Raw genomic sequence first — 144,179 nt, 5'->3', positions numbered from 1 at the left:
TCTCAAATTTGGACTCATCAGACCAAAGGACAGATTTCCACCGGTCTAATGTCCATTGCTTGTGTTTCTTGGCCCAAGCAAGTCTCTTCTTATTATTGGTGTCCTTTAGTAGTTTCTTTGCAGCAATTCGACCATGAAGGCCTGATTCACGCAGTCTCCTTTGAACAGTTGAACTCTGTGAAGCATTTATTTGGGCTGCAATCTGAGGTGCAGTTAACTCTAATGAACTTATCCTCTGCAGCAGAGGTAACTCTGGGTCTTCCTTTCCTGATGCGGTCCTCATGAGAGCCAGTTTCATCATAGTGCTTGATGGTTTTTGCGACTGCACTTGAAGAAACTTTCATAGTTCTTGAAACTTTCCGGATTGACTGACCTTCATGTCTTAAAGTAATGATGGACTGTCATTTTTCTTTGCTTATTTGAGCTGTTCTTGCCATAATATGGACTTGTTCTTTTACCAAATAGGGCTATCTTCTGTATACCAGCCCTACCTTGTCACAACACAACTGATTGGCTCAAACGCATTAAGAAGGAAAGAAATTACACAAATTAACTTTTAACAAGGCCCACCTGTTAATTGAAATGCATTTCAGGTGACTACCTCATGTAGCTGGCTGAAAGAATGCCAAAGCTGTCATCAAGGCAAAGGGTGGCTACTTTGAAGAATCTCAAATCGAAAATATATTTTGATTTGTTGAACACGTTTTTGGTTACTACGATTCCATATGTGTTATTTCATAGTTTTGATGTCTTCACTATTATTCTACAATGTCGAAAACAGTCAAAATAAAAATTAATAAAAACTTGAATGAGTAGGAGGCGAGCACCCCTCCTGACCACCCCCCATCCATCTTCACGTACATTGTGCCCCCTCAGATTTTGGGGGTACATGACGACCCTGAGTATAGGCTACTTATCAAAATGAAAGATAGATATCAGCAAAATGCTTGCGATATGTGATCGGTATGGTCGGTGTTGATAATTCAGCAATATTCAGAAGCTCCCAATTTATTGTGGCAACTGCCATTCCATCTAAATTTAATTCACATACTGTAGATAGCAAAAAATAAACACAAGCTCTATGAAATGACGAGTCTCTGCAGCTTTATCTCGTGCTTCAATCTCATCTTTGTAAATCTGTCTCCTTGGCTGTTGTTTTCTTACCTCTAATACCTCTGGCAGTGTAAGATGTTTCTCTCCCACCCACCTTTAGTTACCCTGTGTCACCCTGGTAACCGGTTTTAAAGGATCCAACTGAACTGCATGCCTAGAAGCACAAAGAATGTGAACTTTTATGGACAAAGTTTTCTGTCCATTTTTGTCACTACCCTCCTGAGACACAGCAATTCATTTTTGTCCTATCTAGTAGACATTAGTTATTGGGCCGTATCTCTGAGGCATACAAGCCACTGTATTAAGTCCTGTTGTCCCTTTGAGAGGACACTCTGGGATTTTCAATGATATTACGTGTGGGGATGTGACCTTGACAACATTATCTTCCTGGTTCTTTAAAAAAGGGCTGCCGTCCAAATTAGCAAATTTTATGGAAATTTGAAAATAAGTGTGTGTAATTTATTAATTATAATTTTCGATATTCAAATTGTTTCTAGTAAGTGAATATCTCAGGAATAGTTAAGTGAGTTGTCAGGACTGTGTAATAATTTTTTCACATTAAATAAGAGCTAAATAAGAGCTTATCAAGAAATGTCCTCTGTAGTGGAAACCCGTATGCTGCAACTATGTTTTTCACCTACTGTACCCATTGACTGTAGTGTTAATGTTTTTATATTTACGTCCTAATGACCGCTATAGAGGACAATTTCCACTTAAAATATAAATAATTGTGGAATAAAAAAAATATTTTTTTGTTTCTAGTTCTCGCTTTTCTTTTCAAACCACAAGTCAGAGTCATACAAACTAATAACCACCTATCTCTAATGAGAAATGGCTTTTTGCAACAATTTGTTGCTTGACACTGATGAAGCTTGAACGGGGTGAAACATTTGTATTTCTACAAGAGATAGAATACATTGGTTTTCTGTTGAATACTTTACATCGTGGATCCATATTTTTCTTTTTTGGGGGGTCTCAAGAGTCAAATATCTCCCTGGGAGTAGGTATTGATCGGGGTGTTGGGGTAGCAGCGGGGAGAGTGTGGGTCAGAGGAGTTTCATTGCTATGTCAGATACGGTCAGTGTCGTCTTTGATCATTGGAGCAGTAACAGACTATCCAGTCAGAGCCTTGATTCACTGCCGCCAGACAGGAGGATTGCCCCATTCTTTGTTGTGGATCTTTTAAGCAGTGCTCACATCCAATAAATTCGACTACCCACATACACAGGGTGAGATACACAAATACACATAAACATGCACACAAACACGATTAACTCAGGGATGAAGATTTTAATAGTACACAAAGATAGTGCATAAATATTTATATGGTGGGTGTGATTGATTGGATCTACATTGAACCCTAAGAAATGGATTAGGCAGCCCTTCCCACACAGCACTGAAGCTGTCTACAGTCTAGAGGTGTTGGAAACCTTGCAGATGGACAGAGAGTGAGGGAAGCTACGTGGGTTGCGTTCAAGTATCAAAGTCAATGTTCATCAAAGAGGAAACACAAGGCCCACATGTCCTCTGTGTTTTCCTTAATCTTACACTAGATTAGAGGGAAAACCTAGCAAGTCCCATACACTGAATGGGGTTTTCAGTCATTTGGTCTGAATAAAAGTCCACAGGCTACTGACAAGCTGTCATACATTGCAAATGTATCACTGTTTGTCTTCAGATTATATTGATTAGTGCTTTCATTGCTATTCTGCCCCAATTGGGTAGTTTAGCACACTCATTTGCTTTACTGAGAGTGTCGGTTAGCAACTGACAGGCAATTTTCCTCTCCATTAGTGGCGGTTTATTTCCATTTACTGCCAAAGCAAAGACCTAAAGCCCAAATGGGATGTTAGAACATTGGGTATCACATGATATTCTGTGCAAAGAGCCACTCGGCACAACCAAACAGAGGCGGCGGTAATGAAAGGGGTGGTCAAGTGGGCAATTGATCAGGTGATCCTCATCCTGTCATGGACTTGATGGAGTTATTTGTGGCCCTTAACAACTGATTTAGGGTAAATTCTTCCAACTCCCTGTGTACAAAACTCACAGTCCCTCTCCTAAACACTCGCTCTCCAAATCTAAGAAATTGTGAGTTGCACCACAAAACTGACTCTGGTCCAGTTGCTATGGGTATAAGTGGCCTAAATCCATAGGATCAACAGACTCCGTTGGTGTGACTGTTTAAGCAGAGGGATGGCACTGCTTGATGATGGATACAGTTTAGGCTTCTCTATTATGTAAATTCCCTGGGGGTTTTGGCTAACTTTACTGGTTAACAGCACCTTAATTTTACATACTGAGGAAAATCCATTAACATCAAGCAGAACAAATTGTCAGATCATTCTATTTGCACACAAACAAAGAGCAGAGGAGGTTGACTCCTTGTTGTCATTCTGCGGGCTGGGTAATTAAGCTCTGCATAATAATAATAATAAAGCAATGACTTTGTATTTACATATGTCAAATGTAATCAACATCAGAAATGACATACTTAGTTAAAGTTACCACAGGGCTAGTTTACAACTGTGATGCAGACTGTGATTTTTATTTGTATATATTTTTACAGAATTAGTGTTTTACGTAGGACCAGATTAAATCAGATTAGCCAATAGCAATGTTAATGCAGCAGACATGTCTTAATCAGTAAACTGGAAATATCAACCTGTCCTTGGAATCTGTCTGGTAGTTTTACAGTTGTGAAAACCTTGACAGAGGGAGACAATCTGGTTATGCTATGCTAGCGGCGGCAGGTTTCTAGCTAAGATTCAAACAACACCATGGATGAAGAGGTGGTGTAATCAATTTACAGCGTAAAGTGTTTTGCTAGTAGACGCCTTGGTAATAAGCATAAACTGGATAGAACTAATGCAGACCAATCTAAAGCTAACTGTGTAGAAAGACATCTCAAAACAAAAATCTATGCAATACCTACTCCACGCTTTCAAAGTGAAGGAAAAGCTATAGAGAATGTTTACCGAACCAAGTCGTACTGTGCTGGCCTGGTTAAGCATCCACTATAGTTTCTGGAGCCATGCTACAGTTCAGATGAGCACGATGGTGTGAAGAAATGGTATACTATTCATCTCATCAATTGGTACTGGTTCCTCTGATTTTGTATCTTAGTAGAGAGTGACACCTAGTGTACAACAGTGGGACTAGAAATTAATATTTCACTCCCAACAGTGTTGCCTTCATTCCCCTGTGTATCATGGCTTCCAGTTAAATGACATTATTTGCGTGATTGTAAAACTCTTAAAACTCAATATTTGTACTAGATTATATACTGTCCCCTATCCATAAAAGGTTGGGAATAGCCACCTAAATCTGACTCCTGAGTATACAACTCTGAATAAGTAACACTAAATATAGTATTTGTTTCATTAGTCCATTGTTGATTTAGTCCCAAAATGTTTTGCATGTCAGCAATCAAGTTTTCAAGATACATAACTTTCAAAGTACAAAATACAGCCGGTATAAAGCACTTTTATGAGAGTTACAGTACAGTATGTGCAAAATCAATTTCTAAAAAAGACTCAGTAATCTTCTTAGCCCAGTATTTCAGGAAAATTTAGTTACAATGAATTGAAAACATACTTGTTCTGGTAGAATGTTCTACAAAACCACAAAAGAAAAAAAAATTAAAGGAATGACTGATTGGAGATGTTTGAAAAGTTAACATGATGCCTTGACATCAAATGATTGCCGTAACAATCTTGTGAGAGCATAAAATATGGCCAAGAATTACATTTCAGATAGAAATACAAAAGACAGTATATTGAATGTATATCACTGCGGTGGCAACTTGGCAAGTATAACTGACTGTCAGGTAAACAAATCTATGGAGCGCTCAAAGCTACGAATGACATGGAATGGAGTGTAAAGGAACTATAGTGTTGTATGTTTCCCTGTTAAACAGGTCTCAACAACCCAAAGTGGATTTATTTGATAACGCATCTCCTTTCCTTCATCTGACCTGGTCTAAGCATTTTGCTTTCCTCCATCCCGTCTCTAGATTGTGCAGATGGAAGAAAGAAGAGGAGTCAAAAAGGCAAATAAATCTGTTTGAGACTAATACTGCAAAGAGTCTGACCTCATAATATATTGGTAACAGTTGTGTGTGAGAATTCATGGCATCTATAACATATCAGCTGAGGGGCATTTACAGTTAGCCTTCATAGTACCCTAATGCAATGTAACAAACTGAGCAAATTTCATGCACTGTAATGCTTGGGTAGTTGTTATGGCAGCCTTAAACCATAGCCCCTCAACTGAAGTGCTGACAAACAATCTCTCTGGCACATTGTCATGCTGGTTGTAGCCTACCAACAACTCTGGGTCCATCCACCATTTTGAGGTCTGGAATTCTCTGACTTGGTTTCATTCTCCATTATTGGTTCTTTATGCTGAGCACTGGGTCCACCAGTCGGTTGTGAACATGCATCAAACCTGGAGGGAAATTAACAATTAAGGGAAAATGTGTTAAGTAGGTAATACTTACCAACTGGCCAGTATCAAAGTGCACGATCATTTGTTGTAACCAATTTCCTTTATACTAAACCTAAACCCTATCCTATTCCATGCTTACCTTTGAAGTACTTGACTGTTTTGACTCTGAGCTCCAGTGTGGCGTCCTCGTCACACACAAAGATGGTGTGTGGGTGCTGCTGGAAGGCTGAGACGGTCCACATGTGGTTGACCCCCTCCTCTATTGCTTTGTACAGGGCAAAGGCTTTGTGGGCTCCCGTGATGAGAATCATAACCTAAAACAAACAAACACAATCAATATAACATCATTAAAATTGAAACATCTATTGACACAAGAGTCATGTAATGAACACATTCATAATTGCAACACAAGTTAGCTTATGTAAAGAAAATGAGTACTCCTACATTAGGTTAATTAATTAAAGTTTCTTGTGTCTACATAGTGTAAAACTATCTGTGCCATGAAAATAGATGAACAGACAACTGGATAAATATACTGTTAAGACCTCTTTACCTCTCGGGCATCCATGACTGTCCCCACACCCACAGTCAAGGCCATGGTGGGGACCTTTGACAGGTCGTTTCCAAAGAAACGGGCATTGGCTACGATGGTATCCTTGGCTAAAGTCTTCACTCTGGTCCTGGAGACTAGACTGGAGCCTGGCTCATTGAAGGCAATGTGGCCGTCTGGTCCGATACCTTGAGAGAGAATTACTCACAAAAACTATATTTTGGTATTTGTTTCATTAGTCCATTGTTGACATAGTTCCAAAATGTCAGCAATCAAGTTATCAAGCTATAAAACGTTCAAAATACAAATACAGCCGACATCAGTTCCCAACCTCACTAATGCTCGTGGCTGAATGGAATCAAGTCCCCGCAGCAATGTTTCAACATCTAGTGGAAAGCCTTCCCAGAAGAGTGGAGGCTGTTATAGCAGCAAAGGGGGGACCAACTCCATATTAATGCCCATGGTTTTGGAATGAGATGTTCGATGAGCAGGTGTCCACATACTTTTGGTCATGTAGTGTATCTTGAAAACTTGATTGCAAAACATTTTGGGACTATATCAACAATGGACTAATGAAACAAATACCAAAAGATCGTTTTAGGGTGGAATTTTCCTTTAAGTCATTGGCTCGTTTAATGAACATAGACCATTAACAAATGGATTAATGACCAGAGGCCAGTTTCATTAACATAAAGGTAGCCCTGAGACTTTGGACCCAAATTAAATCAATTGCAGCTAAAATAAAAACACACTGCGGGTCGTCTCTGAATGTTTCTTCTGTACTTGAGGTGTTAAAACACATTAAAATACATTTACGCCACAAGCATGCATGCAAGTATAAAAACGAACCTCCCACAAACAGGTCGATTCCCCCAGCCTGGGCGATCTTCTTCTCAAAGGCCTCACACTCTGCTTCCAGGTCAGTGATATTGCCATCCAAGATATTGGCATTAGCTGGATCGATGTCAATGTGCTTGAAGAAGTTATTCCACATGTAGGAGTGGTAGCTCTCTGGGTGGGCCCGGGGCAGGCCTATGATAAGTAAGTGTTTTTCTTACTATAGTTATATTTCTTACAAGTTCTATAACAGTGTTCTTTTGTGCTTTTCTTGCTTATATATAAAAACAACAGTTACACTGTTTGAGAGGAGAGCTTGCAAATAAGCATTTAATTGTACTGTGTACACTATGCTGTAGCCTGTGCATATAGGCTAACAAATAAGCTTTGATTTGGTAGGAAAGACAGGTTAAAGCAAGACATTTTCTCATCATTGCTGATAGAAAGGGAGTATAAAGGCATATGCAATAAGATGGAGATGATGAATCGGTAAGCAAGGTTGTTTTTACTTAATTGCCTGCAGCTTACCAATTTGCTAAAACAGAAGAAAGTTGGGACTTTTGAGGCAGAGGGACATAACTGTGACATTCTTGCTTTTAAAGACTAAAGCAAAAACAAACGCCAGTTTCAATCACTCTGCTACTGAAATCCAGCCATGTCAGCTAAACTCCCAGTAGCAGCCAACGTCACCTCCCACTTCCTAAGGTTATAAATGAGCTGAGCGGGCAGATTCTTTCTTCCTGCAAGGCTACACCACTGATTCTACGTCCCTACTTTATTACACCCCAAAAATCATACAGGGTCAGTTTGATTTTTACCCTTTGCTGTTACTAAGGGTTTGGCTTGGGCTAAGAAATTCTGATCCCGTCTGTGGTTAGGAGCGTAATTTGTACCTGTAGGCTCAAACTCACCCACATACTCATCCATGTTGAAGGTCTTCACATATTTGAAAGAGAGTTCCTCATTCTTGTGAAACTCTATCAACTTTTTGTAACAGCCAAAAGGAGTGCTTCCTAAAAGAGAGGGACATGGATGATACTTACATACCTACATGTAAACTAACATTTAGTCCCTGGCAAGTTACAGTAATTACCAGATACACTTATTCTATCTGCAAATCAACCAAAGTTTACCTGTGGGTAATCCCAAGGTGAAGTATCTGTCAGCACTGGGCTTGAACTGGATGATTCTGTTGCGGATGTATTTGGCTGCCCATTCACTGGCCAGGTCATAGTCCTCCAGGATCACAAGTCTCATTTTGGAGGTGTTGAATGGAGGGATCTAAACAGGGAATCAATAAGGACCAATAAGGCAGACATCTATGGTAAGCAATCTAATTTGCTAATTCATATAGTAGCTAGCTCTCCAAATCATACATAAAATGTAATCCTCACAGTTTGATAGATAGCTATCATTAAGCATCTGCCCTAACAAGCTAATTTGCTAGCTAGTTTGGCTTGTATGAGCTAATTTAGCTAGCGACCAAAACAGTAATTTACATCTTGCAGTCGCTATAATCAGCAGCATGTGCTGGCATTCATCACTTTTTTAAACCCGAAAAGCACACTTTTTGTGAAGAACTTGTAAAATAATGAAGTAAATAGGCTCACCCTCTTGGTCTCTTTGTGAATCTGGTCTATTTCAAGTTGACCGTTTTTTCTTGCAGCTGGTGTACTTTCTGTAAACACACTGTACTGATCACGTAATTGGGCTCAGGTTATTCATACGACCAGAACGTGCTCATTCATTGGCTCCTTAGTGAAGGGAGGGACTTCTGGAAAAGATAGCGGAAGCTGATGTGGATTGTGAATCTAATGGCGGTAGAATCAAGGAGAATTGGAATATTGTCCAAAAGAATGGGAAACGGAGCGAAGCAGTGTACAGTGTTGAGAATGTCCCTTCGTATCTTGTAGGAGTACAGTTTGTTAATGAGGAGCAGCTGATCGGATTACCAATATCCATTTGAGATATCCAAACTGGTGGAGAGTACTGGGTAAAGTGAAGGCTGTGAGGATCACGATAGGCGGGCTTGTTTTGAGTTTTTGTACTTCTGCGGATCATCCTAATGTTGAGATGGAATTGTCAATCAGTAAAGCAGAAGCCAAGGGATTAATAAGAACAGTGGTTAAAAATAAGTGGCAAGAGTTGTGGAACAGGGAGAGTAAGGGAAGACACCTGTATAAGATCCAGGAAAAGGTGGGGGCAGGGAGGTCCTCAGGCCAAGAGAGAAGGGAGGAAAGTGTAGTCACAAGGCTGAGACTGGGACACACAAGGCTAAATAGTACATTGAAAGTGGTGTGATCATTGTCAGGAGGAGACAATGATCAAAACAAGCCCGCCTATCATGATCCTCACAGCCTTCACTATTTCAGTGCCAGAAATATGTGAGAGAAAGTGGCCGATTGTTATTAGATTTGAGGAGTAATGGGGTTGAAGAGCCAGGATTAAGTGAACTGCTGGGGAAATCTTCAGGGGATGTAGTATTTAATTATGTATTTTGTTTCCTTAGGGAGACGAGATTATTGGGTAGGATTTAGACCTTCACTGTCAAAACCAGTTCAGTTGGTGGCGATAATGCACCTTAAAGTTGGTTGCCAACCGCCATATAAAATACACAGAAGTAGAAGTAGAACAAGAAGGAACGTGTGTTGCGTCTCACCCAAGTTGAGAAGTTTGACGCGTCGTGTATGTCTCTTCGGAACAGGGCACCCGTCAAGGAGGTAATATCTGGAATCTCGTGGGAAATCGATGTTGAAGAGATGAAAAATATTATTGGAGTGATTGATGCACGTCGGATGAATCACTGTAAAGCTTTTGGACATGTTTCAAGTGTTTGCAGAAGGGAGAAGCCGAGATGTCAAAGTTGTGGAAAAGATAATGTCATGTGTATTAAAAGTGATGGAAATGCGACATGCTGCAATTGTGATGGGAACCATGAAGCCACGTATTTGGAATGCCCGACAAGGTTGAAAGAGAATGAGGTGGCCAAAGTCAGAGCTGTCCAGAAAACTTAATATGCAGCGGCTGTTAAAAGGGTTGAGGGTTTGAATGGTGCAACTGAAGAGTCCATGGTGGTGGATAGGCCTTTACTGCAGGCTGCAGGGGTTGCCTTTCAACAGCAGGACCCAGATATTTTAAAGGTTAAGAAGGTGGCCTTTATAGCTATGGTGATTAATGGCACTGCCAAGGTGGACAGAAGGTCCAGGAAAATAGATATAATTGTGGATGCGGCGGAGCGGTTCCTGGGACTGAAAGATTTCTCGGCAAAGGACTTGCATGGAGTATTGTCACAAGCCGTACCACCCTCTCAGGCCCTAGAGCCTGAGAAGGGAGATATGGAGATTTGAAGGAAGGAAGAAGTGGGAGTTTTGTTTTGTTTTTGTCGATTTGGGTGGATTAAGTTCGTTTTTCCTATCACATATGGATTTTCTTTTTACCTTGTTTTTTCAACCTGTCGAGTTGGTGGCTGCAATACACCTTTTGGGGTTGTATTCTGCCATAAAACCCACAGAAGAAGAAGGAGGGACTTATTAATGGGAAAAATGAGCTGCGAGGAACAAGAAGTTCTCAAAGAGAATACAGCTAAATGGTTTAAAAAAGTTTAAACCAGTTACATTTAACTAAATGTAATCTAAAATATAATATGCTTAATCCCCAAAAGTAATTATTTATCATGAGGGCCATAAACAATAACTAGTAATGTTGCATACTCCAAGAAAGGTTAAAATATTACTTTTCTGGTAGTCACTTTTGAAGACACAAGCTCAAGTACAGTAACTTACAAATATGATAAAAATACGAAAATATGTAATATTTTATAAGATGTATTTCCTATTCAACAAAACTGTATGATAAGGCTTGAAATGACGTATATGCATGTTAAATATAGTATAATCAAATTATAAAATGACTAACTATAAGATTTCACTTTCCTTATGACTGTAAATACATATTTTTATGTTTAGTGTTAGAGAAAATTTTTAACTGAGGAACGCTCAACGTTCTCTTATATCGAGGCTGAGTTGAGTTTTGATAACTGGTCAAGGGATTTGCTAGCAACAACATTGAGTCAAAGACCGTAGTACAGGAAAAAGAACTGCTTCACCTACAGAAATCCCCGATCAGACTTGAACGTGATGTCATGGCGACGTTGTTTATCGAAGCTCATGCGTATAAACACGTCATCGTGTCTAACGGTCGTCTCACACCGAACTGCGCATGTGCAGACCGTCAAATCAAAGGCACTCCTTCGATATATATAGTTGTTTTTGACGAAAATGAAAACGTGTCAGTTTGTCACTTTCACAAGGTTGGAGTAATAACATGTTCATCTTCCTAAGGCATTGGCTCGAATCTAGGTTGTGCCTTTAGATCTCGAGAAAATTAACAACTAAGAAATAATTGTTCACTTCTCTCTGACTTCTCAAACCCCAAACTGACACGTTTTCATTTTCTTTGATGGCTTGCACATGCACAATTCGGCAAGAGACGAAAAAGGCACCTAGGGACTCTCAGACCATGAGAAACAGTATTCTCTGGTCTGATGAAACCAAGATTGAACTATTTGGCCTGAATGCCAATCTTCATGTCTGGAGGAAACATGGCACCATCCCTACGTTGAAGCATGGTGGTGGCAGCATCATGCTGTGGGGATGTTTTTCAGTGGCAGGGACTGGGAGACTAGTCAGGATAGAGGGAAAGAAGAACGGAGCGAAGTACAGAGAGATCCTTGATGAAAACCTGCCCCAGAACGCTCAGGACCTCAGACTGGGGCGAAGGTTCACCTTCCAACAGGACAACGACCCTAAGCACAAAGCCAAGACAACGCAGCAGTGGCTTTGGGACAAGTCTCTGAATGTCCTTGAGTGGCCCAGCCAGAGCCCGGACTTGAACCCGATCGAACATCTCTGGAGAGACCTGAAAATAGCTATGCAGCGACGCTCCCCACCAACCTGACAGAGCTTGAGAGGATCTGTAGAGAAGAATAGGACAAACTCCCCAAATAAAGGTGTGCTAAGCTTGTAGTGTCATACCCAAGAAGACTCAAGGCTGTAATCACTGCCAAAGGTGCTTCAACAAAGTACTGAGTAAAGGGTCTGAAAATGTATGTAAATGTAATATTTCTGTTTTTTTATTTTTAATACATTTGCACCAATTTCTACAAACCTGTTTTTGCTTTGTCATTATGGGGTATTGTGTGTAGATTGATGAGAAACAAAAAAAATTGAAATTTTTTAGAATAAGGCTGTAATGTGGAAAAATTAACATAGACCATTGACATATTGATTAATGACCAGAGGCCAGTTGCATTAACATAAACTTGTTCAACGAGCAGGTGGCCACATACCTTTGGTCATGTAGTGTAGATGCTTCTACAGTGAGGGAAAAAGTATTTGATCCCCTGCTGATTTTGTACGTTTGCCCACTGACAAAGACATGATCAGTCTATAATTTTAATGGTAGGTTTATTTGAACAGTGAGAGACAGAATAACAACAAAATAATCCAGAAAAACGCATGACAAAAATGTTATACATTTATTTACATTTTAATGAGGGAAATAAGTATTTGACCCCTCTGCAAAACATGACTTAGTACTTGGTGGCAAAACCCTTGTTGGCAATCACAGAGGTCAGACGTTTCTTGTAGTTGGCCACCAGGTTTGCACACATCTCAGGAGGGATTTTGTCCCACTCCTCTTAGCAGATCTTCTCCAAGTCATTAAGGTTTCGGGGCTGACGTTTGGCAACTCGAATCTTCAGCTCCCTCCACAGATTTTCTGTAGGATTATGGTCTGGAGACTGGCTAGGCCACTCCAGGACCTTAATGTGCCTCTTCTTGAGCCACTCCTTTGTTGCCTTGGCCGTGTGTTTTGGGTCATTGTCATGCTGGAATACCCATCCACGACCCATTTTCAATGCCCTGGCTGAGGGAAGGAGGTTCTCACCCAAGATTTGACGGTACATGGCCCCGTCCATCGTCCCTTTAAAAAATATATATATATATATTTTTTGGGGGTAGATCAGCTTAATATTGCAGATAGATTGTAACTTCCATCAATGTAATTGTCTGCATCACTTCCAATCCCCCATGTTTTTATATATATATATATATATATATATATATATACAGTGAGGGAAAAAAGTATTTGATCCCTTACTGATTTTGTACGTTTGCCCACTGACAAAGACATGATCAGTCTATAATTTTAATGGTAGGTTTATTTGAACAGTGAGAGACAGAATAACAACAAAAAAATCCAGAAAAACGCATGTAAAAAATATTATAAATTGATTTGCATTTTAATGAGGGAAATAAGTATTTGACCCTTCTGCAAAACATGACTTAGTACTTGATGGCAAAACCCTTGTTGGCAATCACAGAGGTCAGACGTTTCTTGTAGTTGGCCACCAGGTTTGCACACATCTCAGGAGGGATTTTGTTCCACTCCTCTTTGCAGATCTTCTCCAAGTCATTAAGGTTTCAAGGCTGACGTTTGGCAACTCGAACCTTCAGCTCCCTCCACAGATTTTCTGTGGGATTAAGGTCTGGAGACTGGCTAGGCCACTCAAAGACCTTAATGTGCTTCTTCTTGAGCCACTCCTTTGTTGCCTTGGTCGTGTGTTTTGGGTCATTGTCATGCTGGAATACCCATCCACGACCCATTTTCAATGCCCTGGCTGAGGGAAGGAGGTTCTCACCCAAGATTTGACAGTACATGGCCCCGTCCATCGTCCCTTTGATGCGATGAAGTTGTCCTGTCCCCTTAGCAGAAAAACACCCCCAAAGCATAATGTTTCCACCTCCATGTTTGACGGTGGGGATGGTGTTCTTGGGGTCATAGGCAGCATTCCTCCTCCGAGTTGGTCTCATCTGACCACAACACTTTCACCCAGTTCTCCTCTGAATCATTCAGATGTTCATTGGCAAACTTCAGACGGGCCTGTATATGTGCTTTCTTGAGCAGGGGGACCTTGCGGGCACTGCAGGATTTCAGTCCTTCACGCCGTAGTGTGTTACCAATTGTTTTCTTGGTGACTATGGTCCCAGCTGCCTTGAGATTATTGACAAGATCCTCCCGTGTAGTTCTGGGCTGATTCCTCACCGTTCTCATGATCATTGCAACTCCACGAGGTGAGATCTTGTATGGAGCCCCAGTTGGTGTGAATAATCGCACCAACTGTTGTCACCCTCTCACCAAGCTGCTTGGCGATGGTCTTGTAGCCCATTCCAGCCTTGTGTAGGTCTACAATCTTGTCCCTGACATCCTTGGAGAGCTCTTTGGTCTTGGCCATGATGGAGAGTTTGGAATCTGATTGATTGATTGCTTCTGTGGACAGGTGTCTTTTATACAGGTAACAAGCTGAGATTAGGAACACTCCCTTTAAGAGTGTGCTCCTAATCTCAGCTTGTTACCTGTATAAAAGACACCTGGGAGCCATAAATCTTTCTGATTGACAGGGGGTCAAATACTTATTTCCCTCATTAAAATGCAAATCAATTTATAACATTTTTGACATGTGTTCTTCTGGATTTTTTTGTTGTTATTCTGTCTCTCACTGTTCGAATAAACCTACCATTAAAATTATAGACTGATCATTTCTTTGTCAGTGGGCAAACGTACAAAATCAGCAGGGGATCAAATACTTTTTTCCCTCACTGTATATTAACTGGGATGTATTTTGATATGTTGGGGTTACTCATGTAAATTCTTATTTTATGACATAGCCATTGTCTTCCAGATGTGTTTTACTTTACTGTAATATTAGCATAAACTAACAAAGTATGTTTCGGTGTACGACATTCTGCTTTCTAAATGTTCTTCCCTGTGGCAACACACTCATCCAGACTGCAGTATTCACAGTAAGTGCATATACACTCTTCTTTATTTCTTATACATTTTTACACTTTTCATTGTTTGAAATATAATATTGAAATATTTTTTTATACATATAAATCAACATACCTGACCCGAGATTAAAAGTTATAATGGTTATTTAGATACGACATCTGAAATTCTGTACAAGCACTTCATACGAAATTAAATATTTGTGCATCAAAAACATATTTTTATATGTAATGCAGGAAAGGCATTAAGTACTGTACATTTTTTCCACTAGAGTAAAGAGAAAGTAGCCTGCTGAGTTACTGGCCGGAATTCAGTCATTTCAGATAGAGTATTTCTGCCCTTCAGAAGTGTGTTTGAGTTGCACAGCAGCGTGTCCAGGATAGAGGGACTTGACACTTGATTTAGAAACAGGCAGTCCTGTGGCATGATCTATCACTATCGTTGAATGAATGAGTGGAAACTGCATGAAGGATTGTGATTTGGATTAGGTTTACAGTACTTTAGTGTTGACCTGATGTCATCAGTAAGTGAAGTTGCTCTCCAGCCATGAGCTGATCTCTGCCTTGTTCCTCCTGACCCACTCAATGTTGTTCTTCACTGTTTCTAGAGCTTGCTGCCTAGGCATCTCCCCAGCTCCGGCATTAGGGTTCAGCTTGAAAAAGTGCTCCATCTAAAACACAACCACACAGTCAGTCATAAACACAGCCACAGTCTAAAGGCACAATCCACATAGATCAGTCAATCTTAAATTCGAGCACACCAGTGCTTGTCTCGATTTTAAGTTGTTTAATATTAGATTGAATTATTCCAGTTCTATGAGTAGAAGGGCACTGTCCTAACCTGCCACAGCTGTAGCTCTGTGTTGTAGGTGGTGCTGATTCTGGTTAGCAGGCGTCCCAGGTTCCTGTCATTGATGGTGTATCTGTAACAAAACAAAAGGAAATTGAAACTGTCACAGTATTCGCGACTCATTAACTCTAGGCTCAGTTGCTGCTGATTCAGTCAATTGACTTACAGCCTCGCATTCCATGTAGTCACTATCTCTTCAATGACTCTGGGCTCAGTGACTCTCCATTCAGACTCAGAGAATGGGCTCACCTGTTCACTAGGTAGTTCCAGTTGAGGATGACCCAGTCCCAGGCCATGGTCTTGCCGTAGCGGTTCAGAGAGACATAGCGGACCACAGTGAACAGATCCTGAGTCCTCACAATACTCTCATCTTTACATGCCTCCAGTAAGCTGTAAAACATCCCAACACCGTTATCTTCAGCACCATTCTCTTAAGCCATATCTAACTGAACAAACTAAAATATTGCCAGAAAAAAAGTATCACACTTTCGCCAATAAATGTACTCTCGATCTAGTAATAACTTTTCACTGGATTATATTAAACAGTGATTTTGAATAATGCTTGTAAAAATGATATATGAAGAGAATTATTGTTTTTTATTTACTTATTCAGAAGAGTGACGTTCTCCACAGATGCCAATCCATACAGGAGCTTGTCCTTCTCTTGGGCCAAGGTCTCTGTTTTGTACCTCTCAAACATTACATTCCACTTCGCCCCGGTGCCTGAGTTCTTCATGCCATAGCGATACACCAGCAAGCGCAGGTTCACCCCCACAGTGCTGGAGGTCAAAGGTCATGTTACCATTTGGGCTTTAGAGGGATAAACGGGATTTTAGGAATAGGAATGCTAATAAAGTAGTTAGTTATGTCCATGTACGGCAGATGGATTAGTAAGTAGATAATGTGTCATTTTAGTGATTTTATTCAAAAGTCAAGACTAATACTGTATTTACCTGATGGTTCCTGCGATCCATTGGTCAAAGATAGCAGATGCCTCAATTAGCACTTCCTGGTCTCCCATTTTACAAGCAATGTCCAGGACTGTCTCACGCAACAGCCTATACAAAACCAATATAGACAATACCGTTTATGATCAATATTCAGCAAATACACCCATGATCTGTCAAATACAGTAGACAGTCTCTCCTAGTCTTACCTATCTCTCTGGCTTCCCACATCGTACCATCCCAGTGTCCTGGAGATAGTCTGCACATGCTCACGGAATAATTTCTGTAGGGAAAGTAAGTGACACCCAATGTGTGAGCAAACTCACAAGATTATTATTTTGTGTGTGTGTGTGTGTGTGTGTGTATGTGTGTTCTAGTTGGCCAGCAGAGGGCAGAATTCACCTGTAAAAAAACAACAACTGACTCACCTGGAATTTGGGGTAAAGAACAGTGTCATCTGATAACATGTCTTGCACATAGGCGATGGAAGAAGACAAACGTTTCCAGACAATGTACTCAGTCTCATTGGTCAGGTATTTTGTCAGGTTGAATGCATTTCCATAATCGACAACGTCTGCCCTGATGAGGCCGATAAGAAAAATACATTATGTTTAATTTCAGTTTTATATTGACAGATGTACTTCAAGTAAATGTCAGCAGTGTTTATTTACCTTCCCAGAGCAAAGACATCATCAATGTAACTGCATCGGTCAGCAGCGTCTAACTCCTAGTAAAGAAAGTGTCATGCCGATTACTACAGGTTTAACCTATGAACTGGTAAGATTAAAACTATTAATATTACATCTGATACTATAGTAGCAGTTTAAATTATATTACCTGGTGATTTGTTTGGAGTTGTTGACTAATGGTGCTCCATATGCTGTCAGGGTGATTGACTCTGTAGAATCCAATGTGGTCATTGTTGACCTTCAGGAGTCCATCCGTAGCAGGGGAATAGCCAGCTAAGACTAGCTCTATTTGTATGACACACAAACATGTATGACTTCAATTTGACTAAATACATGATGTTACCAGAGTCTGGAACTGTAATGTTAAAAAGGTCAAGTCTAGGATTTGGTCAGAAGTATCTTTACCTGGACTGGACTTGTTGAACATGATGGAAATAGACTTATTACTATCCACTGAGTACCACTTAACAGGGATGTTCCACTTGTAACTAAAATAAAAGCATAGCCCTTTTAGGATTTACCGGTTTCTCCTAATAAATTTAGCTGAATATACATCCATGGGGAAATCAACCAATGATCACAAAGGGATTTGATAGTGCTGTGAATAACTGACCTGAGTGGTGAGGGTGGCTGGGTGGGATTAGCATTGGGGTCCAACAGGAATCTTCGCTGAGTGAGTTTGGTCTGAGTGCCGATGGTGGACAGGTCCAGTACTGGGTAGCCCATCTGTGTGGTCCATGTGTCCATCACATCTGCTACAGGCAACCCACTCACCTGCAAACCAAAAATGTTAGTGTTTATCATACACATAAGAATACTAAGTTAGATGCAGTGAAATATTATCAATAATATCAACAACTTAGATATTTTGAAATTACTATGACCAAATTAGTTATGACAAACATACATTAGCAAGGGATGCCCAAAAGTTGGCTGTTTTGGCATTCTGAAAGTGGAAATCTTTCAAGTATTTCTGTTGAAGGGAGAGGAAAACAGGTTACCATAAATGTACCAATGTGGCCATCCATAGATGTAATGATAAATACAATTTAGGCTATATATTGCTATAACCCTTTCAAATTATAAAGTAAAGTATTACCATGGTAAAGTGTCTGACAGTAATCATAATTTCCATTCAACAGGGAAGGGATTGCATCTCCCTAACACTCGCTATTAACAAATTATTCTGCTATTGACTGAATAGAAATCAAGAGACTTGGTGTAGGGATGCTTCTATCTACTTTACGTCAAATTAAATGGACTCTTACCCGACAGCCATCCCTGAAGTTGTCTCGGCCCAACCAGTCCTCCACCATCCTGAGAATTGATGCCCCCTAGAAAAACAGTTACAGGAAGATGTTTGGAATGAATTTAAAGACACATTTTATTTCATTATATTTTATTTCATCCCATGTAGTAGGGGGAAAAGGGGCACAGTTTAAGATGACCTTGCTGTAGGATATACTATCAAACACAGAGGTAATCTGAGCCGGAGTTGATACATCCACAATGATTGGATGGGAGGTGACGAGAGCATCGTCGACCATGACAGGAAGTACATCACTGATGATCATGATGTCACGCTGGTAAAGACAGACCGAAGTAGATTTAGAATGTATTCATAACCAGAGTTGGGGTTAAAGCAATTCCATTTCAAATCACTCAATTCAGGATCTGTCAGATGGACTCACCATTCCCCAGAGGGGCTCAGCCTTCTCCACACCGATGTACTCAAAGAAACTGGCAAAGCCCTCATTTAGCCAAAGGTCATCCCACCAATCCATGGTCACAATGTTCCCAAACCACTGCAGGAAAATACAACATGCAAAGTTATCTTACAGCTGACTTTATTTCCAAACAAGTCTGTATGGGTGAGTGGGCGTGTGTGCATGTGTGTGTGAGTGCATGTGTGTTCTGGATACTCCAGCCAACAGTGGGACTCAAGGATAGTTGGACACATAAATAGCAGGTGAGCCAAGGACACAAACTAACAGAAAAACACACACACACCAGGCAAAGCTCCAACTCCGACAACACAATATTTTCATGCACACAAAATATCATAGCATGCAGTTTAACACTCTACAGCTCTGCATACAGTATAAAACATAAAATACAGAACAAAGTTACAGACACAATATGAACATATAAAACCCACATCGTTTCTATGGGTATTTACCAGGTATTTACTAGTAAAGTCAAGTGCTACTTTCACTTTTTCAAATTTTCTTATGACATACTCTTATGCTTTTCTGTGGATATACATGCTTTTTTTTATTGCTACTGGTGGATTACAGGAGTGTTTTATTTATTTATGACTGGATCACTATCTGAACTGCACATTGTGAACATGTTTGTTGTAACTCTGGGATGTGGTTGCAACTGTGCTGATATTCACCTTCCTGTAAACAGGCTGTGGAAACAAGGAAACAGCACCCAGCTCGCACTTGCCCCTCGGTCCTGTGACTTTGGACAGTTCATAAAACTTTATGGACAGCGCCATCACCCTCTTATTGTCCAAAAAAGAACAAAGAGGCCTTATTATTGCACATCATAAAAGGCTTGATGGATAACTGGAGGGCTGACGTACGTCAACAGAACACTATCGTTCCCATGACCAAATTCATGGTCAATGTCAAACCATTCCAAGCTATTGATTGATACAAAGATAGGGTTGTTCTCTTTTGCAAACTTTGAGTTTTGCCGCTAACGTGTCCCTCATGACTTTTCCCTCATAATTTAGGCTTCATCATTGTGACACAATACCGTCAGTGGCGACCCGTCATTCAGGGCAGATGGGGCAACTGTTTAGCTAAAAATGTATAAATATATATTTATTTTTTTATCTGTTTTGCATGTTATTTTGGCATTAATTCATGTCACATATCAGTTAGTGAACAATGTAAAAAAAATGTTTTATTGAGTTAATAAAGCTGCATACAAACAGTCTACTTCTTGTGTAAGGCAGCTCCAAAATGTTTCAGCCTAGCTCAGTGCTTTCTGTGGTGGTGGAGCAGCCAGCGGAAAATACCAAGCATATGGGTTGGTAATCTTCTCTAGTTCTGCCGTGATTGGCTCAGTGTTCTGTCACTCATGGGGACACTACGTCACCACATAATCTACAGGGAGAGCTAGGCAGTTCAAGCCCCCTTGGGTGCTGCCATAGATTTACATTAGAAGTGCCCATCCAAGAAGGATCAAGGTCATTGGCCACAGATAAAATGATGTCAAATCACGTTATATCTACCGTAGCTTTGATTGGACTGATAATGTTACTTTCTAAATCTTAGCTAGCAAGCTAGACAAGCAGTCATCATCATGAATCACGTCAACAAATTATAGATAAAAGGTATCGGTGCTCATTGGCCATTGGACATAAACATTACACAACAAGTCGGAAATCGCAAATTCAACAATGAGTGGTTTGGAAGGAATCAGTGGCTAACTGCAAGCGTTGCAAAGCAATCACTATTTTGCTTTGCCTGTCTGCTATTCGGTGGAGAGGGTGTGTGGTCCAAGTCTGGGTTTAAGGATTTAAAACATCTATCTGAAATGGTCTCTTTTCCAAGCTTAAAAGGATAAACATTCAATCACAACACCATGGGCCAGAAAAGGTTGAATACATTGGTCATGCTGTCAATCCAGCATGACCTCTGCTGCGTTCAAAACAACTGGAAACTCGGAACTGGGAAATCTCAGACTTCAGTGAGTTCAAGACAACTGGGAACTCTGAAAAAAACGAGCTCCGACTGGGAAAATACGTTTCCAACTCTGAATTCCAAACCGGGAACTCTGGACTCTTTCTAGAGCTCCGACCTGAAGATCACTGACGGCATGTGTTGAAAGCACCTTTGATGACAAAATGTGATGACAAGAAGGACCGCTGCGCCACCGTCCTGTTCAAGTGAGCACAGCACAACAACGGTGAGTCCAAAAATGAATTGTTTGCTGCTGCATAAATTAGCTCGTGCTTTTCTACACGAGGAGAGGATACTATATAATGTTGTTGGGTCTGTAACCATGTTTGCCAGTGGCAGTCTCTTCCCATTCAAATATTTGTTTTCATACAAAAAGTTCAGTAATAGACCAATGTATTCCAGTTGATTTTGCGTGATTTTAGTTTTTCTGTCACCGTTATAGTGCAATTAATGTATTGCTTAGTGTTGTGTTGTGTAGTGGCTTTGCTGGCATGCATTAAAAAATAGTTTGCCTGACCAAAATGTACATGCTAAAATCGCCACAATACCATAATATAATTTATGGGTGATTGAGCTCTATGACTATGACTATTAAATATGATTTTTCATTTTCCACTATAAGATGTTTTCCACTATAACATGACTAATGAATAACTCTTGAACTTTCTCACCTGGTGGACCAGCTCATGAGCGATGACGCTAGCCACACTTTGTTTGTTATACGATGACGACTGGTTCTCATCATAGAGGAGGTTGGTCTCCCTGTAGGTGATCAGACCCCAGTTCTCCATGGCCCCTGTGCCAAAGTCAGGAATGGCAATCTTATCTGAGAAAAACAAAAACAAATTGCAAGCATGTGTGTATAAGGCATCATGAGTTCATTGTATCCAGTGCGGCCTCCCAAAGTAGTTACAACAGTTAACAAACAGAGGAGATCTGAAATTACCTAGCTTTGGGATGGAGTATGTCATGTTGAAATATTCCTCAAAGTAGTCAAAAATGACCTTGGTTGTGTTAGCAGCATACTCTGCTGTCGCAATTTGTGCAGGCTGTGCATAGATTCGCAACTGGAAGAAAATGATTTAAAAGCAGAGTTATTGAGGTAAGTTATGGGAGTGTGTATACACTACAGTATGTGCAAGCATGCCTCTGTGCATACATGCATGCGTTTACATTTAATCAACGCAATATTTATAATTCTTTCGATTTTCTCCAAAACATTTACATTGTAAAATGTCACTAACTGCTGAAATCTCAACACAAAAGACCAACAGCTGTGATACAGATTGGAGACCAAAGTTAAATAAACTTTTAACTTAGCTTTTACACCATTTAAAACTTTGAACTGGACAGGCTTTAAATAAAGTTTTACAATATTTACTCTCAATATACTCTGTAGACTATAAAATATGACTTTCAACAGTTAAAGAGTAAATATTTTCTTAGTTTAAGGTGGAGGAGGGACCAGTGAAAATGACTGCTGAGAAAAATTGCAAGTACTTACAGGAATTCCTCTAGACGATTTCCTTTCCACAAACTTAAACTGGTGCACAGCAAAACATACCAAATAGGTACTCATTGGAACGGACCTCTGGAAGGACGTTTTGATCTTATTGTCAGGAAGCAGCTCTGGGGCGCCCTGGAAAGGAAGAAGGTCTATGGTTTAATAAAGATGTCAGTCAGCCTCTCTTATGGTTGTGTTCTCAGCCCCAAGGACCCGGAGCAGAAGATTGATGGCTCCTGCTTTTGCATTCATGGCACTCACTCTCCTCACTCTCTCTGTGACTTCCAATGCAGCTTCAAGTAAACTAACCAGTAACACTATGCGCCACCTGTTTTGTGATACATTGTGCATACATTATATGCATTTATTTAGTATGTTATATAATTTGTTACTATGAATACTTATGTGTTGCAATTTATTTTCTTGCATAGACTGTACCTCCACTGGCATATTGGAGAGGGCTCCATAGTCCTTGTCGTGGGTGATGGAAATCTTGTAGGTGGCCTTTTGGTTTGGCTCATCAAAACAGGGGAAAGATTTGCGGGCGTCTGTCGGCTCATGGTCAGTGGCAGCAATTTTTCTTGGGAGAAAAATAAACATGGCATGACTATGTCATCCCTTTATATGACGTTTTATTAAACTGTTGCTTACCAGAAATGTTTACTGTTATGTGGCTGCTAAATGTGCTTGAGCAAAGAGAAAATGGACACTTCATGGCCAATACTGCAAGTAGCTCCCTACACCTGTCCACCTTTCAAGTCATACTTATTGACACACTAAAAACTACACTACATCATCAACACTATCATTTTAACTTTGAATAACAGCAACTTAACAGATAACGTACTGTGACGGGTAAATATGGACTTGTGGCATTTCAGATACACTCTTACCTAACAGAGGTTCAACCATGGTCCTATTAGTGATAAGAATCAATGCACTCCCTGGGTTTATTTTTCCCTCAGTGGTTTCATCCCATTACACCCCTGTTTGGAGAATCTCTGTAGTGTGATATAAAGTACTAACAGATGGTATTTTGCATACTAAACTAGTCTAAATAGTTGCCCTTTCTTGTCCTGTTCCAAGAATGGACTTGCAATACATTTACATTTTAGTCATTTAGCAGACGCTCTTATCCAGAGCGACTTACAGTTAGCGAGTGCATACATTTTCATACTGGCCCCCCGTGGGAAACGAACCCACAACCCTGGCGTTGCAAGCGTCATGCTCTACCAACTGAGCTACAGGGGACTACAATACTGGCAGAGCATGTGTATCTGCCAAGCTAGAAATCCCCAATGAGGGACAGAGCCAATCCCATCAGAACCTGCACGTTGTCATACTACAACTAGTAGTAGTCATAGTAGCAGCAGCAGTAGTAGTAGTTACTAGAGTGAACAATATTTCTGTCTAGGGAAGGGGATACCTAGTCAGTTGTGCAACTGAATGCATTCAACCGAAATGTGTTTTCCGCATTTAACCCAATCCCTCTGAATCAGAGAGGTGCGGGGGGCTTCCTTCATCGATGTCCACATCATCAGCACCCGGGGAGCAGTTGTTGTTGGGGGTTAACTGCCTTGCTCAAGGGCAGAACGACAGATTTTTACACCTTGCCGGCTCAGGGATTCGAATCAGCAACCTTTTGGTTACTGGCCCAACGGTCTTAACCACTATTTCTGTCTAACATTCATATGGAGGCGAAAGAAACGCACACCTATTTAGGCGAGGTGTTGGCTAACGGAGTAGAACACTTGAAAAATAAAAGGAGAGCCGAACACTCTAGGAGCGCAGATGCAATAATTGAATGACCTAATAGCCAACGTTTCGACAGACAAGCTGTCTTCATCAGGGTATAATGTTGAACGTTCATAACATTATTTTCCAGTGAGCTGCTGGGCCTCATGTGCACACGCACACACGCATGCACAGACGCATACACACACAAACAAGCACAGATGCATACACTCACACTATATGTGTGCAACAAAAGTTCAACATTCACCTTTTGCTACTATTTCTGTCAAGTATACGAATACAATTTGATGCATACGTTGGATATATCCAACGTATGCAGAACACAGAACGCACTGCAACTGCCTCTGCAACGCAATGCTGCAAGTCAAATGCAGCGTTCCATTGGAACTGAATGTACTTCTGGTGTACCAAAATGCATACATGCATAGAGACACACAAAAACATACTGAAATACACCCAATCTAGAACCACAAATGCATGCCTCAAAGGACTTACTTGGTGGCCCCATTCTCTGTGTAGGTGACTCTGTAGAAGCCCACCAGAGATCCGTTGAGCCAGCCCTGGAAGTCCAGGGTGAGAACATACACCTCATTGGGCTTGGTGGCCGCAAGCTCCTCCACCGCCTCCACTACCACATACTCCTGCAGTTTGAACTCAAAGCAACCCTTGATGGCCACAGTCACGTCCCTCTGAGCCTGTGGGGTTTTCAGGACAAGCCTGGGGACTGCGCTGACGAACGTCTCCCGGATGTGGAGCCATAGGTGCCTCGTGGGTCGGCTTACCTCCAGGTGCACGGACACGCTCCCCATGTAGAGGTCAGTGGTCAGGTCAGGCTCCAGGTGGAGGTCATAGTGCACCGGCTTCACATAGTCTGGCAGCCGGAAATTCTTCCAGTCCCCGTCAGTGTTGTTGGAGGGCTTGCAGGGCCCCCTGTCAGCTGTTGGGGGGGTGGAGGTGGGCTTGGGGGGTCCCTCGGTGGGGGCCGGGTCAGCCGGGGTACTGTCGGGCTGTGTGAGGCCCACCCCCAGCCCCACAGCTATAGCTGACACCACCACCACAGCACAGATGAGGGCCACGTGTTTTTGTCGGATGCAGTACCTCTTCTCCACCTTCTCAAAGTCCAGGCTTTCAACCATGGTGCCCGCCTTGGTGGCGCAAGACCATACGCTGTGGCCTCAGATATCTTCTGAATCCCCTACCGGAGGAATAACGTGAGGGAAAAAAACACTGTTTCCAGATCAGATTTCCAAGGGGTTGCAGCTGAGAGAAAGCACAAAGCCAAGCTGATTTAAAACTGACCACAGATCAGTTCCTGTAAAACCTGATAAAAGAGAACCCTAGGCTTAGCTAATCTGAAACTAACAGCAAATCAGTCAGAGTTCCAGCATATCAAAGAGGAACAACTATTGGTCTGAGTTGATCCAAGCTCAGTCTGCCTGCCACCGAGTGCAAGGCTGCCTGTGGGAGGTGGAGAGAGGTTAGCTGGAGCGGTGGAGAAGGAGGAGGAGGGTTGCAGAGGGGGAGTCTACAACAGAGAGAGGGAATACCAAGCACTGGAGGCAAGTCTTATACATTAGTGCAGGGCAGTTTTTTTCAGTGGGCATTGTGTAGACATATACTCACTTCTTAATCCCCACTGATGCATATCAAAGCAGTGTAGTGGAGGTATTGGCCTACGCCATATCAATTATGTAGTACAATAGAGTAATCAAGCACTAAGTAGCCTAAACAAATGCTAATCACATTAAATATTTGGCAATATGGGTGTGAAAAGGGCGACTGTATATTATTCAGCACTACGGGCAAACGCGAAAGTCGGATCAAAGATTTCAGCACTGGGCAGCTCTGCACTCCGCTCTGTTCTCTGACTCCTTTTGTTGTTTATTTTAATTGTATGGTTTCCCACGTTGCCATTCCAATCTGAATAGTCTGCAAAGTGTTTGGCACAAGCTGCACATCTATAAATTATAACATCTTCCGTGCTCTAAAGTGGAGTGAAGTCTGCGGGGTTCCTTCCAACTTCTTCCAGGTGCTTATTGTTTTTTGGGAAGAGAGACACGATGGAACTACAACTTCCGTTTAAGAACAAAACAGAACTCAACAGCATTTGTAGTATACCGTATCTGTTGCAAAATATTTAGCAACAGACTAAACGTTTTGTAACAGCGTCGGCATTATGAATACACCCCTGATATTCGCATTCACAACGAGAATAGTGCATTTATTCCCATGTCTCATTAGTTCTACAGTTTAGCCTCTTTATTTTGCTTCTCCATAGAATAACTTTAAGAGCACCATTTCCCCTCATATAAAATAGCCTTTGCCTACAGAAATCCTGTGTCAAAGACTACAGCCTAAAAAAGTTATACAATAATAGTAATACTAGGGTAGAAATCTGTGGAAACCATTGTGTATGGAATTGAATGTTGCCTAGGCCTTATTTGTAACCCATAAATCTCCTTTAGCAAAATGCACAATACAGAGATGAATGAGAGTGACTGCTCCCTTCAAGTGTTCGTTGTAGGATAATGATCTCAGCAGCGACTAGCATCCAAGCCTTCAGCTGCTGTGAAGTGTAGGAATTCCTCGAATATCCCGTTCTCATGTAATGCACCACCACAGAAATCTGTTCCTTTTCTTACCTCTGCGCTTATCTGGTCCCTTAGTCTAACATATCAGAGGGCAGAGCCCCACCTGTTTTTAGGCCCACCTGTTTTGCTAAATATATATATATATATATATGTTATTTTGGCATTAATACGTGTCACATATCAGTTTGCAAACAATGTCATTTAAAAAATACATTTTAGTTAATAAAGCCACATACAAACATGGTCTCTTTTTTGCTTTCTTGAGTAAGGCAGCTCCAAAATGCAGGTGTTTCAGCCTAGCTCAGTGCTTTCTGTGGTGGTGGGGCAGCCAGCGGAAAATACGGAGCGTAGGGGTTGGTAATGTTCTCTAGTTGCGCCGTGATTAGCTCAGTGTTCTGTCACTCATGGGGACACTACATCACTGCAAAATCTACGGGTAGAGCTCGAAAATTCAAGTCCCTTGGGTGCTGCCATAGACTTACATTAGAAGTGCCCATCCAAGAAGGCTCAAGGTGATTGGCCACAGATAACATTACGTTAAATCACATTATATCTACCGTAGCTTTGATTGGACTGATCATGTCAATATCATACTTTCAAAATCTTATCTAGCAAGCTAGACAAGCAGTCATCATCATGCATCAAGTCGACAATCTATTGGCAATTTTATTTTATTTACAATTAAATATGACAATCAATGGTGACACTGTGGTATCTTGACAAGGAATGGCCACACACATTTAAAAGTTTACTCGCCTTTATGTGCAAACCTCGCCAGCAAAACATTTTAGTGGCCCCCCTCTTGACAGCGGGGAGAATTTATTTTAGTATTAAAGTTCATTTCCTGCAATTCTACACGTTTTGCCATGGGCGTTGTGAAAATTGTGCAGTTTTAAAGCAAGTTCTCTGCAATTCGACCCATTTTGCTAATTTATAACTAATTTCCTGCAATTCTTCAGATTTTGCCACGGGGTGGAGATACATTTCTGCCCGTACTAAAGCTAATTTCCTGAAATTCTACAAATTTTGCCATGATTTATGCCATGCTAAAATTAGATCTGAGTGAGAGTGGCTAAAAAAAATCAATAGGGGCACGTGCCCTTCATGCCCGGTCGGTAATTAAGCCATGATTACTTCAAGTTTAGATAGCTAGCTAGACTAATTTACCAATCTAAAAAATGTTAGTGAGTGACTGACAAAAGGAAAAATGCTGATGCACAACCAAATTTCGAAACTGCACCTTGTGTATTCTACTATTCTAACAGTAAATTGAGACCCCAACTGAGTACGGCCTGGGGCCCTAAGCGACCGCTTATGCCTCGAGCCGGCCCTGGATGACATCATCAAAGACAAAAGGTCATGGTCAATACCAAATCCAATATCATTACACACATGAATATTAATAATACTATACTGCAGGTAAATACAATACATATTCAGTAGGAATTATTTGTATAGTTTTCCAGACTATTAACACACACACACACACAAACACACTGTATGACTGTGCAATTTTCTTAAAGGGCAATTCCACCACTTTTTTACCTCATTTTCATTATCTCCAGCACAATTCCAGTGACTACATATGTAAAAATTGCACATTTCTACATTCTACCCAATGATCATCAAAAAACATTTTTAAAACAGTGATTTTCAAACACTATGAAATTCGTAGTGACGTGGGGGAGCAAATAAATACCCTCCCTTTTACTAAGGTTTTGTAAATCACAGTTTTCTTACTTTTAATCTTGCCCTGTGATGTCAAAGAGAAGCATTTTTTTAGGACCTTTCTTCAATTTTTTACCACAGATCACAGAAACGCACCACTTCACATACAGTGGGGAGAACAAGTATTTGATACACTGCCGATTTTGCAGGTTTTCCTACTTACAATGCATGTAGAGGTCTGTAATTATTTTATTTTATTTTATCATAGGTACACTTCAACTGTGAGAGATCTAAAACAAAAATCCTGAAAATCACATTGTATGATTTTTAAGTAATTAATTTGCATTTTATTGCATGACATAAGTATTTGATACATCAGAAAAGCAGAACTTAATATTTGGTACAGAAACCTTTGTTTGCAATTACAGAGATCATATGTTTCCTGTAGGTCTTGACCAGGTTTGCACACACTGCAGCAGGGATTTTGGCCCACTCCTCCATACAGACCTTCTCCAGATCCTTCAGGTTTCGGGGCTGTCGCTGGGCAATACGGACTTTCAGCTCCCTCCAAAGATTTTCTTTTGGGTTCAGGTCTGGAGACTGGCTAGGCCACTCCAGGACCTTGAGATGCTTCTTACGGAGCCACTCCTTAGTTGCCCTGGCTGTGTGTTTCGGGTCGTTGTCATGCTGGAAAACCCAGCCATGACCCATCTTCAATGCTCTTACTGAGGGAAGGAGGTTGTTGGCCAAGATCTCGCGATACATGGCCCCATTCATCCTCCCCTCAATACGGTGCAGTCGTCCTGTCCCCTTTGCAGAAAAGCATCCCCAAAGAATGATGTTTCCACCTCCATGCTTCACGGTTGGGATGGTGTTCTTGGGGTTGTACTCATCCTTCTTCTTCCTCCAAACACAGCGAGTGGAGTTTAGACCAAAAAGCTCTATTTTTGTCTCATCAGACCACATGACCTTCTCCCATTCCTCCTCTGGATCATCCAGATGGTCATTGGCAAACTTCAGATGGGCCTGGACATGCGCTGGCTTGAGCAGGGGGATCTTGCGTGCGCTGCAGGATTTTAATCCATGACGGCGTAGTGTGTTACTAATGGTTTTCTTTGAGACTGTGGTCCCAGCTCTCTTCAGGTCATTGACCAGGTCCTGCCGTGTAGTTCTGGGCTGATCCCTCACCTTCCTCATGATCATTGATGCCCCACGAGGTGAGATCTTGCATGGAGCCCCAGACCGAGGTTGATTGACCGTCATCTTGAACTTCTTCCATTTTCTAATAATTGTGCCTACAGTTGTTCCCTTCTCACCAAGCTGCTTGCCTATTGTCCTGTAGCCCATCCCAGCCTTGTGCAGGTCTACAATTTTATCCCTGATGTCCTTACACAGCTCTCTGGTCTTGGCCATTGTGGAGATGTTGGAGTCTGTTTGATTGAGTGTGTGGACAGGTGTCTTTTATACAGGTAACGAGTTCAAACAGGTGCAGTTAATACAGGTAATTAGTGGAGAACAGGAGGGCTTCTTGAACAAAAACTAACAGGTCTGTGAGAGCCGGAATTCTTACTGGTTGGTAGGTGATCAAATACTTATGTCATGCAATAAAATGCAAATTCATTACTTAAAAATCATACAATGTGATTTTCTGGATTTTTGTTTTAGATTCCGTCTCTCACAGTTGAAGTGTACCTATGATAAAAATTACAGACCTCTACATGCTTTGTAAGTAGGAAAACCTGCAAAATCGGCAGTGAATCAAATACTTGTTCTCCCCACTGTATGTAGACACTGGTATGGCGCAGGAGATAATGAATATGAAGTGGCGGAATTGCCCTTTATAGCTGAGCTCCTTGTAGAAATATGTCCTTGTAATCTTTAGCACAGGTACAGATCTTACACAGATAAGTGGGTGATAAGCCTTATCTCTCTAAAAACAGTAAAAAAAAAAAACTGAGTACATCAAATCTTGTCTTGTCTTTGTATCAAAGATAAAGGTGTAGTATAGAGAAACATTCGTTCGCAGCGACGCCGTTTTTCAAACAAGGTCAACAACGCAGCCATTGCTAGCTAGCCAACACTACCAGCTAGCAGTACTGTAGCAACTAAATACAATATAATTTTAGTCAATGAGAATTTTGCAAAGTAAAGCTTCACTTTCTGAACATTCGAGATGTGTAGTTCACTTGTGTAGCTAGCATGACTGACTTTGTGCTAGCTAGCCAACGTTTAATTATTTCTGCTCAGTTCTAGGCCCTCTCCTATTCTCTCTATACACCAAGTCACTTGGCTCTGTCATATCCTCACATGGTCTCTCCTATCATTGCTACGCAGATGACACACAATTACATTTTCTTCTTCTTCTTCTGATAACCAAGTGGCGAATCGCATCTCTGCATGTCTGGCGGACATATCAGTGTGGATGTCGGATCACCACCTCAAGCTGAACCTCGGCAAGACGGAGCTGCTCTTCCTCCCGGGGAAGGACTGCCCGCTCCATGATCTCGCCATCACGGTTGACAACTCCATTGTGTCCTCCTCCCAGAGTGCAAGGAACCTTGGCGTGACCCTGGACAACACCCTGTCGTTCTCCGCTAACATCAAATCGGTGACCCGATCCTGCAGGTTCATGCTCTACAACATTCACAGAGTACGACCCTACCTTAAACAGAAAGCCGCACAGGTCCTAATCCAGGCGCTTGTCATCTCCCGTCTGGATTACTGCAACTCACTGTTGGCTGGGCTCCCTGACTGTGCCATTAAACCCCTACAACTTATCCAGAACGCTGCAGCCCGTCTGGTGTTCAATCTTCCCAAGTTCTCTCATGTCACCCCACTCCTCCGCACACTCCACTAGCTTCCTGTTGAAGCTCGCATCTACTACAAAACCATGGTGCTTGCCTACGGAGCTGTGAGGGGAACGGCACCTCCTTACCTTCAGGCTCTGATCAGAACCTACACCCAAACGAGGGCACTATGTTCATCCACCTCTGGCCTGCTAGCCCCACTACTTCTACGGAAGCACAGTTCCCGCTCAGTCCAGTCAAAGCTATTCGCTGCTCTGGCACCCCAATGGTGGAACAAGATCCCCCACAACGCCAGGACAGCGGAGTCACTGACCACCTTCCGGAGACACTTGAAACCCTACCTCTTTAAGGAATACCTGGAATAGTATAACAGTAATCCTTCTACCGCCCCCCCCCCTCCCCCACCCCCCATAACTAAAAAAAAAAAAAAAGTGGTTGTCCCACTGGCTATCCTAAGTTGAATGCACCAATTTGTAAGTCGCTCTGGATAAGAGCGTCTTCTAAATGACTTAAATGTAAATGTAAATGTAAATTTGGTCCTGGTTGTTTTCTGGTGAAGATGATGGAGTGGTTGACTTTTTTCTGGCAAGGTGGGTATAGTATTGACAGATATCTGAGGTTTTCTCTTTGACTTTGAGGCTGAGGTCTTTTTGCGTTTGGGTATGTACTTCTGTGGTGAGGACGATTACATTTCTTTCAGGGGGGTGGGGACCAGGGCCATTTTGACACTCTGGATCTTGTTCGTTGGAGTGCGGGGTGTAACATACTTGAGGTTCAGAAGAGTCTTCTTCTTTGGGGTGGAGATTGAAGTAATATTCTGTTCCCGTTTCAGCTTTTGCGGGAGAGGTTTTCTGTTGTTGGATGAGGATCTAGAAGGAGCTTTGCGGGTCTTGTTCTTTATGGAAGGGGGCACAGCAATCACCCCCACCACCCTAAGTCTAATGGGGGCCTCTGCTGTTCCCGCCATGTTCCGTGCCTGGCACCGATATTCTCCTGCATCCTTGTACGAAAGTCCATTTAGGTTGATGATGGACCATCGGATTCCCACACGCGGAGATTCCTGAATAACTGGAATGTAACACAAAAATAGGGGACTCAAGTCCATTGACAAGACATGCGGCAACAAGAGGGTCAAAACGCACAAGCTAGCCGAGGTAACATGAAGTACTTACAGCTGTCCAAGTTAATGGGTAGTTTTTCAGGGTCAGCTTTGCTGTATGGTTGTTGACAGCACTCTGTCAAGATCAAAGATAATCAGACATTTGAAAACAACAGCAATTTTCTATGTTAAAATTAAAGAGTAGGGTTGAGTTTAATTGGGTGCAACGTTACAGAATGTTCATAAATATTTACCTGTGTTGTATATGGAGGCTCCGGCTGCTTTGGTCCAGGTGAGTACCGGCGTGGGGTAGCCTGTGGCATCACAGCGGAGCATCACGTTGCTGCCCAGCGGGGAGGTGACTCGGGTGGCTGAGGGCTGGACAGATGGCCTCTGGCACCGCGACAAGTCAGCCTCTATGAGGGGGGCCCCCAGCTGGTCGGCAGACCCCCTGCTACGGCTACAGGTCAGGAGCTGGTCCATCAGAACCACAGGGCTCCCCTGGTACTTGGACTGGGCCAGCAGCATGGAGATCTGGCAGTTGCACTGCCACACGTTGTCATGGAGACCTGGAGACACAGAGAAGAGCCGGATCATTAGGCTTAGTTTTGAAAAGGAGTGAAATGGGGTGCACGTTTTTTACGTGAATATTTGGGATATGAGCATTTCTCAATTTCAGATGCTGTCTTTTGACAAGGGACCTTTTTTTGCATAGAACACTAAGATTACTATTAGTGAACCATACCCAGCACTCTTCTCTTTGTGGGGCCTGCCAGCTGGGCAGGGGGAGGGAACCAAAGGTCCAACAGCTCTGAGGGCAGAGTGGTCAGTCTGTTGCTCGACAGGTCCAGATAGGTGACGTTGGGAAGAAAGAGGGCAGCGTGGGCAGGGAGGCTGGAGAGGCGGTTATTGTGCAGTCCCAGGGTGCGTAGCCGCGGCATGTCCCTAAGCCCCTCCCAGGGGAAAGCAGAGAGAAGGTTCCCGTCCAATCGCAGCTCACGTAGCGCCTTCAGGGAGAGGTAAGTGATAGATACTGTCAAATGTAGTTTTCATACAAAACCAAGTAATTCTAAGGCTAGTGTTGCAGATACTGCTAGTTTAAATAGAGAGGATAAAAAATACAGGTAGGAGTATGCCCACTTCTACCTTCAAATTAAGGAAGCTGCTGGGGTGGATGGTGGTGATGGAGTTGTAGGTCAGCCACAGGAACTGGAGCTCAGACATGTAGAAGAAGGCTGCCCGGGGCACTCTGGAGATAGAGGTCTTCTCCAGACGCAACTTGACTGTGTCAGCTGGAGCATTGAGGGGGATGGCTGACATGTGGGGTTCGCTGCACAAAACAGACCTGTCAGTGCAAACAGCGTGATATATGAATCATGTATGTGAAGAATGCACTGAGAAGAATAGCTAGCTATCAGAGCTATCAGTCCTATTTAGCAACTCAATGAATTTAAGAGTTAACTGTGTTTGTTGTATAAACAAAAAAGCATGGCAAATTACATGTCTACCACCTCCTTTTGCCTTTATTTTTTACAATAACATTTTACTCAACCTCTGACCAAACATATTTCTAAATGTTGTCCAACCATTCCAGAGGACTTAAATACTGATGCATAGTTTATCAAAATGTACTCCGACAGGCAATGGTCTATAAAGTATATGTTTTAAAGAACAACACCAGTGATCCAAGATGTTAGGTAAATTAATGTAGATTCATTGATATGAGAGAAGGAGCACACCCAAGCAAGCAACTGAAATTAAGGCAGTAAATTAACTGAACTGTACGCTACCTGAGACCTGTCCCATTGCTCCCTCCTTGGTAGACACAAGTACACAGAGTAGGGCAGGAATGGGCCACCAGGAAACAACACTGTAGCATCTGAACCAAGAGAAGTCGATACATTATTCACCAAGCAAGGCCAGAGTAAGCAAAACCTCTGTTTATCTCCATATTCCTCTGTTTAGCTGACATTCCCAGTCTGCCGCTCCCAAACTCTCCTACATTCAAGTCAAGTGGAAAGAAGCAGAGGCAGATTAGTTGGGATTACGCAGGTTACTAGGTCTTCTTCTTAATCCTGCGCCTCACTATATAGCATACTGCTAAATCACAAAATCAGAGGTCAAGTACAGCACACCCTTACCCTACCTACAGGGTCTAATACACAATGCCAGTTGGTTGGCCTGACATGTAATCCATTGCTGATTATTGGAAAAACCTTTATTACCATTAGTTAGATTTTATGGTATATATATATATATAAATTGCTACGTTTTGGGATATTTAATTGATACACAAACCATGTCATGGTTTTTATTCTGTCATGCAAATGTGTATTTGCTTGCATAGTCCTGTATTTGTTTAGTTACTTTATTTTATTCCGTTTTATTTCCACACACCAACCACTTGAGTTACATACTGCTTGATAGTCATTTAAATGTACTAAATGGTGGAGCCACTGAAAAAAAACACACAAAAAAACAATGTCCGAAATCTAGAAACAGTGTTGCTTGATTTTGACATTTCAACTATTTAGCAGCTGAAGTTGACACGCACTTTACCATGACCTTAGATTGGTTTATCACACACGTGACACAAGGTGGGCGGGGACCAGAAGTGCCATTGACAGTCTTGGATGTTTCGTTTGTTTACTGAAACATCATTCTAACGGTGTGTATAACATGTCCACCATACCACGAACTGTGAATGATCAACCGGTACTGCATCGGCGGGAGTTTGAGGAGCTAGAGAGTCGAAGAAGGTGTCAATCTCACCATCCACCCAACTACACAGCAAGGCAAAAGTTCCAGGTAGCTAACGTAACGTCAAATATTTTTTAGAACGAACCCTCATTGTTCTATCTGTGGTAACGTTAACTTCGTTAGCAAATGCTACCCAGCAGATGTAGTTAGCTAGCTAGGCAATGCTAGCAGTGCAATATTTATGAAGGTGCTACGAGTTCAAAGGTTTAGGCCTAGCTAGGTGATTTACAATTCATGTTGTGCTCACTTGCCTGGATTATTATTAGCGAGTAAATCCCTTGCCATGCATTCGAGTCATGATGACATGAGGGCAGCTCGATAGTTAGCTAACAGCTAGATATGACAGGAGAGAGATGTGTGATCAGTGTACCTCGGGTCATCAGGGAGGGAACATTGACATCTACATTTAGTGCATTTATTATTATTATTATTATTATTATTATTATTATTATTATTATTTAATTTTTTTAAGGGGGTATATCATATGGAGGACTAAAAGTGCCACAATTAAATAAATAAATACACCATTAAATAATTACTTAAATGTGTCATTAATTAATTAAAATTAGAATTAAATACATAAATGTGTTATTAAATGTGTCATTAATTAATTCAAATACCGATTCATTTTATGTAAAATACATATATAATAATTTCACTATTTACATTTACATTTCATGGTCCTGCGTTGGAGTGCTTCCTGAATTACTTAAAACTGTCAAACTGACCCATCAAAAGTTGGTAGGCGGAACCTAACGCCTGATTGGTTACCCTCTGCATCAAGCCAAGACAAATCAATTCCGGATAATGTCAGCAGGTCCTGCTTCTACATCATCTGCTAAGTTTAAAATGTCTCTAACCAACTCCCTGGAAAGTTCACGGAGATCCTCCATTGTCTCTATCCAGGTTGGCCTACTCTACTTCAGACCAAAGCAATGGATCAGACTAGATTCGCGTTAGCCCCGCCCACTGACTTTGATGGGTCAGTTTGACAGTTTTAAGTAATTCATGAATCACTGCAATGCAGGATCATGAAATGTAAATGTAAATAGTGAAATAATTATATATGTATTTTACATAAAATGAATCGGTATTTGAATTAATTAATGATACATTTAATTACACATTTATGTATTTAATTATAATTTGAATTAATTAATGACACATTTAAGTAATTATTTAATGGTGTATTTATTTATTTAATTGTGGCACTTTTAGTCCTCCATAATATCAGCTTAATATTGCAGATAGATTGTAACTTCCATCAATGTAATTGTCTGCATCACTTCCAATCCCCCATGTTTATATATATATATATATATATATATATATATATATATATATATATATATACATACATACATACATACACACACACACATATATATATATATATATATATATATATATATATATATATATATATACATACACACATACATACATACATACATACATACATACATACATACATACACACATACATATCCTTTAAAAAAATATATATTCCCCTTTATTACTTTCCAACCCCACCACCCTTTCCCTACTTGGAGTAAACTAGTGAACAACATTTATTGTTATTGCTTTGGCCAAAGATTCTGCTGTCACCTAGCTACTTACACAACCAACAGTTACATTTCAAGGCTGACAGGCAGTCTTATGACTCCAGCATAATGCACATAATTTATGCTCTGTTGTAATAAGAGTCCTATTCACACAGCCTTATGGCACATCACTGAAAGAGCTAGCAGACACCATGAAAGAGAATGGAACTCTAACTACTACACTTCAATCAGAAGACAGACCTGATGAGAAATCAGTTAATTCCAAAAGTTCCCCCACCCTCATATCTAACCAAGCCACCCTAGCAGACATGGAGAGTGACAACCTGGCCCAGCTGTCCCAGGCCTTTGGGAGGATCTCCCGACTGGAGGCAGAGGTGAATGAGCTTCGTGGTGAGGTGACAGTTCTGAGGCAGGATAAGGAGGAGCTGAGAGAGAAACTGGCAAAGGTTTAGAGTGTAATGGGGAGAGAGGTAGCTGACATTAGGGAGGAGCTAGAAAAGGAGTTGTCAGCAGTCATATAATCTCTACAACTCAGAGACACCACCATCCACAGTCTAAGAGAACAACTGGAGCATACCACAACCCTCACTACCACACCCCCAGAGCGCCAGCAGAGCCATGCTGGGACACTCAGGAGAGAGGAAGACAATGAAAGGCCACCTGTGATCCCCACCCCACTCCATCCAAATAACATCACTCCAGACACCACAGCCCACAACAGCAGCACAAAGGCAGAGCACCCTATGGCCTTCATTTTATGTGACTATAATTGGAAATTCTCAGAGAGAAACTGCTATTCCCTGGCATGTCAGTCAGAAAGCTATGGTGCCCAACATCAGCAAGTGCCTTGAAAAGTCTGTCAAGGAACAAATGAAAGGGGGCCAAACATAATACAATTCACACAGGTACTAATGATTTGATGGCAATGAGAGGACATGTAGCTCCTGCAATGCAGCAAGTGGCAGCCAGAGCTGCAGAGAAATTTCCTAAAACCAAAATCACTATGTCCACCCCTGTTGCCACGTGGAGATGTGCCCTTCTACATTATTCAGAGCAACAACGCTGAGCTGTCTAGAAGCTGTGCTCTCTTGGACAATGTTTACCTAGCGAACCACCAGGAAATTAACCCCAGCTGATGTACGACCTAGTACACTTGAACAAACAGGGTGTCAAGGTTTTTGCTAGGAAACTAAATGAAACTGCTCCCAGACAAAGCAAAAACAAAAATAAGAGGAACTCAGCCATACATCCTCCAAGATCACGACCACCAGCCCCCACCAAGAGAGACCAGCACCACCGTACACCACCGAGCCACATCCAGAGAGGCCAGCTCTACCCTGCACCAACAGGCCCCATCCAGAGAGGCCAACACCACCCTGCACCATCGGGCCCCTTCCAGAGAGGCCAGCTCAACTCTACACCACCAGGCCCCATCCAGAGATGCCAGCTCCACCCTACGCCATTGGTTCCCTTCCAGAGTGGACAGCATACTCCCCCCTCACCAATTAATCTCCATTGTTCATTGAAGTTGATGGGTCATTTATAACAAAACATTTTGATATAGCCAATCATTTCAATGACTATTTCACTGGTAAAGTGGACAAATTGAGAAGTGAAATGACATTGAACAGTGAACCATCATATTTGTGTAAATGTAAATATCTAATAATGAAAGAGTTTGGTGAAGTTTGTGTGGAAGAGGTGGAAAAACGGTTGTTATCCATCAATAATGATAAGCCACCACGTATAGACAACCTAGATGGGAGAATTGTTTGAACAAATACAATGCTATTTTTAAAAGAACAAGTTAACTACTGACTTTCTGCATACATACAGTACCAGTCAAAAGTTTGGACACACCTACTCAATGAAGGGTTTTTCTTTATTTTTACTATTTTCTACATTGTAGAATAATAGTGAAGACATCAAAACTATGAAATAACACATGGAATCATGTAGTAACCAAAAAAGTGTTAAACAAATCAAAATATATTTTATAGTAAATGAGCTTACAATAAAAAAGCAAGGTCTTTTCTGCACAAACGATGCATAGCCATCATATTTCTAATGTTTATCATTGAAATAATGTTGTCAGCTACATTTCCTAATGTTTTGCTTGATGTTAATCTTGCATTTTACCAGAGAAAAGGAGGCTACCCCGAGAAAAGTATGTGAGGAAAAGTAGCTACACACCAGTCAGTGCTCTGTCTGCTGATAGAATGGCCGTTTGTGAATTCTCATCCGAGTAGAGAAGTGCAACTGAAGCACAAAATGTGTCTGATGCCAAGCAGAAATTACAATAAGAAGCAATTAAACCTCAGTTTACAAATGCAGCAAGATATTTCTTATGCGTTTTATCTTCTTATTTTTTTCGTGAAAAACGCGGAATTCTGCGTTAACGCGACCCCTGACAATAAACTGGTCTTAAATACATCTAAAACCAAAAGCATTGTATTTGGTTCAAAGCAATCTCTTAGACCTAAACCTCAACTGGAGTTGTGCATAAAGGATGTGACCATTGAACAAGTTGAAGAAGCTGAACTTCTAGGAGTAACATTGGATGGTCAGTTATCATGGTCAAGTCATATTGGCAAAGTTGTTGTGAAGATGGGGAGAGGTATGTCTGTTATAAAAATATATTTTGTGTTTTTGACACAAAGATAAACTGTTGTTCAGGCATTGATTTTGTCCCATCTTGATTACTGTCCGTAATATTGTCAGGTGCAGCAAAGAAAGACCTCAAAACAAAGCAGCACGCTTTGCCCTTAACGACAGACACAGAACTAACATCAACAATATGCATGATAGTCTTTCATGGTTGAGGGATGAGGAGAAATTGACTACTTATTTTCTAGTCTTTTTAAGGAACATTTGTGTGTTGAAAATGCCTAACCACTTGTATAATCTATTTGCATACACTTCAAACAGACCCACATACCCCACCAAACACTCCACTATGGGTTTCTTCATGGTACCCAAACCAAAAACAGATTTAATGCGTCGCTCAGTTATGTATAGAGCTAAGTCGTCATGGAATGCTCTGCCACCAGAGGTTACTCAGGCAAAAAGTTTAGCGTTAAAAAACAGATTAAAAAAACATTGTATCACAGCGCCTCTCCTCTTTCTAAAGATCTACTTTAACTGTACTGTATATAAGAATATGAACATGTGTATATGAATAGTGTGTAAATAGTATTTTTGTTGTCTCTTGGTGTCTTTCCTATATATAACTCTTATTGTTCTTGTCTATTACTGTTCTGTACTTTGTCATGTATTTGTACATTTTATGTGGACCCCAGGAATAGTAGCTGCTGCATGTGCAGTAGGTAATGGGGATCCTAATAAACTATACACGACCACATGCCTATCCTTGGTATGGTATCCTATACTGTACATTCCATGTAGTGTAGCTACTTATTTTGAACAGAGCCCTATGTCACCCTGGAGAATTGTAGTCCAGCACACTGTATGGGGAATAGGGGTGTCATTTAAACTTACTCCATACTTGTCTTTTCAGGATGACCCCAGAGTCAGACCACCTGGACCTAGGTGGCAAGGCCCTCCTGGTGACCCCGGGACTTGGTGGTCACGCCCCTCTGGTGACCCCGGAACCAGGTCCCGCCCCGTCGCTGACCCCAGAGCCAGGTTATGTCGTTCCGTAGATCCCAGGGCCAGACCACGCCCAGCCAGTGACCATATGGCCAGGTGGCCCCTCATTGACGACCCCACGACCAGACCTCAGGTGGACGACTGCGAGCGGATGGGGACCCTGTTCGGGCAGCTGAACAAGTGCCTGCGCAGCGCGGGCTTCACCCAGATGTACTTTGGGGAGAAGATTGTGGAGCCTGTGATCATCATCATTTTCTGGGTCCTACTGTGGTTCCTGGGCATCCAAGCGCTGGGGCTGGTGGGGACTCTGTGCATTGTCATCATCTTCATCCAGAAGTAACTGGATCTCCGGCCTGTTTGATTGGCAGTTGGGAGCTCCGGTGTCTAAAAATGAAAGAATTTTTACTTACAGCCTGAGTCCCTCACTGTCTGTTCTGTTTGCATTAAGGCTTCCTAGATTCGGTGAGCGTTCCTCGATGCTCAGCTTCATAGTGGCCAACTACACTATAGGTTATATGGATGAACATTTAGAGTGCTGCTGAATAAAATGGAGGCCTTGCTTCTAACTACTGGTTGCCTGGTTTCAAGCTTTTAAATCAAATCTAACTCTAAATCAGACCACTTGGCTCACTAACTGTATCCCAATACTCAAAGGCGATGTCTCATCTCCTTACATGTGTGAGTACTGATTTGAAAGACCTGGATCAGTGAAAGCAATATGTCTCAGAGCTTAAAGGTAGAGTCAGCGAAATGACATTGCATGAGCAGCACTGCAGATATTGCGATGAGCAAGATGCAAGACTTCATACTCACACAGTCACGTACAGTATCTGCGCATGTACACGGTTTCGCTTCAAGCTCTTACAGCATGGTAGCTACTGGACAAAAACAGCAGAGAAATTTAGCGTCACGCTCCAACTCTCTTGGTTGTTGCGGAAATTGTCCATTTGGAAGACCCACTATACTGTTTACTTTGTGCATCTACAGTTGAAGTCGGAAGTTTACATACACCTTAGCCAAATACATTTAAACTCAGTTTTTCACAATTCCTGACATTTAATCCTAGTAAAAATTCCCTGTCTTAAGTCAATTAGGATCACCACTTTATTTTAAGAATGTGAAATGTCAGAATAATAGTAGAGAGAATGATTTATTTCAGCTTTTATTTATTTCATCACATACCCAGTAGGTCAGAAGTTTACATACACTCAATTAGTATTCGGTAGCATTGCCTTTAAATTGTTTAACTTGGGTCAAACGTTTCGGGTAGCCTTCCACAAGCTTCCCACAATAAGTTGGGTGAATTTTGGCCCATTCCTCCTGACAGAGCTGGTGTAACTGAGTCAGGTTTGTAGGCCTCCTTGCTCGCACACGCTTTTTCAGTTCTGCCCACACATTTTCTATAGGATTGAGGTAAGGGCTTTGTGATGGCCACTCCAATACCTTGACTTTGTTGTCCTTAAGCCATTTTGTCACAACTTTGGAAGTATGCTTGGGGTCATTGTCCATTTGGAAGACCCATTTGCGACCAAGCTTTAACTTCCTGACTGATGTCTTGAGGTGTTGCTATCCCCACAGCATGATGCTGCCACCCCCGTGCTTCACGGTTGGGATGGTGTTCTTCGGCTTGCAAGCAACACCCTTTTTCCTCCATACATAACGATGGTCATTATGGCCAAACAGTTCTATTTTTGTTTCATCAGACCAGAGGACATTTCTCCAAAAAGTACGATCTTTGTCCCCATGTGCAGTTGCAAACCATAGTCTGGCTTTTTTACGGCGGTTTTGGAGCAGTGGCTTCTTCCTTGCTGAGCGGCCTTTCAGGTTATGTCGATATAGGACTTGTTTTACTGTGGGTATAGATACTTTTGTACCTGATTCCTCCAGATTCCTTGTTCTGGGATTGATTCGCACTTTTCGCACCAAGTTCGTTGACCTCTAGGAGACAGAACGCGTCTCCGTCCTGAGCGGTATGACGGCTGTGTGGTCCCATGGTGTTTATACTTGCGTACTATTGTTTGTACAGATGAACGTGGTACCTTCAGGTGTTTGGAAATTGCTCCCAAGGATGAACCAGACTTGTGGAGTTCTAAAAAAAAAAATTGTGAGGTCTTGGCTGATTTCTTTTGATTTTCCCATGATGTCAAGCAGAGAGGCACTGAGTTTGAAGGTAGGCCTTGATATACATCCACAGGTACACTTCCAATTGAGTCAAATGATGTCTATTAAGCCTATCAGAAGCTTCTAAAGCCTTGACATCATTTTCTGGAATTTTCCAAGCTGTTTAAAGGCACAGTCAATTTAGTGTATGTAAACTTCTGACCCACTGGAATTGTGATACAGTGAATTATAAGTGAAATAATCTGTCTGTAAACAATTGTTGGAAAAATTACTTGTGTCATACACAAAGTAGATGTCCTAAACGACTTGCCAAAACTATAGTTTGTTAACAAGAAACTTGTGGAGTGTCGAGTTTTAATGACTCCAACCTAAGTGAATGTAAACTTCCGACTTCAACTGTACATCATATAGCTGGCTCTACCTTTAACTAGTTTTGTGTCTCACAAATTAACTGGTAACTATAATTTCAAGTGTTAAGAGATTTTGATCATGAGTGATAGCAATCAAGGAAAGAAAGTATGTCAGTAGTATTTGGATGCAGCCATTGCTTCAAGTAGCATAAGCATTTAAAGGTGCAATCTGTTAGATGATATCTATGGTGTTCAGGGAATTATATTATGTGGGGGAAAAAATAAATCATTTGAAACATCATTCAGAACCAGTAGCCTAAACCATGGAGTGGGCCCGTCAGACCACATTCCAAGGAGTTTTCTATGAGATTTGCACATACCAGCAGCTCTTAATTTCTATGATACAGTATATTTGTAGTGGTCAAGGAATGACATTCCAGGAGAGCAACATTACTTTTCTCAACATCTGATGCTACATGCCATTTTGTTATAAACAATGGAATGGCGTAAAAGGTCCTTTAGTTTGTGGGTTATAAGGAGTCAAGCCTGTTAGTAATTATAAAAAATCAACAGGTCTGTTGCTGCTGCATTAGTTTTAATTACCAATGACCATCAGGACATCTTACAGATTGCACCTTTAAGGCAAATTGGGAGCAACATCCTAACACCTGCATGCCTCAAAAGGACCTGGACTGCATATCACTGACTGGTTTATTAGGTTCTATAGTAACTGAAGTTGTCCCCCTACTTTTAATATGCATTCAAACATCTCCCTTTGACATGCATGTAAGCTCAAAGTATAGGAGAAATGTGTGCTCATGACAAGCATAGATGTTTAACTTGCACTTACATCAAGCCTATCCTTTTGAATGAGAGTGGTACATACCACAGGAGGTTGGTGGCACCTTAATTGGGGAGGACGGGCTCGGGGTAATGGGTGGAATGGTATCCAATACATCAAACACATGGTTTCCATTCACTCCGTTCACTCCCTTCAGCAGCCTCCACTGTTACATACATTGTCAGGAATCATACCCTTGTTAATCATACCCTTGTGGGTCAGGGCGGCAGGTAGCTTAGTGGTTAAGAGCGTTGTGCCAGTAACCGAAAGGTCGCTGGTTCTAATCCCCGAGCTGACTAGGTGAAAAATCTGTCGATGTGCACTTGAGCAAGGCACTTAACCCTAATTGCTCCTGTAAGTCGCTCTGGATAAGAGCGTCTGCTAAATGACCTATTTATTTTTATTTATTTATTTATAATGAGAGTGGAATATCACTCCAAATGTAACCAGAAGATGGTGCTGTAAGGCTAACAAGCACTTTTCCTTGTGGTTCTTCATTGTCAATTCATGTGGGAAAGGCTATATCAAATTGCAATGTTGAAACGGACTAAATATATCACTGCTTTTGATGATGATGACTTTTTCAGTCATGTGTGTCCAAATATTCAACATTAACCACATCATCAGAATGGATGATAGCCTACAGTATCTACTTATACTACTGTAAGCCGGAGGACTGCAAAACATGCCCAGTGTTCACTGCATGAGAATAATTGTTTAACTTGTGGAATACTAGATACACATCACATACACTCCTAGAAAAATATTCAGCAACACTATTAGTTGGGTGCAAGAGCCAGGGATGTAGTCCACACTGGTAAATGAACGTTGTCCATAAGTGCTGATCCAAAGTAGCCTTTGCTACCTAATGGTTAAGGTTAGGGAAACCTTATCCAAGATCTGTACTTGGGGTCAATCTCTACCAGTCAAAGAGTGGCCGTCGGCAAGACAAACATATCTCAGGTTTGGATTCATCGACTGTAGAATAAAACAATCATTTTATAATCTTGTGCTGCCAACTAAAATACCTTAGTCCTTGTGGAATGTCTATTAATATTTACAAAGTAGGCTTTTAAGAGTGATTGATCACAAAGCAAAACAAGATGTGGATTTGCAAAGGGAGCGAGTGAATTGAGAGTGAATTTATTGGATTGAATTGACATTGCATCAGATTCACTGTAGGTATGTCTGTGATCAGTTTGTTAAAGGGATGTGTGATCTTTGTTTACGAATTAGAATATAATTAATCTGTTTATGTTGAAATGTTGGGTAAATTACAAGGTGGACGATGTTTGAGAAATTTGTAACCAATTTCTGGCACTAATTGTACACTAAGTGTAAATGCTTTGCTACTGTATGAGTATGAGGGTCGTTCCACCAATTGGGTGCCTTTTGAGTAGTGTAACAATGGTAAAAAGTTAGTTTTGTTTCTCAAAATTGTTACATTCTGTCATAAAGAGCACATGTTCAACTTAATAAAAAAAACCTGTTTTCCCATCTCATTTACATTTACATTTACATTTACGTCATTTAGCAGACGATCTTATCCAGAGCGACTTACAAATTGGTGCAATCTCAAGAGCCCGTAACAGGGTTGACGATTTCATCTAAAATCATCCATAAATCCCTGTGACAGGGGGAATGGAAGCTTGTTGTGTGCAACAGGGAGGGGCAATTGAATGCAAGCTTCACAAATAAAAATGAAATTGTTAAAGCATTTCTAGCCTGTCTATCGATGGGTAACAGGGTTGATGTGGTATGCTCGACCCACTCAGTTTTCCACCAGAAAATGGCCAAAAAAGCTGCTTTTACACTAGGGTTTGACTATAAGATGTTCAATGTTTCTTTTGGAAAAAAAATATTTTTAAAGGAATAGCTTTACCATATTAAAACAAGAGTTCAGTTCAGGGTTGACCTTAAAATGAGGGGCAGGTTATTTATTTATTTTTACCTTAAAAGGAATCACTAATCACATTAAATATAGAATAATCGCCAGAAATAACTTAACTAGGGCTTTACAATGATGGTGAAAACTTGGAGAAATGTTGGGTTAAGTGGGTTAAAATCTTCCTAGAAGTCAGAGGGACATGTCAAAATGCTGAATTTTGGCACTTTAGAGTCTATTCATATAAAACATTATTATTCATATTTAACAATGTTATGCATACTTGCAAAATGATTGAACTTGAATTCAAATATGTAGATTAATAAAAGTTCATATGTTTAAAAAAATTGTATTCCTGTGTGTCCTCTTCTCAACGCATGAACATGTGGCGCTGCAGAAATACCAAACTAGTTGAGCAAGTCATGGCCATAGAAATATTTCATTCTAATTCTATGGTCATGACATCATACTGTTCTGATGATAATTGATGACATCATAATGTATTTAAATAAACCTGTTTATGACGTAAACCAAAATTCCTCGACCAGAACAGGGAGGTTTCAGGAAGGTCCTGCTACATTTCACCATACCACATGACGCAAGAGCAGGTCAGTGCCTAATTTTTAAATATTTTTCTTCTTTATTTCTCTCTCTTTCTGTAGTGCTTATTTCTTGTTACTTCCCTTTATGGTATGTTATGTACAACTTTAGGAGTATGACAAAAAGCATGCAGTTACTTTATTCTCATTTACCGGCTATCCAGCATCTGCATTACAGCAGTGATTTGGTGAACCACTGATGAATAACCTTGCCTGAGACCTGAAGACATCTTTATGCTCTTTTTATTTTATTTTATTTAACCAGGTAAGCCAGTTGAGAACAAGTTCTCATTTACAACTGCGACCTGGCCAAGATAAAGCAAAGCAGTGCGATAAAAACAACAACACAGAGTTACATATGGGGTAAAACAAAACATAAAGTCAAAAATACAACAGAAAATCTATATATAGTGTGTGCAAATGTAGCAAGTTATGGAGGTAAGGCAATAAATAGGCCATAGTGCAAAATAATTACAATTAGTATTAACACTGGAATGATAGATGTGCAAGAGATGATGAGCTCTTGATCAACCATCTACGCTTTAGCTGAGCGGGCAAACACAGTCATGTGGGACGCTGAGCAGGTGATCTGTGTTGAAACCCAGTCACATAGATCTTGTATATTCATTGTGTGTTAAACGTTACTTTCGGCCGCAGGGGGACCAGCAGCTCTGCAAAGTCCAGGAGGCCCAGCGTGTGGAGCGTGCCGTGCTGCTGGAAGCCGTCCAGGGCCTGGCGATCGAGCTGTCTGTGTGCCAGCAGAGACAGAAGGACCTGCAGGACACCTTCTCCACAGCCCAGAGCCACTGGAGGGCCCAAGAGGAGCAGCTGAACCATGAAGGTAACAATGGCACTCATTTTCATCTAATATGTATGTTATAATTTGGTGCGATGTTTCCCAATCTGTTTTTTGGGGAAGATCCTAGCATTTGCTGCAAAAAAAGCCTGTTTCAGAAGTGTGTGTGGTGTGTGTAATGTCCTCCCTTACCTGTTTGTTGGGAGAACAGAGGCAGATGACCGACAGTTTGATTGAGACAGTCAAAACCGAGCAGAAGAAAGCAGCCAATCAGTTTGCAGAGCGTAGGTCAGTAAATTGATAATGAAAGGCTGTGTAAAAAGGTTGCTACTCAAGAGCTTGATGATTATTTGATTTATTGAATCACAAACACATTTATGATTGCTGGGGACCGGAATTGAAAATCCCAGATTTAAGTTGAAAATGACTCCTTGTTGACCATTTCTTCTTTATTTCATGAAGCATGGAAAAGCCAGGCAATCAGGAGGAGGGCAAACAAGATGAGGTCAAATTTATGTATCTGTTTATTCCTCATTGACCTTAGCACTGTTTATTGAGGAGTTATGCCAGCTGTACATACTTCCCCTTACTTCTCTTTTAGATGGTTGCTGATGCTGCTGAAGGCAAGGGCTACACTCAGAGCAGGCCCCGGCTGCGGCGCACCATGAAGCTCCACTCCGACCTGCACCAGGCCCTAGAGGGCCTCCAGCAGCAGACACCAGCATCACCATCACCCTCCCCATCATTAGACCCCATGAGCTCCTACCAGGTCTCCGTCCAGCAGCTTCAGGAGGAGCTGCAGAGAGAGAAGGACCAAGTATCGCGGCTGGTGGAGCGTCTGGAGAGGGCCGAGCAGAAGTCAGAGGAGCTGAGGCTGGAGCAAGAGCAAGACACCCAGGAAAGCTGGGACACTGTCCACCAGGAGATGGAGACCAACCAGGAGATGGGTGGCTTGGTGGAGCGGATGAGGGAGAAGGTGCAGGAGGTCAGCGCCATACTGCGCCGCAAGATAAGCTGGGGTGGATGGGCTGGGAAGAAGGATGAGGTGGAAGAAGAAGAGGAGGAGGTGGGGAAGCCTGCAAACGCCCTTAACTCAGAGTGCATAAACCAGTGTCAGGCAATGCACCCAGATCCACAAATGCTAGAACAGGCCCAAGGGAACCCAGACCTAGAACCAGAGAAGGGAGCCCAGGACCAGCACTCCTGCCTGGAGACGTTGCTGTGGAGGTGGCAGAGGACGCTGGGGGGACAGTGGGACATTGTGAAGAGGCTGAAGGCCGACATGAAGAGGGAGACAGAGAGCATGCAGGTGCTGGCCGCAGGCCTCTTGGACAACAGACAGAACAGCCTGGACACATGCCAGGTCCAAGCCCTTGAAGAGCACCTGGAGATCTGGAGGCGGAGGCAGAGAGAGATGAAAATGCAGGTAAGATGGATGCTTGTTTAGTTCAAGTGAGTCTTATCTCTCATGCTTTTCATTTTTTCAATTTGTATAAAAAAATAAAATAATAATAATAAAAGGGAAGCTATGCATGTGGGCCTACATTGAGCCCTGAGCTACAAATCCAGTCTAATGTCTAGTGGTTCGCTTTTTCAGCTGTCTGAAATGCAGGCCCAGTTTGACGTGGAGCGGAACCGCTCTGCCGAGTTCCTGAAGGAGAACGACAAGCTGAGCAGGCTGCTTCGCACGGTGGAGTCCTCGGTTGCCGACCTGCAGCCCCTACCCACCTACCACCAGGTCCTAGTGGAGGACGCCATGAAGGACAACTCTATACAACATGGCCGCCACAGGAGCAAGATGTAAAAATAACTCTCAAGGACTGATGAATTAAACTTGACAATATAATTTGCTTTTGTGTTTGCTTACTGTTTCTATTGGCCTCTAAAATATTATAACTTATGGTCTAATTATAACCGTGTTTCATATTAATTTCTGCCATGCCCTTTATATGTCCCTAAGTCAACATAACTTGATTGTTCTTTATCTTTACAATAAGAGCTACAATTATCTACTAGACTATACTGAGCACATACGTTGTCTGGGATTCAAATTTCACTTTAATTTAGAGTTAGCCACACGTACAGCAGATAGCTACCACTCCTACTTACAAATGTTACGTCTCTAATTACCCTTTTATCAGAACAGTAGGGCTTAACCTCTGAAGTTAATTGAGAAGCATTAGAAAACATTTGCACAACCAATAAAACAAAAATCCCAAATGTTGACATTTCCATTTGCAATAAAATGTTATACAAACTCAAATTAATATGAGTTTATATCTGCACATTTTAGTTTAAGTTGTGCATGCTGCAAACAGATATAACACCTGAAAGTAGTTATGTAACAATATGTACCTACACTGTAAGTACATAGGTATTATTACACATTGTAAAAAGGGTAAAGTATTGCTGCTAAAATGGCTATTCAACCTAGTAGTCCTTTCACCTATACACTAACCACGAGGTAATGGGGACAAAGAGAGGAAGCTATTCAATATTATGTGCTTTATTCTGTAACAGCCAATTTAATTAGAAAGTGCTGTGACACATTGCCATATCAGCAGTTCATCAGCACAGACAGCTGATACATATTTACATAATATAGCTTTTTTATAATACACTCTTTTTAATCATATCTCACTCATTTTCAGATTGTATGTTTTGAATAACACGGTTTGAGTCCTGAAATCACCTGTATAATATTACTTAACATGCAACTATCTGAAGACACAGACACAGACTCTGCATATCGTCGTCCTGGAGACACCCTGTATTTCAACAAAGTTATTTTTTAAGAACAACAACGCTTTATTCTATTAATGGGAGTTCACAAGGCATTTTGCATGACTTGTATTAGACCTAGAGTCATTCAACTTTCACACCTTCTGTTTAATTTATCTGTATTTGTATTATTTTACTGCTCTAGGGTTGTTATTATTATAGCTTGGATAACCTGATCTACTATTATGTATTGATTTCTTTTTCATTCTTTATGTGGTTGTCACGGTTTCGGCCGAGACTGCTCCTCCTCCTAGTTCGGGCAGGCTTCGGCGTTCGCCGTCCCCAGAGTACTAGCTGCCACCGCTCTATGTTTCGTCATTTGATTGCTTTTGTCTGTCTGTTACACCTGTGTCCATTTGTGTGTTGATTACGTGTCTTATAAGTTCCTTGTTTTGCACTAGAATGATTGTGTGTTGTTATGACTGCCACTGTGTCGGAGCTACGTGTTTGCACCCTGTTTGTTTTGTGTTTAGTGTTTACGCGTGTGCGTAATTTTCCCTCGCCTCTTGGTGTATTTCGAGGTCGGGGTTTTTCTCGTAAACATTAGACTATTAAAGTCTGTTGGACTTAACCTCTGTGTCCTGCGCCTGACTCCTCCACCACATCCACATCGGTTCTAGTGACAGAACAACACACCAACATGGAGTCAGCAGGAACAGCGGCGGCACCCGAATCCCTGGAAGACCGGATCAACTACCAGGACACCATGATCCGGAAACTCGGGACCGCCATGGACGAGGTGTCCAACACTCTGCGCCGATTGGTGAATCGAGAGGTGCCCACGCACTCTTACAACATCCCATCACCAACGGCCAGTCCTCCTCTCTCAGCACCGGAACCCAGTGGCATTCGGCTCTCGCTCCCGAGGGCATATGACGGTTCTGCAGCCGGGTGTCAGGGATTCCTCCTGCAGGTGGAACTTTACCTTGCCACCATACACCCGGCGCCCTCGGGATACGAGAGCGTCTCCGCCCTCATCTCCTGTCTATCCGGCAAGGCGTTGGAGTGGGCCAACGCCGAATGGAGGGGAATAGACGCCGCAACCATCACCTACGCGGAGTTCTCCCGCCGCTTCAGGGCTGTCTTCGATCATCCACCTGAGGGGAAAGCGGCGGGAGAGCGTCTATTCCACCTCCGACAGGGGAAGAGGAGCGCACAGGAGTTCGCACTGGAGTTCCGGACACTAGCGGCGGATGCGGGGTGGAATGAGAGGGCCCTCATCGACCACTACCGGTGTAGCCTACGAGAGGACGTTCGTCGTGAGCTGGCCTGCAGGGACACCAACCTGTCGTTCGACCAGTTGGTGGACATTTCCAACCGTCTAGACACCCTGCTGGCTACCCGCGGACGTCCCGAGTGGGGGTCGTCCATTCCACCCTCCAGCACCTCCGAGCCGATTCCCATGGAGCTCGGGGGTGCTGGCGCTAGAGAGAGGAGGAGAGGGAACCCGAGGGGGGCCATCCCCTGCACCACCTGTGGTCGTGGAGGACACACCACGGCCAGGTGCTGGGGAGGGTCTCCTGGGAGAGGTGACAACAGGCCACGCACTGGGGAGTCATTTCAGGTGAGTAGGCGCCCCACTTACCCAGAGCTTTCTGTTGGTCACATGAGTATTCCTGTGAGATTTCCACAGGTGGCACCTCATTCCCAGCATAAGGCGCTAGTAGATTCAGGCGCAGCTGGGAACTTTATTGATCGGGCATTTTGTTGTAGGTTAGGAATTCCCCTTCGGCCGGTAGAAGCTCCATTTCCTGTCCACGCATTAGACAGCCGGCCGTTGGGGTCGGGCCTGATCAGGGAGGTCACAGCACCACTGACGATGACGACGCAGGGGGGTCATGAGGAGATCATTCAGTTTTATCTGATTGACTCTCCTGCGTACCCCGTGGTGTTGGGCCTTCCCTGGTTAAGCACCCATGATCCTACCATAGCGTGGCAACAGACGGCTCTTATGGAGTGGTCTGCCCAGTGTGTAGGGAGATGTCTAGGTGTTTCCGTAGGGGCGACCTCGGTAGAGAGTCCGAACCAAGTGCCCGCACTGCGTATGAGGATTTAGCACTCGTTTTTAGCAAATCGAGGGCAACACGGCTACCTCCTCATAGACAAGGGGACTGTGCGATAAATCTCCAGACAGGAGCGGCTCTTCCACGGAGTCGTGTGTATCCCCTGTCTCAAGAGGAAACAGCGGCTATGGAGACTTACATAGCCGAGTCCTTGGCACAGGGATACATACGGTCCTCCACTTCCCCGGTCTCCTCGAGTTTCTTCTTTGTGAAGAAGAAGGACGGGGGATTGCGCCCGTGTATTGATTACCGTAGTCTCAATCAGATCACAGTTAAATACAGTTACCCACTTCCACTGATTGCGACGATGACGGAATCATTACGCGGAGCGCGGTTCTTCACAAAGTTGGATCTCAGGAGCGCGTACAATCTGGTGCGCATTAGGGAGGGGGATGAATGGAAAACAGCATTTAGCACCACCTCGGGTCATTACGAGTATCTCGTCATGCCATACGGGTTAATGAATGCTCCTTCAGTCTTCCAATCCTTTGTTGACGAGATTTTCCGGGACATGCATGGGCAGGGTGTAGTAGTTTACATCGACGACATCCTAGTGTATTCTTCTACACGAGCTGAGCATGTAGCCCAGGTGCGCCGAGTGTTGAGAAGACTGTTGGAGCATGACTTGTATGTCAAGGCAGAGAAATGCCTGTTCTTCCAGGAGTCCATCTCCTTTTTGGGTTATCGGTTGTCCGTGTCTGGTGTGGAGATAGAGGTAGACCGGGTATCGGCCGTGCGTAATTGGCAAACTCCAACCACTGTAAAAGAGGTGCAGCAGTTCTTGGGTTTTGCTAATTACTACCGGAGGTTTATTCGGGGTTTTGGACAGGTTGCAGCTCCCATTACGTCCCTGCTAAAGGGGGGTCCGGTTCGTTTGCAGTGGTCGGCTGAGGCGGACAGGGCATTTGTCAAACTAAAGAACCTGTTCACCTCGGCTCCTGTGCTGGCGCATCCGGATCCCTCTTTACCATTCCAAGTAGAGGTAGACGCGTCCGAGACCGGTATTGGGGCAGTTCTGTCACAACGGTCCGGCACGCCACCTAAACTCCGCCCCCGTGCATTCTACTCCAAGAAGCTCAGCTCGGCGGAGCGCAACTATGATGTTGGGGACAGGGAGCTGTTAGCCGTAGTCCAGGCCCTAAAGGTGTGGAGGCATTGGCTTGAGGGGGCTCAACACCCTTTCCTCATTCTGACTGATCACCGTAACCTGGAGTACATCCGGGCAGCTAGGAGATTGAACCCTCGTCAGGCTAGGTGGAACATGTTCCTAACCCGGTTTGTTTTTAAGATCACATACATCCCTGGGTCCCAGAATGGTAAGGCAGACGCCCTGTCCCGGCGGTATGACACAGAGGAGAGGTCCAACGAGCCTACTTCCATATTGCCGGAGTCTTGTTTGGTGGCTCCGGTGGTATGGGAGGTCGATGCGGAAATCGAGCGGGCACTGCGTACCGACCCTACTCCCCCCGAGTGTCCTGTGGGGCGGACGTACGTTCCGCTCGAGATTCGTGATCGACTTATTTATTGGGCTCATACATCACCCTCCTCTGGACATCCAGGTATTGGCCGGACCGTGCACTGTCTTAGCATAAAATACTGGTGGCCAACGTTAGCTAGGGATGTGAGGGTTTATGTCTCCTCCTGCTCGGTGTGTGCCCAGTGTAAGGCGCCTAGACATTTGCCCAGGGGTAAGCTACATCCCCTGCCCATTCCACAACGACCATGGTCCCACCTATCGGTGGATTTCGTAACCGACCTACCCCCCTCCCAGGGGAATACCACCATTTTGGTCATTGTGGATCGGTTTTCCAAGGCCTGTCGTCTCCTTCCCATGCCGGGTCTCCCTACTGCCCTACAAACCGCTGAGGCCCTATTTACCCATGTGTTCCGGCACTATGGGGTCCCCGAGGATATAGTGTCTGACCGAGGTCCCCAGTTCACCTCCAGAGTTTGGGGGGCGTTCATGGAACGGTTGGGGGTCTCGGTAAGCCTTACCTCGGGGTACCACCCAGAGAGCAATGGGCAGGTGGAACGTGTCAACCAGGATGTGGGTAGGTTTTTGAGGTCCTATTGCCGGGACCGGCCGGAGGAGTGGTCTAGGTTCATCCCCTGGGCAGAGATGGCCCAGAACTCTCTCCGCCACTCCTCCACCAATTTAACACCTTTCCAGTGTGTTTTAGGTTATCAGCCGGTCCTGGCACCATGGCACGAGAGCCAGATCGAGGCCCCTGCGGTGGACGAGTGGATTCGGCGCTCGGAGGAGACGTGGGACGCTGCCCGTGTCCATCTGCAGCGTGCCATCCGTCAACAAAAGGCGAGCGCCGATCGCCACCGCAGTGAGGGACCGGTGTACGCACCGGGAGATCGAGTCTGGCTCTCGACTCGAAACCTGCCCCTCCGCCTGCCCTGCCGGAAGCTGGGTCGGCGGTTTGTGGGGCCCTTCAAAGTCCTGAGAAGATTGAACGAGGTGTGTTACAGGTTACAACTGCCTATAGAGTATAAAAATATTAACCCCTCGTTCCATGTGTCTCTTCTCAGGCCGGTGGTAGCTGGCCCACTCCAAGAAGATGAGATAGGAGAGACCCCTCCGCCCCCTTTGGACATCGAGGGGGCCCCGGCGTACAGGGTCCGGACCATCTTGGACTCGAGGCGCCGGATGAGTGGTCTCCAGTATCTCGTGGAGTGGGAGGGGTACGGTCCGGAGGAACGGTGCTGGGTGCCCAGGAGGGACATACTCGATCCATCCCTCCTGACTGAGTTTCACCATGGGCATCCCACACGCCCAGGTCCGCGTCCTCCTGGCCGTCCCCGAGGCCGGGGTCGGCGCACGGCTGGAGCCGCGCGTCAAGGGGGGGGTACTGTCACGGTTTCGGCCGAGACTGCTCCTCCTCCTAGTTCGGGCAGGCTTCGGCGTTCGCCGTCCCCGGAGTACTAGCTGCCACCGCTCTATGTTTCGTCATTTGATTGCTTTTGTTTGTCTGTTACACCTGTGTCCATTTGTGTGTTGATTACGTGTCTTATAAGTTCCTTGTTTTGCACTAGAATGATTGTGTGTTGTTATGACTGCCACTGTGTCGGAGCTACGTGTTTGCACCCTGTTTGTTTTGTGTTTAGTGTTTACGCGTGTGCGTAATTTTCCCTCGCCTCTTGGTGTATTTCGAGGTCGGGGTTTTTCTCGTAAACATTAGACTATTAAAGTCTGTTGGACTTAACCTCTGTGTCCTGCGCCTGACTCCTCCACCACATCCACATCGGTTCTAGTGACAGTGGTGCGCACTGCGCAGAACACCGGAGGAATTGTCACTCAATTATCACTGTGAATCATTGTAATGTTTGTTTATTTATCAATTAATCCCGTAAGGTTAGGGTTGCTAACTGGCAATTTGACACCAAAATAAAATATAATTAATTAATTCACTGAATATTGGGGGGAATGACTACTTTCAATGTATGCGAAAAAATCTAAATCACCAAAAAGTGAGATGCAAGGTTCTTCCAGGATGCCGACGATATCGAAGAGAATAAGTCTCCACAGTGTTAGAGAAGATTGAGACAACACTATCTCCCAGAAGATCCTATCCCACACAGACAGTTCAATCTAGTTAACACTATATTGCATTTAATCATAAAGCCAAAATTCACAGGTTATATCAAAGGTTATGACAAATAGATGAATCACATGATTGACTCATCTCAGTGACTTATCTATATTACATGCAGTTATGTTAGCTACACACAATAACTATACAGTGTTAGTTGTAATCTACGTTGAACAGACTGACAATTGTGATATCCAATTTCATGGCACTTCAGTATCAGTGTAAGGAAATCTATCCTCGCAATGAAAAATACCCTCCCTTTCTGAATGTTTGCCTCTAGTCTGGAGGGCTGGAGTATTTAAAGGTTGTCCAAACCATCCATCTCTCTCACTCTCTCCCTCTAACTCTATGCTGAAATATATTGCTCTTCTCTTCCAAACTCCTTAGGTTGATAGAAGATGGCGACTGCAGGAAAAGTATGTATCTCTGTCTTCACCCCTCTCTTTTTCTAATACATATCTGTATATATATATATTAATCTATCTGATGCAACTTTTATCACTTTTCTTTCTTTTGTATTTGTATGCATGTACAGTACACATACAGTTGGCTTCCTACCAAATTATTGTTATTGAGAGATATGCATGTGTGAAGGTGTAATGATAGAGTATCCTCTGCATAAGTTAACAGTCTGCATTTAAACTAGTTGATCAATCCTCTCTTAACTGTTATTGAACTGATATGTAATAATGTACAATCTGTGATTAAAAGTGTTTTGGTAAGATTTGATTAAGGTTGAGTGTGTACTTTAGAAAATGACAGTGAGTTGTGGCATACCCAGGGTTGGGTAGGTTACTTTCAAAATGTAATCCGTTACTAGTTACCTGTCCAAAATGTTAATCAGTAATGCACTTTTTGAATTATCCAAACTAATCGGATTGCTTTCAGTTACTTTTGGATTCATTTCCCCTTAAGAGGCATCAGAATAAGACAAAAATGATCCATCAAATGCAGATTACTCAGGTGGAACAAACTTAAACTTGCGCCTTTTTTCAATGCTGAATTGAATGTCATTGCGAAAACACCCGAAAAGTAATCCAATCCAAAAGTATCTGTAATCAGATTACAAAATATATAAAACATTTAAAAAATCTGATTACATGTTACATGTAAGATTACATGTAACTGATTACATGTAATCAGTAACTTCCCAAACCTGGACATACCATAGCACTCTAGTAATTACTTTTCAAGTTCAACAGAGGTTTGTCCTGCAGAATAACAACCTCTTATTTGGGATAAATATCCTTTTGGAATTACGCAATAACTGGAATGGTCTTGAAACCTGGCAGCTGCGGTCACTCACTCACAACACACACACACACACACACACACACACACACACACACACACACACACACACACACACACACACACACACACACACACACACACACACACACACACACACACACACACACACACACACACACACACACACACAGTAATTACTTTTCAAGTTCAACAGAGGTTTGTCCTGCAGAATAACAACCTCTTGTTTGGGATAAATATCCTTTTGGAATTACGCAATAACTGGAATGGTCTTGAAACCTGGCAGCTGCGGTCACTCACTCACAACACACACACACACACACACACACACACACACACACACACACACACACACACACACACACACACACACACACACACACACACACACACACACACACACACACACACTCACTGCAAACTCCATGCCTAATGTGAAGTATAGGATGTTTTTTTGGGGAATCTTTGAAACTATCCAGACAGTTTTTGCACAACCATTGACATTGGCAGAGAGTGCATCTTGCATAAAGCCAATGGACAAAAAGATAAATATTTATATTGGTTAGAGGATTAGGGTTCGAGTTGCGCAACAGTGGAATTAATCAGATTGTACTGTAAAAAATGAAGTATATAAAGACTAGAATGAAGCCTTTTGCAGAAATACACTACATGACCAAAAGTATGGGGACACCTGCTCGCCGAGCATTTCATTCCAAAATCATGGGCATTAATATGAAGTTGGTCCCCCCTTTGCTGCTATAACTGCCTCCACTCTTCTGGGAAGGCTTTCCACTAGATGTTGGAACATTGCTGCTGGGACTTGCTTTCATTCAGCCACAAGAGCATTAGTGAGGTTGGGCACTGATGTTGGGCGATTAGGCCTGGCTCGCAGTTGGTGTTCTAATTCATCCCAAATGTGTTCGATGGGTTGAGGTCAGGGCTCTGTGGAAGCCATGAAGTTCTTCCACACCAACCTCGACAAACCATTTCTGTATGGACCTCGCATTGTGCATGGGGGCATTGTCATGCTGAAACAGGAACGGCCTTCCCCAAACTGTTGCCATAAAGTTGGAAGCACAGAATAGTCTAGAATGTCATTGGATGCTGTACCATTAAGATTTCCCTTCACTGGAACTAAGGAACCTAGCCCGAACCATGAATAACAGCCCCAGACCATTATTCCTCCTCCACCAAACTTTACAGTTGGCACTATGCATTGGGGCAGGTAGCGTTCTCCTGGCATCCACCAAACCCAGATTAGTCCGTCGGACTGCCAGATAGTGAAGCGTGATTTATCACTCCAGAGAACGCGTTTCCATTGCGCCAGAGTCAAATGGTGGTGAACTTTACACCACTCCAGCCGACACTTGGCATTGTGCATGCTGATCTTAGGCTTGTGTGTGGCTGCTCGGCCATGGAAACACATTTCATGAAGCTCCCGATGAACAGTTATTTTGCTGACGTTGCTTCCAGAGCAGTTTGGAACTCGGTAGTGAGTGTTGCAACCAAGGACAGACGATTTTTACGCGCTACGCGCTTCAGCACTCCGCGGTCCCATTCTGTGAGCCAAGTTCAATTAGACGTTTTCACATCACAGTAACAGCACTTATAGTTGACCGGGGCAGCTCTAGCAGGGTAGAAATTTTACGAACTGACTCGTTGGAAAGGTGGCATCCTATGACGGTGCCTCATTGAAAGTCACTGAGCTCTTCAGTAAGGCCATTCTACTGCCAATGTGTGTCTATGGAGATTGCATGGCTGTGTGCGCGATTTTATACACCTGTCAGCAACGGGTGTGGCTGAAATAGCCGAATCCACTAATTTGACGGGATGTCCACATACTTTTGTATATATAGTGTATATGTGAATGGTCCTGTACAGTGGTGGAAAAAGTATCCAATTGTCATACTTGAGTAAAAGTAAATATACCTTAATAGAAAATGAAAGTAAAATAATATTTGGGTAAAAGTCTAAAAGTATTTGGTTTTAAATATACTTAAGTATCACAAGTAAATGTCATTATCAAAGGTAAAAGTATAAATCATTTCAAATTTCTTATATTAATTAAACCAGACGGCACCATTTTCTTGTTTTCAATTCTTCATTCATTATTTACAAACAAAGCATGTGTGTTTAGTGAGCCTGCCACATCAGAGGCAGTAGGGATGACCAGGGATGTTCTCTTGATAAGTGTGTGAATTTGATATTTTCCAGTCGTGCTAAGCTTTCAAAATGTAAGAAGTGCTTTTGGGTGTCAGTAAAAAGTACGTTATTTTCATTAGGAATGTAGTGAAGATAAAGTAAAAGTTGAAATAGTAAAGTACAAATACCTCAAAAAACTACTTAAGTAGTACCTTTAAAGTATTTTTACTTAAGTACTTTACACCACTGGTCCTGTATTGGCTTGTGTTGATGGCTGTGTTGGGTTGTGTTTTATAGGTGATTAAATGCCGCGCTGCAGTGGCATGGGAGCCAAGTAAACCCCTGGTGATGGAGGAAATTGAGGTGGCTCCTCCCCAGGCACATGAGATTCGCATCAAGGTGAGAGAGACCACAATCAATGCAAACACATACACAAAAGCTCTCATTTATGCAGTCCACACAAGGCTGATATTAACCTGGCCAAGTATGAGAGCACTCCTGAAGACACACAAGCACACATGAATACACATAACGTGCCATAGGACCAGTCGAAGGCGTACACATAAATAAACATGAGCATACAGAAACACTCCTGACACTCACGTGAGCAAATTTTGAGAACACTTCTCAAAATTCATACCTCTTTGTTTTTGTCCTGTTGAGTGCAGATAGTGGCCACGGGTGTGTGTCATACTGACCTGTACCACCTGTTTGAGGGGAAACACAAGGATGGCTTCCCTTGTGTCCTGGGTCATGAGGGGGCTGGGATCGTGGAGAGTGTGGGGTCTGAAGTGACCAAGTTCAATCCAGGTCAGAAATGCAGCTAGTAAACCTGTATTTTCAAATGGATACAAATAACAGTGTGTACGATAAAGCTGTGTACTCCGCCTGTCCTCCTGTTAGGTGATAAAGTCATCCCTCTGTTCATCTCCCAATGTGGCCAGTGCCGGTTCTGCAAGAGCCCAAAGACCAACCTGTGTGAGAAGGGCTGGTGAGGTCCCATTACTAGCCTTGTCTTGAGAAACTTTCACAATACTTTATTTTTTATATATTTTGTATATAACTTTTGTGTGTTATTCTTGCACTGAACATGAGCCAATCCCACCAGGGCCAGTGATAGGTATGATGTGATGTCAGAGTCAGACACCCGGTTCACCTGTAAGGGGAAGAAGGTGCTGCAGTTCATGGGGACCAGCACCTTCTCAGAGTACACCGTGGTCAATGAGATCGCTGTGGCCAAGATCCATCCCTCAGCCCCCCTCGACAAGGTCTGTCTCCTCGGCTGTGGAGTCGCCACCGGATATGGCGCAGCCCTTAACACAGCCAAGGTGTGAATTGTAACTTCAAAGTATCAGGTTTAGTTGTGGTGATGTCTTTGTATACTAAAGTGTTGATGCATAGGATACCTTTCCCCCCAGGTGGAGCCAGGGTCTACATGTGCTGTGTTTGGCCTGGGGGCTGTGGGGTTGGCAGCGGTCATGGGTTGCAAAAACGCTGGGGCCAAGAGGATCATCGCCATTGATATTAACCCGGCCAAGTATGAGAAGGCCAAGGTCTTCGGTGCCACAGAGTTTGTCAACCCCAAGGACCACAACAAACCCATCAGTCAAGTGCTTTCTGAGATGACCAATGGAGGAGTGGACTTTTCCCTAGAATGTGTGGGGAGTGTGGCCGTAATGGTGGGTTTAGATTGTGTGTTTGTATGATGTTGAGATAAATGCGTGCCTGCATGTGTGAGGGTGATGTCTTGATTGGTCTAAGGCACTGCATGGCAGTGCTAGCTGTGCCACTAGAGATCCTGGTTCGAATCCAGGCTCTGTCGTAGCCGGCCGCGACCGGGAGACCCATGGGGCGGCGCACAATTGGCCCAGCGTCGTCCAGGGTAGGGGAGGGAATGGCTGGCAGGGATGTAGCTCAGTTGGTAGAGCATGGTGTTTGCAACGCCAGGGTTGTGGGTTCGATTCCCACGGGGGGCCAGTATGAAAAAAAATAATGTATGCACTCACTAACTGTAAGTGGCTCTGGATAAGAGCGTCTGCTAAATGACTAAAATGTAAAAATGTAAATGTATTGATATCTCTCTTTAGAGGAGTGCCTTGGAGTCATGTGTTAAGGGATGGGGAGTAAGTGTGCTGGTCGGATGGACTGACATGGATGACTTTGCTGCCAGACCCATTCAGCTCATAGCTGGCCGCACCTGGAAAGGATCTCTGTTTGGAGGTGTGCCACCTGTCAATCAACTGTCAAACACTATACAGGTATTTGGGTGTGTGTGATATATTTCTAAATGTGTGTCTGTATCTGTGTGTATGTCTGTGTGTGTGTCTGCCAGGTTTTAAGAGTAAGGACGGTGTGCCCCAGCTGGTGAATGAGTACCTGGAGAAGAAGGTGAAGCTGGATGAGTTTGTCACCCACAACATGACCCTGGACCAGGTCAATGACGCCATCCAGCTCATGAAGACTGGAGACTGGTAACTTTCACATTAGTACTGTTTGTCCCTGTGAGAAGTTTAATTTAATGTTCAGAAAAATAAATGCTTGTTTTCTTTTGTTCTCCTTGTTTTGCAGTATCCGGTCAGTCCTGAGTGTGTCACTGCAGTAACAGGGTCAACTCAACCCAGCCAATCACACATATTCTTTCCTGCTCAGCCAATCAACGAGCAAAACTATACAATATGGCTTGATAAACCAATGATTCACTATATCACAATTGGTATTAGTAGGGGTGAATACTCAATGGTAGGTAGCATACTGTAGGCTTGCTGATTATAACCATTGTAACAACAGTGATAATCATAATGTTCTTCTTTTGTTATGTTGCCTGGTAGCCAATTATGTTTCTGCTTTAGTCATTGTCAAGTTTGAGTTGGATAAAGTACAATGAGATCTGGCTATGATGTTGTCATGTATGTCAGTTTTTAATAAAATAATTCCCCACTTCTCAGTCGTTGCTCAATCAATGCTAGGTAAACAGATTGGCGGTTATAAGTTATCCTATCTCATACCTTAGTTTGCGTATCTAAACATAAAGTCGCTGTGAGCGACAATAACTTATCAGTATGGTATCCGGGCCTTTTCAATACCCTTTATCAGTGTAATGTCTGTGCTCAAACATTATTATTATTAATATTATTATATAACCAGAGTATATTTCCACACAAACATGTTTCAACAACACTTACATGCTTCTCCAGGTTATTCTGTTATGATACTTATTGTCATACAAGTGATTGTGTTTGTCAAGGAGTGACAGACAGTGACCCAGTTGTTTCTTTCTTTGTTTTTTAATCAGACAGTGTAGCCTAGTCTTCATAATAATATTTTCAGGGATCAGCTTGTCCCTACATATTCTGTAGTTATATTTATCTATGTAATTGAAATGGAGTAGGATTGATTCCGGCATTATAAAGATGTTTATAACACATTGCTGCTATCAGAACTTCGATAAAAACCAGAGAGTGATACAAATTTAGTCATTGAAGTGACACAAATTGCCTGAAAAGTGACAGAAGCAGCCTGGATCAAACACACAAACACACAAACATCAAAGTGGTGATGTGACACACACCATATGTGATCACAAGCATACTGCAGAGTGGCACACACTGCCAAGATGAAATTGCACAAGCTGACAGGGAATGGCAACCTGATCACATAGAAATGAAAGGGAAATGTGTTTCAGAATAAAACAAATAAAAAAGTACAGGTCTGATTACAGGTAATGAAAGCACTGTTTCAATTCCAATTCCATGCATCTTTATTTTCCCAGAAGGCCAATTTGTTGCAGCATTTACAGAATGAGAAACAAACAGACATTGGTAAATCATAACTGATTTTAAAAACAACTGTCTTTTGAGAGACATTTTCTAACATTACAGTAAAAACAAAGTATTTTACGATAAACAAGCGATAAACTGTCTACTGTACATGGTGGAGAAAATAAGTGTCTGAAGCCTTTTGGCATTGTTAGGACAGATGTATTGTATCATTCAAAGATTGGGAACAAAAACAGAGATGAGGAACTTCAGATGATGGTTATGAAAGAGACATTCTCATCCTTGGAAGTGTTATTCATCTGTGGTTTATAGTCAATTTCCTCTTCCTGAACTGTACACACACACACACACACCTTTGCATATGCATGCATACACACACTTTTAAAACAGCTTTAAGTGTAAAAACATAACAAAAAGGTTAACCTAAAATGTGATGGACCCCAGATTTCACATGGAGGAATATTTAGTGATGTTTGTGAGAACTCAGTCCACATAATAATTCTGACCCTCAGCCGGTCCTTCAAAGTCAATACCACAGTCAACAGTTTACCCAGTAACAACACACAGTTACTGGGTAACCAGCAGTGACGTGCAGTCAGGGTAGGCAGGGTGGGCAGTGCTTAAGATTACCCTGTAATAATCGTATAAAAAAATATGTAATGAAAAGCCAAATGAAACATTTAATTATATAAAACATTGTCCTACTTTTTTTATTATCTAATGTTTTTATGCTCAAAATGTGTTACAACTGCATCAAAACAGGAAAGATGCCAGGGTATTCATGTCTTTCTTTCCATCCATCCATTCAAAGCCATTCAAATCCTTGACACGCGCAGCCTAATCTGACTCCAGTCACTGTTAATGAACAGGGTCAGCATAAGTGTCGCTGCTTTGCCTAGCTTGTAGTTCCATTTGAGACGATTTCATATTTTGCGCATGCGTATTGCCAAAACATGTTGTGTGGGTATTGCCCTAGGGTAAGCCGTGCATAGGCAACCACCATGACACCATCTCCCTCACTGCTAGCTGTCGAGCAGCAGGCGAACAGTGAGTACTGGACTGTCCACTTGTCTGAAACGTCATTACCAATTCATACTTTTTACCTGGAGTTTTACACATCTTGGACATTTACTTTTGCTTTGTGGACGTAAAGAATGGGAATGACTTTGTGTCAGTGTCGAAAGTGAACCTTGTATTTGCAATCACAATGAGGAGAGAGCTTGCTAGCTCGCTAGCTAGCTAAGGGATTCAAAACTGACCTGATGGAAAAGGCAAGACATAGCTAATATATCTTACTAAATATAAAGTGTTATGTCGCGTTTGCTATTTAGAAGTAAATACACTACATGACCAAAAGTGCTCATCGAACATCTCATTCCAAAATCATGGGCATTAATATGGAGTTGGTCCCCCCTTTGCTGCTATAACAGCCTCCACTCTTCTGGGAAGGCTTTCCACTAGATGTTAGAACATTGCTGCGGGGACTTGCTTCCAGTCAGCCACAAGAGTGTTAGTGAGGTCGGGCACTGATGTTGGGCGATTAGGCCTGGCTCGCAGTCGGCGTTCCAATTCATCCCAAAGGTGTTCGATGGGGTTGAGGTCAGGGTTCTGTGCAGGCCAGTCAAGTTCTTCCACACAGATTTCAACAAAACATTTCTGTGTGGACCTCGCTTTGTGCACGTGGGCATTGTCATGCTGAAACAGTAAAGTGCCTTCCCCAAACTGTTGCCACAAAGTTAGAAGCACAGAATCGTCTAGAATTTCATTCTACGCTGTAGCGTTAAGATTTCCCTTCACTGAAACTAAGAGGCCTATCCCGAACCATGAAAAACAGCCCCAGACCATTATTCCTCCTCCACAAAACTTTACAGTTGGCACTATGCATTTGGGCAGGTAGCATTCTTCTGGCATTCGCCAAACCCAGATTAGTCCGTCGTATTGCCAGATGGTGAAGTGTGATTCATCACTCCAGAGAACACTTTTCCACTGCTTCAGAGTCAAATGGCGGCGAGCTTTACACCACTCCAGCCGACGCTTGGCATGTCATGAAGCTCCCGACAACAGTTATTGTGCTGACGTTGCTTCCAGAGGCAGTTTGGAACTCGGTAGTGAGTGTTGCAACTAAGGACATACAATTTTTACGCGCTATGCCCTTCAGCACTCGGCGGTCTCATTCTGTGAGCTTGTGTGGCCTACCACTTCGCGGCTGAGCCATTGTCGCTCCTAGATGTTTCCACTTCACAATAACAGAACTTACAGTTGACCGGGGCAGCTCTAGCAGGGCAGAAATTTGACGAACTGACTTGTTGGAAAAGTGCCATCCTATGACGGTGCCACGTTGAAAGTCACTAAGCTCTTTAGTAAGGCCATTCTACTGCCAATGTTTGTCTATGGAGATTGCATGGCTGTGTGCTCAATTTTATACACCTGTCAGCAACGGGTGTGGCTGAAATAGCCAAATCCACTAATTTGAAGGGGTGTCCACATACTTTTGTATATATAGTGTATGTCTGCGCGTGGTATAGCTACCATGGATTACTTGTTTTGTTTTCAGGCCACATTGGTAGCTGACTGCGTCATGCATTGGTTTATTTCATTTGAATATAAAAAGTCACTTTGCTATTTAGTTGTCACTAGCTACAGTGCCTTCAGAAAGTATTCACACCCCTTGACTTTATCCACATTTTGTTGTGTTACAAAGTGGGATTAAAATATATTTAAATGTCATTTTTTGTCAACAATCTACACAAAATACTCTAATGTCAAAATGGATGGAAAATAAAACACGAATATATTTTGATTAGATAAGTATTCAACCCCCTGAGTCTATACATGTTAGAATCACCTTTGGCAGTGATTACAGCTGTGAGTCTTTCTGGGTAAGTCTCTAAGAGTTTTGCCAACCTGGATTGTACAATATTTGCCCATTATTCTTTAAAGAATTCTTCAAGCTCTGTCAAGTTCGCTGTTGATCATTGCTAGACAGCCATTTTCATGTATTGCCATAGATTTTCAAGCCGATTTAAGTCAGAACTGTAACTAGGTCACTCAGGAACATTCAATGTCGTCTTGGTAAGCAACTCCAGTGTATATTTGGCCTTATGTTTTAGGTAATTGTCCTGCTGAAAGGTGAATTTTTCTCCCAGTGTCTGTTGGAAAGCGGACTGAACAAAGTTTTCCTCTAGGATTTTGCCTGTGCTTAGCTCTATTCTGTTTATTTTTATCCTAAAAAACTCTCTAGTGCTTGCCAATGACAAGCATACCCATAACATGATGCAGCCACCACCATGCTTGAAAACATAGAGTGGTTCTCAGTGATGTGTTGTATTTGCCCCGGACATAACGCTTTGCATTCAGGACAAAAAGTTCACCTCAAACTCAAAGCGACACCACATAGTCAACAAAGTGTCTCGACACTTTTCACAATCCCCAGATTAATGATATTGGACGCAATGGATTCACCTATTTCGAAGTCCCACACATGAATGCACAGCTGAATGGGAGGGACTCCTTTTTCAAGGTTCTCCACCAGTTCCTCCATCACCCAGGACTTGTCCTTGTTTTATTAGATCACAAAGGCATCGTGCCTGTATTCCTGGCTTTGAGAGACATTGTAGCCTCTCAGCAAAATGCAGCAATATCACAGGTAACATTTTAATTTGTAGGCCTAGGCTGACTGAACAAGTTATGAAACTACAACAATTGTGACCACAATTATTTTAACTCTTGAGTTGTGGAAATGAGTATCGAAATCAATCACTTGCATTATTCGGATTAAAGAATAAATCGCTGAAATGTTTGGTAAATTCTGAAGAATATCATACGAAACAGTAGAAATACAATTTTTACCCATGTCTATCCATGCCAACCTTGTAAGGCTGGGATTGGTCAGAAAATAAAATGTCATCAACTTGTTTCCATTAAGAATCAAATGTCTTAGCATTTGGATATTCGAAAACGAGTTCCAGAAGTGCAAGATTCACAAATATACAATTTAATGTATGTCTTTGGAAACTGTTGTCGGACATTTTGAGAACTTTTAAACTGGCACCACTGGGCACAGACATCAATTCAACATCTATTCCACATTGGTTCAACATGACGTGGAAACAACGTTAATTCAACCAGTGGGGTGAGACCCATCAAAGAGAATGGATTTGTGAAGGTGATGCCAGCATAGGAAATGTCCAGGTACCTAAGACATATTAGACTTGTCAGAGCAGGGTAAGTTCTTATATCACCAAGCCTTATGTGCTGGAAATCCAACACTTTAAGGGCTTTGAGTCTGAAGAATGCCATGTAGTCAAAGTGAATGTCTGAATTGACACAGGCATCCCAATTCTGATATTTTTTCCATGAATTGTCTTTTGATCAATCACATCAGATCTTTTCACATCAGATCTTTTTCAGAGCTGATTTGATTGGTCAAAATACCAATTAGTGAAAAAAAAGATGCAGCCAAGATGAGGTGACGTAAATGAGGTGTATCTCTGAAAAACCCTTTGTAGCATATTTTAAAAGTAATTTGGTTAATACTCAGGTCTACATGGTGAAGGAGAGGCAAATCTTCAAATCCATTCAAAAGCCTGTAGGCCCATTGTTCGTAACGACCAATTTCTCTAATGTGTGTTGATGTGAAAGCTGCACATATGGAATGCTATCAAATAGAGCTCTTTTATTTGTCTGAATTCAACATATGAATACCTTGTTAGATTGAGAACACGTAGATTATTTAGTTTAGGAAATACAGTCTGGTGTAGAGATGTCAAGAAATTGACATTGACATCCAAAGATTGTGAAGAGGGTGGAACATTGTCTGGTACAGTATGTAGCTGTTTCCTCCTGCACATGAATAGTGGATGTTTTGGATTACCTGAAAGAAGGCAATAACATTCATATATACTGAACAAAAATATAAACGCAACATGCAACAATTTCAAAGATTTTACTAAGTTACAGTTCATATAAGTTATATTTGAGTGTTTCAATGAAACGTAAGTGAGGGAGACCCCGCTCTCTCGCTTTCCCAGATGTTTAGTTCATTTCATTCCGATCTCCTTTGCATTATTGTAGCCTTTTTCTGTAGCCTGTCAACTATGTGTCTGCCTATCCTTGTTCTCTCCTCTCTGCACAGGCCATACAAACGCTTCACACCACGTGGCTGTTGCCACTCTAATCTGGTGGTCCCTGCGCGCACGACCCACGTGGAGTTCCAGGTCTCTGGGAGCCTCTGGAACTGCCGTTCTGCGGCCAACAAGGCAGAGTTCATCTCAGCCTATGCTACCCTCCAGTCCCTCAACTTCTTGGCGCTGACGGAAACATGGATTACCACAGAAAACATTGCTACTCCTACTGCTCTTTCCTCATCTGACCATGTGTTCTCGCATACCCCGAGAGCATCTGGTCAGCGTGGCGGTGGCACAGGAATCCTCATCTCTCCCAAGTGGACATTCTCTCTTTTTCCCCTGACCCATCTGTCTATCTCCTCGTTTGAATTCCATGCTGTCACAGTCACTAGCCCATTCCAGCTTAACATCCTTGTCATTTATCGCCCTCCAGGTTCCCTTGGAGAGTTCATCAATGAGCTTGACGCCTTGATAAGTTCCTTTCCTGAGGATGGCTCACCCCTCACAGTTCTGGGTGACTTTAACCTCCCTACGTCTGCCTTTGACTCATTTCTCTCTGCCTCCTTCTTTCCACTCCTTTCCTCTTTTGACCTCACCCTCTCACCGTCCCCCCCTACTCACAAGGCAGGCAATACGCTTGACCTCATCTTTACTAGATGCTGTTCTTACTAGACCTTCTCCTCCCTGCTGAATCCTCCTCCTCCTCCCCCTCCCACTTCCCTCTCTGTGGATGACTTCGTCAACCATTTTGAAAAGAAGGTTGACGACATCCGATCCTCATTTATTAAGTCAAATGACACCGCTGGTCCTGCTCACACTGCCCTACCCTATGCTTTGACTTCTTTCTCCCCTCTCTCTCCAGATGAAATATTGCGACTTGTGACGGCCGACCGCCCAACAACCTGCCCGCTTGACCCTATCCCCTCCTCTCTTCTCCAGACCATTTCCGGAGACCTTCTCCCTTACCTCACCTCGCTCATCAACTCATCCTTGACCGCTGGCCATGTCCCTTCCGTCTTCAAGAGAGCGAGAGTTGCACCCCTCCTCAAAAAACCTACACTCAATCCCTCTGATGTCAACAACTACAGACCAGTATCCCTTCTTTCTTTTCTCTCCAAAACTCTTGAGCGTGCCGTCTCTAGCCAACTCTCCTGCTATCTCTCTCAGAATGACCTTCTTGATCCAAACCGGTCAGGTTTCAAGACTGGTCATTCAACTGAGACTGCTCTTCTCTGTGTCACGGAGGCTCTCCGCACTGCTAAAGCTAACTCTCTCTCCTCTGCTCTTATCCTTCTAGACCTATCCGCTGCCTTTGATACTGTGAACCATCAGATCCTCCTCTCCACCCTCTCCGAGTTGGGCATCTCCGGCGCTGCTCACTCTACCTGACAGGTCGCTCCTACCAGGTGGCGTGGCGAGAATCTGTCTCCGCACCACGTGCTCTCACCACTGGTGTCCCCCAGGGCTCAGTTCTAGGCCCTCTTCTATCCTCTCTATACACCAAGTCACTTGGCTCTGTCATATCCTCACATGGTCTCTCCTATCATTGCTACGCAGTCGACACACAATTAATTTTCTCCTTTCCCCCTTCTGATAACCAGGTGGCGAATCGCATCTCTGCATGTCTGGCAGACATATCAGTGTGGATGTCGGATCACCACCTCAAGCTGAACCTCGGCAAGACGGAGCTGCTCTTCCTCCCGGGGAAGGACTGCCCACTCCATGATCCTGCCATCACGGTTGACAACTCCATTGTGTCCTCCTCCCAGAGTGCAAAGAACCTTGGCGTGACCCTGGACAACACCCTGTCGTTCTCCGCTAACATCAAAGCGGTGACCTGATCCTGCAGGTTCATGCTCTACAACATTCGCAGAGTACGACCCTACCTTACACAGAAAGCGGCACAGGTCCTAATCCAGGCACTTGTCATCTCCCGTCTGGATTACTGCAACTCGCTGTTGGCTGGGCTCCCTGCCTGTGCCATTAAACCCCTACAACTTATCCAGAACGCTGCAGCCCATCTGGTGTTCAACCTTCCTAAGTTCTCTCATGTCACCCTGCTCCTCTGCACACTCCACTGGCTTCCAGTTGAGGCTCGCATCTACTACAAGACCATGGTGCTTGCCTACGGAGCTGTGAGGGGAACGGCACCTCCTTACCTTCAGGCTCTGATCAGACCCTACACCCAAACGAGGGCACTACGTTCATCCACCTCTGGCCTGCTAGCTCCCCTACCTCTACAGTTCCCGCTCAGCCCAGTCAAAGCTATTCGCTGCTCTGGCACCCCAATGGTGGAACAAGCTCCCCCACGCTTGCATGCTCCCTAAAAACTTGAGACAACTGTGGCATTGTGTGACAAAACTGCATATTTTAGAGTGTCCTTTTATTGTCCCCAGCACAAGGTGCACCTGTGTAATGATCATGCTGTTTAATCAGCTTCTTATCAGGTGGGTGGATTATCTTGGCAAAGGAGAAATGCTCACTGACAGAGATGTAAACATATTTGTGTGCAAAATTGAAAATAAATAAAAATGTTGTGCATATGGAACATTTCTGGGATTTTTTATTTCAGCTCATGAAACATGGGACCAACACTTTGCATGTTGCATTTATATTTTCGTTCAGTATACATGTATCTACAATTCAAGAACATAGTAGTCATCAAACAACATTTCCTGCACTCAAGTGCAAACTCACGTCAAGCGCATTTTGCGTCAATACTCAAATTTGTTAATAAATTATTCAACGTATTGTTTTAAACTTCAGGTACGTACCTCCTTGTATTGTTTTCCCTTCACTGTATACATACTTGTTTGCAGTTGCATCGCCATCTGTTGGTGAATTTGAGAAAAGCAGTCATTAAAAGATCTGCAAAGAGGAGTTGGACAAAATCCCTCCTGAGATGTGTGCAAACCTGGTGGCCAACTACAAGAAACGTCTGACCTCTGTGATTGCCAACAAGGGTTTTGCCACCAAGTACTAAGTAATGTTTTGTAGAGGGGTCAAATACTTATTTCCCTCATTAAAATGCAAATCAATTTATAACGGGACACCCATGGGGCGGCGCACAATTGGCCCAGCGTTGTCCAGGGTAGGGGAGGGAATGGCCGGCAGGGATGAAGCTCAGTTGGTAGAGCATGGCGTTTGCAATGTCAGGGTTGTGGGTTCGATTCCCACGGGGGGCCAGTATGAAAATAAAATAATGTATGCACTCACTAACTGTAAGTCGCTCTGGATAAGAGCGTATACTAAACATTTTGTTGTTATTCTGTCTCTCACTGTTCAAATAAACCTACCATTAAAATTATAGACTGATCATGTCTTTGTCAGTTGCCAAACGTACAAAATCAGCAGGGGATCAAATACTTTTTTCCCTCACTGTCCTCTCATGCATATGTATTTTAATTGTTAGATATTTTTCTAAATGTGATATTTCAACAAAACTATCTGTGTAGTCAGACACAAGCAGGAAGAGAGATCTTTAGGCTCTCCAGCGTAGCCATCGTTTATAAGAGGATGTGCCATTATGTGTGCTGTATTCTCGCTCAGCAGCCATGCGTCTTCTGAAAAGAACTGTAATATCAAGCCATTTGTGATATCCCAATGTATCAAAGGTCATGTAGAATATTGCTCAACTATACAGAGTATGATTATTGTATTTTAATTGGAAAGATAGCCATAAATTCAGGGCTTGAGCAATCTGTCGTTTTGTGCAATTTGTCGTTTTTGGAGAGGAGATAGTCCACTGATGCAATTATTTCCACACAAACCATGGCAAAGGAAAAACTGCTGTTTATATACTGGATGTACTGTATGTGTCTGGGGAAAAATCTTTTGAGTGCTAAGCCAAACATGATTCCTTGGCATGGTCAAGTTCAAACAAAGTTGTTTCTCTCAAATGTTGTGCACAAATTTGTTTACATCCCTGTTAGTGAGCATTTCTTCTTTGCCAATATAATCCATCCACCTGACAGGTGTGGCATATCAAGAAGCTGATTAAACAGCATGATCATTACACAGGTGCACCTTGTGCTGGGGACAATAAAAGGCCACTCTAAAATGTGCAGTTTTGTCACACAACACAATGTCACATATGTCTCAAGTTTTGAGGGAGCGTGCAATTGGCATGCTGACTGCAGGAATGTCCACCAGAGCTGTTGCAAGACAATTTAATGCTCTACCATAAGCTGCCTCCAACATCGTTTTAGAGAATTACGTCCAACCGGCCTCTCAACCACAGACCAGGTGTAACCACGCCAGCCCAGGACCTCCACATCCGGCTTCTTCACCTGTGGGATCGAGCCCAGCCACCAGGACAGCTGATGAAACTGTGGGTGCACAACCGAAGAATTTCTGCACAAACTGTCAGAAACCGTCTCAGGGAAGCTCATCTGCGTGCTCGTCGTCCTTACGAGGGTCTTGACCTGACTGCAGTTCAGCGTCATAACTGACTTCAGTGAGCAAATGCTCACCTTCGATGGCCACTGTTACGTTGGACAAGTGTGCTCTTCACAAATGATTCCCGGTTTCAACTGTACCGGGCAGATGGCAGACAGCGTATATGGCGTCGTGTGGACAAGCGGTTTGCTGATGTCAACGTTATGAACAGAGTGCCCCATGGTGGCGGTGGGGTTATGGTATGGGCAGGCATAATCTACGGACAATGAACCCAATTGCATTTTATCGATGGCAATTTGAATGCACAGAGATACCGTGTCGAGATCCTGAGGTCCATTGTCGTGCCAATCATCTGATGCCATTACCTCATGTTTCAGCATGATAATGCACAGACCCATGTCGCAAGGATCTGTACACAATTCCTGGAAGCTGAAAATGTCCCAGTTTCTCCATGGCCTGCATACTCACCAGACATGTCACACATTGAGCACGTTTGGGATGCTCTGGATCGACGTGTACGACAGCATGTTCCAGTTCACGCCAATATCCAGCAACTTCGCACAGCCATTGAATAGGAGTGGGATAACATTCCACAGGCCACAATCAACAGCCTGATCAACTCTATGCAAAGGAGCTGTGTCGTGCTGCATAAGGCAAATGGTGATCACACCAGATACTGACTGGTTTTCTAATCCATGCCCCTACTTTTTGCATATCTGTATTCCCAGTCATGTGAAATCCATAGATTAGGGCCTAATGAATTCATGTCAATTGACTGATTTCCTTATATGAACTGTAACTCAGTAAAATCTTTGAAATTATTACATGTTGCCTTTATATTTTTTGTCTGGCCATATGACACTGTGACTGAACTGATGTGTTCCAAGTAATCCGATGCCGGGTCGCAGACGCATTGGGAGGCTGGGAAGCCCCTCTCTATGGAAGAAGTTGATGTGGTGCCCCCAAAGGCAGGGGAAGTGCACATCAAGGTAATGGTCATAAGGTCATGTACTATAGCATTAAATATTACAATAGCACGTAATATTAGTAACCACTTTATTTTGATTACTTTAGATTAGATTGATTTAGCTTGATTTAGCACCTTATATTGTAATGAGATCTCAATGTAAAGATGGGTGCTGGGAAGGGGGAGAGTGAGTGGGCGACCAAGAATCATAGGGCAAGAGTCCAGTTACCCTTCAATTATTAACATACTAGCCACTGGGATCTGCCAGAGATTCCTACACCCTGAGTGGCTCGGACCCAGAGGGGGTTTCCCTGTCGGGTTGGACCATGAAGGTGCTGGGACGGTGAGACAGTTGGAGAGGGCGTCAGCAAATTCAAACCCGGTAGTCATACTGAATGACGCAGAGAAAAACAACAACATTCAAGGCATTGTTACTGTCACAAGGTGGAAAAGTGCCAGGTGCTCTGGGTTGACCAGGCAGAAGGCAGAGTGAAGTAGAGACCAAACACAAAGGGGCAGTTTCAAACATTTATTTTAAGGCATGGTTCTGTCCATAACTTTGCAATCAAGTCTCAACAAAATATATTTACATATTATGTTTGATTTAGCTCTTACATTATATCAATAAATTATGAAAAGATTACAACACACAAAAACATACCATAATGAAGAAAATAAACAAAAAGCACAGGAAGTGGTGCAACACTGGAGGTAGGCGTCCATTTTCTATAACCATCCATTTCACAACCTTCAGTAGTAGCCATGCGCTCTCATCAAATGTTTGCTACATCAAAGATGGTCTATTATATCGAAAAGGTATTCGAGTGACCGCTCTAACAATGGAAATACATGTCCTCAAAAATGGAAGGCAGGTGGGTGGAGGCGAGATCAGATGGGACCATTATAGCCAATGATAGGGCAGATACGTATGTGAACAACAGGCCATAGACATAGATAGAGGACTCATCTTTGTATCTGTGCCATTATAGCGTATGTGACTGCATGGACAGTGCCATTGAGGTTATCTCCATTTTAAAGCTGCAATATGTAACTTTTTGGGCGACCCAACCAAATTCTCAAAGAAATATGAGTTCTAGATCTGTCTATGTCATTGAACGCAAGCCTAAGAAGCGGTAGATCAGTTCTATGTGCGCTATTTTTATGCTTTCACTTTCGGTTTTGTACACCAGCTGAAAATACAATATTTTTGGTTATGGAAAATATATTTCACAGCAGTTTAGATGGTACAATGATTCTCTACACTTTACTTGCTTATTTTGTCACATAAACGGAAATTAGGCTAATTACTAGAATTTTAGCAACCAGGAAATGCCGGAGCGATTTCTGCATAGTGCATCTTTAAAGAAGTAAATTTCTATTGGCTGATTGCTCCCAACTCATAGGAATCCCCACCCAGTTGTCCATGCTAAAACGGGTTATATCCATGATGAGTCCTCTATCTACTGTATCTCTATGACAACAGGCACAACTCCGATAAAAAGTTGTTTTGGGGTAAATTGCCGAAATGCCACGTGCGTCGACTTGCATCAGTGCATTCGTAACAACCTAACCATTACAAAACTTCTATTAGATCAAATAAGCCTCACGTAGCAAATTAGCAATTACATTTTTTATTGACCACATTCGATACTCATTGACCTCCATCCCAAAATTCCTCACTTCATGAGCTTATTTTCATGGAAAGATTTTGGGCAGAGTAAAACCTCTCGTTTCAGCTCTTCCTCTCTGGCTACTTGCTCTCTTCCATCAGGGACCCACCATGCCTCCGGACGGCCGCCTAGAACACAAAAAGAAAGGGTTTTAAATAAGTAACACTTAAATCACATGATCATCAATTAGCCAATGGGAGCTCTTGGTTAACAACAAGGGCAATAAGTCACACCTGTGACATTACCTCCTATCGCTCGTGTTCAAAGAGTTTTCAATCATTTTATTGCAATATCTTGATATCGTACAGGCTCTTCATATCAAGTTATTTATTGTGTGTTTGTTTAAGGGATACTATGATCCCCCTGTACATTCCTCTATGTGGAGAGTGCAAGTTCTGTAAAATTCCCAAAACCAACCTGTATCAAAAGGTCAGGTGACTGTTCTGGGCACAGTCAACACTATCAGAAACAACCCCTAGCCCAGACATCCTTCACACTTGCGCAATTGGGAATCTTCCAAAGCCATGTTTCTCCTTAACCTAGGGTGACAGAGCAGGGGGCAGATGCCAGATGGAACCTCCCAATTATCCTGTAAGGGTAAGACTCTGGCCCCACGTCATGGGCTGGAGCACTTTCTCTGAGTTCACAAGGTGGACGAGAAGGCACCTCTGGACAGGGTCTGCCTGCTGGGCTGTGGGATTTCCACAAACTACGGGGCAGCAATTAACACAGCTAAGGTCAGTCACTGGATTTCCTGATGGTATTGTCTCTGTCCTGGGGGACAAAAAAACACAATTTCTAAAAGCTTTAACAAGAACATGGAAAACAGCATGACATTTTGTAAAATAAGAATATTTCCTCACTAACACACCTGATTCCAAGTTACAATGAATTGATTGCAGTATTACCGCAAAAATGGAGGAGGCAAGTGGAAGAGGTAGGGAACTTGTTTGTCTGCCATATATTAAAAATAAAAATAGGCTGAAAAGGATTTGCATAAATAGACAAATATACCAGTTTCATTTGAGGACAAAAATGTTAACAGGTATGCCATACAGGTTGCAAAATAGCTGGGAAGATATTTCTGAAGTACCGTTTCCATGGCACATGGTATATGAACTGATACAAGCAACACTTGATTCAACACAATTTAAATTATACAACATTCTTGCCACCAATAGAATGATCTCTCTCTCTATATCTATCTATCTATCTATCTATCTATCTATCTATCTATCTATCTATCTATCTACATACACACACACACACACACACAGTGTGGAGAACAAGTATTTGATACACTGCCGATTTTGCAGGTTTTCCTACTTACAAAGCATGTAGAGGTCTGTAATTTTTATCATAGGTACACTTCAACTGTGAGAGACGGAATCTAAAACAAAAATCCAGAAAATCACATTGTATGACTTTTAAGTAATTAATTTGCATTTTATTGCATGACATAAGTATTTGATCACCTACCAACCAGTAAGAATTCCGGCTCTCACAGACCTGTTAGTTTTTCTTTAAGAAGCCCTCCTGTTCTCCACTCATTACCTGTATTAACTGCACCTGTTTGAACTCGTTACCTGTATAAAAGACACCTGTCCACACACTCAATCAAACAGACTCCAACCTCTCCACAATGGCCAAGACCAGAGAGCTGTGTAAGGACATCAGGGATAAAATTGTAGACCTGCACAAGGCTGGGATGGGCTACAGGACAATAGGCAAGCAGCTTGGTGAGAAGGCAACAACTGTTGGCGCAATTATTAGAAAATTGAAGAAGTTCAAGATGACGGTCAATCACCCTCGGTCTGAGGCTCCATGCAAGATCTCACCTCGTGGGGCATCAATGATCATGAGGAAGGTGAGGGATCAGCCCAGAACTACACGGCAGGACCTGGTCAATGACCTGAAGAGAGCTGGGACCACAGTCTCAAAGAAAACCATTAGTAACACACTAAGCCGTCATGGATTAAAATCCTGCAGCGCACGCAAGGTCCCCCTGCTCAAGCCAGCGCATGTCCAGGCCCGTCTGAAGTTTGCCAATGACCATCTGGATGATCCAGAGGAGGAATGGGAGAAGGTCATGTGGTCTGATGAGACAAAAATAGAGCTTTTTGGTCTAAACTCCACTCGCCGTGTTTGGAGGAAGAAGAAGGATGAGTACAACCCCAAGAACAGCATCCCAACCGTGAAGCATGGAGGTGGAAACATCATTCTTGGGGGATGCTTTTCTGCAAAGGGAACAGGACGACTGCACCATATTGAGGGGAGGATAGATGGGGCCATGTATCGTGAGATCTTGGCCAACAACCTCCTTCCCTCAGTAAGAGCATTGAAGATGGGTCGTGGCTGGGTCTTCCAGCATGACAACGACCCGAAACACACAGCCAGGGCAACTAAGGAGTGGCTCCGTAAGAAGCATCTCAAGGTCCTGGAGTGGCCTAGCCAGTCTCCAGACCTGAACCCAATAGAATATCTTTGGAGGGAGCTGAAAGTCCGTATTGCCCAGTGACAGCCCCTAAACCTGAAGGATCTGGAGAAGGTCTGTATGGAGGAGTGGGCCAAAATCCCTGCTGCAGTGTGTGCAAACCTGGTCAAGACCTACAGGAAACGTATGCTCTCTGTAATTGCAAACAAAGGTTTCTGTACCAAATATTAAGTTCTGCTTTTCTGATGTATCAAATACTTATGTAATGCAATAAAATGCAAATTAATTACTTAAAAACCATACAATGTGATTTTCTGGATTTTTGTTTTAGATTCCGTCTCTCACAGTTGAAGTGTACCTATGATAAAAATTACAGACCTCTACATGCTTTGTAAGTAGGACAACCTGCAAAATTGGCAGTGTATCAAAAACTTGTTCTCCCCACTGTGTATATATATATATATATATATATATATATACACAGTTGAAGTCGGAAGTTTACATACACTTAGGTTGGAGTCATTAAAACTTGTTTTTCAACCACTCCACACATTTCTTGGTAACAAACTATGGTTTTGGCAAGTCGGTTAGGACATCTACTTTGTGCACTAAGTTGACTGTGCCTTTAAACAGCTTTGAAAATTCCAGAAAGTGATGTCATGGCTTTAGAAGCTTCTGATAGGCTAATTGACATCATTTGAGTCAATTGAAGGTGTACCTGTGTATGTATTTCAAGGCCTACCTTCAAACTCAGTGCCTCTTTGCTTGACATCATGGGAAAATCAAAAGAAATCAGCCAAGACCTCAGAAACAAATTGTAGACCTCCACAAGTCTGGTTCATCCTTGGGTACAATTTCCAAACGCCTGAAGGTACCACGTTCATCTGTACAAACAATAGTACGCAGGTATAAACACCATGGGACCACGCAGCTCTCATACCGCTCAGGAAGGAGACGCGTTATGTCTCCTAGAGATTAACATACTTTGGTGCGAAAAGTGCAAATCAATCCCAGAACAACAGCAAAGGACCTTGTGAAGATGCTGGAGGAAACAGGTACAAAACTATCTATATCCACAGTAAAACGAGTCCTATACCGACATAACCTGAAAGGCCGCTCAGCAAGGAAGAAGCCAATGCTCCAAAACCGCCATAAAAAAGCCAGACTATGGATTGCAACTGCACATGGGGACAAAGATCTTACTTTTTGGAGAAATGTCCTCTGGTCTGATGAAAAGAAAATAGGACTGTTTGGCCATAATGTTTGGAGGAAAAAGGGGGATGCTTGCAAGCCGAGGAACACCATCCCAACCGTGAAGCACGGGGGTGGCAGCATCATGCTGTGGGGGTGCTTTGCTGCAAGAGGGACTGGTGCACTTCACAAAATAGATGGCATCATGAGGAAGGAAAATTATGTGGATATATTGAAGCAACATCTCAAGACATCAGTCAGGAAATTAAAGCTTGGTTGCAAATGGGTCTTCCAAATGGACAATGACCTCAAGCATACTTCCAAAGTTGTGGCAAAATGGCTTAAGGACAACAAAGCCAAGGTATTGGAGTGGCCATCACAAAGCCCTTACCTCAATCCTATAGAAAATTTGTCGGCACAACTGAAAAAGCGTGTGCGAGCAAGGAGGCCTACAAACCTGACTCAGTTACACCAGCTTTGTCAGGAGCAATGGGCCAAAATTCACCCAACTTATTGTGGGAAGCTTGTGGAATGCTACCCGAAACGTTTGACCCAAGTTAAACAATTTAAAGGCAATGCTACCAAATACTAATTGAGTGTATGTAAACTTCTGACCCACTAGGAATGTGATGAAAGAAATACAAGCTGAAATAAATCACTCTCTACTATTATTCTGACATTTCACATTCTTAAAATACAGTGGTGATCTAACTGACCTGAAACAGGGAACTTTTACTAGGATTAAATGTCAGGAATTGTGAAAAACTGAGTATAAATGTATTTGGCTAAGGTGTATGTAAACTTCCGACTTCAACTGTATGTATATATATATATATATATATATATATATATATATATATATATATATATATATATATATATATATATATATATATATATATATATATATATATATATATATATACACAAAATCTCAGCTCTGCAGATTTTGCCCCGAAGAGACAATCACTAGATCATTTATTCTGGTATTGCCCTTGTTTTATTCTGGTATGTAGTTTGTTTCTGGTCACAGGTTCAGGAATGGCTAAAAAAGCAAAACATTAATTTAAAATTAACCATACAAATAGCAGTTTTGGGCGATTTGGAAAGCCATAGTCAATCAATCAACAATACAATACTCGTAGCAAGGTTTTCATCATTAGCTCACAATCTGTGGATACTATGCGATTAGAAAGGTTCAAAATGCATGTAAAACATCACAGCACAGTTGGCAAATATATGGCACATGGACACCAAACGAGGGTGGTCTAAAGTGGTAGGTGGGATGGGCTGGGGGAGCTCATGATCGGTAATGTTTGTGAAGGGAATGCTGTATATAAAAGTACCATGTTTGTAAAATGTATCTACACTACCGGTCAAATGTTTTAGAACACTGATATGATGAGTTTCTCTGGTATTAAGGAAGTCAGGATGCAAGAATACAAATAAACTCTTAGATGGAGATTTGATACAATGTATTTAAATATACGGCACCAGATTCAACATAACAAGCTGCAAGTGAGTTGCCTCTTGCTATCAGAATGAGAGACAAAGAAATCTCTCAGTTTATATACTCCAAGATAAACAAGTTTTAACCAACATCTGGCAACCATCACTGGAAGACCCTCCCAACCGAGATGGTACCAGCCGGCACCCCAGACAGGACAGTCCCTCTATAACTCATTCTAAGATAAATAACAGTGGTTCCTTCAGACTTCCTGGCTCCCAGAGTGACATGATAAATGTATTGAACACATTCCCAAATCCTGTGTAAACACGTAATATTAGTTCCCCCATTCTATAATAATAATATGCCATTTAGCAGACGCTTTTATCCAAAGCGACTTACAGTCATGCGTGCATAAACTTTTTTAGTATATGGATGGTCCTGGGGATCGAACCCACTACCTTGGCGTTACAAGCGCCGTGCTCTACCAGATGAGCTACAGAGGACCATTCTACTTTTATATTTTGTAAGTAAAATTCCCCAGATATAACATTACTTTAACTAAACAATTTCACATAAAACTTGATTTCCAAAAATAAATATTCTCCAATAGTGGTATACCTATGATTGGAGTCTAAACTATGCTATATAACTGAGAATTCATCCCCCTCTACACTTTCTATACTTGAATCCAACCGGATTCTCAATATATTTAATCAAAAAAGGTATCCGTTCTCAGTCATCTGGATCATGCACGATCAGACATCTCAAACCTATATTGACTCGGTCTCAGTAAAATATCGATACATTACTAATATATATTCACTCTAAATATCTATTTAAGGCAGTTATCTTGCGAGTATATGACAATTGTTAGTGATTCACATTGGCCCCATCACTCAAAGTTAAAACCCTCAACTTAGCACACATCGACACTGGCAGAATGTAAATTTCTATTAACATACAGTATCCTTATCCATCATTCTAGTATTAACTTTCTCATCAGGATTATAATTGCAAATCAGTATCTCAATGCATTCTTAAATTTAGCAGTGTGTAGACCTCCTCCATCAACCTGATACCCCAAATAACAATTTTAGATACAGTGAGGGGGGAAAAAAGTATTTGATCCCCTGCTGATTTTGTATGTTTGCCCACTGACAAAGAAATGATCAGTCTATAATTTTAATGGTAGGTTTATTTGAACAGTGAGAGACAGAATAACAACAAAAAAATCCAGAAAAACACATGTCAAAATTTTTATAAATTGATTTGCATTTTAATGAGGGAAATAAGTATTTGACCCCCTCTCAATCAGAAAGATTTCTGGCTCCCAGGTGTCTTTTATACAGGTAACGAGCTGAGATTAGGAGCACACTCTTAAAGGGAGTGCTCCTAATCTCAGCTTGTTACCTGTATAAAAGACACCTGTCCACAGAAGCAATCAATCAGATTCCAAACTCTCCACCATGGCCAAGACCAAAGAGCTCTCCAACGACGTCAGGGACAAGATTGTAGACCTATACAAGGCTGGAATGGGCTACAAGACCATCGCCAAGCAGCTTGGTGAGAAGGTGACAACAGTTGGTGCGATTATTCGCAAATGGAAGAAACACAAAATAACTGTCAATCTCCCTCGGCCTGGGGCTCCATGCAAGATCTCACCTCGTGGAGTACACGGGAGGATCTTGTCTATGATCTCAAGGCAGCTGGGACCATAGTCACCAAGAAAACAATTGGTAACACACTACGCCGTGAAGGACTGAAATCCTGCAGCGCCCGCAAGGTCCCCCTGCTCAAGAAAGCACATATACAGGCCCGTCTGAAGTTTGCCAATGAACATCTGAATGATTCAGAGGAGAACTGGGTGTTGTGGTCAGATGAGACCAAAATCGAGCTCTTTGGCATCAACTCAACTCGCCGTGTTTGAAGGAGGAGGAATGCTGCCTATGACTCCAAGAACACCATCCCCACCGTCAAACATGGAGGTGGAAACATTATGCTTTGGGGGTGTTTTTCTGCTAAGAGGACAGGACAACTTCACCGCATCAAAGGGACGATGGACAGGGCCATGTACCGTCAAATCTTGGGTGAGAACCTCCTTCCCTCAGCCAGGGCATTGAAAATGAGTCGTGGATGGGTATTCCAGCATGACAATGACCCAAAACACACGGCCAAGGCAACAAAGGAGTGGCTCAAGAAGAAGCACATTAAGGTCCTGGAGTGGCCTAGCCAGTCTCCAGACCTTAATCCCATAGAAAACCTGTGGAGGGAGCTGAAGGTTTGAGTTGCCAAACGTCAGCCTTGAAACCTTAATGACTTGGAGAAGATCTGCAAAGAGGAGTGGGACAAAATCCCTCCTGAGATGCGTGTAAACCTGGTGGCCAATTACAAGAAACGTCTGACCTCTGTGATTGCCAACAAGGGTTTTGCCACCAAGTACTAAGTCATGTTTTGCAGAGGGGTCAAATACTTATTTCCCTCATTAAAATGCAAATCATTTTATAACATTTTTGACATGCGTTTTTCTGGATTTCTTTGTTGTTATTCTGTTTCTCACTGTTCAAATAAACCTACCATTAAAATTATAGACTGATCATGTCTTTGTCAGTGGGCAAATGTACAAAATCAGCAGGGGATCAAATACTTTTTTCCCTCACTGTAAGTCCAAATCAATTACAGGCACAGTTGACCAACCCCTTCTATCCCCGGCACTCAATCTTCTGGCATCTCTTCATTATGTTCTTCAGATTAGATTCATATTTCAAAGTGGATGGCCCATGATAATGTCACAATTTCAATGTCTCACCTGAGCCTCCACAACCTCTACCCCCCCTTATGTCGCATCCATTTGCCAACCAGTATACCAGCAACATGAGAGATGTTTTGGAACGGATCTCTCTCCATGCTCACTCCACATGGACTCCTGTCACACTCCTGTGAGAAAAGGCATGAGCAAAGACAGTTGATCGTTTCGATTGGCTGCTCTACACCGGTTGCTGGCTCTGACTCAGGTCTCTCGGTAGCAGTGGTGCTGGACAGGACCGTATTGAACGCCTTTGTCGCTCCTCTTCAGCCGGTTAGAGGGGGTTTTGAGGTTCACACCGTTCTCGGCCTAATTATCCCTGCTATGCATCAAGACACCATCTGTAGTAACCTTGAGAAAGGACAGATCAGAACAACAGTTTAGTTGAGTTCATTTCTGATTCAAGAAATCCAGACAAGCGTAGACTACATGACAAATTATTACTTTTAACAATTATTCTTAATACCCATTTCTAATGTACTCCCCTTATCACACTGTCGACTTCACCGCAGAGTCACAGGATCAGGAAGTTAGACCTCTAACCCATTGGGAGAAATCCCAACAATTCAGCAGACCCAATCTGGTGAGATTTGCATCGAAACACAACAGAACAAACACAACAATACACTCCTTCATATATCCCTCGATACACTCTTACATATCACTCAAGGTGTGTAAACCTTAATCCAAAAACCTCAGAGGACTGGTAATTCCCATTTTGACACGACTCAATGTGAGTAATGTAAAAAAACAACACTACTACTGGTTTAAAAAACAACAAATCGAATAAGAATCACTACCCTTAATAACTCCATAATTAAAAAACTTGTACCCATACAGTCATAACAAAATATACTAAGACAGCCTACCCATAATGAAAGGCTTCACCCTCTCCTTCTTCCTGTGGTCCGAATCACAAATACGTCTATGAACTATAAACTTCTTCATAATTAACAGTTTTACAAATGACCTTAAATTCATCAGCCAATGTCTCTCGGCTTTCCAGTGAGGGTGATCAAACCACACTAGAAAGTCAGGTCAGAGGTCATGCAAACCCTTCAAAGAAGTGTTCCATTCCATAGTAGACTAATCACCAAAAACAGTCAAACATTTCGTATCCCAGGTGTACAGCAAGTCTTCAGCACAGTTCTTATCAAAAGAAATCACGTGTTTAATTAAAACTCACTCAGAAAATAAAAACCTCTGAAAATTCCATGTGTGTGCCCCTTTAAGATACCTCAGCACTAACCTGTGAAAACTCACTAAACCAAATGAAATAGTCCACTACCAAATATTCATAACAAGTGTGTTGTGTGTGGTTATTTGCAAACCCTATGGTAAAACAAACAACAATGGCCAGGCCTTATTTAATTTGGTAGCTCCATTTTATGGCCTAATCCGGATACCTTTATACTTATAAAACTGCCAAATTTAACTAACAGCTCTCCCCAAGACCACAGACACTGGAACATTTCAAAGAGAGATAATGAAACCCCCATTCTCCTGGAAGAAAAAGTGTACATGTGTTAACATTCACTCTTAATCAGCAACCCAAAAATTGTAATTACAAACAAAACATGAAGATAATTCTACTGTACTCCCTCAAATCATTAATTGTTTGTTTCAATCTAATTCCTTGTGACTACTCCAGAATAAGATGACAAAAAATCTCTCACAAGATGAAAACCACCCAAGGTTCTCTGAGTTTGCAAGGAGTATTTTTAATTGATTACCCTTTAGACTTCATTGTCTGTAATTCTCGCAAGGATTATCCAACGCCAAAATCGGCTCCATTTCTTCCCATGTCAAACTATCGTGGTATCGTTACTGGATCAACGACATAGGTAATAGCTGTTTCGCTTTAGATTGTGCCCCTTTCCGGTAATGTTATCATTGTAACCTATTGCATTAAATTTAGTCAAAATATAAAATGTGTTGTTTAACAAATCTAGAACCTACAAAAAGTTAGTGCTGTCCCATCAGCGTAATAGTCAAAACTACCTGCAATCCACTGTTCCACGTAATGGAAACAGATTATCGTTTTAGAATTCATTAACTGTTTGCATAAATCACTGGTGTTACGCAAACTATAGAATTGAGTAATAATAATTAGAAATTGTCAAAGCACGTTTCTGATTCAACTATTCAGACCTCTGCTTCAAATGTCCCACCGCGTCCCTTACATCTCTATATAACCCAGCGAGCACAACTCTTTCACCCGCAGAGTAAAACATTAGTAAAGTCTATCCACAAATCACCAATATCAATGTTTCCATGTTAATATTATGCATTAGGGTATTTAAAATGTATCTCACGTCTTTATCACTCATAGACCCATGCATTAAAGCTGTGTGCCACCAATTTATAAATCCTTTTAGGTTGATTAATGGCGGTGGTGCATCTTTTGTAATTTGAGAAATTTCGGCTAAGGTAAGCGGCTTATCCAAAACCCTGTCATCCATGACTAAAAGTAGTGATATCACGTTTATTATCCTCTTCATCTTGTCTCTTTCCCTACTCGCTAAATCATCCACAATCAAATCAACTCTCAGAAATGTAATTCACCTCAGTTTCCAAAATACAAGATAAAACTCCTTTTATATCCTTTGTCTGAACTGCGGATGATGGATCCATTTTAATCTTTCTCTCCCTCTCGTATCGTTCGACAGCTTCAATGAAAAATGCCATAATTTTATTTGCTAATCTATCGTTTATATCCACGTTTTGGTTTTGTTTGACTATTGCGATCATCTTTTTATATTCACTTTCCATACTTTCTCTAGTATATCTATTTTTTTTTAAAGACTATTAATCCTGTATTACCTCTAAACCGTCTTTCTTCCGTTTCGAAAACTCTACTAAAAACGTAACCACAATGCCCTGCATTCCTCGCGCCACCATTTGATCTCAAAGTTATCTGTTTTAACCGTAGGAAACATGTATGTAGAACTGATTTTAGGATTACATTTTTTATTAGCCTGACTTCCATCTGATTCTATAAATAACCAATCATATATGTCGCTTTCGTCGTCAAAGTTGTCCTCCGTGCTATAAGCTGGAGGGTGGATAGAGTTCGTTAACTGTGGATGAATTCCTTTCATATTTTCAGATCCCTTTATCGAACATGTGGGCTCACTCTGTTCATAAGGTAGCCTATTTTGCTCCATTGCCAAATTACTTAATTTCTTAGTTGACCTTTTCTCCTTCCTAATTATATTTCCAGGCCATTGCGCGTTCATTAAATCCCATGCGTTATATGCCTCTTTCATATAATCTAAATCCCATTTCGGGTTGCTTACGGCGGTATTGTCAATTATATATTTTCGAGTTATCTGTAATTTATCCCTTTTAAAACTACCTTGTTGAGGATACTCATTATCTGTCCATGCTGATAAATCACTGAGATATGGTTCCACATAGAAAAATCCTAATTTACTTAATATCCATTCGTGCGGTGTCTGATTTTATACTTTTAGTAGAGACATGTTTTAAATGCGGATTGGTCTGTAATAATCTCGTAATTTCCTTTTTCTCTTCGAGGCAAATCAAGCTCTCATTTATTTTTAATTGTGATTGTCTTGCCAGATTCACTTCTGAGTTGGCTCCCCATTTTTTTATATTAGTTCATTCAATGTTAGTAATTAAATATTTGAATCAAATCCCCAACTTGATCTTTATTAAAATGTAGTTTGTCTATTTACTTATTGGTGCTGTGTTTCAATATATTTTGTTGTAGCTGCTTGAGTCTTATGCCGTGTGAGTTATTGTTTTCCCTCTCTACAGACCGTTTTGAGTAATTCACAAAGGACTAATTCTCTCTTCACCAAGGTACTCTAACTCTCCGAGGACTGAACCTCCTTAATTTGTAAACATCAAGGGCCTCAAACCCAATATTTTATAATGCTTTTACACATCAATGGCCTTTAACCCAATCTTTTATAATGCTTTTAAACATCAAGGGCCTCAAACCCAATATTTTATCATGCTTTTAAACATCAAGGGCCTCAAACCCAATCTTTTATAATGCTTTTAAACATCAAGGGCCTCAAACCCAATCTTTATCCTTTGTTTTCCACTCATTTATCTGAACGCACCCGATTTTGAATCACAGCACCATTTAATTTATTCTAATTTGATATTCTCCTTACATCCCTTTACATAACTCAATACCACTAATCCCCCCCCCCCCCCTAAAAATATTGCGATTTAATGTTATTTTCAGCTCAGGTTTACCACAGATAAGCAGATTTTAACACAATCCGAAAAACATGAAAGTCTGCCTACCTGTTGGTTTGGCCGTAGACTGTATCCAGTTCATGACGCCAATTTGATATGATGAGCTTTTCTGGTATTAAGGAAGTCAGGATGCAAGAATACAAATAAACTCTTAGATGGAGATTTGATACAATGTATTTAATTATATGGCACCGGATTCAATATAACAAGCTGCAAGTGAGTTGCCTCTTGCTATCAGAATGAGAGACAAAAGAAATCTCTCCGTTTATATACTCAAAGATAAACAAGTTTTAACCAACATCTGGCAACCATCACTGGAAGACCCTCCCAACCGAGATGGTACCAGCCGGCACCCCAGACAGGACAGTCCCTCTATACCTCATTCTAAGATAAATAACAGTGGATCCTTCAGACTTCCTGGCTCCCAGAGTGACATGATAAATGTATTGAACACATCCACAAATCCTGTGTAAACACGTAATATCAAACACCTACTCAGTCAAGGGTTTTTCTTAATTTTTTTTACCATTTTCTACATTGTAGAATAATAGTGAAGACATCAAAACTATGAAATAACACATATGGAATCATGTAGTAACCAAAAAAGTATAAAACAAATCAAAATATATTTTATATTTGAGATTCTTCAAATAGCCACCCTTTGCCTTGATGATAGCTTTGCACACTCTTGGCATTCTCTCAACCAGCTTCATGAGGTAGTCACCTGGAATGGATTTCAATTAGCAGGTGTGCCTTTTTAAAAATGTAAGAAGGCAAGAAATTCAACAAATTAATGCGTTTGAGCCAATCAGTTGTGTTGTGACAAGGTAGGGTTGGTATACAGAAGATAGCCCTATTTGGTAAAAGACCAAGTCCATATTATGGCAAGAACAGCTCAAATAAGCAAAGAGAAACGACAGTCCATCATTACCTTAAGACATGGTCAGTCAATCCGGAACAAAAAACATCAAGCGGTATGATGAAACTGGTTCTCATGAGGACCGCCACAGGAATGGAAGACCCAGAGTTACCTCTGCTGCAGAGGATAAGTTCATTAGAGTTACCAGCCTCAGAAATTGCAGCCCAAATAAATGCTTTACAGAGTTCAAGTAACAGACATCTCAACATCAACTGTTCAGAGGAGACTGTGTGAATCAGGCCATGATGGTCAAATTGCTGCAAAGAAACCACTACTAAAGGACACCAATAAGAAGAGACTTGCTTGGGCCAAGAAACACGAGCAATGGACATTAGACCGGTGAAAATCTGTCCTTTGGTCTGGAGTCCAAATTTGAGATTTTTGGTTCCAACCGCCTTGTCTTTGTGAGACGCGGTGTGGGTAAACGGATGATCTCTGCATGTGTTCCCACCGTAAAGCATGGAGGAGGTGGTGTTATGGTGTGGGGGTGCTTTGCTGGTGACACCGTCTGTGATTTATTTAGAATTCAAGGCACACTTAACCAGCATGGCTCCCACAGCATTCTGCAGCGATACACCATCCCATCTGGTTTTGGCTTAGTGGGACTATCATTTGTTTTTCAACAGGACAATGACCCAACACACCTCCAGGCTGTGTAAGGGCTATTTTACCAAGAAGGAGAGTGATGGAGTGCTGCATCAGATGACCTGGCCTCCACAATCCCCCGACCTCAACCAAATTGAAATGGTTTGGGATGAGTCGGACCGCGGAGTGAAGGAAAAGCCGCCAACAAGTGCTCAGCATATGTGGGAACTCCTTCAAGTGTTGGAAAAGCATTCCAGGTGAAGCTGGTTGAGAGAATGCCAAGGGTGTGCAAAGCTGTCATCAAGGCAAAGGGTGGCTACTTTGAAGAATCTCAAAGATCAACTATATTTTGATTTGTTTAACACTTTGTTGGTTACTACATGATTCCATATGTGTTATTTCATAGTTTTGATGTCTTCACTATTATTCTACAATGTAGAAAATAGTAAAAATAAAGAAAAACCCTTGAATGAGTAGGTGTTCTAAAACTTTTGACCGGTAGTGTATATGTAACAAAGCTGTAAAAACAAAAAATATATGGGTTAATAAATAAAAATACACCTGATTTAACTGATTGAGTATAGCAGGACACAACTCTCACCTAGTGGCTTTGGTGTTTCATTTCCATGCCTAATTATGTCCCTACAGGTGGAGGTGGGCTCGACCTGTGCAGTTTGGCCTTGGGGCGTTGGGCCTGGCTGCCATCATTGGATGCAAAGCTACAGGGGCGACCAGGACCATTGGGATCGACCTCAACCCAGACAAGTTTAAGGTAGTGAAGGATTTTGGAGTCACTGAGCTGGTGAACCCTAAGGACCACAGCAAGTCTATCCAGGAGGTTCTGGTTGAGATGACTGTGTGGGCAAAGTTGGGATCATGGTGATGAGGTGAATTTTACCTTTACTGACCACTCCTTTGAATGTTTGGGGAGATTTTGTTGACAATATTGAGAAAATAAAAAAAGATTGCGCAAATCTCAATTTCAGCAAATGTTATCTCGGTTACACCCAATGGATATAGTGGCACCATAGCAAGGTGACGGTTGTGTAAGTGACATACTGTGTTCCAGAGGGTGGCCATGGAGGGGTGGCAGCAGCCGGGCAAGAGATCTCCACTCGCCCAGTCCAGCTAGTGACAGTACGCACTTGGACTGGAACTGCTTAGAGGTGACTGGGATGATTCTAATTATGTTACAGTTAGAGCCAATAGCGCTGTGTAGTTGGCACCCCACATTATCCAATCATCAGTTAATCAGTTGTCCAGCATTTTCCGGGATGTCATCTTTGATTAGATTGAGGTCGCACTTCGCATCTGCTTTCCACAGGATATGTGTGGAGAGTTTTCCTAAACTGGTCAGTGAGTACATGAACAAGAAGCTGAAGGTGGATGAGTTTGTGACCCACACACTGCCCTTCGAGCAGTTCAGAGGGCTTCGGTTTAATGCATGCTGGGAAATGGTAAGGCATTGCAGTAGAATCACATCAAAGCCAGCTTTCCATTTTTCCACATTTTATACAAAGTTATAAATCATTACCATCCTTTCCCATTTCTTGCTTTGCAGTATCCGTGTTGTCCTGAAATTCTAGAAAAGGAATTTCAAGAAGAGGCTCTGAAAACCATAACATCACTCCTTATTTATCCATTTGAATTTAATACATTGTCTTACTGGTCAATTTCATTTGAAGCTCGTCGCCAGGCTAATTGCGCATAGCATTGGGAGTAAGTGTCTAGTCTAATAAATGAGATTAATTTAATTTGCAGAGTCAGATTGCCATAATGTGCACATCATGGGAAGTACAATACAAAAAAAAGAAATGCAGAACTACCAGCTAATATAAAACAATCAATATTTCAAATTATCACTATTTTAATACAGTATTCTGGAAACGGGTATTAAACTCACAGGTCTGTGGTAAACCCAAACTTCTGCTGGAATAGAGCCTTTGGCATTTATACAGTCTTCACACTCAAACATACACACAACTACAGAACAGCTGCTTATCACTCCATCATAGAAGAAATAAAAAGGTGGCAGAGAAACTGTGGAAAGATTGGAAATGGAGACTTAAGACTGTTGCTCGCACCAGCAAATCGGCAGCATACCAAGGTAAATAGCGATTGACTGGACTGAGGAATAATAGACACATGCTGCCTGGACATTATCCAGCATGCTTATTCTTAATTCACAAAGATTAAGGCTCAACGCGCTACACCAGGCCAATTTCAATCCAGACCTCAGGGTTCGTAGCACTGTCAACTTTCATCCCGATTCAAAGCAGACCTGGGGATGTCAGGTGAGGAACTCTGGTCAAATCAATAAACATTAACCAACTAGTTCACTACCAGAGAAAAAAGAAAACCAGCAGTGCTGCAGACCTCAGGGCCCGGGTTTGAATAGACCTGCACTACACACCTTAACAGAACACTACAGTTGAGCTGAACCGCTCCCCTTCCCTGGCCACATCTGGCCGGTCAATAGGAGCCCGGCTGCCTTGCTATCAATTAAGCAACACAGTACGGTGGCACATGTCTAGAAGTCATGGGGTCAAACTAAAGCCTGATCCCTTCCATACCTCTGCAGTTATACACATCAACAGAATCCAAGCTCACAATCAAAGTAAGAATTCAACCTGCAACTGCGCAAAGCCACATTTCATGAATACACTTCCCTTCTCTTATTCCTATTCATTTCCTGATGAGACAGTTATTTTTATTTTTATTTTTTAAACAGCCTAGATAAAACAATCCACACAGTTGATAGATGTATTCAAGTACTTTCCGTTAATTTTGGAGAAAGACACTAAATTCGTTGAACAGTGAGAGCTGGGCCACGGCGGGCGGGCGGGCGGGCGGGCCGGCCTCCAGGGGGTGTGGTGCCTCAGGTTAGAGGTGTGTGTGTGTTTGTGTGTGTGATACGACGGGGGTGCAAAAGAGAAAGCGTCCCGTGAGACAGTCCATTTGTGGCTGTACCCCCCCCCCCCCCAGTTTAGATTTGGTTCAGGAAGTGGGGACGTCCGTTGTCATCCAGCCGGCGCGTCAGAATGTCACAGCCCGTCTCAGTCACCAGGAGGGTGTGCTCAAACTGGGCAGAACGCTTTCCGTCCCGGGTCACTGCTGTCCAGCCATCAGGCCACGTCTCGTCCTGCCAACCACCTACGCAGAACACACACACACACACACACACACACAGGTATACAGTTTTAAACACACAGGTAGTTTTACACATAGGTATATAATTACCAACTAATTACACACAATATTACACCCCAAATCTGTGGTCATGTCTCAGAGGGCCCTTACCTTCACAGATCATGGGTTCGATGGTGAATACATGGCCAGGCTTCATCACTCCGACTGCTTTGTTTTCTGCAAAGGAAAGAGGAAACGCACTGCTTTATACATCATCCCCCAAATCACCTTTCGATTGATAAAGTAGGCTACTATGTTATCTGAGAATAGGATGTCAATTTCACAAGCGTATTGGTGGAAGGAGAGGGAGTAGGGCCGGAACGATACAAGTATATTAATATGGTAAAAATGAAAACAAAAAAACAGACCCAATTCTTTGGTCCTTTAAAAACCTGCTGTATGTAAAATAGCGTGCTATAGCTTGGAAAATAAATAAATGTGACTAAATAAATGATTACGACATAATTGTTTGTTTCCAACATTAGGGCTGTTTTACTAAACAAGTTAAATCCACTTCGTGTTTTGTTTCCTTGCCACGATACTAACGAGTATCGCAATATAGGTACCATCCCGGCCCTAAGAGGTAGTGTTACTCACTGGCATAGTGTGGCACGTTAGGGGCAGTGTGGAACAGTTTGTGGATGCCGTGGCCACAGTAGCTCCGCACCACAGAGAAGCCATTAGCCTGGGCATGTTTCTGGATGATGTTACCAAGCTCCCTGTAGCGGATACCTGGCTTCACTAGAAAGGGGGGGGGGGGGGGAAACATTAAAGCGGCATTCAGCAGTTGAAACAAAGCGTTCTCCCCACCCGTTTCTGTAAAAAGCTGAGGGATGGGGCTGGAGAAAAGTAACCACTCAAATTCATAGACAGAACTATGGATGCAAGGACTGACCATCATTGATATCAAAATTATAGTTTTAACCATGTTTTGAGGCTATATAGTGTTTGTTTACAAACATCGGTGTAAAACAAGCTTATATTTTGGGTTCTGATGGGGTACGGCAGTTGAACTAATAAGCTAATTTGGCATTTATAAGTTCTATACTTCAAGAATCAAATGGGTACATACCATTCATTTATGAGTCCAAAAATGGATGTAGCAACAGCTGATTGCCCCTTTAACTTTGAGATAGTGACCTAATTGTTAAAGAAATCAAGTTCATCATTATGATTATCTGGCATCAGGTAAGAGATCCTACCGGAGTCGATGGCTTGCATAAGGCATTCAAAGGTGGTCTGGACAAGTTTTTTCGCCCCTTCATCTGCCTCTCCAACGAAGAAGGTCTCGTTGAGGTCTCCATGAAATCCATTGTGGTACACAGTAATATCCACTGCAAAGGAGGAGGGAAAGAGATGCCGAACATTAGCAGAAATACACACACGCTAGGGAGCAAAATGGCAAAGCTGAACGCTAAATGAGAGCATTTGTCTTGTTAAACCATGCTGTAAGTCAGGTTTTTGGCAGTGTCTCTGATTGGATCTGTCTCTTCTGAGGAGTCCTTCGCAGAAATATATAGGACACAGGCTACATTTTGGCTGAAGTCCTATAGACTGTTGCTGAATACTAATAAAACAATTTATCTTGTCAAACCATGCTGTGAGCAAGAAGTCTTTGGCAGTCTGTCGAATGGAAACTAGCCCATTCTCCATGTGCATCTCAATAGTCTAAGGTGGCTGTATCTCCTAGTGAAACCCCATCATACTCAATGATCTGATAATAGCATATACATTAGGTGAAAGCATATGGAGGATGCCAACTAGGGATTTGCTTTTCACCTGCCCAGTCCATTCACATCAGTAAAGATTGAGAGTGATATGAGGAAAAGAAGTCACTTGACACTATGGAGATTCCTCCTGGGAAGCCTACCGTTGAGGATATCCCCATCCACCAGAGGTCTCCTGTCTGGGATGCCGTGGCAGATGACCTCGTTGACTGACGTGCAGCAGGACTTGGGGAAGTTGTAGTAGTTGAGAGGGGAGGGGTAACAGTTTCTGGCTGTGCAGGCCTGGAGGGAGGAAGAATAAAGTACTTACACATCAACGATCAAGACGAGGGAGAGAGGAGAATAGAGTGAGAAAGGAAGAGAGCGAGAGGAGAAAGCGAGTGGATGGGAGAGGGGTAAAGGAGGCCAGCATCTTTACCAGGTGCACAGTGTGGTCAATCTCCTCCGTGGTCATGCCAGGTTTTACCATCAGGGCGGCGATGTCGAGCACCTCTCGGGCCAGCTACAAAAATACAGAAATATTGTCTTTACATTTCAAACCACTGTTTTTTTAAACAGTTAATAACATCAATGGAGAAAGGTTACAAAGCAATTGAACAATTTACCTTACACACAACTGTCATGCCCTCAATGTCTTCGGCAGAAAGGATCTTGATCTGTGAAGTGCCCTTCAAAGACTGTTCCGACTCAGACATGCCTTTTTTTTAAAGCAAAGGGAGAAGAATAGGCATACAGGCTTCATTTTAACATCACTATTCCATCCATACACACCAAACACACCCTGATCAGCCTTCCATCAAACTGAGTCAAAGAACGTCACTTTCACTCAAAACTGACTGCCACGGTGGACTGACTCAACCACCTCTTGCATCTGCTCAAACATAACTACTTAGTGTCATTACACTCCAAAGCGCACACCACATTGCCACTATATCAACCTCCTTGCTACTGGAAAGAGCTTAATGTAGAGTACTGACCATAGTATAGTACTACCTTCATCCATTGTCACATCCTTCTTATGATACAATGTGTCCCTAGCTTTACTTAGAAGCCCACATCCTCACAGAATAGATTCACTACATCAAATTAAAGTAGACACCAAACGTCTTCACCTAACCTGGCTATATTAAAGAAAATGAATAGAACACATCACAGCACGTCACGAAGATGTAGTCCTACACAAGTCGACCAAGAGGCATGATCATGTCGCTCTGCAGACCTCCTGAAGCTAGTTCCAAATCAACCTCTACCGCCTATATTAGACATCTGCAGAGCTGAAAGGATCCCCGTCTTCCAGCTGAGTGGAATTTTCTCTATATTATTTACTCATGTGCAAATATTTCAGATCTACATAATTCTGTACTATGGGGGCCTTTGTATTGACATAGGCATACAGTTATGGTTGAGCCACATAGTTTAATAGACTATTTTCATTGGAATGACATTCTTATTGTACAGTTATCTGGTTATGAGATCACAAAACCAAACAATGTTTACATACAATGTATAGACCACAGCATTGATATGAGCTTCATAATCAGTGTAGGCAACATCACTGACGCATGGGCCACAACCACATCAGTCAGTTGATCAACCACTTATGAGACGACATGACTACTGTACACCCACAGCACTACGATACAATACAGATCATAGCTCTACTGCAGCAAAATATGAAAAGAACGCCATGCAAAAATATGTGGGGCCATGCTTTCGTTTCCTGCCGGGTGTTCACCAATTGAGACATACGAAATAAACAAAAGAGTTACACAATAAGAGGAGCGACAGTAAACAGACAACTGGGCGTGGGATGGGGGATGGGGGGTGGGTGGGGTTGTGGAGTAGGACGTACCTGCCATAAGACCCACTTCTGCTGCTGAAGTGATGAGTAGAAAAGAGCTTCAGACACCAGCCTCTCACACTCAATCACGCGAGCGCAAATACACATGCACACTTCCTCTCAAACACTCACAAGCGCTTGCATACATAGCCACACGCAAACAAAGTGGGAATGACTGTGGCATCAACAAAGATGAATAAGCTTCTTTCAGAGGGTAGCAAATGTATACAGGAATCCCAATGTTAAAGCTACAGTTTGTCTACAGAAGGTAACAATGTATTCTATGGTAAGGTTTACTAGTCTAATGCACTGAGGTGGAGTCAATTTCATTTCAATTAAGGATAAATTAAAGGAATTAATTTCATAATTGACAGAGTTCAAGTGATATTGACCAAAACCTTGCTAAGAAACTAGCAAAAAGACAGACTGCTACAACTATCTACAACAGCCATTTAACTCGGGGGTTAAAGCAAAAATAAATCCCATGACTGAAACTTAAGTCGATCTCAAATCGATTGTCTGCGGCCAAGTTAACCTCCCCTTTCATTAAGAAAGTCATGACCATCATGCTTTTAGGGAAAGAGGATAATTTTGTACATGTATTAAACTGCGAGTTTGGCCAATTCCAGTCCCCTTGCTTAAGGCCTTTGCAGACTGTACGTCAGATCCAGTCTTTTACGATTATCACACGACATTACCAAATTAAAATCTTGATATTAACCTGGCCAGATTGTATGATTTGCAGTCACATTCTGCAATTGCCTTGAAAGGCTGCGTCACATTCTGCAATAGGCTTCCCCAAAATAACATGGTCATTTATTTTGATTGGCAATTTTGGGCATTTATCAAAATGATTTCAGATGTGTCATGTAAACAAGCCTAGTCGGGAAATCGTTCTTGCACAGCATGTAAACATTTAAATCAAACTATTATATTAAATCTGACTATTCACAATAATCGTATTATTGTGTGCATACTCAGTGCCAGCCGTGTTTCTATTGGTCAGTCACCAGGATCGGCTCGTAACACCAGCCAAACGATAAAGAAAATAAAAATCAGACAGAACTGTCGGAGCCTACAACCGCACATAGCGGTACTTAAAGTCGGCAGACATAGACCCCTTCACACTGAAGAGCCAAAACGTCTGACAATCGTTAACGACCTACTAATGTGTCCAATGGGGTAAATGCAGATGGACAAACCCCATGCTTCAGCCTATGTACATTTTATAGCTACTATGTAAATCAGACCCTTTCCTAAGAGACTCGAAATTGAGCTCGGGTGCATTGTGTTTCCATTGATCATCCTTGAGATGTTTCTACAATTTGATTGGAGTCCACCTGTGGCAAATTCAATTGAATGGACATGATTTGGAAAGGCACACACACACACACCTGTCTATAAAAGGTCCCACAGTTGACAGTGCATGTAAGAGCAAAAACCAAGCCATGAGATCGAAGGAATTGTCCGTAGAGCTCCAAGACAGGATTGTGTCGAGGCACAGAACTGGAGAAGGGTACCAAAACAGCATTGAAGGTCCCCAAGAACAGTGGCCTCCATCATTCTTAAATGGAAGAAGTTTGGAACCACCAATACTCCTCCTAGAGCTAGCTGCCCGGCCAAACTGAGCAATCGGGGGAGAAGGGCCTTGGTCAGGGAGGTGACCAAGAACCCGATGGTCACTCTGACAGAGCTCTAGAGTTCCTCTGTGGAGATGGGAGAATCTTCCAGAAGGACAACCATCTCTGCAGCACTCCACCAATCAGGCCTTTATGGTAGAGTGGCAAGACGGAAGCCACCCCTCAGTAAGAAGGCACATGACAGTCTGCTTGGAGTTAGCCAAAAGGCACCTAAAGACTCAGATCATGAGAAACAAGATTCTCTGGTCTTATGAAACCAATATTGAACTCTTTGGCCTGGCACCATCCCTACAGTGAAGAATGGTGGTGGCAGCGTCATGCTGTGGGGATGTTTTTCAGTGGCAGGGACTGGGAGACTAGTCAGGATCGAGGCAAAGATGAATGGAGCAAAGTACAGAGAGATGGTAGATTATCAGACACTCAAGAAGGTGGTCTGATTTCATTATTACTGAAACAGGATACAAGTGGAAAATATAAAGATACAGTCCATAAAAAAAATTGGAGGCCCCTTACACTTCAGTGCTGTGATGCAAAAATTCTAGCAAAAATGTATAGCGCATAGAATAAAAAAAGGTATTGTCAGACATTATTCATTCTAATAAGACAGTGTTTTTACATGGAAGATACATTGGAGATAATATAAGGCAAGTACTGGAAACAATAGAACACTATGGAAAATCTGGGAAACCAGGCCTGCTATTCATAGCAGACTTCGAAAAGGCATTTGATAAAGTACGACTGGGGTTTATACACTGCTCAAAAAAATAAAGGGAACACTAAAATAACACATCCTAGATCTGAATGAAATAATCTTATTAAATACTTTTTTCTTTACATAGTTGAATGTGCTGACAACAAAATCACACAAAAATTATCAATGGAAATCAAATTTATCAACCGATGGAGGTCTGGATTTGGGGTCACCCTCAAGTGGAAAACCACACTACAGGCTGATCCAACTTTGATGTAATGTCCTTAAAACAAGTCAAAATGAGGCTCAGTAGTGTTTGTGGCCTCCACGTGCCTGTATGACCTCCCTACAACGCCTGGGCATGCTCCTGATGAGGTGGCGGATGGTTTCCTGAGGGATCTCCTCCCAGACCTGGACTAAAGCATCCGCCAACTCCTGGACAGTCTGTGGTGCAACGTGGCGTTGGTGGATGGAGCGAGACATGATGTCCCAGATGTGCTCAATTGGATTCAGGTCTGGGGAACGGGCGGTCCATAGCATCAACGCCTTCCTCTTGCAGGAACTGCTGACACACTCCAGCCACATGAGGTCTAGCATTGTCTTGCATTAGGAGGAACCCAGGGCCAACCGCACCAGCATATGGTCTCACAAGGGGTCTGAGGATCTCATCTCGGTACCTAATGGCAGTCAGGCTACCTCTGGCGAGCACATGGAGGGCTGTGCGGCCCCCCAAAGAAATGCCACCCCACACCATGACTGACCCACCGCCAAACCGGTCATGCTGGAGGATGTTGCAGGCAGCAGAACGTTCTCCACGGCGTCTCCAGACTCTGTCACGTCTGTCACGTGCTCAGTGTGAACCTGCTTTCATCTGTGAAGAGCACAGGGCGCCAGTGGCGAATTTGCCAATCTTGGTGTTCTCTGGCAAATGCCAAACATCCTGCACGGTGTTGGGCTGTAAGCACAACCCCCACCTGTGGACGTCGGGCCCTCATACCACCCTCATGGAGTCTGTTTCTGACCGTTTGAGCAGACACATGCACATTTGTGGCCTGCTGGAGGTCATTTTGCAGGGCTCTGGTAGTGCTCCTCCTGCTCCTACTTGCACAAAGGCGGAGGTAGCAGTCCTGCTGCTGGGTTGTTGCCCTCCTACGGCCTCCTCCACGTCTCCTGATGTACTGGCCTGTCTCCTGGTAGCGCCTCCATGCTTTGGACACTACGCTGACAGACACAGCAAACCTTCTTGCCACAGCTCGCATTGATGTGCCATCCTGGATGAGCTGCACTAACTGAGCCACTTGTGTGGGTTGTAGACTCCGTCTCATGCTACCACTAGAGTGAAAGCACCGCCAGCATTCAAAAGTGACCAAAACATCAGCCAGGAAGCATAGGAACTGAGAAGTGGTCTGTGGTCACCACCTGCAAAACCAGTCCTTTATTGGAGGTGTCTTGCTAATTGCCTATAATTTCCACCTGTTGTCTATTCCATTTGCACAACAGCATGTGAAATGTATTGTCAATCAGTGTTGCTTCCTAAGTGGACAGTTTGATTTCACAGAAGTGTGATTGACCTGGAGTTACATTGTGTTGTTTAAGTGTTCCCTTTAGTTTTTTGAGCAGTGTATATAAATGCCTGCAGCATTTCAATTTTGGAGAACCTCTTATAAAATGGGTCAAAATCATGTATAGTAACCCTAGGTGTAAAATAGTAAATAATGGCTAATTCTCAGAAAGTTTTAAACTGTCAAGAGAAGTTAAACAAGGTTGTCCACTATCGGCATTTCTATTTATTATGGCCATCAAGATGTTAGCTATTAAAATCAGATCCAACAATAATATCAAGGGATTAGAAATCCAGGGGTTAAAAACAAAAGGTGTCATTGTACGCTGATGATTCATGTAATCTTTTAAATCCACAACTTGAATCCCTCCACAGCCTCAGATGATCTAGATACACTTTCTAACCTCTGGATTACAACCAAATTTTGACAAATGTACTATATTACGTATTGGATCACTAAAAAATACAATTTTTACATTACCATGTAGTTGACCAATAAAAAGGTCTGATGGTAATGTGGATATACTCTGAATACATATCCCAAAGGAAATAAATGATCTCACTCCAATACATTTTTTTATAGAAAGTTAGCAAAAATAGATAAGATCTTGCTACCATGGAAAGGTAAATCCCTGTCAATTTGTGGAAAAATCACCCTGATTAACTCTTTAGTATTATCCCAGTTTACCTATTTGCTTATGGTCTTGCCTACGCCTAGCAAACAGTTTTTTAAATTATATGAGAAAAAAGTATTCCATTTTATTTGGAACGGCAAGCCAGACAAAATTAAACAGGCCTATTTATATAATGAATATGAATTCGGAGGACAGATCGTAAATTGAAAATAATGAGAATAGAAAGGTTCAGAACTTTTGTAAGACATCACAGTACAATTGAAAAATATATGGCAAATAGAAGTCCTATATGGATGGTGTTAAGAGATAGATGGGAGGTGTTGAATGGAGTTGAAGGATGGGACTAATAACTAATAATGTAAGCATAATGTGTCCATAATAAGTATATAGGTTGTAGATTGAGAGCTTTTGTGAAAGAGCACAGTTAGAAATATATGGCATATAGAAGCAAACCGGATGGACATCATGAAAATGATCGGAGAGGTTGAGAGTAGAAGAGGTTCAGGAGAAAAAAAATAAAATACAGAGAGATCCTTGATGAAACCTGCTCCAGAGCGCTCAGGACCTCAGACTGGGGTGAAGGTTCACCTTCCAACAGGACAACGACCCTAAACCTACAGCCAACACAACGCAGGAGTGGCTTCGGGACAAGTCTCTGAATGTCCTGGAGTGGCCCAGCCAGAGCCCGGACTTCAACCCGATCGAACGTCTCTGGAGAGACCTGAAAATAGCTGTGCAGCGACGCACCATCCAACCTGACAGAGCTTGACAGGATCTGCAGAGAAGAATGGGAGAAACTCCCCAAATACAGGTGTGCCAAGCTTGTAGCGTCATGCCCAAGAAGCCTCGAGGCTGTAACCACTGCCAAAAGGTGCTTCAAAGTACTGAGTAAAGGGTCTGAATACTTATGTAAATGTTCTATTTCAGTTTTTATTTTATACATTTGCTAACATTTCTAAATACCCATTTTTGATTTGTCATTATGGGGTATTGTGTATAGATTGATGAGGGGGGGAAAACGATTTAATCAACTTTAGAATAAGGCTGTAGCGTAACAAAATGTGGACAAAGTCAAGGGGTCTGAATACTTTCTGAAGGCACTGTATTTTGCACAACAAACATGCTTCTGTATTAGGCTGTGTCATCTCCAAAACCACCTCTCCAGAATACATATAATGGAAATCTGTCGTAGTGACAGACCTTTAACCCCTGCATCTACTCTAACCGACACAGATGAATTCATCCTGTTAACCTGTTTGCAGAGATAGTGTGTGCAATACTGAATTCCAGTTCAACAACGGGCTGTTTGTTCTCTGAACAAACATAAAAAGCCTAGGGGTAGATCACCTCTGCTATTGAGCAAACCATCTCACTAGCCAGGTTCACACTGTGTAGACTAGACTCAGGAATAGATCGGATGCAATTAACAATTAACAGCACTGTGGCAGACTTGCCAGTCTAGTGATCAATGCTGGGCAAGGACAGCAAAGCAAATCGACAGTTAAAATATTCAAATATTTCTGGATGTGCTGCTTATGGTTATATTTAACCCAGCCAAGACATATTAGGTCCAGAATTTTCTCATTTAGAAAAGTGGAACAGTAGAAAGAGGTTACTTTTTAATTTTGCCAAGACAATAGTATAGAGAACATCAGAACAGGGGGTGTGACTCATGTGAAATGGGTTATGAGTATGGGTATTCATTCACATATAACAGGGATGGGCAACTTTGATGGGGTGGGGGCCACAAAATCTGAACGCATCATGAGGGGCCGCAGTGGCTCGCGGGTCTGCGTACCCACATCCATACCAAAACATGTTTTCAACTGATGTAAAAAAAAATATATATATTTTTTTCCCTTATTAATTTCTAATTTCTCCTAATTGGAGTAAACAACAACGCTTAGGCCTCTACTTCCAGCTTATACATACTATATACATTTTATGGACAGTCTATTTCACAATAGTTCTATTTTGTTTGTTTTTACTCCTGTTTTTACTCTACCCTCAAACCTCCCATCTATTTCTGATGTCCATCCAGTTTGATTTCTATTTGCCATATCTTTCCAACTGTGCTCTTTCACAAAAGTTCTTAACCTATAACCTATATACTAGGGGTGTAACGATTCGTTTTAACAACGATTTGATTTGTATCACGATTCGTGGTTGTCGATACGATTCAAGGACGATATTGGTTCATTTAGAACGATCCGAAACGATTCAGTGACTTGAAATCGATTCAGTAACCTTTTAGCCAAAAATTCAACCAGTGTGACTGAAATAAATACCTGGATACTGGACAGTGCAGGTGAAGTTTCCTAGATTCCTGTTTCTTGTAAGGACCGCAATGGTGGCTTGATAATTTCTCGCTCGTCGGCTTCTCCTCTGTCGTCCGGCATGCTATGTTTTGTTGTCTTGGCGCCTTTGCGCTGCTGCTGGCGCGATGACGTCACGGATAGGCAGACTGAATCGAGTAATGTTTAAAGCCTTTATCATTAAAAGTGCTAAGAAAAAACATCCATATAAAGTCTGACGTGCTTAAATCCAATGGGTTATTTCCTAGTATCGATACAAATCGATTTATTACATTTTAAAACGATGTTAGATCGATATATGTTGTCCAAAAGGCCAACTCGCCGAGCACAGATCGATGTAGTTGGATCATAGGAATATAAATCGATACATCGATGTAGTAGATGGATCGTTACACCCCTACTATATACGTTTTCCCATTAGTCATCTTGTTATTAGTCCCAACCTTGAGCTCCAGTCAACCCCTCCCATCTATCTCTTAACACCATCCATATTGGATTTCTATTTGCCATATATTTTTCAACTGTGCTGTGATGTTTCACAAACGTTTTGAACCTTTCTATTCTCATTGTTTCTACAGATTGTAAATTGAAAATAAACATTTTTGCTGAAAGTATTATATGACTTTTCAGATCACCCAGTAGTGCTATGTGCTGGGTTAGCTCCAGGTAAATATTTATAAAATGGGTTAAACTCATGTATAGTAACTCTAGGTGTAAAATAGTAAATAATGGCTATTTCTCAAAGTATTAACTGTCAATAAGAGTAAAATAAGGTCCACTATCAGCATATCTATTTATTATGGCCAACAATAATATCAAGGGATTAGAAATCTAGGGCTTAAAAACGTAATCGTCTGATGTGGTTTCAACAGGCTTCCCGTTGCGACGACCACGAAGATCCATCTGCTAGCCCTGGCCCGCTAGCACGCGCAATCAACAGCCGTGCCTCCTGCTCGCCTGTGCTTTAGCAGCCTACGATCTGCTCCCGGACTTACTTAGTGCTGTTCACTTGACCTTATGATCACTCAGCTAATGCCTGCTGGACTGTTCCTTTACACGGTACCCAATCTTGTTTATCTGTTTAGCCTTAGCCCAAACTTTAGTCGCCATTACCAGATGTTGTTTTAGCCCTCTCGAATAACACCTATGATTGCGTTATGCCTCTCTCCCAAGTCAATATGCCTAGCCTATTGCTGTTTGGGTTAGTTCTTATTATACAATTTCACTGTAGAGCCCCAAGTTCAGCTCAACCAGCCTCAGAGATCTCCTTTGTCCCACCCCCCATACACCGGCTCAATCGGTACCTCCAGTGATGCCCTCTCTTTCATAGTTACCCAATGCTTAGGTGTACCTCCACTGTACTCATATCCTTCCATATCGTTGTCTGTACATAATGCCCTGAATCTATTCTACAACGTCCGGAAATCTGCCCCCTTTCTCTGTACCCAACGCACTAGAAGACCAGTTCTTAAAGCCTTTAGCCGTATCCTTATTCTATTCCTCCTCTGGTGAGGTAGAGGTTAACCCAGGCCCTGTAGCCCCCAGTATCACGCCTACCCCCCAGGCGCTATCATTTGTTGACTTCTGTAACCGTAACAGCCTTGGTTTCTGGCATGTCAACATCAGAAGTCTCCTCCCCAAGTTTTAGTTATTCACTGCGTTAGCACACACTGCCAACCCTGATGTTCTAGCAGTGTCTGAATCTTGGCTTAGGAAGGCCACCAAAAATTGACATTTCCATTCCAAACTACAACATTTTCCATCTAGATAGAACTGCCAAAGGGGGTGGAGTTGCAATCTACTGTAGAGATAGCCTGCAGAGCTCTATCATACTATCCAGGTCTGTGCCCAAACAGTTTGAGCTTCTACTTCTAAAAATCCACCTTTCCAGAAATAAGTTTCTCACTGTTGCCGCTTGTTACAGACCCCCCTCAGCCCCCAGTTGTGCCCTGGACACCATATGTGAATTGCTTGCCCCCCATCTATCCTCAGAGTTCGTACTGCTTGGTGACCTAAACTGGGATATGCTTAACACCCCGGCCGTCCTACAATCTAAACTAGATGCTCTCAATCTAATACAAATTATCAAGGAACCTACCAGGTACAACCATAAATCCGTAAACATGGGTACCCTCATAGATATCGTCCTGACTAATTTACCCTCTAAACTATATTGACCTCATTCTGTCAGTAGAGGATGCCTGGATGTTCTTCAAAAGTTATTTCCTCTCCATCTTAAACGAGCATGCCCCATTAAAAAAAATGCAGAACTAAGAACAGATATAGCCCCTGGTTCTCCTCAGACTTGACTGCACTTGATCAGCACAAAAACATCCTGTGGCGTACTGCATTAGCATCGAACAGCCCCTGCGATATGCAACTTTTCAGGGAAGTCAGGAACCAATATACACAATCAGTTAGGAAAGCAAAGGCTAGCTTTTTCAAACAGAAATGTGCATCCTGTAGCACTAACTCCAAAAAGTTTTGGGACATTAAAGTCCATGGAGAATAAGAGCACCTCCTGTCACCACCGATAAATCTACGATAATCGAGAATTTCAACAAGCATTTTGCTACGTCTGGCCATGCTTTCCACCTGGCTACCCCTACCCCGGCCACCAGATCTGCACCCTCCGCTGCAACTTGCCCATGCCCCCCCCACTTCTCCTTCACCCAAATTCAGATAGCTGATGTCCTGAAAGAGCTGCTAAATCTGGACCCCTACAAATCAGCTGGGCTAGACAATCTGGACCCTTTCTTTCTCAAATTAGCCGCCGAAATTGTCGCAACCCCTATTACTAGCCTGTTCAACCTCTCTTTCGTATCGTCTGAGATCCCCAGAGATTGGAAAGCTGCCGCAGTCATCCCCCTCTTCAAAGGGGGTGACACGCTAGATCCAAACTGTTACAAACCTATATCCATCCTGCCCTGCTTTTCGAAAGTATTTGAAAGCCTAGTTAAAACAGATCACTGACCGTTTCGAATCCCACCGTACCTTCTCCGCTATGCAATCTGGTCATGAGCGTACCTCAGCCACTCTCAAGGTCCTAAACGATATAATAACCGCGATCGATAAAAGACAGTACTGTGCAGCCGTCTTCATCGACCTGGCCAAGGCTTTTGACTCTGTCAACCACCGCATTCTTATTGGCAGACTAAATAGCCTTGGTTTCTCAAATGACTGCCTCGCCTGGTTCACCAACTACTTCTCAGATAGAGTTCAATGTGTCAAATCGGAGGGCCTGTTTTCTGGACCTCTGGCAGTGTCTGGGGGTGCCACAGGGTTCAATTCTCGGGCCGACTCTATTCTCTGTGTATATCAATGATATCGCTTTTGCTGCTGGTGACTCTCAGATCCACCTCTACGCAGACGACACCATTTTGTATACATCTGGCCCTTCACTGGACACCGTTAACAAACCTCCAAACGAGCTTCAATGCCATACAACACTCCTTCCGTGGCCTCCAACTCCTCTTAAACGCTAGTAAAACTAAATGCATGCTCTTCAATCGAACGCTTCTTGCACCCACCCGCCCGACTAGAATCACTGCTCTCGGCGCTTCTGACTTAGAATATGTGGACAACTACAAATACCTAGGTGTCTGGTTAGACCGTAAAATCTCCTTCCAGACTCACATTAAGCATCTCCAATCCAAAGTGAAATCTAGAATTGGCTTCCTATTTCGCAACAAAGCCTCCTTCACTCATGCTGCTAAACATGCCCTCGTGCTCATGCTCCAGGTCATCTATAAATCACTTCTAGGCAAATCCCGCCTTATCTTAGATCATTGGTCACCATAGCAATACCCACCCGTAGTATGCATTCCAGCAGGTACATATCACTGGTCATCCCCAAAGCCAACACCTCCTTTGGCCGCCATTCCTTCCAGTTCTCTGCTGCAAATGACTGGAACGAACTGCAAATATCTCTGAAGCTGGAGACACTTCTCTCCCTCACTAACTTTAAGCATCAGTTGTCAGAGCAGCTTACCGATCACTGCACCTGCACATCTGTAATTAGCCCACCCAACTACCTCATCCCCATATTATTATTTATTTTGCTCATTTGCACCCCAGTATATCTATTTGCACATCATCTTCTGCACATCTATCACTCCAGTGTTAATACTAAATTGTAATTATTTTGCACTATGGCCTATTTATTGCCTTACCTCCAGAACTTACTACATTTACACACACTGTATATAGATTTTCTATTGTGTTTTTAACAGTACGTTTTGATTATTCCATATGTAACTCTGTGTTGTTTTTAAATCGCACTGCTTTGCTTGATCTTGGCCAGGTCGCAGTTGTAAATGACTCAACTGGCTTACCTGGTTAAATAAAAGTTAAATAAAAAATTATATTTCACCACTTTTACTTCACTACATTCCTAAAGAAAATAAATGTACTTTTTAATCCATTCATTTCCCTTGACACCAAAAAGTACTCGTTACATTTTGAATGCTTAGCAGAACAGGAAAATGGTCCAATTCACACACTTAAAGAGAACATCCCTAGTCATCCCTACAGCATCTGATCTGGTGGACTCACTAAACAAATGCTTACTTTGTAAATGATGTCTGAGTGTTGGAGTGTGCCCCTGGCTATCCGTAAATTAAAAAACAAGAAAATCGTGCCGTCTGGTTTGCTTATTATACGGAATTTAAAATGATTAATACTGTTACTTTTGATACTTAACCAAATATTTTTAGACTTTTACTCAAGTAGTATTTTACTGGGTGACTTCCACTTTTAATGGAAAATTACTCAAGTAGAAAAAGGAGTCTTTACTTTTACTCAAGTACGACAATTGGGTACATTTTCCACCACTGATTATAGCCTGCCCTACCCCAAACATTGTTTAATAATTAATATCCCATTATGGTGCAGGAGACATAGATTTTATTTTTCCCCTTTGAGGAGTGAGGGTTAGGTTACAGAAAGAAATGCAACAAGCACCAACAACCACTTGTAATCAGTTGTCTTTTAAAATGTGACACTTGTGGTCTCTCAGGTGCACGCACAAGGGAGGGATGGTTGTAAATCCCACAAGCGTGAGATGGAATAGTGTTTTATTTGGGAGTCGGTTTCTCTTTTGACTTCAGATGTTTCATTGTGGAAAAGCTGCTCTTGCAAATGTGCTCCCTCTCTCAAGTGTGGGAAACTGGACTCGGGCAACAGTTTCCAAAACTCAATCCCCCTCTCGTTCCATTTTGATTGAAGGGGTTGGCCTGCAACTCGCAAAGCTCCATTTGCAAGTCGGCGGGCTGTTCATTCCCAACGGAGGAGATTGGTTCAGTGAACAGATGGATACGAGGCTGCATATCGTGGAAGTCTTGAAAGCGATCTTTGAATTGCTCCTGTAATGTTGTGATGTCATCTGTGTACCTGCTGAAGGGGATGGTGTTCTCGCATTCAGAGATGTCAGGGTACATGTGGGAAAGTGGGCCGGATTTGGCAGATCTAATGACAGGTGGTCTTTGAACAGCTCGAGTTTGCGCTGAAACCCATTCACATTGGCGTAAAAACATCTCATTCTTGCATCTTCAGACTCAAGACATTCAGATGCTGGGTTATGTCATTGAGAAAGGTCAGAGCAGAGAGAAAGCTGATATCCCTCAATTTTTCACAATAACCACTCGTATCCACACTGATGCTCCCCTCCAAAAACAGAGAGATCTATGTGCGCAATGAAAAAAACCTCTCCAGGCATTTACCGCGGCTCATCCATCGTATCCCTGTGTGAAGTTGCAGATCACCATATGCATCGTCGACCTCATCTAGGGAGGCCACAAACTTCGATGGTTGACAGATCTGTTCGCTCATCGGATCAAGTTGGAAACTTGTCACAACATCCACGACATGACTGAAGTTCAGCTTCTTTCCAGAGAGCTTCCTACAATTATAAAATGTGTAAAATGTGACATTTCAGTTTAAGTTATTTATACACTGAAAAAATATACATCTGATTTAGAATCTGATTGATTGATTGCTTCTGTGGACAGGTGTCTTTTATACAGGTAACAAGCTGAGATTAGGAGCACTCCCTTTAAGAGTGTGCTCCTAATCTCAGCTCGTTACCTGTATAAAAAGACACCTGGGAGCCAGAAATCTTTCTGATTGAGAGGGGGTCAAATACTTATTTCCCCTCATTAAAATTCAAATCAATTTCTAACATTTTTGACATGCGTTTTTCTGGATTTTTTTGTTGTTATTCTGTCTCTCACTGTTCAAATAAACCTACCATTAAAATTATAGACTGATCATTTCTTTGTCAGTGGGCAAACGTACAAAATCAGCAGGGGATCAAATACTTTTTTCCCCCCTCACTGTATGATAGTCAAGGCCTATCCTATTTAACCATTTCTGTACGTATCCTATCCGACATTCTTCAGATATACTACATACTCTATCCACATTGTCTATTCTGGGCTCCCGAGTGGCGCAGCGGTCTAAGGCACTGCATCTCAGTGCTAGAGGCATCACTACAGACCCTGGTTCGATCACAGGCAGGATCACAATTCGGCCGTGATTTGGAGTCCCATCGTCCGGGTTCGGCCGGGGTAGGCACTCATTGTAAATAAGAATTTGTGGTCCTCTGTAGCTCAGCTGGTAGAGCACGGCGCTTGTAACGCCAAGGTAGTGGGTTCGAGCCCCGGGACCACCCATACACAAAAATAAAATGAATGCACGCATGACTAAGTCGCTTTGGATAAAAGCGTCTGCTAAATGGCTTATTATTAACCGACTTGCCTAGTTCAATAAAAGTGAAAATAATTCAAATAAAAATACAGTGGCTTGCAAAAGTATTCGCCTTGGCATTTTTCCTATTTTATTGTCTTCCAACCTGGAATTAAAATGGATTTTTGGGGGGTTTGTATCTTTTGATTTAAACAACATGCCTACCACTTTGAAGATGCAAAATATTTTTTCTTGTGAAAAACAAGAAATAAGACAAAAGAACAGCGTGCATAACTATTCACCCCCAAAAGTCAACTTTGTAGAGCCACCTTTTGCAGCAATTACAGCTGCAAGTCTCTTGGGGTGTCTCTATAAGCTTGGTACGTCTAGCCACTGGGATTTTTGCCCATTCTTCAAGGCAAAACTGCTCCAGCTCCTTCAAATTGGATGGGTTCCGCTAGTGTACAGCAATCTTTAAGTCATACCACACACAGATTCTTAATTGGATTGAGGTCTGGGCTTTGACTAGGCCATTCAAAGACATTTAAATGTTTCCCCTTAAACCACTCAAGTGTTGCTTTAGCAGTATGCTTAGGGTCATTGTCCTGCTGGAAGGTGAACTGATCTCATCTGACCAGAGTACCTTCTTCCATATGTTTGGGGAGTCTCCCACATGCCTTTTGGCGAACACCAAACACGTTTGCTTATTTTTTTCTTTAAGCAATGGCTTTTTTCTGGCCACTCTTCCGTAAAGCCCAGATCTGTGGAGTGTACGGCTTAAAGTGGTCCTATGGATAGATACTCCAAGCTACGCTGTGGAGCTTTGCAGCTCGTTCAGGGTTATCTTTGGTCTCTTTGTTGCCTCTCTGATTAATGCCCTCCTTGCCTGGTCCGTGAGTTTTGGTGGGCGGCCCTCTCTTGGACGGTTTGTTGTGGTGCCATATTCTTTCCATTTTTTAATAAATGGATTTAATGGTGCTCTGTGGGATGTTCAAAGTTTCTGATAAAAAAATTTATAAGCCAACCCTGATCTGTACTTCTCCACAACTTTGTCCCTGACCTGTTTGGAAAGCTCCTTGGTCTTCATGGTGCCGCTTGCTTGGTGGTGCCCCTTGCTTAGCGGTGTTGCAGACTCTGGGGCCATTCAGAACAGTTGTGTGTGTGTGTACATACAGTGTGGAGAACAAGTATTTGATACACTGCCGATTTTGCAGGTTTTCCTACTTACAAAGCATGTAGAGGTCTGACATTTTTATCATAGGTACACTTCAACTGTGAGAGACGGAATCTAAAACACAAATCCAGAAAATCACATTGTATGATTTTTAAGTAATTAATTTGCATTTTATTGCATGACATAAGTATTTGATCACCTACCAACCAGTAAAAATTCCAGCTCTCACACACTCTTTTCTTTTAGAAGCCCTCCTGTTCTCCACTCATTACCTGTTTTAACTGCACCTGTTTGAACTCGTTACCTGTATAAAAGACACCTGTTCACACACTCAATCAAACAGACTCCAACCTCTCTACAATGGCCAAGACCAGAGAGCTGTGTAAGGACATCAGGGATAAAATTATAGACCTGCACAAGGCTAGGATGGGCTACAGGACAATAGGCAAGCAGCTTGGTGAGAAGGCAACAACTGTTGGCGCAATTATTAGAAAATGGAAGAAGTTCAAGATGACGGTCAATCACCCTCGGTCTGGGGCTCCATGCAAGATCTCACCTTGTGGGGCATCAATGATCATGAGGAAGGTGAGGGATCAGCCCAGAACTACACGGCAGGACCTGGTCAATGACCTGAAGAGTGTTGGGACCACAGTCTCAAAGAAAACCATTAGTAACACACTACGCCGTCATGGATTAAAATCCTGCAGCGCACGCAAGGTCCCCCTGCTCAAGCCAGCGCATGTCCAGGCCCGTCTGAAGTTTGCCAATGACCATCTGGATGATCCAGAGGAGGAATGGGAGAAGGTCATGTGGTCTGATGAGAAAAAAATATAGCTTTTTGGTCTAAACTCCACTCGCCGTGTTTGGAGGAAGAAGGATGAGTACAACCCCAAGAACACCATCCCAACCGTGAAGCATGGAGGTGGAAACATTCTTTGGGGATGCTTTTCTGCAAAGGGGACAGGACGACTGCACCGTATTGAGGGGAGGATGGATGGGGCCATGTATCACGAGATCTTGGCCAACAACCTCCTTCCCTCAGTAAGAGCATTGAAGATGGGTCGTGGCTGGGTCTTCCAGCATGACAACGACCCAAAACACACAGCCAGGGCAACTAAGAAGTGGCTCCGTAAGAAGCATCTCAAGGTCCTGGAGTGGCCTAGCCAGTCTCCAGACCTGAACCCAATAGAAAATCTTTGGAGGGAGCTGAAAGTCCGTATTGCCCAGCGACAGCCCCTAAACCTGAAGGATCTGGAGAAGGTCTGTATGGAGGAGTGGGCCAAAATCCCTGCTGCAGTGTGTGCAAACCTGGTCAAGACCTACAGGAAACGTATGATCTCTGTAATTGCAAACAAAGGTTTCTGTACCAAATATTAAGTTCTGCTTTTCTGATGTATCAAATACTTATGTCATGCAATAAAATGCAAATTAATTACTTAAGTCATACAATGTGATTTTCTGGATTTTTGTTTTAGATTCAGTCTCTCACAGTTGAAGTGTACCTATGATGAAAATTACAGACCTCTACATGCTTTGTAAGTAGGAAAACCTGCAAAATCAGCAGTGTATCAAATACTTGTTCTCCCCACTGTGTGTGTATATATAAGTTATTTTTTCCACCAATTTGGACTATTTTGTGTATGTCCATTACATTAAATCCAAATAAAAATCAATTTAAATTACAGGTTTTAATGCAACAAAATAGGAAAACCGCCAAGGGGGATTAATACTTTTGCAAGGCACTGTACATGTTTGTGTATCTTGGTTTTTAGATTTGTAATGATGGCTGCACTAGCAGCACCAGTGTACTTGCCATATTTCTCTCTGGTTGCTGTTGTAGTGGCGACGGAGGTTCTAATCTTTCATCACAGATACGTTCTGCAAGCACACCAAACATTGTGGTCTACCTTTGAATTCAGTGACAGATAATCAGTCTCACATGGTTGAAATATGTGATTTTCATGCTAAATGTTCCTATTGCTAGAGCTCATGATGACTCACTCATCGCTGGAGCCAACTTGCTTGCTGGCAGGTGTTTTACCTGCAGCTTGTCCATTCTAGTTTAGCACAGTTCACCCGATTGGTAAAGAGTACTTATTACAACAATTTATTATCCTTCAGTAGCCATAGGGGAGCTCACTCTAGTGGCCAAAGTAAACATTGCTACGTTTGAAATGACGGTAAAGTTAAATTAGCCTATTGTTAGCTGACATTGGCTAATTGAGTGACCGCCAGTGACTGACGAGAAAAACTGCTGATGCACAAGACCATTTCAAAATTACACCTTGTGTATTCTACTATAACTCAAGAGTTAGTTGAGACCCTGAATGAGTTCCAAATGTGTGTGTGTATATGGGTTTTTTTTGTGTAAAAATGAATCATTTTTTTGTAATTTCTCCGCGGGCCACCAAAAAGGGGGCCAGCGGGCCGCCAGTTGCCCATCCCTGACATATAACATGGTTAGTGAAATTTGTTATGCAGTAGCTGGCCAGTATCAACATGCCAATCAGATTCCTATTCCATTCAAGCTCATGTCTATCTATCCATCCAAGTTTACATGGTTACCTCCATTTGGCCATGGAGGAAAATGTTCAAGCCCCTTGCCATCCAGAGAAACTGAAGTGGAATTCACAGTGCGAGTGTGCACTGGCTACTACTTACTTACTCTCAGACTCTGCAGCTTCAGTAAAGAAATACACAGGTGTTGTAACAGTCTAAATTAAATTACCTGTTGGATCTTTAGAAGGGTTGTGGGATCATAGGCAAATTGATGCATGGGAATCGACTCATGCCATGTTTGAACATTGAAAATCTGTAGCAAATAGAGCCATTAAATGCATAGAAATAGAATGAATAGAACAGACAAATCATTGACTTGGATGGGGACTCCCGGTCTATTCATTCTATTTCTATGCAATTAATCCTATACGATAGCAGAAATTCTGATAGATAACTTTTGAAAAACTGGTCCCTGATGATCACGAACAACTGACGTGACATTATCTCACTCGTGTCCCGGCGTGCCATTTGGATGAATGTGCCATGAGTGGAGAGACTGTAACCATGGCTACCTGGTGGCTGATCAGCAGTCAGGTGACATGGTTACCTTGTGGAGTGGCTCCTCGCGATAGAGGTTACATAATGAATAATCAGCTTTAATGGAATCTAGGGCTGGGGCAGTAACCCATTTTCTATGACTGATGTCACCTGATGTTAAACATCGAAACATCAATACCTGTCTGGGTACAGTACTGGGTATTGACAGTGTACATTTCTCAGATAAAGTGTAATGTTTCAATATCAACACAATTCATGACAAAGAATACTAGCTTTGAGAAGATTTTCAAATGGACAGCAAAGGATTTCTTAAAACTTAAAAGCAACTGGAGGCGGTCTAAGAGGAGTAGCGTTACCTAGTGGATGGTCGGCATAGTCAGGTCTTTCAATGTCACCGGGGACATGCCTCATGGGAGTCTACATGGGGAACCAATGACAGGAGAGATTGATTACATATAGCTCACAGAAGGAACCAACAAGACGAGAGTTTAGAGACATGATTACACAGCTCCCGGGGGCTAATGAGTAAACTTTACACAAAGTTTGTGTGGCTTACATCTATTAAATCATGTTGTGTTGACGTATGTTGGACTACTAGGTAGTTAAGAAAAAAAGCTCTTATCAGCACATTAGCCCCATTTAGAAATGTACAAGAAAGGTGGCCTTACGAGTGGGTAGTGAGGGCGTAGTTTTCCCGTGTAGCGGTAGCCAGGCCATGGGTCTGTGTTGGTGTCGTTCTCCACACAGTTCTTTGCCTCATCCTGGTTCTTATCATCCTCTGCAAAAACAGAATGTAATATAGGACATCTGATTTGACACCATTTTGAAAGATCAGTTAGGTGTTCACACATACACACTAGACTACTCTAGGGCAAGCTTACCCTGTGAGGGCCCAGTGTGCTTTCATTTACATTGATTAGTTGAATCCGGTGTATTGCTGCCTGGCTGGGGGGGAGCCTGTACACTCACCGAATCTCACAGATTGTCCGCACCTGCTCTAATGGCTGGTACGGATTGCAGTGTCTCGTCCATTTTGAATGGCTACACCATTGCTCTATTTCACCATCAAAATTAGAGGATGGAAAAGCTTGGCCATTTATGTGGGCTTTCACATATTCTATGCCTTCAGATGATAGGTCATGTAAGAATGGGAACAATGACAGAAAGCCCATGAAGGGACATTGTGGTATGTTTGAAAAATGATTTGTGCGATAGGATATTGCTGAGGAGGATACATACTTGCTTTTTTGTGCATCTGCTTGTGAGTGGCCCAGCTCCCTTTGAAGCACTCCTGAATGAGGGGACAAAGAGAGGAGAGATACATCCATATGAGACTCCGTACATCAGGGGTGTGTGACCTCAATCAATGGCAGCAGTATCTTCTGGTTGTTTGTTTCTCACTGGCACCAATTGCAGAATCAATTCCTCTAATCGTTTGTGGACTGGGAGTTGTGCATCCCTGCTCAAAACTATAAAAAGGCAGAGGGAGAGAGATCAATGGGCTCTGAATTTCACACATGCTACATAAACCACTTTCCAGTTTCTTACAAGACTAGGTCAATGGCCAGTTGACCATGACTAACATCTCTGCTGCTCAGTTAATTTTTTGACCAGTGACCACTAGAATAGTAAGAGAGCAGTGGGGTAAAAATATCCCACCGACTTCAGCTGGCCTCATGACTCTGGGTAGGAGAGAGGCTCTGACAGAGCTGCCTGCATGGAACGTCAGAGCAGATCTCCCTACCTCCCCAATCGGTCTCTGCCAAAACTGAATCTAGGCCTATGCTGCCAGACTGTGATAAGTTTTAAACTAGTTACACTTCCTTTTACCTTTAATGGCACACAGCTAAACCACAGACAGATGGGTTAATTATAAATACATTTGGCTAAACTGCAACTGGGGCCTGCATCCTTCTTTCCTTGTACCCTTGGCAATTTCAATGATTGACAGTGGTTTACATACTCTTACCCATTGGTAAAAGTGATCGTGAAAAGCAGGTCAACATTTCAGACAAACAAGCCACAGGTGGGTTACTACAGCCAGACCAGGAGCAGAGAAATCAAATGAATAAGCATGGCTACATCAGCTTGTAGAAAGTATGCCTCAGCTAGTTAGCTTGCTTAGCAGTTAGCTAGCTAGTCATTTAATTCATTGCAATAACCAATGCCAATGAGAAAACTAGGCTAACTACCCAACTAACGTTAGCTTGTTAGACTTCAAAGTTGATGCTGATTAACAAACACAGCGCTAGCGAATTAGTTCGCTAACGTTAGTAGCTAGCTAACTAGCGCTAAACTAACTAGTTAGGATACCCATAAACTACAATAAACTTATCAACAAGCATTTTTCATACAGGGGGATAATGTTAGCTATTGGCTTCAAATAAAGTTCCTAGATAATGTGTTTGCAAACCATTGTTTTTTAGCTACGGGTTTAAGCAGAAAACGCTTGCAGTTAGCTAGTTAGCTAGCTTCGTATGCTAGGCTACTTAAATGGGTGTGAGGAAACTCAATCAGGGCAGCTTTGTCAGCGCTAGCTACCTCGTGATGAAGGATGCTGGGCCGCTGTGTGTATCATGTCAGACCCCTTTCAAACTGAATGAATTAGAAAACGAATGCTACCTGAGAGCAGAAGTATGAGCCTTGGATCCCGAGCTTGATACAGGTTGGACACTGAAGTTTGGCCTCGCTGCTACAACCTTCTGTTTCGCATTCCCGTGCCTCGATAGCCGCCATGCCTGCCTGCAGTCTAGAGGGGTAGAGACTGAGGGGGAGTGGACGGTCTGTCGGCTGGAGAAAACCTCGCCAGCCGGAGCTATAACGTGTTCCCTTTTGCAGGGACATCACCGGATAGAAAACCCAATATGGCTGCCAACGCAATGCCATATATGGACATGTGTATGTGACGTCCGAACTCCGTAGCTCTACTCTCATTGGTCCTAACCATTTGTTAACGTTTTTTTGTATTTAGCTTGCGCCACAGCTGTCAAGACATCATGGATGAGATCATTGGATCATCAGAAATGGGGATGGATGGATGGATGAATAGATATATATATTTTAATAAAAAAGCTAATCTGAATGCGATGCTCACACAGTTCTGTTCACAAAACGATCAGCTAGGTAGCTAGCTTGGTGAGCTAACGTTAGTTTAGCTAGCTAGAAATAGTTAGATAGGAAATGGCGCATTTTTAGGGTGTTAAACGGAAAAAATAGTGTTAGAAGTGGTTTTATATTATATATACCTCCTCCATTGTCTATACATTCACACAAACACACACACACACACACACACACCAAACGATTGGGATAACCTGGTTTGGTTATCTTGTTCTATCTAGGTGTAATTGCTCACCTCTCTCTGTCATTTTAAAGTGTGTGTGTGTGCTCGGGCTGTGTTCAGTAGAGGAAAACATTGTCGAAAGTTCAGATAGAAATGAATTGTCTAGATATTATCTTACGTGTCTCTCTGCCAGGTAGGTCTAGCAATTAATCTCTATTCCTTACATTAGGCCTACTACTATCTTCAACGTGTGCATTGTCATCCATCTGAACTCAACCATGTTGATGCTGTCCTTTATTTATGTTCTTTATTGAAGCTGGGTTGTGTTCATTAGAGCACACACCATAACAAAACGCAAAAAAATTTAAATAAACATTAGATACAGCACAAGTTCAGATAGTATTCTACATCCTGTTTCACTGTGTTCTCTAACGTGGCAGCAGGTAGCTTAGTGGTTAAGAGCGTTGTGCCAGTAACCGAAAGGTCGCTGGTTCTAATCCCTGAGCCGACTAGGTGAAAAATCTGTCGATGTGCCCTTGAGCAAGGCACTTAACCTTAATTGCTCCTGTAAGTCGCTCTGGATAAGAGCATCTGCTAAATGACAAAAAATGTGTTGTGCCTTCTAAACATTACCCTGTCCTTTATTGACTTCTTGTCTGTAGTGACCTGTTGTTGTCTTCTGTTCTTATTTCCCCAGTGGCCTGGCTGCGTTGAGGTGGTGCTGGTCTAGGCGGAGAGGCAGAGACAGGAGGAGTTGAGGTGGTGCCCATGCCCGAGGGCCGAGTAGATAGCATCCGAGACGCTTTGCTCTGCCCTCCCAACAGACACTGGTAGGAGGCAGCCTCAGGAACAAGTGATGAAGGGGGACGACACACAAAGAAAGATACACACATGGAAATGGTACAGTACTACAACAAGCAGGCTTAACATTCCCTCCCCAAACACATGGGAAATGAAATGTGGAGGCCTATTTGATCTGACCCCCTTTTGCAATACATTTTGAAGTTGACTATCAGTCTGCAACTACCACAAGACGGTCATATCTTCTTCCTTCCCATCCTGACTGTGATTTACATTTACAGTCATTTAGCGACTTACATGAGCAATTAGGGTTTAAAAGTGCCTTGCTCAATGGCACTTCAACAGATTTTTCACCTTGTTGGCTCGGGCATTCGAACCAGCGACCTTTCGGTTACTGACCAACGTTCTAACCGGTGATGTAAGATACCTTCCTTTTAATATTCTCTCTCATCTTCTCTAACATAGTAGAGGTTAGGTTAGTCAGAAAAATCATTGATGTGACTGAGGGGCAGTAGAGATTATTTACCTTGTCTGAAATATTTCCCCTGAGGGGTAAGAAACTATGGCAACACAGATAGGAGAGATATTTTCCACTGTTCTGTTCTCGCAACAACATGCTCTTCCACACACTCTCTCTCTCACACACACACACTCTCACACACATACTTAGCCTGAGTCCAAGTCTGTTTGTGCCATCATTCCAACTCCTTGTCACTCATGGTAATGACAAATGTTTGGCTTGACAATGACAGCAATGGAGTTGGCAAGAGCACACATCTGGGACCAGGCTACAGACACCTAGGCCTATTCCTGTAGCCAACTTACACTGCACCACATACACACATACTAACCCCCCTACCTCTATGACCCCCTCCGTCTAGGAGCAGTAACTGTGTGGGACCCTCTCGGCCCTCAACATCCCGGAACCTGTCCGTCACTAACGGATCCCTGACCTCCATTTGGACAGCAGCCTGCTGTTTGAGTTCCTGCTCTTCCTCTACCTGCTGGTGGCGCTGTTCATTCAGTACATCAACATCTAAAGGACCGTGTGGTGGTACCCTTACAGTCGTCCTGCAGCTTCCACGTCTCTGGTGGGTTGTAGTACAGACACACACACACAGTACATTCATATCTACAGGACCGTGTGGTGGTAACCCTATAGTCGTCTAGCGGCCTCAACGTCTCTGGTTAGTAGTAATAGAGACGAACACATGCACACGCAGTCGCACACACACCTACACGCAGTCACACACACACAGCCACCTGCTGCCTCTACCTCTGGTGAGTAAATTCACATACACGCACACACACAGTCATTCCTTCAGTCTGTTTATGTTGCCTCATCTCTCTGCAGAACTTCCATCTGATGGACTACCACCTCACTGTCATGCTGGCCAGGAGACTGGTGTGGACTATATTGTCAGGGGTACTACACTTATCTATCTCTTTATCTCTCTCTATCGCTAGGGTTCAGGAGACTGGTTATTACGTTAGAAATGAAAAAGCTATTACATTATTGGCAGTTATTACATTATGGACTAGTCATTAATGGGGATTGCCCACTCCTGATTAGGGCTGGGAATTGACAGGGACTTCACAAGGCGATATTATCGCAATACTTAGGTGCCGATACGATATGTATTGCGATTCTATATGTATTGCGATTCGATGTTCCAAACATATTGCTCACCATGTCTGCTGCAGAGGTACAAGAGAAAGCCATGAGAAAATAAGTTTTGATCAGTCATGGAAATAAAAGTGCTGAAAACTACTTGGCTCCCTATTTAAAAAGAAGATGGACAAGGTATAATTGCGCCGGAGGAGATGGCTGCCATTTTACGGGCTCCTAACCAATTGTGCTATTGTGTGTTTTTTCGCGTTATTTGTAACTTATTTTGTACATAATGTTTCTGCCACAGTCTCTTTATGACCGAAAATAGCTTCTGGATATCAGGACAGCGATTACTCACCTCGTACTGGACGAAGATTTGTTCTTTAACGAGCCGGACGCAAAGGATTTACTTCAGACACCCGACAAGGCCCAAATCCCGGTCATTTGCAGGAGAAAGAAACGGAGATATCGGGGACGTAGGTCGGGGTGCCTTGTAAGGATCCGACGGCGAGTGGGTAATCTGCCTCTACCATCAGTGCTATTAGCCAACGTACAATCATTGGATAACAAAATAGACAAGCTACAATCACGAATATCCTACCAACAGGACATTAAAAACTGTAATATCTTATGTTTCACCGAGTCGTGGCTGAACGACGACATGGATAACATACAGCTGGTGGGGTTTACGCTGCACCAGCAAGATAGAACAGCTGCCTCCGGTAAGACAAGGGGTGGCATTATGTGTATATTTGTAAACAACAGCTGGTGCACGAATATTAAGGAAGTCACGAGGTTTTGCTCGCCTGAGGTAGAGCATCTCATGATAAGCTGTAGACCACACTATTTACCAAGAGAGTTTTCATCTACATTTTTCGTAGCTGTCTATTTACCACCACAAACCGATGCTGGCACTAAGACCGCACTCAATGAGCTATATAAGGCCATAAGCAAACAGGAAAACGCTCATCCAGAGGCGGCGCTCCTAGTGGCCAGGTACTTTAATGCAGGGAAACTCAAATCCGTTTGACCTCATTTCTACCAGCAGGTTAAATGTGCAACCAGAGGGAAAAAAACTCTAGACCACCTTTACTCCACACACAGAGACACGCACAAAGCTCTCCCTCGCCCTCCATTTGGCAAATCTGACCATAATTCTATCCTGCTGATTCCTGCTTACAAGCAAAAACTAAAGCAGGAAGCACCAGTGACTCGGTCTATAAAGAAGTGGTCAGATGACGCAGATGCTAAGCTACAGGACTGTTTTGCTAGCCCAGACTGGAATATGTTCCGGGATTCTTCCGATGGCATTGAGGCGTACATCACATCAGTCACTGGCTTCATCAATAAATGCATCGATGACGTCGTCCCCACAGTGACCGTACGTACATACCCCAACCAGAAGCCATGGATTACAGGCAACATCCGCACTGAGCTAAAGGTTAGAGCTGCCGCTTTCAAGGAGTAGGACTCTAACCCGGAAGCTTATAAGAAATCCCGCTATGCCCTCCGATGAACCATCAAACAGGCAAAGCGTCAATACAGGACTAAGATTGAATCGTACAACACCGGCTCCGACGCTCGTCGGATGTGGCAGGCCTTGCAAACTATTACAGACTGCAAAGGAAAGCACAGCTGCGAGCTGCCCAGTGACACGAGCCTACCAGACGAGCTAAATTACTTCTATGCTCGCTTCGAGGAAAGCAACACTGAAGCATGCATGAGAGCATCAGCTGTTCCGGACGACTGTGTAATCACGCTCTCCGTAGCTGATGTGAGTAAGACCTTTAAACAGGTCAACATTCACAGGGCCGCAAGGCCAGACGGATTACCAGGAAGTGTACTCCGAACATGCGCTGACCAACTTGCAAGTGTCTTCACTGACATTTTCAACATGTCCCTGACTGAGTCTGTAATACCAACATATTTCAAGCAGACCACCATAGTCCCTGTGCCCAAGAACACTAAGGTGCCCAAGAACACTAAGGTACCCTACCTAAATGACTACAGACCCGTAGCACTCACGTCTGTAGCCATGAAGTGCTTTGAAAGGTTGGTCATGGCTCACATCAACACCATTATACCAGAAACCCTAGACCCACTCCAATTTGCATACTGCCCCAACAGATCCACAGATGATGCAATCTCTATCGCACTCCACACTGCCCTTTCCCTCCTGGACAAAAGGAACACCTACATGAGAATGCTAATCATTGACTATAGCTCAGCTTTCAACACCATAGTACCCTGAATGCTCATCACTAAGCTAAGGACCCTGGGACTAAACACCTCCCTCTGCAACTGGATCCTGGACTTCCTGATGGGCCGCCCCCAGGTGGTAAGGGTAGGTAACAACACATCTGCCATGCTGATCCTCAACACAGAAACCCCTAAGGGGTGCGTGCTCAGTCCCCTCCTGTACTCCCTGTTCACCCATGACTGCATGGCCAGGCACGACTCCAACACCATCATTAAGTTTGCCGACGACAGAACAGTGGTAGGCCTGATCACCGACAATGATGAGACAGCCTATAGGGAGGAGGTCAGAGACCTGGCCGTGTAGTGCCAGAATAACAACCTCTCCCTCAACGTGATCAAGACAAAGGAGATGATTGTGGACTACAGGAAAAGGAGGCCCTAGCACGCCCCCATTCTCATCGATGGGGCTGTAGTGGAGCAGGTTGAGAGCTTCAAGTTCCTTGGTGTCCACATCACCAACAAACTATCATGGTCCAAACACACCAAGACAGTCGTGAAGAGGGCACAACAAAGCCTATTCCCCCTCAGGAGACTGAAAAGATTAGGCATGGATCCTCAGATTCTCAAAAAGTTCTACAGCTGCACCATGGAGAGCATCCTGACTGGTTGCATCACCGCCTGGTATGGCAACTGCTCGGCCTCCGACCGCAAGGCACTACAGAGGGTAGTGCGTACGGCCCAGTACAACACTGGGGCCAAGCTTCCTGCCATCCAGGACCTCTATACCAGGCGGTGTCAGAGGAAGGCCCTAAAAAAAAAAAAAGACTACAGCCACCCTAGTCATAGGCTGTTCTCTCTGCTACCGCACGGCAAGCGATACCGGAGTGCCAAGTCTAGGTCCAAAAGGCTTCTTAACAGCTTCTAACCCCAAGCCATAAGACTCCTGAACAGCTAATCAAATGGCTACCCGGACTAATAGCTTTGTTTTTTTTTCATCACTACTCCTGGTTGAAGTATTTCCAATCTTCAGTCTTTTACTTCTTGTTTAACTGGCAGTATTCGTCTATCATTATTTAGACATTTCACATGTTCCTCTCTCTCCACCCCCTTTCTCTACGATATCTTTGACTCAGGTACGGTAGTCCTCCACTCAGATGAGAGAGACATAAATCGTTGTGTGTGTCACTGTGGTGTTTTTAAGCAAAATACTTTATAGTCCACCTGATAGAGATGGACCCAAGGGTACGCTACACATGTGATCAGGCTCTTCAGCACCCCTGGTAAAGTGCAAGTATGTACAAGAAACAGCTTGACCTGGCAATCTTTGCGGTCTAAAATGTTGAGATTAAGTGGCATCGAAAAGTCTGCCATGATTCTATACCCTAACCTGTGAACTGTGTAAGAGGCAATATAGTGACAAATTGTTAGTTGTAATCCATTCGGTTTAGATTTTCGGCCCTCTATCAAAATATTATAAGTGATAAGAGCTTAGGGCTGTGGCCGTCATGACATTTTGTCAGCCGGTGATTGTCAAGCAAATAACTGCTGATCTCACGGTAACTGATCGTAATTAACATAAACACATTTAGCATCTCCTGGCTTCCACGCATAGCCTACAAGCCACTGATGCAGACCTTCGGAACATCTACATTTAAAAAAAGTCTAATAAATCCATGCAATATAGCCTACACCATCACAAATCCATTATTTATTTTAGGCAGGTCTAAAGAAACATGATATGAAGAAAATGTAGTCTCTTTCAGAAGAACAGAATAGCATTCTCAGAGTTGTCCTTGTTAGGCCCTGATCTGCCTATGCCATACGGCTGTGGGCTACACTAGTTAGCAGACAAGCTTAGAATTCCGTGGTATTATTTTATATTATGAAGAATACAATTGAACATAGCTGAATAAAATAGAAAGATATTTTTCACCAAACGATTTGGGGGAGTGCGCACATGCGGCTATTCTTTTTTGAGAGGTTAACAAAGAAACAGGTACTCCTATATGCTTAATTTATAGTTATTTATGTAACATTAGTTGTGATACAAACGTTGGGCTATATGTTTAGATTTTTAATACATTCTAAGGCTGCATGATTTGAAAAAAGTTGCATGAAAGGCATGAGCTCTGCTTTGTTTTTTGCGCAGGCTGTACACACTTAAGTCTCTCATTCACAATTTGACAAGCACTTGATAATGCCACAAATTTCCCGGCAGCCTCCCCTTTGTATGGCCATAATGCCCCCTAAAAAAAAACATGCCTTTTGCGGCCAGTGGCCATTGTGCCCTTGGGTACAAGCAGAGATATATGAATCATTCAGCCATAAGTAGCAGCACATAGTTCAAAACAGATGCATAAATATCTTGTCCATAGTCTCGAGATGGTGAGGTTGGGTCGATGGCTGCTCTGAGCAGTGTCATATCCTGCTGTCAGTGGCACTCCACTTGTGGGATCACAATTCCCTGGCCATGCTCCTCTGGGAGGCAGGCATCATCCCCGTCCAAGTTGTTTAAATCCTAAACATGGAAAATCATGTTAAATTTAAAAACAACCACATTTTTTGTTAGATAAGACTTCATTACATTTTCATAGTGCCTCCTTTAAATCTATACCTCCACATTGCCAGGGAAGGTGACAGGATTCTGTGCTTGTCCCATTTCCCATAGCTGGTTGGGGGTCAGATTTTGCTCAATGTGCAGAGAATGTTTATCCCATCCATTGGTAAAGCTGTCTAGGTCTGCTTGGAGTCATGGGAGGAATACATAGCGCGCACAGAATAGGTGAAGGCTGTTTGACAGGTCAAGGGAGCCCTGTGTAGGACATTGTAAAAGATGTTTGACCCGGCCATCCACACATCCCACCATAACTGTTCAAAACCTGAAAGCATACGAGAGAACATTTGAAGCAACATAATGAAACATTCAACATCATACCCTGTCCTACACAACTCATTACTATTATTGTAACCTTTCTGAGCATAAGGAGATTTAATTGGTCAAAGTATTCTAAGGCACTTTGCATTTCTACTTCACTGTCTCCTGTTGAATTTAACTGTTTCTAAACAGTTTTCTTCAATGCATGTGAGAGATTGAATTGACATTGGATTATATAGCTACAGTGAGGGAACAAAATATTTGATCCCCTGCTTATTTTGTACGTTTGCCCACTGACAAAGACATGATCAGTCTGTAATTTTAATGGTAGGTTTATTTGAACAGTGAGAGACAGAATAACAACAAAAAAATCCAGAAAAGCACATGTAAAAAATGTTATAAATTGATTTGCATTTTAATGAGGGAAATAAGTATTTGACCCCCTCTCAATCAGAAAGATTTCTGGCTCCCAGGTGTGTTTTATACAGGTAACGAGCTGAAATTAGGAGCACACTCTTAAAGGGAGTGCTCCTAATCTCAGCTTGTTACCTGTATAAAAGACACCTGTCCACAGAAGCAATCAATCAAATTCCAAACTCTCCACCATGGCCAAGACCAAAGAGCTCTCCAAGGATGTCAGGAACAAGATTGTAGACCTACACGAGGCTGGAATGGGCTACAAGACCATCGCCAAGCAGCTTGGTGAGAAGGTGACAACAGTTGGTGCGATTATTCGCAAATGGAAGAAACACAAAATAACTGTCAATCTCCCTCGGCCTGGGGCTCCATGCAAGATCTCTCCTCGTGGAGTTGCAATGATCATGAGAACGGTGAGGAATCAGCCCAGAACTACACGGAAAGATCTTGTCAATGATCTCAAGGCAGCTGGTACCATAGTCACCAAGAAAACAATTGGTAATACACTACACCGTGAAGGACTGAAATCCTGCAGCACCCGCAAGGTCCCCCTGCTCAATAAAGCACATATACAGGCCCGTCTGAAGTTTGCCAATGAACATCTGAATGATTCAGAGGAGAACTGGGTGGAAGTGTTGTGGTCAGATGAGACCAAAATGGAGCTCTTTGGCATCAACTCAACTCGCCGTGTTTGGAGGAGGAGGAATGCTGCCTATGACCGCAAGAACACCATCCCCACCGTCAAACATGGAGGTGGAAACATTATGCTTTGGGGGTGTTTTTCTGCTAAGGGGACAGGACAACTTCACCGCATCAAAGGGACGATGGACGGGGCCATGTACCGTCAAATCTTGGGTGAGAACCTCCTTCCCTCAGCCAGGGTATTGAAAATGGGTCGTGGATGGGTATTCCAGCATGACAATGACCCAAAACAAACGGCCAAGGCAACAAAAGACTGGCTCAAGAAGAAGCACATTAAGGTCCTGGAGTGGCCTAGCCAGTCTCCAGACCTTAATCCCATAGAAAATCTGTGGAGGGAGCTGAAGGTTCGAGTTGCCAAACGTCAGCCTCGAAACCTTAATGATTTGGAGAAGATCTGCAAAGAGGAGTGGGACAAAATCCCTCCTGAGATGTGTGCAAACCTGCTTGCCAACTACAAGAAATGTCTGACCTCTGTGATTGCCATCAAGGGTTTTGCCACAAAGTACTAAGTCATGTTTTGCAGAGGGGTCAAATACTTATTTCCTCATTAAAATGCAAATCAATTTATAACATTTGACATGCGTTTTTCTAGATTTTTTGTTGTTGTTATTCTGTCTCTTTATATATTTTTTTAGTAATTTAGCAGACGCTCTTATCCAGAGCGACTTACAGTTAGTGAGTGCATACATTTTTTTTCATACTGGCCCCCCGTGGGAAACGAACCCACAACCCTGGTGTTGCAAGCGTCATGCTCTACCAACTGAGCTACAGGGGACTTCTGTTCAAATAAACCTACCATTAAAATATAGACTGATCATGTCTTTGTCAGTGGGCAAACGTACAAAATCAGCAGGGGATCAAATACTTTTTTCCCCTCACTGTAGGTTTCCATCCAATTGGCGACAGAATTTCATGCAAATATTCTAAAGTCTGCGTAAAGAAAATATGCAAATCTTCCTAACAGTGGTGTTTCCACCAAACAGACTTGTTGACGATACAAAATCAGTGCGTGATGACGTAGTGTACACAAAATCCATCACATTTACAACTCTACCGATAGTTTGTCACAAAACTGTTTGCGTTAAATAGTAAACGTGCCCACTCTGGTCTTGGTACGTGCGCTATACCCAACAGCTTGCAGATACAACAGCGTCACGCACTGTAGGCTGTGCGGGTAGGCTAGTCTACAAGACTGTTGGAAAAGCATTCCTGGTGAAGCTGGTTGAGAGAATGCCAAGAGTGTGCAAAGCTGTCATCAAGGCAAAGGGTGGCTACTTTGAAGAATCTAAACACAATTAACACTTTTTTGGTTACTACATAATTCCATGTGTTATTTCATAGTTTTGATGTCTTCACTATTATTCTACAATGTAGAAAATAGTAAAAATAAAGTAGGTGTCCAAACCTTTAACTAGTACTGTATACAAAAAAGCTGGGCTGTTGTATAATTCAAACCCATTATGAATAGAAAAGTCGCTCTGGATAAGAGCGTCTGCTAAATGACGTACATGTAAATGTAAAAGCATTCGATTATCCACATTGAGTCAGACAAACATTACAAACTTTAAATACCATGGGAGATCTATCGGTTACCTTTCTTGAGAAGCTGTCTATGCCACCAAATCTTACAAAGCCATATCTGTTGAAAGACCGTTTTGTATACTTGCCAAATCAGCCATCTTGCGGTAAAATATAACAGAGGCAGCATTGTATGGGCTATGAGTTATATGACTAAATGTGTACCCCCGAACTGAAGCTTACCTGATCAACTTGTGGTTGGTGTCCACATGTATGAGGGGAAAGAGGACCCCCAAAAGAGTATATTCTTCTGACAACACATCCAAGTCGTGCCATTCTTTCCTGTATTACTGCAGCACCTACACGATGCACTGAGTCCCACACTCAGGTCCACTGGACTCGATGACCCAGTGCTTTTAGACGTTCTCTCGCTATCCTAATTGTGGCAAACTTGTCTTGATTGTGGCCACCAGATTGTCCAGCTCCTCGTCTATCATTTGGCTGTATGTTCCCCTCACCACGATACCGTATTCCTGCATTCTGCCTTAGTCAGTTTGTGTTGAGATGCCAAGCAGTTTGGTGATGCAAGGTACAGGCAGATCCATTTCAATCAGCTGTCGAAGGTGCTGTTCTGACACAATCAGTTTAGGACGTCCCATTTCACCATCCAACTCAACAACACATCTTTCTTCCATTTCAGCATTGACTAGACTATACAGGTCAGAGAGACCCTGTACTACCTCTTGAGGTATGGAGGACTAAAAGTGCCACAATTAAATAAATAAATACACCATTAAATAATTACTTAAATGTGTCATTAATTAATTAAAATTAGAATTAAATACATAAATGTGTTATTAAATGTGTCATTAATTAATTCAAATACCGATTCATTTTATGTAAAATACATATATAATAATTTCACTATTTACATTTACATTTCATGGTCCTGCGTTGGAGTGCTTCCTGAATTACTTAAAACTGTCAAACTGACCCATCAAAAGTTGGTAGGCGGAACCTAACGCCTGATTGGTTACCCTCTGCATCAAGCCAAGACAAATCAATTCCGGATAATGTCAGCAGGTCCTGCTTCTACATCCTCTGCTAAGTTTAAAATGTCTCTAACCAACTCCCTGGAAAGTTCACGGAGATCCTCCATTGTCTCTGTCCAGGTTGGCCTACTCTACTTCAGACCAAAGCAATGGATCAGACTAGATTCGCGTTAGCCCCGCCCACTGACTTTGATGGGTCAGTTTGACAGTTTTAAGTAATTCATGAATCACTGCAATGCAGGATCATGAAATGTAAATGTAAATAGTGAAATAATTATATATGTATTTTACATAAAATGAATCGGTATTTGAATTAATTAATGATACATTTAATTACACATTTATGTATTTAATTCTAATTTTAATTAATTAATGACACATTTAAGTAATTATTTAATGGTGTATTTATTTATTTAATTGTGGCACTTTTAGTCCTCCATATTGAGGCAAGTCTACTTGATTTGCTAGTGAGCTGATAAATATAATCTCAATGGTGCAGACAAACTGTAAGTAATCAAGATCCAGAGGAAGGCGTTGCATGGCCTGCTGCAATCTGTACAGGAGCTTCTCCATAATGTGTCTTTCCATCGCCAGTGAGGACATATGAAAATTGTAATTTGAAATTATGTCAACCAAACAACTGGTATCAGGCAAGATTGGGTCTAGGCTTCAGGTATTGTTATGGGAATAGCCATTTAGGGTTGTCACTGTTATATCTCTCTCGCTCTCACTAGCGTGCGCGCACACACGAACAAATCTTTCACTACGGCTGACAGTGGCTAGTTGTAACGTTACAGGCATGCAGTCTTGCGATTCATTCCATTTGGCTACCTAGTCCGACACCAAAGCCAGCCAACAAAACTAACGTACGTCAAATTTGTCAGTCACGGCTCAATAATGTACGGATATTAGAAGCGTGTTTATCCAATACATTTAATGACAAACCATCTAACTACTTAAGTAAACATATTAATTACCTGTTGCCCAAAGTTCGGCGCAGTTGTTGGTAACTGGTTCGCCACGTTCAGAACATGATGCAGCCACGCGTGGGGGGAGATTTGGCGCGTCAGGCCATCTGGTTAAGTAGCCAATAGAAAAAAATCCTGTCTATCATGTTCTTTGATTGGGTTAAGATGAACCGTCACTCCAAAACTAGTTGACCAATGGAGACTCATTGTCTACGCCTCCGTCTAAACCCCGCCCTTCATGAAAAAAAAAAGACTGGCAGTGAAAGCAAAGATATGAGTAGCGTAACCAAAAGTTAGTAAATGCAGGCAAGAGTTTAGGCAAAATGAATTCAGTAGGATTGTTTGTTAGGAAAGCGTTTGGGTTTTGCTTCTGACGTCATTATTTTTGTTTACATTTTTATAAATTTTGCTTTCAATTGTTTGGTTTTTGATTTCAACATCCATTATTTCACCCTTCCTCGAAAATATAATGTTTACATTTTCAACTTTATTTTTCATGTTTACTATTTATTTTATTTTCAATTCAATACATATGGTGTGAAATGGTCCCCATACAAATAAGCCATACAATTTTTGTTAACCAAATTCGACACTCATGAACCTCGCTTGGTGAGCAAAAAAATAAAATAACGCCACCTGCTGGAGAAGACCGATTTTGGGCCCAGTTATCCCTAGCTACCACAGCCACAAAGTCCATATTGGCTATATAGTAGACATTCATGAAAACCAAAAAATGCTTTTAAAATCACGTTTTAAGGAGATACATTTAAGAAATAGGCGGGGTTTATGACTTTGTGGCTGTAGTAACTAGTGACGACCGTTATCCCTCTCGCTTCGCTCTTCCTCTCTGGTCCAATGAATTTCAACGTTCTACACGGAGAATCATAAGATGGCGACCGCGGAACCGGTGAGTACCTTTACCGACCAAAATATTTTAGAACGTTTATTGGAATCCGTTGTCCAAGATACGTTATTACCCCAAATGTAGTATTAATAGCTTGAATCTAATCACTTAAAAGGAATGCATGTTTACATGGTCGTATTTTCGGCTATTCTTGCCCTTGTAGAAACTTTCTGTGCAACGACCCAAGCAGTGCAAAGACAAGTGAGAGGGGAATGCTCACTAGCTATGTGAATCGTCTAATGTAGCTAACTAACAACAAGTTCGGTAAATGTTGTAACAGCTGTTAAATCTGCTTGGTCGGGCATTTGCGCTTACCTAGATGTTAGTAAATTATGTATTTTGTCAAACATAAATGTGTTTTAATGAAAGAAAAAGTGGACTATAAATGGTATAGTTAGCTAGTTGTCAACTTTTGCTTTCTTGGACTAGTTAGTCTGTGTTGTTTCCACTTTAGGCTAGCTATCTAACTAGCTGCTAGACAGTTCACCAACTTGCCCAATCATTATGGCTGGTGCAATACATTTACGCTCATCAGTATTTCCACCCTAGCTAAAAGCAAACTGTGTATTTCATTGATTTTAAATAATGTTGGACCATCTAGCCTATGTAAATAGTATCTTGAAAGTATGTTGCAAAAAACTAAAGTCCGATGTAATTTACCTAAACTCACCATCAACCCAGCTTTGTATATAAAAAAAGAAAACAAATCAAACTTACCAATGACCCAAGTCATGGCAGTCCTGCAAGATCGCACTTCTTACTACTTTCAAATTGTTTTCCGCTAGGAAATTAATTTAAATCCACCCCAACATGCTGAAGAAGGAGCAGAAGCAGAGACTGGTCAGGAGATAGTGAGCCCGGAGAGCTACATCAAACACCCCCTACAGAACAAGTAAGTTGACCCAGGCTACTGCTCTTTGAAAACCATTACCATTAGACTGCTGCTCTGTGGTAAGGAAAGTTTACCTGCGAAAGACGTCCAGGGAGTAGTTTTCTGTAAGAGTGGTGTGTATTAATCTGAATGTGTAAATTATCATGTAGATCCCACCAGCGAATAAACTGTAAACTATAAAAATAGTCTCTCTCTCTCTCTCATTCATATATATATATATATATATATATATATATATATATATATATACAGTGAGGGGAAAAAAGTATTTGATCCCCTGCTGATTTTGTACGTTTGCCCACTGACAAAGACATTATCAGTCTATAATTTTAATGGTAGGTTTATTTGAACAGTGAGAGACAGAATAACAACAAAAAAAATCCAGAAAAACGCATGTCAAAAATGTTATGAATTGATTTGCATTTTACTGAGGGAAATAAGTATTTGACCCCTCGGCAAAACATGACTTAGTACTTGGTGGCAAAACCATTGTTGGCAATCACAGAGGTCAGACGATTCTTGTAGTTGGCCATCAGGTTTGCACACATCTCAGGAGGGATTTTGTCCCACTCCTCTTTGCAGATCTTCTCCAAGTCATTAAGGTTTCGAGCCTGACGTTTGGCAACTCAAACCTTCAGCTCCCTCCACAGATTTTCTATGGGATTAAGGTCTGGAGACTGGCTAGGCCACTCCAGGACCTTAATGTGCCTCTTCTTGAGCCACTCCTTTGTTGCCTTGGCCGTATGTTTTGGGTAATTGTCATGCTGGAATACCCATCCACGACCCATTTTCAATGCCCTGGTTCTCACCCAAGATTTGACGGTACATGGCGCCGTCCATCGTCCCTTTGATGCGTTGAAGTTCAAATCAAATCAAATCAAATTTTATTGGTCACATGAGCCGAATACAACAGGTGCAGACATTACAGTGAAATGCTTACTTACAGCCCTTAACCAACAGTGCATTTATTTTAAACAAAAAAAGTACAAATAAAACAACAACAAAAAAAAGTGTTAGTAGGGAGGCTATATATACAGGGGGGTACCGTTGCAGAGTCAATGTGCGGGGGCACCGGCTAGTTGAGGTAGTTGAGGTAATATGTACATGTGGGTAGAGTTAAAGTGACTATGCATAAATACTTAACAGAGTAGCAGCAGCGTAAAAAGGATGGGGTGGGGGGGCAGTGCAAATAGTCCGGGGTAGCCATGATTAGCTGTTCAGGAGTCTTATGGCTTGGGGGTAGAAGCTGTTGAGAAGTCTTTTGGACCTAGACTTGGCACTCCGGTACCGCTTGCCGTGCGGTAGCAGAGAGAACAGTCTATGACTAGGGTGGCTGGAGTCTTTGACAATTTTGAGGGCCTTCCTCTGACACCGCCTGGTATAGAGGTCCTGGATGGCAGGAAGCTTTGCCCCAGTGATGTACTGGGCCGTACGCACTACCCTCTGTAGTGCCTTGCGGTCGGAGGCCAAGCAGTTGCCATACCAGGCGGTGATGCAACCAGTCAGGATGCTCTCGATGGTGCAGCTGTAGAATTTTTTGAGGATCTGAGGACCCATGCCAAATCTTTTTAGTCTCCTGAGGGGGAATAGGCTTTGTCGTGCCCTCTTCACGACTGTCTTGGTGTGTTTGGACCATGATAGTTCGTTAGTGATGTGGACACCAAGGAACTTGAAGCTCTCAACCTGTTCCACTACAGCCCCGTCGATGAGAATGGGGGCGTGCTCAGTCCTCTTTTTTTTCCTGTAGTCCACAATCATCTCCTTTGTCTTGGTCACGTTGAGGGAGAGGTTGTTGTCCTGGCACCACACGGCCAGATCTCTGACCTCCTCCCTATAGGCTGTCTCATCGTTGTCTGTGATCAGGCCTACCACTGTTGTGTCGTCGGCAAACTTAATGATGGTGTTGGAGTCGTGCCTGGCCATGCAGTCATGGGTGAACAGAGAGTACAGGAGGGGACTGAGCACGCACCCCTGAGGGGCCCCCGTGTTGAGGATCAGTGTGGCAGATGTGTTGTTACCTACCCTTACCACCTGGGGGGCGGCCCGTCAGGAAGTCCAGGATCCAGTTGCAGAGGGAGGTGTTTAGTCCCAGGATCCTTAGCTTAGTGATGAGCTTAGAGGGCACTATGGTGTTGAATGCTGAGCTGTAGTCAATGAATAGCATTCTCACGTAGGTGTTCCTCTTGTCCAGGTGGGAAAGGGCAGTATGGAGTGCAATAGAGATTGCATCATCTGTGGATCTGTTGGGGCGGTATGCAAATTGGAGTGGGTCTAGGGTTTCTGGGATAATGCTGTTGATGTGAGCCATGACCAGCCTTTCAAAGCCAGAAATCTTTCTGATTGAGAGGGGGTCAAATCCTTATTTCCCTCATTAAAATGCAAATCAATTTATAACATTTTTGACATGCGTTTTTCTGGATTTTTTTGTTGTTATTCTGTCTCTCACTGTTCAAATAAACCTACCATTAAAATTATAGACTGATCATTTCTTTGTCAGTGGGCAAACGTACAAAATCAGCAGGGGATCAAATACTTTTTTCCCTCACTGTATGTATGTATATATATATATATAACTCCCAGTTATTTATTGGGTAAAACACCAACGTTTTGGCATGATGCCTAAACGTTGATGTTTTACCCAATAAATTACAGGGAGTTATATACTACCGGTCAAAAGTTTTAGAACACCTACTTATTCAAGGGTTTTTCTTAATTTTTTACATTGTAGAATAATAGTGAAGACATCAAAACTGTGAAATAACATATATGGAATCATGTAGTAACCAAAAAAGTGTTAAACAAATCAAAATATATTGTAATGACCCAGACTGGATCATAAAGGAAAAAGAGACGGACACCAGATGTGCAGGCCAGAACACAGGTTTATTCCTAAACTGGGCTATTGTTCAGGCCACAGCCCACGCCGCTAAATTCAGAACGTACACAAATGCACAATGTAAAGTTAAGTGGCAGACTCATAGGAGAAGATCTAGAAAAGAGAGAGAGATGAGACAGTAGCCCCTATTTATGCATTTCAAAACCCAGCGGGATTACCCATCATACCCCCCCCCCCCCCCCCTTTCCGTCTGTCCTGGCATATTTAATCCCTGCTAGCACCCATTAGAACAATAACACACCCATGAACACAGAACACAATACCGGGTTGTTACAATATTTTATATTGGAGATTCTTCAAATTGCCACCCTTTGCTTTGATGACAGCTTTGCACACTCATGGCAGTCTCTCAACCAGCTTCACCTGGAATGCTTTTCCAACAGTCTTGAAGGAGTTCCTACATATGCTGAGCACTTGTTGGCTGCTTTTCCTTCACTCTGCCGTCCGACTCATCCCAAACCATCTCAATTGGGTTGAGGTCGGGGGATTGTGGAAGCCAGGTCATCTGATGCAGCACTACATCACCCTCCTGCTTGGTAAAATAGCCCTTACACAGCCTGGAGGTGTGTTGGGTCATTGTCCTGTTGAAAAACAAATGATAGTCCCGCTAAGCCCAAATCAGATGGGATGGCGTATTGCTCCAGAATGCTGTGGTAGCCATGCTGGTTAAGTGTGCCTTGAATTCTAAATAAATCACAGACCGTGTCACCAGCAAAGCACCCGCAAACCATAACACCACCTCCTCCATGCTTTAAGGTGGGAACTACAAATGCGGAGATCATCCGTTCATCCACACCGCATCTTACAAAGACACGTCGATTTGAACCAAAAATCTCAAATTTGGACTCCAGGCCAAAGGACACATTTACACTGGTCTAATGTCCATTGGCTCAAACGCATTAAGAAGGAAAGAAATTCCACAAATTAACTTTTAACAAGGCACACCTGTTAATTGAAATGCATTCCAGGTGACTACCTCAAGAAGCTGGTTGAGAGAATGCCAAGAGTGTGCAAAGCTGTCATCAAGTTAAAGGGTGGCTATTTGAAGAATCTCAAATATATCATATATTTTGATTGGTTTAACACTTTTTTTAGTTACTACATGATTCCATATGTGTTATTTCAAAGTTTTGATGTCTTCACTATTATTCTTCAATGTAAAATTTAAAAAAAAATAAAGAATAACCCTTGAATGAGTAAGTGTGTCCAAACTTTAGACTGGTACTGTGTGTGTGTGTGTGTGTGTGTGTGTATATATATATATATATATAACAGTGAGGGAAAAAAATATTTGATCCCCTGCTGATTTTGTACGTTTGCCCACTGACAAAGACATGATAAGTCTATAATTTTAACGGTAGGTTTATTTGAACAGTGAGAGACATAATATCAACAAAAAAATCCAGAACAACGCATGTCAAAAATGTTATAAATTGATTTGCAATTTAATGAGGGAAATAAGTATTTGACCCCCTCTCAATCAGATAGATTTCTGGCTCCCAGGTGTCTTTTATACAGGTAACGAGCTGAGATTAGGAGCACACTCTTAAAGGGAGTGCTCCTAATCTCAGCTTGTTACCTGTATAAAAGACACCTGTCCACAGAAGCAATCAATCAATCAGATTCCAAACTCTCCACCATGGCCAAGACCAAAGAGCTCTCCAAGGATGTCAGGGACAAGATTGTAGACCTACACAAGGCTGGAATGGGCTACAAGACCATCGCCAAGCAGCTTGGTGAGAAGGTGACAACAGTTGGTACGATTATTCGCAAATGGAAGAAACACAAAATAACTGTCAATCTCCCTCGGCCTGGGGCTCCATGCAAGATCTCACCTTGTGGAGTTGCAATGATCATGAGAAAGGTGAGGAATCAGCCCAGAACTACACGGGAGAATCTTGTCAATGATCTGAAGCATGCCCCATTCAAAAAATTCAGAACTAAGAACAGATATAGCCCCTGGTTCTCCTCAGACTTGACTGCCCTTGACCAGCACAAAAACATCCTGTGGCGTACTGCATTAGCATCGAACAGCCCCTGCGATATGCAACTTTTTAGGGAAGTCAGGAACCAATAGACACAATCAGTTAAGCAAAGGGTAGCTTTTTCAAACAGAAATGTGCATCCTGTAGCACTAACTCCAAAAAGTTTTGGGACACTGTAAAGTCCATGGAACATAAGAGCACCTCCTCCCAACTGCCCACTGCACTGAGGCTAGGAAACACTGTCACCACCGATAAATCTACGATAATCGAGAATTTCAACAAGCATTTTGCTACGGCTGGCCATGCTTTCCACCTGGCTACCACTACCCCGGCCACCAGCTCTGCACCCTCCGCTGCAACTTGCCCATGCCCCCCCCCCCCGCTTCTCCTTCACACAAATTCAGACAGCTGATGTTCTGAAAGAGCTAAAAAATCTGGACCCCTACAAATCATCTGGGCTAGACAATCTGGACCCTTTCTTTCTAAAATTAGCCGCCGAAATTGTCGCAACCCCTATTACTAGCCTGTTCAACCTATCTTTCGTAATGTCTGAGATCCCCAGAGATTGGAAAGCTGCCGCGGTCATCCCCCTCTTCAAAGGGGGTGACACTCTAGATCCAAACTGTTACAGACCTATATCCATCCTGCCCTGCCTTTCGAAAGTATTTGAAAGCCAAGTTAACAAACAGATCACCGACCTTTTCAAATCCCACCGTACCTTCTCCGCTATGCAATCCGGTTTCCAAGCTGGTCATGGGTGCACCTCAGCCACGCTCATGGTCCTAAACGATATTATAAACGCGATCGGTAAAAGACAGTACTGCGCAGCCGTCTTCATCGACCTGGCCAAGGCTTTCGACTCTGTCAACCACCGCATTCTTATTGGCAGACTAAATAGCCTTGGTTTCTCTAATGACTGCCTCGCCTGGTTCACCAACTACTTCTCAGATAGAGTTCAATGTGTCAAAACGGAGGGCCGGTTGTCTGGACCTCTGGCCGTCTCTCTATGGGCGTGCCACAGGGTTCAATTCTCGGGCCGACTCTATTCTCTGTGTATATCAATGATGTCGCTCTTGCTGCTGGTGACACTCGGATCCACCTCTATGCGGACGACACCATTTTGTATACATCTGGCCCTTCATTGGACACTGTGTTAACAAACCTCCAAACGAGCTTCAATGCCATACAACACTCCTTCCGTAGCCTCCAACTGCTCTTAAACACTAGTAAAACTAAATGCATGCTCTTCAACCGAACGCTGCTTGCACCCGCCCACCCGACTAGAATCACTACTCTTGGCGGGTCTGACCTAGAGTATGTGGACAACTACAAATACCTAGGTGTCTGGTTAGACTGTAAACTATCCTTCCAGACTCACATTAAGCATCTCCAATCAAAAGTTAGATCTAGAATCGGCTTCCTATTTCGCAACAAAGCATCCTTCACTCATGCTGCCAAACATGCTCTCGTAAAACTGACTATCCTACCGATCCTTGACTTCGGCGATGTCATTTACAAAATAGCCTCCAACACCCTACTCAGCAAATTGGATGTAGTCTATCACAGTGCCATCCGTTTTGTCACCAAAGCCCCATATACTACCCACCATTGTGACCTGTACTCTCTTGTTGGCTGGCCCTCACTACATATTCGTCGCCAAACCCACTGGCTCCAGGTCATCTATAAATCACTGCTAGGCAAATCCCTGTCTTATCTTAGCTCACTGGTCACCATAGCAACACCCACCCATAGTCTGTGCTCCAGCAGGTATATCTCACTGGTCATCCCCAAAACCAACACCTCCTTTGGCCGCCATTCCTTCCAGTTCTCTGCTGCCAATGACTGGAACGAACTGCAAAAATCTCTGAAGCTGGAGACTCTTATCTCCATCACTAACTTTAAGCGTCAGTTGTCAGAGCAGCTTACCGATCACTGCACCTGTACACAGCCTTTCTGAAATTAGCCCACCCAACTACCTCATCCCCATATTGTTATTTATTTTGCTAATTTGCACCCCGGTATCTCTATTTGCACATCATCTTTTGCACATCTATCATTCCAGTATTATACGAAATTGTAACTATTTTGCACTATGGCCTATTTATTACCTTACCTCCATAACTTACTACATTTGAACACACTGTATATATATTTTCTGTTGTATTTTTGACTTTATGTTTTGTTTACCCCATATGTAACTCTGTGTTGTTGTTTTTATCGCACTGCTTTGCTTTATCTTGGCCAGGTCGCAGTTGTAAATGAGAAATTGTTCTTAACTGGCTTACCTGGTTAAGTAAAGGTGAAAAAAATATATAAAATACGTATTTCCCTCATTAAAATGCAAATCAGTTAATAACATTTTTGACATGCGTTTTTCAGGATTTTTTTGTTGTTATTCTGTCTCTCACTGTTCAAATAAACCTACCATTAAAATTATAGACTGATCATGTCTTTGTCAGTGGGCAAACGTACAAAATCAGCAGGGGATCAAATACTTTTTTCCCTCACTGTGTGTGTGTGTATATATATATATATATATATATATATACACACACATACAGTTGAAGTCGGAAGTTTACATACACTTAGGTTGGAGTCATTAAAACTTGTTTTTCAACCACTCCACACATTTCTTGTTAACAAACTATAGTTTTGGCAAGTCGGTTAGGACATCTACTTTGTGCATGACACAAGTGATTTTTCCAACAATTGTTTAGCCGAAGAACACCATCCCAACCGTGAAGCATGGGGGTGGCAGCATCATGCTGTGGTGGTGCTTTGCTGCAGGAGTGACTGGTGCACTTCACAAAATAGATGGCATCATGTGGAAGGAATATTATGTGGATATATTGAAGCAACATCTCAAGACATCAGTCAGGAAGTTAAAGCTTGGTCGCAAATGGTTCTTCCAAATAGACAATGACCCCAAATATACTTCAAAAGTTGTGGCAAAATGGCTTAAGGACAACAAAGTCAAGGTATTGGAGTGGCCATCACAAAGCCCTGACCTCAATCCTATAGAAAATGTGTGGGCAGAACTGAAAAAGCGTGTGCGAGCAAGGAAGCCTTCAAACCTGACTCAGTTACACCAGCTCTGTCAGGAGGAATGGGCCAAAATTCACCCAACGTATTGTGGGAAGCTTGTGGAAGGCTACCCAAAACGTTTGACCCAAGTTAAACAATTGAAAGGCAATGCTACCAAATACTAATTGAGTGTATGTAAACTTCTGACCCACTGGGAAATAAATAAAAGCTGAAATAAATAATTCTCTCTACTATTATTCTGACATTTCACATTCTTAAAATAAAGTGGTGATCCTAACTGACCTAAGACAGGGATTTTTTACTAGGATTAAATGTCAGGAATTGTGAAACTGAGTTTAAATGTATTTGGCTAAGGTGTATGTAAACTTCCGACTTCAACTGTGTGTGTGTGTGTGTGCATATATATATATATATATATATATATATATATATATACACACAGTGCTATGAAAAAGTATTTGCCCCCTTTCTAATTTCTCTACTTTTGCATATTTGTGATACTGAATGTTATCAGATCTTCAACCAAAACCTAATATTAGATAAAGGGAACATAAGTGAACAAATAACACAACAATTACATATTTATTTCATAAACAAAGTTATGCAACACCCAATTCCCCTGTGTGAAAAAGTAATTGCCCCCTTACACTCAATAACTGGTTGTGCCACCTTTAGCTGCAATGACTCCAACCAAATGCTTCCTGTAGTTGTTGATCAGTCTCTCACGTCGCTGTGGAGGAATTTTTGCCCTCTCTTCCATGCAGAACTGCTTTAACTCAGTGACGTGTGGGTTTTCAAGCATGAACTGCTCGTTTCAAGTCCTGCCACAACATCTAAATTGGGATTAAGTCTGGACTTTGACTAGGCCATTCCAAAACTTCCAATTTGTTGCTTTTTAGCAATTTTCATGGAGACTTGATTGTGTGTTTTGGATCATTGTCTTGCTGCATGACCCAGCTGCGCTTCAGCTTCAGCTCACAGACAGATGGTCTGACATTCTCCTGTAGAATTCTCTGATACAGAGCAGAATTCATGGTTCCTTCTATTAAGGCAAGTCGTCCAGGTTCTGAGGCAGCAAAGCATCCCCAAACCATCACACCACCATCACCATGCTTGACCTTTGGTATGATGTTCTAACTGTGGAATGCAGTGTTTGGTTTTCGCCAGGCATAATGGGACCCTACAGGAAGCATTTGGTTGGAGTCATTACAGCTAAAGGTGGCACAACCAGTTATTGAGTGTAAGGGGGCAATTACTTTTTCACACAGGGGAATTGGGTGTTGCATAACTTTGTTTATGAAATAAATTAAATAAATATGTAATTGTTGTGTTATTTGTTCACTTATGTTCCCTTTATCTAATATTAGGTTTTGGTTGAAGATCTGATAACATTCAGTATCACAAATATGCAAAAGTAGGAAAAATTAGAAAGGAGGCAAATACTTTTTCATAGCACTGTATATATTAGATAGGTAGATGAGTGTGCGACTCTCTTTATTTTTTATAGCTAATAAGTGTTCATACCACAAGATGGGTCTGTCTGTGTGTGATTACCAACCATGCATTTCACTTTGTTACTGCAGTCAAGCGCAGTTGAACTGCCCCCCCCCCCCCCCATCATCCATAACTTCCTAATTTGCTTTGAGGTTTATGGGCTGTTGATTACCTTTGTTTACCATGCGTTTAATTAGCCAGTGTTTACTTTATGCAAATCCCATTTCTGTTTTGCCCCAACAGATGGTCTCTCTGGTTCTTCAAAAATGATAAGACCAAAACATGGCAGGCAAACCTCCGCCTCATCTCCAAGTTTGACACGGTTGAAGATTTCTGGGCGTAAGAATCAATAAGACTAAAGTTTTTTATTTATTTATTTATTTTGATGACATGGATTGAATGAGTATAAAAAGGATGATTGGAGATTATACCAACATGTCTTCATCATCCTGATAGCAATTAGTTCCTTCCCACTATACTGCAATTGTGTGTTGTACTAAGACCATTATCTTGTCATTTCAGTCTGTATAATCATATTCAATTGTCAAGCAATCTGATATCTGGATGCGACTACTCCCTCTTTAAGGTAGGTTTGTGGCATTTCAACAAGCAAACAAGGTAGCCCTTTTATTCCATGTAACTACATGGTATCTTTGCCACAAAGCCTAATTGTAAAGTGTACCTGGAAGAAAATTGTTCAGGACTGTTCAGCCATGGCCTCTTCTCCTGTGGTTTTAATGCAAGTAAAGCTGCCTCTCCTCTGGTGTGACAGGATGGCATTGAGCCCATGTGGGAGGATGAGCGGAACAAGCGAGGAGGGCGTTGGCTGATCACGCTCAGCAAGCAGCAGAGGAGACAAGACCTGGACCGCTTCTGGCTAGAAACAGTGAGTTAGTGTGGGTGTATGTCTCAGTGTGTGCGTGCGTGGACATTTTGGAATGAAATACAGCATCGACCTTCTCCCTGTGTAGCTGGATTAAGGAATTCTGTGATGCCACTGAAATGTTAATGTATGGTTCCATATTTTTTCCGGACACATCACCTGTCCAGCTTCTCTGCCTTGTTGGGGAGGCTTTCGACGACTATAGTGACGAAGTGTGCGGCGCAGTAGTCAATATTCGCACGAAAGGAGACAAAATCGCCATCTGGACGGCAGACTTTGACAACAGGGAAGCCATAACTCACATAGGGTAAGTTAGATCAATTTGAAGTCAATGTTTGTTAGTGTAGTTAGCGCTCCAACTTTGCTCTTGCTTTATAAAACCGACTCCTCAGGAAAATGTGTTGACTTACTAAAGAGTGTATAGTCTTAGTATAAAAAATGTATTTTGCCCTTGGTTAAATTACTACGCTCAATACCATTATATATATTTTTGCTACCACCTTCCGTCTCATATGGCCCTGTGTGTGTCAACAGGAGAGTGTATAAGGAGCGCTTGGGAATTCCAATGAAGATGACCATTGGCTACCAGTCCCACTCTGACACCGCCACCAAGAGCGGCTCCACCACCAAAAACAAGTTTGTTGTCTGAAAATGCACCATGTGCCTTGTTTTTTTGTTTTTGTCTACTTTTCATTGTGGGTGTGTTTGGTTTCCTTAACTGCAATGACTGCGTGACAAAATCTCATGACTATATACCAAAGCTTCGACAGAAACAGTCCTAGACCTGAGAACACAGGAAACCCTTTATTAACAGGACACACTACTTTCTCTGGAACCCCCCACCACCCACCCACACACATCTGCCAATGCTATTAATCCACGTGTCATAGCCACACAGGTGAACATGCAAACCTCAAAACGCGAATGAAGACTGTTCATAGTAGGAAATGTAAGATGTTCTGAGTGCTCTTATAAAGACAATTATTTTGTTGATTTATTTAATGCCAGGGAATTCATTTGAAATGCAAAAATAAAACATTTCTCTGTGCCCTTATATACAGCATTGTAATTGCTGTAATCCTTAATGATGTTACACCTTTTTAATTTATTATACCAATTTGCTTTTTAGCATTTTATTTTACTTGTTCTGTGCTATGGCCTTAAAGGATACGTTTTCTTTTTACAACCAAACATGTTATAGAAGATCCTTTTTTGTGATTTCACTTGTTTTTGAGAAACTTACCCCAAACAGCAAATCACTTCCTCATAGTCGTTGTGTAGTATAGGGCCTCTTCTATAACATATAATTTACATCAAAAATAGGTTTGGTTGTAGAAAAAAATTACTTCTCCTTTAATCCTCAAGTGCATGTAATCAAGCCTTTCAGATCATTTCATGACTCAATTAGTCTTTATGTTAACATGATTACAACTTTGGTTTTGCAATTCAGTAGAAACTGTTTTTATATTCTGGAATACTTTTTGCAACATGTAATTTGTACATTCCTTGTTATAAATGGTTTGATATTTGACTTACAGTGATGCTGTATTGCAATGTATACATTTATTAGTGATTGGTTTTGAACTTCTGCCTGCAATGGAAACACAGCACTAATGAGTCTTTAAATAAAGTTTTTCTGTGACTTCAGATCATTTCTAATGATATAAAATGGGCCTAATAATATAATATAGTATATGCCATTTCAACAACAGGAACCAACAGGAAACAATCTAACTTTCTATGCCACTTGTATTGCCATAGTTAGTTGGCCCACCCAGAAATAACCATCCTGACGCCCCTAGAGACTTAATGTAGAGCTAAATGATGTATAAAGCAATATTATAGTAGCTACACCTACAGTACCTACAGTATATCACCTGTTGTAGCATGTCATGAAAGCCTACAACAATGGCAACCCATGACATTGTGATGACACCAAATTAGAGCGTTCAAATACTTTCCATTTCATGGCTCATGAAAGTATAATGAGTTGCCATTATGCCATGCATGTTTCATTCTTTTGGCCAAGCACAAGCGCTACCAGTTACTTTCATAACCGCTGTTCAACATTCATACATTATGAAATGCATTTGGGTATTTTATTCCCAATGCATGAATAAACTGAGTTTTGCACTTTAGTTTGAAGGATTTTCCAATTGCTTAACTGTTAGGGTCAGTAATTCACTCATCGGAATAAAGTCAACAAGTTTCATCTCCTATTCTTCCCTCTAGAGGGTGCTCTGACCCCACAGCCAATCTTTGTAGTAGGTGCTTATTTGACCAACTAGTATGGGACCTTGATTGTCAGTTCTCTGCAGACCAGCATCGACTAGATCCACTGCATACAACTAGATCTAAAAAATGTATTTTATGGTTAAAAAATGTTTTTGGCTTTCTGCCAAGGTTGCTAATCACATGGGCAAGGCTACAATTTCGAACATTGCACGCACAGTGGGTGTCTTTTCCAGAGGTGTTATTTTTAAATGAAGACTTCTTTGACTCAGACATAAAGAAGTCCAACAGAAACAAACCCTTCGCAGTAACACTTTATTTCAAGGGTACCTACATAAGGAGGGCTTCATAATCCATTCATAACCCATATACTGCATTCCAAAGCAGTACATAAACATTTAATACATCCTAGTGCTATGGCATTGCTCTCAGGACTGCAGATGTTAGCATACACACAGGAGACAAAGTCCCTTTTAAAGAGTTGAAGTATTCTATTCCATTCTGTGCTTGTATTGTAGGCTATAGTGGAGAGGATGACAGCTGATCAATTTCCAGAGGGTATGGCCCGGGCTTTCATTTCACTCCCGTCAGGATCAATGGGAGAATTTGTTATATGGGATTATGGGAATGGAAAGTATAATCAGGGAACCAATTAAGGACTTTTGTAGGGTTGTGTTCCAGGGTGCGAAGGATTTACTATAATGCCTTTGGTATAGAATTACAGTCAGGTCCATAATTACTGGCAGCCTTGATAAAGATGAGCAAAAGAGACTGTATAAAATCAATAATACAAATATTGAGCTATATTGTATAAAAAATATATAATAGGGAAATTATATTATTTTATACTAATACAATTGCTCAGAGAAAGAACATTTGTTTAACAAGTAATAAATAAAGAAACTCAAAAAGATAGGGGTCAAAATTATTGGCACTCCTGTTTTCAATATTCTAGCACCCTCCCCTTTTTCTAAAATATTTTATGAGATTGAAGAACACGTTGGTATGGATCTTAGACCATTCCGCCATACCGAATCGTTCCAGATCCTTAATATCTTTTGTCTGTGTTTATGGACTACCCTATTCAATTCAAACCACAGGTTTTCAAAGGGGTTCAAGTCGGGAGAGTGAGATGGCCATTGCAAAATGTTGATTTTGTGGTCAATTTTACCAGGTACTTTTCTGCATATGCTTCTGTTTTTCAACACCATATCCACTACTGGTGTGCGGGGTTAAAGAGCTCTATTTTCATGTCATCTGACCTTAGTACCGCTTGGAATTTGATCAATGGCATTGGCACTTGAATTGGAACCGGTGCTATGGTCAGATGACATGAAAATAGAGCTCTATGGCAAAGCACACAGGTGGTGAAATATACTCTATCCAATAGTGGGGAAAAAAAGTATTTAGTCAGCCACCAATTGTGCAAGTTCTCCCACTTAAAAAGATGAGAGAGGCCTGTAATTTTCATCATAGGTACACGTCAACTATGACAGACAAATTGAGAAAAAGAAATCCAGAAAATCACATTGTAGGATTTTTAATGAATTTATTTGCAAATTATGG

The 144,179-nt window shown here is 42.4% G+C and overlaps 7 protein-coding genes, 1 long non-coding RNA gene and 1 pseudogene across 11 annotated transcripts; 5 read left to right on the top strand and 4 right to left on the bottom strand.

Annotated features, from left to right (window-relative positions):
* Window positions 1-4,583: 4,583 nt before the first annotated feature.
* Window positions 4,584-8,643, bottom strand: LOC311145782 (glucosamine-6-phosphate deaminase 2-like). Of its 3 annotated transcripts, none has more exons than XR_014614629.1 (8): window positions 8,560-8,639; window positions 8,083-8,230; window positions 7,861-7,962; window positions 6,962-7,144; window positions 6,116-6,300; window positions 5,702-5,876; window positions 5,394-5,562; window positions 4,584-5,264 (listed from the first exon to the last, which is right to left on the bottom strand). XR_014614629.1 is itself a non-coding variant. In XM_084182093.1 (7 exons), the coding sequence occupies exons 2-7, from the start codon at window positions 8,204-8,206 to the stop codon at window positions 5,504-5,506; spliced, it is 828 nt and encodes a 275-aa protein (XP_084038219.1). In that variant the 5' UTR covers window positions 8,207-8,230; window positions 8,560-8,643; the 3' UTR covers window positions 4,584-5,503. The 3 variants fall into 3 exon arrangements, 1 of the variants encoding a protein (XP_084038219.1); XR_014614630.1 differs by having other exon boundaries at window positions 4,584-5,124; window positions 5,440-5,562; XM_084182093.1 differs by having other exon boundaries at window positions 4,584-5,562; window positions 8,560-8,643.
* A 5,981-nt stretch (window positions 8,644-14,624) lies between these two features.
* LOC311145538 (glutamyl aminopeptidase-like) lies at window positions 14,625-25,375 on the bottom strand (the record flags this gene model as incomplete). Its single annotated transcript, XM_084181807.1, has 20 exons — window positions 14,625-15,467; window positions 15,638-15,719; window positions 15,896-16,036; window positions 16,252-16,425; window positions 16,600-16,704; window positions 16,803-16,876; window positions 17,022-17,172; window positions 17,265-17,320; window positions 17,431-17,567; window positions 17,688-17,770; window positions 17,896-18,056; window positions 18,190-18,255; window positions 18,551-18,616; window positions 18,731-18,865; window positions 18,974-19,087; window positions 21,652-21,806; window positions 21,927-22,047; window positions 22,485-22,616; window positions 22,923-23,064; window positions 24,735-25,375. 20 exons carry the CDS (start codon window positions 25,373-25,375, stop codon window positions 15,318-15,320), a joined length of 2,886 nt encoding a protein of 961 aa, XP_084037933.1. The 3' UTR covers window positions 14,625-15,317.
* Window positions 25,376-35,016: 9,641 nt separating this feature from the next.
* Window positions 35,017-40,913, top strand: LOC311145781 (uncharacterized protein). Its single transcript, XM_084182092.1, has 2 exons — window positions 35,017-35,212; window positions 40,247-40,913. Exons 1-2 carry the CDS (start codon window positions 35,084-35,086, stop codon window positions 40,676-40,678), a joined length of 561 nt encoding a protein of 186 aa, XP_084038218.1. The 5' UTR covers window positions 35,017-35,083; the 3' UTR covers window positions 40,679-40,913.
* Window positions 40,914-46,917: 6,004 nt separating this feature from the next.
* LOC311145617 (uncharacterized protein) lies at window positions 46,918-48,734 on the top strand (the record flags this gene model as incomplete). The annotated part of the gene is made up of 3 exons (XM_084181891.1): window positions 46,918-46,975; window positions 47,532-48,356; window positions 48,528-48,734. The coding sequence occupies exons 1-3, from the start codon at window positions 46,970-46,972 to the stop codon at window positions 48,732-48,734; spliced, it is 1,038 nt and encodes a 345-aa protein (XP_084038017.1). The 5' UTR covers window positions 46,918-46,969.
* A 6,949-nt stretch (window positions 48,735-55,683) lies between these two features.
* On the top strand, window positions 55,684-61,727 carry adh8a (alcohol dehydrogenase 8a). The gene is made up of 9 exons (XM_084181878.1): window positions 55,684-55,789; window positions 59,085-59,186; window positions 59,456-59,597; window positions 59,691-59,778; window positions 59,896-60,115; window positions 60,206-60,466; window positions 60,875-61,007; window positions 61,120-61,258; window positions 61,356-61,727. The coding sequence occupies exons 1-9, from the start codon at window positions 55,772-55,774 to the stop codon at window positions 61,387-61,389; spliced, it is 1,137 nt and encodes a 378-aa protein (XP_084038004.1). The 5' UTR covers window positions 55,684-55,771; the 3' UTR covers window positions 61,390-61,727.
* Window positions 61,728-73,219: 11,492 nt separating this feature from the next.
* On the top strand, window positions 73,220-89,316 carry LOC311145616 (alcohol dehydrogenase class-3-like; annotated as a pseudogene). Its single transcript has 5 exons — window positions 73,220-73,241; window positions 73,306-73,436; window positions 75,071-75,158; window positions 75,268-75,461; window positions 88,991-89,316. The product of its transcript is annotated as an alcohol dehydrogenase class-3-like (transcript).
* A 413-nt stretch (window positions 89,317-89,729) lies between these two features.
* Window positions 89,730-115,710, bottom strand: LOC311145593 (methionine aminopeptidase 1-like). The gene is made up of 11 exons (XM_084181877.1): window positions 115,478-115,710; window positions 114,095-114,146; window positions 113,524-113,633; window positions 113,212-113,272; window positions 93,864-93,955; window positions 93,677-93,760; window positions 93,402-93,540; window positions 92,734-92,865; window positions 92,129-92,272; window positions 91,643-91,708; window positions 89,730-91,495 (listed from the first exon to the last, which is right to left on the bottom strand). The coding sequence occupies exons 1-11, from the start codon at window positions 115,697-115,699 to the stop codon at window positions 91,329-91,331; spliced, it is 1,269 nt and encodes a 422-aa protein (XP_084038003.1). The 5' UTR covers window positions 115,700-115,710; the 3' UTR covers window positions 89,730-91,328.
* Window positions 115,711-122,757: 7,047 nt separating this feature from the next.
* On the bottom strand, window positions 122,758-128,390 carry LOC311145681. Its single transcript, XR_014614620.1, has 3 exons — window positions 128,292-128,390; window positions 123,365-123,629; window positions 122,758-123,268 (listed from the first exon to the last, which is right to left on the bottom strand). It is a non-coding gene; the product is annotated as an uncharacterized lncRNA (long non-coding RNA).
* A 523-nt stretch (window positions 128,391-128,913) lies between these two features.
* Window positions 128,914-142,028, top strand: LOC311146021 (eukaryotic translation initiation factor 4E-1A-like). Its single transcript, XM_084182460.1, has 7 exons — window positions 128,914-129,189; window positions 129,972-130,078; window positions 139,742-139,837; window positions 140,021-140,084; window positions 140,271-140,384; window positions 140,549-140,688; window positions 140,916-142,028. The coding sequence occupies exons 1-7, from the start codon at window positions 129,172-129,174 to the stop codon at window positions 141,028-141,030; spliced, it is 654 nt and encodes a 217-aa protein (XP_084038586.1). The 5' UTR covers window positions 128,914-129,171; the 3' UTR covers window positions 141,031-142,028.
* The last annotated feature ends 2,151 nt before the right edge of the window (window positions 142,029-144,179 follow it).

This window comes from Coregonus lavaretus, assembly GCF_964263955.1.
Source record: "Coregonus lavaretus genome assembly, chromosome: 18".
NCBI lineage: Eukaryota > Metazoa > Chordata > Actinopteri > Salmoniformes > Salmonidae > Coregonus > Coregonus lavaretus.
The sequence above is the reverse complement of the archived record's forward strand: the minus strand, read 5'-3'. Positions and strand labels throughout refer to the sequence as shown.

Coding starts and splice junctions, on each gene's coding strand:
- LOC311145782 (XM_084182093.1), bottom strand. CDS start 8,206: ATGAGACTTGTGATCCTGGAGGACTATGACCTGGCCAGTGAATGGGCA. Junction 7,145..7,860: donor CAACATGGATGAGTATGTGG/GTGAGTTTGAGC, acceptor TACTTATCATAG/GCCTGCCCCGGGCCCACCCA. Junction 5,877..6,115: donor CAGTCATGGATGCCCGAGAG/GTAAAGAGGTCT, acceptor TGTTTGTTTTAG/GTTATGATTCTCATCACGGG.
- adh8a (XM_084181878.1), top strand. Junction 59,187..59,455: donor CACATGAGATTCGCATCAAG/GTGAGAGAGACC, acceptor TGTTGAGTGCAG/ATAGTGGCCACGGGTGTGTG. Junction 61,259..61,355: donor CTCATGAAGACTGGAGACTG/GTAACTTTCACA, acceptor CTTGTTTTGCAG/TATCCGGTCAGTCCTGAGTG.
- LOC311145781 (XM_084182092.1), top strand. CDS start 35,084: ATGTCCACCATACCACGAACTGTGAATGATCAACCGGTACTGCATCGG. Junction 35,213..40,246: donor CAGCAAGGCAAAAGTTCCAG/GTAGCTAACGTA, acceptor TTGTCTTTTCAG/GATGACCCCAGAGTCAGACC.
- LOC311145593 (XM_084181877.1), bottom strand. CDS start 115,699: ATGTCCCTGCAAAAGGGAACACGTTATAGCTCCGGCTGGCGAGGTTTT. Junction 93,761..93,863: donor GCATGACAGTTGTGTGTAAG/GTAAATTGTTCA, acceptor GTATTTTTGTAG/CTGGCCCGAGAGGTGCTCGA. Junction 91,496..91,642: donor CGAACCCATGATCTGTGAAG/GTAAGGGCCCTC, acceptor TGTTCTGCGTAG/GTGGTTGGCAGGACGAGACG.
- LOC311146021 (XM_084182460.1), top strand. Junction 130,079..139,741: donor AAACACCCCCTACAGAACAA/GTAAGTTGACCC, acceptor TTGCCCCAACAG/ATGGTCTCTCTGGTTCTTCA. Junction 140,085..140,270: donor GCGACTACTCCCTCTTTAAG/GTAGGTTTGTGG, acceptor CTGGTGTGACAG/GATGGCATTGAGCCCATGTG.